At 42.9% G+C, this 144179-nt stretch overlaps 1 protein-coding gene across 1 annotated transcript; it reads left to right on the forward strand.

The window, feature by feature from the left end:
* The first annotated feature begins 16353 nt into the window (after nucleotides 1–16353).
* On the forward strand, nucleotides 16354–73853 carry FOXO1 (forkhead box O1). The gene is made up of 3 exons (XM_079304723.1): nucleotides 16354–17213; nucleotides 70413–71769; nucleotides 72158–73853. Exons 1-2 carry the CDS (start codon nucleotides 16608–16610, stop codon nucleotides 71754–71756), a joined length of 1950 nt encoding a protein of 649 aa, XP_079160849.1. The 5' UTR covers nucleotides 16354–16607; the 3' UTR covers nucleotides 71757–71769; nucleotides 72158–73853.
* Nucleotides 73854–144179: the final 70326 nt, after the last annotated feature.

Genomic DNA, 144179 nt, shown 5'->3' on the forward strand with positions numbered 1-144179 from the left:
GAATATTAATGCCAAATCCAAGATGCACCCATGCTTAAGACAGTTAATTGGACTTATTTCATACATCAGTCTGGCTGTTGTCGTTAGGGCTATATTGCTGCTGGCTGTGATAACATTTTTATCTGTTAACTTCCAAGCTGCTACGAGTAGCACCAGCTACTCACGAAATGAGTCAGCTAACTTTCCTTTTAACTGTTTCTTCTGCTCCCTGAAGGTGTTATGAATGTTGTGGTATGACAAGCTGGTCGACACTCATCCCTTTAAAGCTTATGTATCAATTTTATTGCCACGGTAGGCTTTCTAAAAAATGGGTTCAGAGTTTGCAGCAGCTGGGCAAGATATATTTGCCAGTTCAGTGCAGAGACCTGAGTGAAAACAATTGTTTTGATTTATTTAAAAAGCATGCTATGATGGAAATTGGTGTTACAATATCCAGGCTTTTACTCCCACAGGAACAATTCTTACAGGCTATCTGAATTACCCAGAAAGTGGCAAGGCAGATTCATACTCAAACTGGATTATAAGGAAATACACTGCAAATCACCGCAACGAATCCTTGCTAATCACAATCAATCGGAGTGATTAAAGCTCTGGAATCTCTCCCGAAGTTGTGTTAATGGATGTGAAATTGCATGCAAATGGCACTGCGATTCCCAGCCCATCCATGTGCCTCTCATCCTCCCTCTCACCCTGCACGCTGCAAGGTTTTCCCTTGAACCAATGTCCTGATAAATGGCTTTGCCATCCTGGGTGGTATTTTCACTGGAGGACTGAAGACCTTTATCCCAGAGAAAGAAGGAACACTGTAGATTGTTACAGCCTAGAAAGATTTTAGCCCTTATAGATTAGCCACACCTTCACCCAGGTAAAATAGAGACTAGTTAACTTTTCACAAGAAAAATATCTGTGGTATTCTTCTTCACTTCCTGTGCTTAACTGCTGGGGCTATGGTTGCTACACACGTCAAGAAGCTACACTTTCCCACCCCAAATGTCAGCAGGGAGCTCCAGCTTCATGTTTTGTACATACATTACAGAAATATTTTGCATTTTAAGAAGTCTCTTGGACTATATTTGCTCAGGGTTCCAATAACCTCCTCTGAAAATAATTACAGAGGGTAATTCTTTTTTCTAGTCTGCAATGTTTTACTTATTCCTCAACTCAATGTTTGCTTCATGCTGGTTATAAGGGCTGTAACTCCACAGCACTCAAACGCATCATTTCCAGAGGCCATTTGCTCTCTTTGTTGGGAGAAAACAAGGAATTACACCCCAGAGGATGTTTCCCAGCTAGAGGGTGGCTCTCCTGGGACTGCAGAGGAGGTGACAAGATATGCTGTGCCAGAAGCCCACTGCCACCAGCACTGTCTGGGAGCAGAGGGTGATGGATGTCCCCGAGAATGTTGCTGACAAAATGATGCTGACAGCATCTGAGGAAGGCCCCTAAAATGTAATTTTAATCTGTCTCCTTGGTAGCCCAGGAAGGCTGGTGTAGTTGGTGGGGAGAAGTTGAGCACTTCAAAGCCAGAACACATCTTCCCTTCCCACTGCACTGGTGTGAACTTGGCCTGCACAGGAGAAGCCTCTTATAACACCATAATGTTTTAACCTCATCACAACCCCCCAAAGAGAGACCATGAAGTCCCAGTGACCCGTCAGCCTGTCCATGCCCCTGGGGACAGATGGAATGTCTCCTGCCCACTCTGGGTGGGAGGCAGATGTGCCCAGACACAGGCACAGGCACTGGGGAGAGCTGAGTGTCATTGCTGAGTGCTGAATACCTGTTTGTCGTGTTCTGGAATCCTCCCCCTCCTACACCCACCTCGTGTGCCTCTTTCCTGTTTGCAGGGGAGGATATCTCACCTGTGAACACCCCAGTAGCAGGACAGCTTTGTGCAGCTCTCCCCGTGGGGCAGAGGTGATGGTGAGGATGGTGCCCATTAAGGAAAGCTGTGCACCTCAGGAGCTGCTGCCCCGGGCTGCTCTGCTGCTGAATGCCCCTTTGAAATCATCTCCTCCAGCTCCTGTGCTGCAATAGAGGGCATCCACACTGTATCTGTGGCACTGAGGGCACCACCTGCTCAGGAGGGGTTTGCAGAGGCTGAAAGAGACCCCAAAGAGGTGCCAACAGCTGCTGTAGGATGTTCCTGTATCCCAGCACAGCAGGGATGTACCTCACAGGCTCGGGGAGGTGACCCAGATCCGGTGCACCAGGTCCCCAAAGGGTGTTGCTGCAAAGCAAAGCAGCACTTCATGATGCAACTGCTCCTTCCTGACAGGAATTAGGGAGGTGTGCTTTAATGAAGAGTGGCTTCAGCCTCATCCTGAGTCCCTGTGTGGGAGGATTGCTCTGCTGTGGGTGGGTTCACCCTGCTCCTCCACACTGCCTGTGGCTCCAGGCATTCCAAGACCACCCCTCTGGCTCTCCCAAAAATTTGAAATCTCTCCCTACTGGCGGTGCTGGTGAAACAAGCAATGATGATCTGGACAGGTCCTTGTGCCTTCTGTAGAACAATAGCTGAGCAAACTTTTGAGAAGGAAGAAAGTAGTGAGGGGAGAAAAAGCCCCCTGTATTTCTGTCCTATATTTTATGGTGATTTCTCATGGTATCAGGATACTTGGGCTGACAGGCCAATACGAGCTGCAGCTGATTCAAGCCAGAAGATTTTAACAGGGCAAGAGGCTCAGCTGGCCATGGGGGCTGCTCATCTTCCTCCTATTGGTCCTTGGGATACCTTCCTAGTAGATCTGCTTGGATTTAACACTCTCTGAAAGCACCCAGGACTGCCTCCACAAGCACTTAATGTGCTGAATGTTTCTGGATCCTACAGTCCATCCCTTCAAATGTGTACAAGGATCTGCACGTGCCAGAGTTACAGCTCATGGGTATCACAAAGCAGCAAACAGCCTCTCCTGTTTCTTTTTTTTTTTTTTCATAGTTTTTGTAAGCATTCCCCCATTTTTACCGTCAGCTGGCACTTACTAAGTTGCAGAGGATACTCATCCCTGGCTTTCATCACAGGCTATCTGGATGGCTGCCTGAGAGCCTTCAGGTTTGTTCCTACCTTCACGAGCCCTTGTGCCAGCATATCCCTTCTCTGGGAGAAACCTGGTGTGTGACTCTAGCACTGCTCCTCTCTTCCTGTGACCATTCCCATGGTTTGCATGATTCTCTAAATCTCAGCTGACCATGAGATGCTGTGTTCAGCAAATGCAGGTCTTCTCTTCAAGACCTTTCATTCTGCCTTTCAGCAGCATCACTTTCTGAATCAGTGTCTCACTTCTAATGGTGAAGTCAAGGTGATGTTTATGGCACTGGAAGTAGCTGTCTCCTGAATAGTCTCTCCTGCATATTTCTCCTTCTTACTGTGCAGGTTGTACATGCTGTTTCTCAGTAAGTACTAGAAGCCCTGGTCTAAAGACTCTTGTGAAAAGGTTCTGTTTAAGTGGAACACATCTTTAGAGAGTCAAACACTGATAGTGAGTGCATCTTTCCATGCCTTTGACAGACTTCCATACTGTTTTCTGTAAGTTCATCCTTGGAGCCTCTTGCTGGTGTCTCCCTGGACTCTCAGTTTGTATCTCCTTTCTGCACACATTGCCTTAAAGTAGTTCTACCTACCTTCACAAAAAGAAAAAAAAATTCCTCTCACATTCCCAAGGTGCTTCAACACCCTGGAATCCCTGGCTCCTGCCACAAGGTTCCCTCTCTACCCCTTGCCCTGCCTCACCACTGCTCTTTGCCCTGCCTCCACTTCTGATATGAAATCAGCATTCTCTGCTGGTAGGTAAGGTGAGCCCTGCAGAAGAGTGGCTGATGAAAACGAGTCTTTGTTAAAATAACAGGTTAGCAGGTGAAGGGAGCAATCTGAGAGGGGGGAAACCTACCCCTTGTAGTGCCAGTACCAGCTGACTCCATCTGCAGCTCTTCCAAACAAGAATATTCTGATGTTCTAAAGGCCATTGGTAATTCTGACTATAATCCATGCAGGCTTCAAAGTCATTGTCAATCTTCTCTCCCTTTCTCAGTCCAATTTCAGCATACTCATTTTTCAGTTGCTATTAGGACTTCAACACTGGCATGGCATATAAAGTCAATTCAGTAGCAGAGATTGAACACTAACAGATTACTAATTTATGTAGCTTTTATCAAAGTGAAGCACAAAGATGGTCTTAAATCATAGAATCATAGAATGGTTTGTATTGGAAGGGACCTTAAAGATCCTGTAAACTCACAGCTAAATGTAAATTCGTGTGTTTGGTAGTACTGTGTAATAATAGTAACAATGGTATTAATAAAGTACTATTGTTAGTCTTTTATTGTAGGTCAAGGGAGGTGATTCTGCCCCTCTACTTCACCCTCAGGAGACCCTACCTGGAGTGCTAAATCCAGTCTGGAGTCCTCAGTACAAGGAGGATGTGGACCCTTTGCAGTGAGTCCAGGGGAGGGCCATGAAGGTGATCAGAGCAGGAACACCTCTCCCATGAAGACAGGCTGAGAGTGGGGGCTGTTCAGCCTGGAGAAGGCTCCTGGGAGACTTTAGAGCATGTTCTAGTACCTGAAGGAGGCTACAGGAGAGCTAGAAAGGGACATTGAACAAGGACATGGAGTGGTAGGTGAAGAGGTAATGGCTTTAAAATGAAAGGGAGTAGATTTGGATTGGATATTAGGAAGAAATTTTTGCTGTGAAGGTGGTGAGGCACTGAAACGTTGTCCAGAGAAGCTGTGAATGCCTCATCCCTGGAAGAGTTCAAGACCAAATTGGAGGAGGTTTAGAGCAACCTGTTCTAATGGAAGGTGTCCCTGCTAACAGCAGGGGGATTGGAACTAGATGACATCAAATATCCTGACCAACCCAGACCACTCCATGATTTTGTGATCTTAAAACAGAGCTCCCAGCTCTCATGTCTCTCAGGCCAGGCTTTGGATAAGTGAAGTTTCTCTGCCTGTTTTTCTTCCTTGGCTACAAATGGAGTTAAAGGTGATTGGCAAGGACTAAACCAGTAAGTTTTAGATGCTTGAGTCATGGTAGGTGAGTCTTACCCACTGCTAAATAAAGCCACACAGAGCTTCTTATACATCCATCTCCCCAGAAACCTTGGACAGCAGAAAAAGGACTTGAAAGCCGCTCTTCCACCCTGTGACTGGGAAGATTGCAGGTACTTTCCCCTTTGCCTGAAGGCATTGTTAGAAGGCAGCAGAGGCCCATTTTAATGCCATAAAAAGTTAATTAACTCCATTTCCCCCCCAGTTTAGCCGAGCAAAGGTTTTGTGCAAGGCACATGCGCTATAGTGAGAAACAGGGCTTTTCTCCCACGTTCTTGCTGTGCCCGCAGTGATGCGGCTGGCAAAAGCTGTGTCTTCTCAAAAGGCAAATCATACATCTGAATTGTTTCCAATGGCCTGGGCTGCTCTTTTGGTTTCTAGCTGCACACACTGCATGAGGAGGAATTCCTGTCACGAATTGCCTGTTTCCCCCGCCGAGCCCCTGTGAATCATCCACGAGGGGAGCGCACGGCGCAGCAGCTGCCAGCTCGTCTGCCGCAAGGCCATGCCCAGCGCCGGCGCTCAGCAGCTCCCGTGGGTCGGCAACACGGAATCACCATCAAAAATCTTGACCTGCTTTTCACCCCAGCTGATTCAAACAAGATATGCCACCACAGTGTTGCAGGAGAGGCTTCCAGAAACTTTCTCATGGCAGGGCTGCTGCCTATGACAAGAAGTGTAAAAAGTCTCTGCGAATCAGGGAACTTATTCCGTGGTGCAATCTGTGTAGGAAAAAGTTCACTCGCCACTTTTTGCTTGGCTCTGCCAGTGCAGATTCAACATCTCTCAGCTTTGATTCCCGCGAAGCACTCTCAAAATATTTGTCACAGTCTGCTTTTGCTTGAAACCTACGGAGCAGAGCAAGCTGTGCAGCGCAGCGTGCCAGCATGCTTGTGAAAAATCCCTTCTGGATGCCTGTCACTGCTCTTCTTAGCACTTTGCACTCTGTCTCTAGCCATTTTCTTGACCTTGCCCTTACCTCCATGGCACTTACCCACTTCCACGCTCAGCTGCAGATCTTGTTGGCTGGCTCAGGCACTTCTGCACACGCAGCAATCTGTGTCAGCTAGGCCATAACCCCGCTGAGGAAGAGATGCGCTGATTTCATCTGACATTGGCACACGAATTGGATTAAAATATCAAAGAAACGATCTAGTGGTGTAGGTGTTTTTGTAGACCCGTTTGCATGACTTCACAGATGTTGCTCAAGTAGACATTTTTTTCTGACCACTGTAAGAAAATCTTGATCATGGAGGAGGAGTACTAGCCATGGTGTAACAGTGGTGTGTGGGATGAGGAGTTGTGTAACTGATGTGCGGGTGATCCCTGGCTCATGTTTTGCAAACCACCCATCTGGCCACTGAGCTACTCTGGCTGCTGATTGCACACCTCCAGCAACCACTGAGTCTCCTTTCTCACCTGCAGCTGGATCAAGCTGAAGACAAAAGAGATAAAATGATTTGTGTCATTCCTTCTGCAGGAAGAATTCCTTCCTTCTCTCTTCTGAGCTATGTTGGGCCACAGAATACTGTCTTGCCCCTGGAGAAACAAGAATTGAAATAAAAGGTTATAATGTAAATCTGTAATGCTGCAAAACTGTGGGAGGACAAAGACACATTCCTGAGGACCTGTCAGAAAAGCAAATAAAACTAAGAGCTGTTCTGGTGAGTCAAAAATATTTGGTCATCACTGTCTTCAAACTATAACACTTGATAACCAGTCTGCTGCAGAGAAATTCAGTGTACTCAGTGGTGAGTTTTACAATCTCTCTGCTCAGATACTAGATTTTGGTAGCTTTTTAGGAACATGATGACACTCTTTTGGGCTACTTTACCATTGTCCTCTCTCTTTATTGTCTTCTCCTTTTCTTGTCCTTGCCACCCTTCACAGAGACCTCTACAAGACAGAAAACCATGTTCTTCACTCTTTCTCCAGCTCTTCAAGCTGCCAGCTGTTCAGCTCTGGTTAAAGTTTGTGCTTTGGAGGGGTCTGGATGATTACCATAATAAAAGAGGTTTAAAACACAGTTAGTGTCCTTTGGCCAGTCTCCAGGATGAAAAACCTGGAGACTGTTGGTGACAATTCAAGTCATTTTCCAGCCTTGGGTTTCTGTCTCCGCAGCTTCCTTCTCCATGGCTTTGAGGCTCTGGAGAGGGCAAGTCCTTTCCTTTCCTCTGTGTTTTTCAGCAGGCTGAAGCTTGGAGTCCTGCTGATTTGTGGAACTGACTTTGAATGGGTTACACACTGCTGGGCAGGATTTAGGGTGTTTCTCTGGAGAAGGTTGGACATTTTCTACATGTCCTGGGTACCCCTAACAGGGGCTTGGGGGAGAAGGGTCTAGACACAGTCAGACTGGTGCCCATGCTTGCACTCCTGATTTAGTTCCAATGTCAAAAAAGCCCCACTCATTAGATTCACATGATGGAGCAGCAAAGAAAGTGTCTATTTATGGAGGCTGAGGAAAATCCACAGAGATGTGGGTTGCAGTTGTCTGAATGGCGCCTCCTGACATCACGAGTGGCTGGAAAGGCTTGCACAGGGACAACAGAGAAGGCAGCTCTGCTTGGCTCTGTGAAAGCCTAAACACTTTCAGCATCTAGAATTGCATTTCTTGTTTTTCATTACAGAAGTCTGTTTTTGCAGGAAGCTTGATGTGTAGAGAGGGTAATGCTTTTTGAGGCTTGTGAGGAAAGTGTCCCTCTTGCTTGTTTGCAAAGTAACTGCACCACAGACATTTAACAGAGGGTGAGATGAGGTGTGCAAGTACAAAAATGGAAAAGATTTCATTTAAAAAAAGATTATAGGAAGATATCAGCTGAAAGCAGTACACATCTGACAGGTCTGGGAAGTAAAAAAGTGCTTTTCTGCACTCTATTTTCTGTAATGTAAAAATTCAGTTGTACAACAAAACTATGAAAGGCTCAAGGTTTTAACAAACCCATATATGTTAAGGAATTCTTTAAAACTCCGTTTCTTGGCTATTTTATTTTGACTCTTGAGTTCTTCTTCACACGTGTATCCATATTCAGTGGCCATCTCTTCTGGGTAGATGGCTTGCAAGGATTGTTGAGGGTGCCATGGGATTCATTCAGGTGGGACAAGGAGGGAGCAGCTGGCTGCCTGATTGATACAACACTTCATCAAGAGCTGTCACTCCCTGAGCCCCCTGGTTGATGAGCAGCTCTGAGCAAGGATTCCTTTGCCAAGTCCACATCCTGCCTCTTCTTGCAGTGCCTGTCTTTGCTGGAACACCACAGGGAATCACAGCCTGGGGGTGCTTGCTCCAGACTTGTGAGTGCTGCAGGGCAATGGCAGCCATGCCCCAGGATTAAATGGGAAGGGAATTCTGACTGGCTCTTGCATGGCAGAAAGTGAGGCAGGACCAGCTTCCCAGCACACACTCGGCCATGAGAACTCCACTGCAGTGTGGACTTGGGAAGAGCAAAATTACTTCTGACTGCACCAAGGGCAGAAGCTCTGGTTCCATTTGCCCACTAAATCACCATGCACACTGTGGTGGGGACACGAATGTGGCCTGGTGAGCCCTCAGGGGGACACCTATGACCTGCCCTGGTCCCCTGGGGAGGTTGTCCATTGTCCCTTGGAGCTCTGGAATGACAGCCCTTCAGTGTCTTTTAAGTATTTTTGTGGGTTTTTTGTTTTGTGAAAGTTTCAATTTGTGGTGCTCTGATACACATCCTCTTTCTTCATACAATGGATGTTTCTCTCCTAGTTCCTTGCTCATTTTCCTCCTATTTTTTTCCTTTTCTTTTTGATAGTTTTCCCACATTGTAACTTTTTTTTTTTTTTTGTGATTTTATCTTCCCCCACCATTTCCTTCTTCTCTTTTTTTCTCTGTTCTCACTCTTTCCCTTCATTATTTTTCCAGTTCTCCAGTGGCTCAGGTACCTGTTGGAGAGGAAAGCATATCCCCTGTGAATGCCTCAAGGAAGAGATCCCCACCCCAACAAAGTGATGCTAGAGTCCAGTTTCAGTCTTAGACTAATTTTTCTTTTATTTTTTTTTTGTTTGCTTATGTCTTTTATTTATTTTTTGAGGTTTTGGATGGATTTTTTGTTGCTTCATCAGCTAGCAAGGTTCTTAGCCACAATGGGGGTGGAGAGTGAAAGTGGGTGGCTCTCAGAGAGCCACTGCAGAGTTCTGTGCAGCTGGAGCAGCATTTCTGTAACGTGTGGGTGAATGGATCTGAATAACCCCACCGTTGTCTCCTTTGCACCCCATACCTTTCTCTGTCTCAATCCTCCTCCTAAATCTCATTGGAGATCCTCATCTCCCTTAAGGATGAAAAGAGAAGCCACCAAACTGCTGCCCAGCATGTGCCTTCCCATTTATTGGTCTTGTGGCAGGAACTTCTCTGGTCATGGTTAAGGTTCACTCTTTGGGGCCTGGCAGATGTACTTGTAAAATTGAAACTACTGCTTGCTCTTCTTATCTCTTTGCAGGCCATGTGTGGTGTGCCTCTGCCTCTCCCAGAACCTGCTTCTGGGACCATGCTGGTTTCAGTTTCATCAGTATATTCTCCTCTCTCACAGGCCAGGCACAAGCAAGGGCTGTGTTTGCAGCACCAGATCTCAAAGCACTCCCACAGTTAACCATCAGGGTGACATTTCTCACACCCATTTTACAGAGGGGTGGAAGAGTGAAGTTGCTGTCCATGGGCTGTGAGCATTTCCCTATGGACTGGGTTTGCTCACTACAGATCTTACCCACTGAGTGTCCTGCCCAGGTATTGTTTTCTGTGCCGTGCTCGTCACCAGCAGGGTAGGAACATAAGCATAAGTGTCAAAATACTGTCTTACTATTATTGTCTAGGCAAGTTTGCATCTATATATATCTAGCATAAAATGCATATAATGTTATCATGCATATGTATTTGTGTAGCATATACATAATCACTTCTTTGTATGCAAATACAGTTATATCCATAAGTAAATATGCTTTTCAAGCATGCATTCAACAATGGAAGAAATATTTGCTTTTAAAAGTAAGCCTTTATTATGCCTTCATACTGATTCTGCCTGTGAATTATTTTTCTTGTTGATAACAGGTAGCTATCAGTTTTCCAGGGAAACAAAGGGAAAGAAGATGAAATAGTTGTCAAGCACTGCATTGTACCATGCCATGAATTTTCCTTCCTACGGGCTGAAAAGAAACCACTGAATTATATTGTAACTGTCAAGCGTCCTGTTTTTAGTTTGTTGCTCAAACACAATAAAATTATTTAATATACAAAAGCTATCATGTGGAGCCAGTCTGTCTTCAGCAACACATAGAGAAAAACAAGGAATGAGAAGTGCACCTGGAAATGGTGAAACATTGACAGCAGAATGTTGAAGAATATTGTAATAGATCATATTTACAACAAAACAGAAACTCAACACCCTGGAAAACACACAGAGCACTTGAACTGTGTTTACTTCCAGGCACATTGGCCTTTGCATAGGGGTGGGCCGGGTGATTCAGCCGAATCTGAAACCTGATAAACTCTTGCCTTCTGTTTTTACATCACAGCCAGTGATTGCACATGACACATTAGGAGCAGATACCGCTATGCAGGCACTGCCTTTGGTATTTATTGTATCCATCCTGGTAAGGATCATTCCTTGGTCACGCTGCACTCCAATCTTTCTCTTAGGGGTGTGTATGTGGGTGCCAGAGGATGTATGTTTAAATGGGAGGTCTTGAGTCTGGATTGTGAGTTGAGAGAAGAGCTTGTGTGAAATACTTCCTTTTGTTTAGCTTCTGTTTATAAACTGTGACAGTAGACTCTGGTTCCTAGTAACTTACGCCTCATTTGAGCTCATTCAGTGAATATGCTTTTGTCCAAATATTAAGAATCATGCTTAGTAGGAATTTGAGCTACGTTAATCACACCAACCAGTAAAGTTGTCTTGTTATTTCTTTTCTTTCATTGGAAAAACATGCAAGTACTTCTGGCATAAGTGCTGGCATGAGAGAATTTAAAATCAAATTCTGATTCTTTATAAGATTGCCACTTAGAAATAGTTCCATGAAACCTTGCCCTCAAATCTTTATTATTTACATTTTTGCAGATATTGAGAACAAGTGAGGTATGAACAACATCAAAGGAAACTGCTCAAAAACACATAGTAAATATTTTTGCTATCTATTTTAAGGAAAAAAATATTTTTAATACTAATTTTTTTTTAAATATCTGTAACTAAATATTTATAGCAGCACTTCTTTTAAACTAGGACGGCCCAACATCAGCAGCCTTGAGGTCTGCCCCAAGATTTTGGTAGCCCAACACCCAGCAGCTCCATCTCCTAGCCTGGGAAGCACAACCCCTTTTGTCCCACTTGACAAGTCCTTTTCACCCTTCCTCCTGGCAGCAGTGCCTGGCAAGCCCTCTGGCCACTCTCTGCCACCAAAGCTGCTACAGAGAAACTGGGGGAGGAGGAAGGAGCTGGCTGCTGGCTGCTGGCTGCTGCTGTCTGGTTTGAGGGCTCACTGTCAATTGCTGGTGGTGAAGAAGAGGAAAAGGAGGAAGAGGAGAAGGAGCAGGAGGATGCAGCCACAGTGGTATGAACCCTGGTCAGAGCTCCATGCAGCAATGCCTGGGGAGATGAAGGGGAGGCATTTGGCTGTTTGGGAAGCTCTGCCATCACCAACCACAGTTCCCCATCTCTGAAATGAAGGGGTGGGCTGCCTGAAGGCTTTCTGGAGGCTGGAGTTGCACCACATTGTGTGAAGATCTTTCAGTTCTCAACTCTGAAATATGTCCACTGAGGACACAGTCAGCACGTGCCCCAGTTCCAGCCATATGGATGTAAATCCAGAAGGGCCTTGCTGCCTCTACAGGAGCATTCAGGCATTTGTCCTGTGTGTAGGAGATGGACCTAAACCAAGATAACTTCAAACCCCACACCAGCAAGTGCCCTGACAACTCTGTGGTGATATGAATTTTTTTATTTTAAGGACCTGGATCAAAGTTGGTCCATGCCTATGCATCCTCTGTGAGGTCCTTTGCACATCATGCGAATTCACAGCGAGCAACTTTCCTCCCTGCAAAGCAGGACAAGCCATTTTGCCTTTGTTTTGCTGTCTCTCTCCAGCACTCTGTTAGCCTGCAAGCCTTTGTGTGCACAGCCTTTTTCTTGCTGTTGGTGCAATGGCAGAGATTGTGTATTTTCCATGCTCTATAAAGTGGGACAAGTGGGATTTGCTGGTGTAAAATCAATTGGCTGAAAGTGACTGTGAACCAGCTGGAGTAAGAGCCTGGCACCTCAATGTCTGATCAGCTCCACCATCTGGGGTGGTGAATCACCCATGGGAAGAACATATTTCTCTCCACTGACCATGGAGTGACCCTAAACGTGACACCCACCTCTCCCTAGGCCAGACAGACCCTGACCTGCCTGTGGGTGCTGTTGTCTGAGGCTGGAGGCAAAGGGCAGGTGGAAAGGGAGTGGGCTCACCAAGCTGTGGTGAGGGATCAGCAGATCTTTAAATTCCATCTGCGGTTTGTGCGGTCGGTGGGGAAAGATGTGCAGCCCCAGGATGTAACTCACAGCAGCGAAGCTCCTGCTCTGAAATGCCATGCAAGTGGGACTGCCTTCCTCCAGAGGCTCTGTAAGAAGCCTCAGATGGGTTGGGAGAGCACCAGACCCTTTGAATTCCCTTGGCAGGGCAGTGTATATGCCTGGTTCAGCCAGGACATCTCCAAACCCTTCTGTGTGGGGCAGCCCTCAGCTGCCCTGGGCTGGGAGGGGATCTGACTGAGGTGCTGTGCCAGCCTTCTGGCAACTTAGGCTGCTCAGAAACATGCACTGCAAATCATAGCCCCTCCCAGGTTCTGACAGGCAGCTGGGGGTGCTGAACTTCCTCATACTTCCTCAGAAAATAGGATTTCTCCCAGCTCTGATGATACCAGACACAACTTGGTATTTAATTGTTGCTTTTTGTGCTGTTAAAGCATTTGTACTCCCTCACTATGCACATATGTGTAGAAAAAAAAGAGCTGTACATAGAGTACAAGTGCTTTCAACTTCATGTAATCTCCTGCTGAATTTGATCAAAACCTCAGAACGTGAATTATACAGACAGTAGTAAAAAGACAGCACAGATCCTTTATTTTGGCTGCTTCAAACCCAGAATATGAATAGAAGGCTCCTCTTTATTTCAGTGATGATAAAAGGCAATCTTCAGGTCTTAAATTTGAAAAAAAGTACTAGTTGATGCTAAGGTTGATAGGAGATATTGTATTGTAGAGGAGTAGAAAATGGGAGCAGGAGTAGGAGTAGAGAAATGAAAAGGTGGAGTGTAGGAGGAGAAGGGTGGGAGTAGAAAATGAATTGTGCTGCATTCATCAGCATTTCAGCATTGTGGGAGATGAGATAAACCTAATGCTGTCATTTGTAGATGCAGTAAAATTTCTTGTACTGAGCCATCACCGTGCTGAGCTGTTTTAGGAGCAGGAAGCTCCCCTGAGCAGTGAAAGGGTGGGTTTGTTCACATGGCATTGTCTAAGGGTGGTCAGCAGTGTAGGAGTGCACTGGGGGACCAGTGCAGACAGGGTTAGACACCTTTACTGTGCACTGCATGTGTTCCTTTGAGTCTAAAGTCTGTTGATTCAATCCCCAAATTCTTGATGGAGAGAAGAAATTCTAAAAAGAAAAGTGGTTGATCACATATGTGTGGACTGGGGCCCTACAGAAGAACCCACTCACCTGGATGGCTCTGCCCAAGTCAGAGCAAACTACCAGGATTACTCATCCCAGGAAAGTGCACAGCACTGTCTCATTTGCCTCCATCCTTCCTCCAGCCCCCAGCAGACCTGGTCCCAGCTGTTGGCATGCAATAGACAAAATCTCTGCAGCTCAGCTCTCCTCTGTGATTCATGGGGCCCCACTTGCTGAGCAAATGAAGCATTTGGAAGGTTCTGGTTTTGTCTTCTTCACCTCCATGACCCTCACATCTTGTTGGAAACTGCTGTATTCTGCCCTCTCTATATTCACTGCTAACTTTTGAGCTGCAAGAACATCAGTGACGTGGGGCACAAAGGTAGCAGAGCCCTGCCAGGAAGATGAGGGGAGCCACAGCAATGTCATGTAGGGCCAAGAAAGGGGAATACAATCTCTATCTTGCAGAATGACCTGGGCTGAACTACAAATGCACCAGGGCTTCCTGAAATCCCCCAAAAGTAGATTTCTTCCCAGTTTTCACAGTTGGCATCTGACAAAGGAAAGCTTTTTTTTTCTTTTCAACATCTGCATATACTAATAGAGTTCAGGGAATAGCATCTCTACTTTGGACAAAATAGAAGAGCAAGGACTGCAAGATTAAAAAAAACCAACCTCCTTAGAAGAAAGCCTGGGTAATAAATCCACTTCCTTTAGCAGGATGGGTGCCAGTCTGGCTCTTAGACCCCTTTTTTTTTTTTTTTTTTTTTTCTTTTTCAGACACCAAGGAAAAAATGTTTCTGTGTTCTCAAGCACTTCTTTTGTTTTGGCTCCCATTTAAACACATCCATTCTCTGCGCGTCCCTGGCTGCTTCTCACCATTATATAACCTCTGCTTCTCCAAGGCAGGGTGCTCTCCCTTATTGCAGGGCAACTACTGCAGCTGAGTTGTGTAACACTGCCACATAAAGCTGTTCCAAGCTGAAACGTGGCATGAAAGTTATTAGGTTGAACTGGGACTACTTTGCTTTCTTCTATTTTCTTTTTTTTTTTCCTTAAACAGAAAGAGGGAAAAAAAAAACTGAAAAAAAAGTGTTTTCTAAAACCTGTGGGCTGAACAATATAAATTTGTGGGTTGAATCCTTTAAAGGATTTACAAAACATAGAAATGACTTAAAGGCAAAGCAACTCTGAAATCTGATGAGCAGCCAACCTATAATAAGGTATAATCACCTTTGGCATTTGGTAAAATAAACATGACAAAAACAGTGCTTTAAAATGTGATCAGTTACTATGCACTTATGCATATTTTGCACAAACTATATAGTTAGGTGTCACCGCATATCTTAAAAAGTGTTTTCATAATAGACAGCGTATCTAGATGTATGATCTGACACTAAATTACATGTCGTGGCCTAAATCCAGTCTCGTATTCTCTCCCCTTCATTATTGTTACTCATTTTCAGAAAATATTTTTATAGGAACAATGAACTGCATTTAAATAACATTAACACTTTCTGCTTGATGAAGAGAGGAGGGAAGGGTAACAGGTTTTCTGGCTCAGATTTGACAGTTACCCAGCTCCGCTGGTTCTTTGACAGGGAACATCAAATGCCATGGCTGGTTGTGAATTTTGTGACTTACGAAGCCATGTCTGAAGCGTGTTTTTTTAAAAGCACTCCTCCTACTGAAAACAAAACAGATTTTCTAAAATGTAGGGTTTGCCAGTTTGAACAAGGTGTTGAATCCTGTCTCATTCTTGGGATTATTTCCCTAGCTTAAGCAAATGTCTTCTTTTTAAGTTTAAACAGAATAACACTTCTGTGTTAAGCCGAACATACACATATAAATCTTTGTATGTTGATGGGCCGGGGAAGCAGGGGCGATGTGTCCTGTGACTGCTGCCTCATTGAAAGGGAAGAATACAAACCTTAATGAATTGAGTAGCCCTGGGGTTTACCGGGAAAAATATAAAGTATGTTCAATAGTTGACTTAGAATGAAATTATCTCGTGCTCCGTGCCTGCTCGCGGAATAAAACACCAGCTCGTGGTATGAAAACACGCTCAGCCGAAGGGGAGATTTATCACTTCGGGAGGTGCAGACACTTTTTGGCGAGGAGCCGGCCAGGGAAGGAGGAGGGAGAGGGGGAGCGAGGCAGGGCAGCTGTCGCAGCCGCGGTCCGGTTCGCGGGGCGGGCAGCCGGGAGCAGCAGCGCTCCGCTCGGAGCGAACCCGCCGGGATGCGCTGGGAACGGGGAGCCCCCGCTCCCGAGCACTCCCCCAGCCGCCGAGCGATGCTCCCGGCTCCCCGCTCATCCCCGGCCCGTCCATGCGGGCGGTATTTCCCGAGGAGAAACACTCGCGGGGGCATTTTCCGCGGCCATCCCTGTCGTGCGAGCGCTTACAGCCTTGGGGCAACCCCGGCGGAGGGGGGCACCGCCGGCTGCCCCGCCGAGCCGCCGGGAAACAAAAACCACCCAGAAGCAGCACGGGGGCAGCGGCACCCTCCTGCCAAAGCGGCCCCGCGGCGGGAGGCGGGCGGCGGCGCGGCGCTGCCATTGGCGCGGTGGGGCCGTCCCTCCCCGCCGGCAGCGGGAGGAGGAGGAGGAGGAGGAGGGAGGCTGGAGGCGGGCCCGCGCGGGGCGGGCGCTCCAGTCGGTGCGCGCCGGGCGGCCGGGTCGCTGCTGTTGCAGTTGCCGCGGAGGGCAGGGATCCGGAGCCGGGCAGGGGCAGGGTTTAGGGCGGCGGGGCCGGGAGGTCAGGCCGGAGGTTTAGGGCCAGGAGAGCTGGCGGTCGCGCCGTCGGGGCCGCGCCGATCCGCGCCCGGAGCCTGCATGGGGCGGCGGCGCTGAGCCCAAGCCGCCCCGCTCCCGCCGCGCTCCCGCCCCGACCCCGCCATGGCCGAAGCACCGCAGCTGGTGGACATCGACCCCGACTTCGAGCCGCTGCCGCGGCCCCGCTCCTGTACCTGGCCTCTGCCGCGGCCGGAGTTCAACCCGCCCAGCTCGGCCACTTCCAGCCCGGCGCCGTCGTGCGGCGGGCAGCCCGATGGGGCGGCCGGGGCCGCGGCCGGGGCCGGGGCCGCCGCCTCGGGAGCGCTGAGCGCCGACTTCATCAGCAACCTCAGCCTGCTAGAGGAGAGCGAGGACTTCGCGCCGCTGCCCCCCGCCGCCGCCCCCCCGGAGGCAGCCGCCTGCCGCTGCGGGGACTTCCCGGCGCCCGAGGCCGGCTGCCGCCTCCACCCGCCGGGACCGCCGCCGGTGCCGCCGGTACCGCCGCCCGTGGCCGGGCTGTCACCGGGGCCCGTGGCGGGGCAGCCCCGCAAGAGCAGCTCCTCTCGGCGCAACGCGTGGGGCAACCTGTCCTACGCAGACCTCATCACCAAGGCCATCGAGAGCTCCCCCGAGAAGCGGCTCACCCTCTCCCAGATCTACGAGTGGATGGTCAAGAGCGTCCCCTACTTCAAGGATAAGGGCGACAGCAACAGCTCGGCCGGCTGGAAGGTAAGAGGCGGGTGGTGGGGGCGGCCCGTCAGAAGGGTCCCGGGCAGGAGCCGCGGCGCTGCGGGCGGCTGGGCACGCCGCCCTTCCCGGGGCGTGATGCCCGCTGCGCAGCCTGCAGGCTCCGGCTCCGCGCTTCCAGTCCAATCTCACATTTCTACTTTCTCTCACCTTTCCAAAGCGAGAACTCCTAGGGGCGAAAAGCGTTCCAGCCCTCCCGCCGCTGGGGCGCTGGAGGGACCGGGGCCGCCCCCCCACTCTCCGCCTCCCCCAGCCCTGCCCCGCCGAAAGCAAAAGTTCACGCGGTGTCACGGCGCCGTCCCCGGGCACAGCCGGCGGGAGCGCCGCCGCCTCCTGCTGCCCGCGGGCGGCCGGCGGGCCCGGGGTTGGCACCGTGTGGTGGCGGTGCCGCGGGGGCCCCGGCGCTGCCCGGGCCCCGAACCGGGACGGCCTGTGCCTCCGTCCGCCCCGGCGCTGCAGGGCTTTGCCGTCGGGCGGCGGAGCACGGACGGAGGCAAACAGAGATGGGGAAAGAACGGCGGCAGAACAAGGATTGCAGAAATACCGTGTGTTTAATGAGTAAGCCGCAGTATTTGACCTGATGGCTTTGCTAAACTTGAGTTGCGGGAGCGTCTTTCTTGTGTTACGTGGTGGGACGGAGCTCCCTCCTTCCCTGCCGGCTGAGCGGGCCGGCGGGAGCAACCTGTTGGCGACCGGGATTTGTGCTGGGAGCCGCAGCCGGTGCTGCCCGGAGCCCCGCGGTGGGATCTCCTGGTCGCTCCCGTTCGCCCGGTCCCGGCTGCCCCCCGGACGGCTGCGGGGCGAGCCGGGCGAAGCTGCGCTTGGGGCTCTGCGGCCCCGGTGGCAGCGCCAGGCCCGCGGTACCCTCCAGCTTAGCATCCCCGTGGGTGATAAAGGCTTAGCGCTGCTGCCAGTGAATCCTCTCTATCCGAGGCCTCCGCCGAGAAAGTGTCACCCACCCGTGTCCCCGCGCGCGGCGAGGCAGCGCCGAGATTCGTGACCCTGTTGCGATGTGAGAGCATTGTCACATCGAGCTTGTGCCGTCTGCGTACAGGCAGAGCCTCCTCCGCCCTGTGAGGCATTAAATGATGGCAGTGAACGCTGAGGTGCGCGCACCAACACGGCATCGTGCTCTGGTGCGTTCGGCGCTTAGTTCCAGCGAGGGCCAAACTCTCAGCTTCGCTTTCTAGTATTTGTATTATCTGCCTTCTTTTCTAAACAAAGTGTCAACTCAAATCCTGCGTTTATGTAATTTTAATTGCACTGCTAGGAATCTTTTTTACATTGGCTTTTTGTAAATTTCTGGTTTTTTTACAAGTAAGCAACATCCTGCTAAGGAAATGCAATTTAATCTGTAACTTTTTTAGCTGAAAGCTTTTAAGGCTTCTGAAAGTAGTTTGTTAGTTTCTATTGATGTGTTTGACTAAAAAATTTAAAGGATAATTTTCTGAAGACATCTGTCATGAAAAACATTAATAGGAGTGAAGTGATAGTTGATGACGTTTAAATAAGGTAACTTGTCACTTTAAAATGCTGCTTTTTTTCCTAGTGGCATTTTTAGTCTCCTTAAGTGCCTTTTCAGAATGAGCAGAAGAGAACGAAAAGCCAAACACACCAAAATAAAATCAAACAGCTCCCAATTTCAGGCGAGCAAGTAAGAAACAGTGATAGCTGCACTGATAAGTGTAACTTACTCCGCGCCTCCTATTTTATTGCTGTTCCTCCGGTGGTGCTTCAACAAGGAAGAAATCTCACACACCTCCTTCTAGGAGACAGAGCACATCCTATTCCCACATACCTCGGCTGTGACAGGGAGAGCCGCTACTGGTGTGTTTTTTGGCTGCAGTACCCTCTGGTAGAGTGCAGTACATCCACATGGACTCTCCTTCCATAATTAAATAGTCGCTGTGCTGTGTGTGCATGGGACACGTGTTGCCCCCATCCCTCTGGCCGCATAACTGCCAGGCTGCTCTGAAAGTTGCAGGTTTTACCATTCAAGCCAAGGAAGTGCAGAGTTTCTTAAACACCCTTTCAAGTTTAGTTACCACTGACCCGGCTGAGGCGTGCAGCCCGTTCGCCTTGTTCATCTCCAATTCTCCACGGCTCAGCTGGAGAAGAATTACTTTTATTGTTTCCCACTTTGGGAGCCGTGGGTTTGCCCGTGGTCTGGGGACCTGCTGTAGGTGCAGGCGTAGGGCTGGGAGCGGAGCCTGAGTCAGCCGAGGGCCCCGCAGAGGAGGAACGTCGCTCCAGAGATGAGCAGAGATTAGCGAGTGACTTTTCTGCTGACAGAGAGAGGGAGCGCGGGTTCGCCCCGGAGCCTGGCACTGGCTTAGGCTGGGAGCACACTGCGCTGCTGACGCAGGCTGGGGCACGGGGGGGGCTTTTCATTCCCCCTTCAGCAAAACTCTGGGATGCTTCGTCTTGCCGGGGTTTGCATGTTTACAAGTGCACCAAGGCACCTTTCAAATTCCTCACAAAATGTATGAAACATGCAAGAGCTGAAAAACAGTGTGCACTTTCTGCGTAGTGGCAAGGCAGAAGTTGAGAGCTGACTACTCTAATGCTTGTGAGTTTGTACTGCCTTGATTTAACACATGATAGGGAGCTTATTTTTCATTTTTTCAGTGAAGAAAGTGCAGAGCTGTCAGCGTTATCTGGTAGGAGCTCAAAACGGCGCCTAAGCTCTTCTGGATAAAAACATTAAAATAAAAAAGGCTTTTAAAATAAGGTATAAGCCAATGGTATCAATATAAAATTATCAGTAACATAAAATGCTTTAAGTAGGTAAATTGTTCTCATTATACATACACGGTAGTTTATTCCAGGTTTCCTCGTCACAAACTCTGCTTTATGAACAAATCCCCTGTTGAACTCCAAGAGAGCAAAGTCCCCATGACTCCCCATGGGGTGGCTGCCTTGAATGAAGCACTTGGGATGTGCTTTGCCAGACTTGCTGCATTGTTGGTTGTGAATGAGTGCTGATAGTGACCTGTGTTGCTCAGAGAAAGGCCAAGCAAGAACAAGATCTGCTGCAGAGATAACAAAGGAATTGTTGTGAAAGTTGCAAGGAAGAAGGAGACTTTTCTCGTGGTATAGTAGTCAAGTAAAAGCAACATTTTGCCTTATATGTGGTAGTGGGAGACACAAGGCTTAAAACGGGAGAGGCAAGAACTCCACTGCAGCTGTGGATAGCTATTTTTGACACAAATATGATAGCTTTTTGGCTAATCATCGTATATAAAATACAGAACATCTCTGTGATGTGCATATTTCATGACATCTTTGCTTTATGGCAAGTGTTGAGATTTATTGTAAAGGAGCTGTCACAGTTAAGCTTCCTTGAATGGTCTCATCCTTTCAGTCTGTTTTTGAAAATGGATTCAAATAAAACCCTCTAACTTTTTTGAGCAGGAAACATGGAGTTTTGGTGTCACTCATCTGGAGGTGGATGTGTTGTTGATTTTTTTTTTTTTTTTTTTTAATGACAGGTACTAAGGTTCCATGGGCACATGTACCTTCTTGACTTCTAGTCCCAAGGAAGCTTGTTCACCTAAATTCATTTGCTGCCATTGCTGAAGGAATGAGAATAGATATCTAGCTGCAGAGGGATAAATGGTTGTAAGCCTGAAAGCCTGAGGACAAAGAAGACATGGGACAGGTGCTTTGGGTGGCCTTATCACAGGAGCTCTCTATTGTCAGCACTATTTTGTAGTGAATTGATCTCTGTGCAGAATGAATTCTGAGACGTTCTGGTTCTGTTGCATTTGGTTTGAAAATCACAGGTAGTAAAAAATATTAGACTGAAAAATCAAGAATATTTTTCACTGAATTTTTTCAAAGCTTTTGAATCTAGGTCAGCAAACAGTTTAAATTGTGGAAATTTAGATGATTTATTTACATTGAAATGAGTACATAGAATCACAGAACCATGAACTAATTTAGATTGGAAGGGACCTTAAATATAACTTTTGTGAGGTTTTTATTATGATTTTTTTTTTTTAATGGGAAGAGTCACAGTTGAAGATTGCCTTTAACTCAGCCTGTGTATTCCCTCACTTCTGGTTACATACCTGTGGGCATTTACCTCTGTCTCTTAAGATGCTTCCCCAGGTGATTTGTTGCCCCCCCAGCATCATGTGATGTATTATCCATTCGTACAGCACACACAGGCATATGCAGGTAGATGTTTGGATTTCTGTTTGTGGATTCTGTCAAGGTCAGTGCTATACAATCATACCTTTTTACATGTGGCAAATAGCCTCAAGGACTGGCAGCTGTAATTGAGTATGCTCTGCCATGATATCTGGCCTCAGCCCACCCTGTTGTGAGAAAACTATTTGGTGTCTTACATACCTGCTTTTTGCCACCAAGATGCCTTTTGTAACAGCCTGTGCTGTCTGTGAGTCACCAGCTTGCATTTTGCTTAGCTTCAGGTGTGAAAGTTCAGCTTAATCTTTACAGGTGCAAGGTGCTCTCCTCGAGTCTGAATAACTTATGGCTGAGGTGCATCAGTGGTTTTGAGCTTCCCATCAGGAACTTGAATAATGTTTTAGTTTTCTATTAATTTTCTTTGCCCATTTTCTATTTGCTGTGGTATCTGCTCAATTACTTGTATGATTATAGGTGAGACTAAACACCAAAATGAAATGTGTGAGTGGCTTTGTATACTGACATAATGAACTAAATTTTCCTGAAGTGCCTGACTTTAAAGAACTTCAATACAAATATGAGGTAACTGCTCTCTGCCACTGTATTTTTTATGACACACTCAGCTGCTTCCTTATTATCATTATTTTCGTATCACATGGTTTTACAAATAGTTGGTGAAGTTGGTTGTTTGGGGAACTGGAGCTTTTTGCTGCCTGTGATGAAAAGGGGAAGCAGTGTGGTGCAAGGAGATAAAGATGTTTAGGTGAGGTATGTGAAGTTGTTTTCTTTTTTGCTTTTTCCTTCTTTTAATACAATAAAATAGGCGAGACTTTTGGTGGTTTGGGTTTTTCAGTAAGGCACCAGAAATTGTGTGGTCTTGAGATGTCTGCTTGTATCTTTTCGGTTTCCAAAGCTGATGCTGCCTAAATATGTGTGTCTCAGTTTACTCAACTGGTGAATCATTTTGTAAAATAAGTGCTTGGCTTCTGAAATAAAAATGCAGATATATTTTGCAGCCACAGATTTATGAAATATGCAGGGCTGTGGCTACAGAAATTCAACCCTCAGCTGCTTCTGTTTTGGGAAGAAGTTCGTATATGAGACAAGGATTTCTGATGGAAATTATTTTAAAATCTTGAGTAATGAGTAATAAACTAAGACAAAGTGAAGATAACCTGAAATATAGTTTATTGTTTTCCTCTTTCAGAAATATGTAAAAGATGGATATATTTACTTCATTGTCAACTTTTGTGAGAAAGGAATTTCAAATTCACTGATGCTGGCTGCAGATAGTTATAGTTAACCATATGGTAGTGCATACTATTATTTTAATGAATTTTGTAACATTTTGTTTGTCAGTCTGGTTGCTGAAATGGGTTTTAAATATTGGGGAAACACTGCTCTTGGTGATGATAGGTTGTGCTTTGGAAATTAAGTGCATCGGAAAGAGTCACACTTTGAAGAGCAGTGTCTCTGCTACTCCACAGAGATCTTCAGCATGAATTGATCTGTGAAGATAAGTGTTATTCACATTTAAGTATTATTTCTAAATCTACTTAGTAAACATTAACCATATGTGTTCATCAAACAAAGGTGCATTGTTCCTGCACTGTTGTTTGTGATATGCAGATGTCTTAAGTGAGCAGTGCAGCACCATGAGGTTTCTTGGTAGCTCTCCATTCCTAATGAAGAAGGACTAAAAGAACTGAGGTGCTTTTACTGGATTGGTTATTATATTCTAAGATCTTCATTAAGCCTCATGCTTAGATTGCTTAAAATGATACCTAAAGAGGCACATGGGTTAAATTTTGAAGCACTTTTGTAATGAATGGTAAAGGCTTAGCAATGCTTTGGTTTGCAGTAGATGGGACCATTTTTGAGCTTTAAAAATGTAGTCACTCCAAGCCTCCCAGAACTCTGACAGCTGCTGCATCAGAGATCAGGAATTGTTGGAGGAGTGGAGGGCAGCACTCAGTTTGCTCAGACATCTTACTGAGCTGTTAAAGGCGTCTTGCATCACTGCACAGTATCAATGATGTTATAGTTCTGTTTGACAATACGTCTTACTCTAGAGTTAATTAAACTTAAAGGTGCACCTCTTCTCTTGTTCTAGTCTTAGAAACCTAGTTTTTGGGAATGCTAGGAATCCATGCAGCTGGAATTGCATTCAGTCCTGTTACTGCTTCAAGACAGCATGCCAGGGATGGCTGTGATTGCATTTCTAAGTAGCCCATGTTTCTCCAAGTGTTTTACTGGTGTGTGCAGTGTAGGCTCATGGTGGTGTGAGTGTGTGGGACTCCTTTTTAGCTTTGTCAGGGCTATTGCTATTTTACAGGGTGTAGGTCCTGGGGTCTGGCACATGTGTACTTGAGAGAATGTGCTGGTGACATGATCTCTGAAATAGTACATTCTCAGATTTAAAGTTGGAGTGATAACCAGAAAAGTCCTTGCAAGCAGAGGTGCCCTTAACCATAATATTTCCTGACTAAATTATGTCTTCTGGCTCTACTCTGCAATGCGTTAAGAATTCTTATTTTATAAGAATCTTATTTTTTTGGTATCACTTCTCAGAAACCACTTAGGCATCCATGCTGGTTCTGCACCAGGATGGGAAATGATAAAGTGAGCTGCGTTCTGCTTCTTCTGTGTTGGCGTCTGTCTTAGGAAATATTAGAAATGCCCCTCCTTTCATTTAGTTGCTGCCAGAATGAAATTTTCATCACATGCAGAAATCAGGAAATAAAAACAATTTTTAAATGAAATTATAAGTTTGTATACATGTAGGAGTGATAAGTGTGAGCAGCCTTTGTGCTGTCCATGGAAAGTGTGGTACTGGGGAAAGTTGAAAGTGCATGAGGCAGGAGATGTAGAGGCAGCAGTTCCCTGGTGAGGCTGACCTGCAGCTCCATAGCCAAGCCATATTGGCACTGTTCTCATTCCACTGTTGGTGCTGCAGAGGAGGAGGGTGATAGGTGAGCAGAAGTGCTGTATCTGGGAGAGCTCTACACCACTCTTGGTCACTTGGAGCTGGTCATAAATTTCTGCTGGCAGAACCTGCCCTGCTGATGATCTCTGCTTTAGTGCTGCAGTGCTTAGTTATGTGACCTGTTCAGATTTATACAGCAGAGGAGGGTTGGGTTTTTTTTGTTTGGCTTATTTTTTTGTTTGTTTGTGGGGGTTTTTTTGGGAGCATTGGAGTATGGCCATTAATTTTCATAGGAAAAACTCAGAAGTGTGAAGTGCATGTTTTTTTTCCTTTCCTGAATAAGGGTTGTACATATAATTGAGAATGTGGACTCTAACTGTCAATTTACTGTTGACAGTCTCACTTGCAATGACAAGGTAGCAACTTCAGTTTTCTTGTGCTTAGCTCCAGAACTGTGACGTGGGTGGGGTTTCACTTACCCATCACTGACTTTTCAAACTGTGCAGTTAGATAAGACTGAAGCAACTTGCTATAAATGTGGTGACTTGTTAAACCGCATTTATTGTGCAAATGAGCTTACATCGTGCAAGATCAGCAGAAATGCTTGGTGTTTGCCTGGATGGAAATTAATTAAAATTTGGAGACTGAAATTAAAGGAATGGATTTGTTGCCCATTGTGTTATATGAATCTGCCTTTCCATTCCCACAGTGGGAATTAGCACAGTTGCAAATGGTTTTTTGGCATATGTGAGTTTTAAGTTGGTGCTGAGTTCTGGCATCTGTAGCCTTCTTAGATTTTTACTGCCCTTTAATATGTGCTAAGTATATGTGAAGTCGCTAATGGAAGTAAGGATACTAACAATCCAAAAATACACTGTTGTGGTGGTGGTGGTGTAGACTCATTTGCTTGTAGCTTGCATTTGCCTAAAATTGATATGAGTTAATCTGCTAATTTGATTGTAATTGTTAGAATTAAAAAAAAAAAAGGTACCGGTGCCATACATATCTTGGATATATATTCAAATTTGAATTTTGATTGCCAAAAGCATACTTACAGACTGAGATCTTTAGTGTTTGCCAACTAAATTATATCTTATAGCAATGCTTTGCAATATATAGAAACTCCTAATTAGATATTCAAAAAATGAAGATGCTGTTATTCAGACGTGCTTCATAGCAGGCCTCCGCAGTTCTACCCTGTCAGGATGTGAAAGGATTATGTGCTCTGTGCTCCTGCTCAGTCTTAAACGTGTTGATTTCTCCTTCCAAATATAGGCTCTTCAAGTCTGAACCTTCAGATTAGATGTAATTATTTGCCAGCCCCCAACCCCTTCTCCCAGAAAACCTGGCTCTCCGGGGGGATGCTGGTGGTGCTCGGAGGCGAGGGAGATGACAGGTGCTGTTGTTGTCTGCACCTGGGAGCGTGCAGTGAGCAGCTGTAATTCCTGGCTGTTTGGCTGGACCCTCTCTTCTTTCCTGGGCCTTGGCACGGTTCCTCTGCAGGGCTGGGAAGGAGGAGCCTCCCCTGCGAGGCTCCAGCATCCGAGCGCTGTGGGCTGGGGGCTGCTCCCAGTGCCCCTGGCTGCTGCTGTCCTGTGGCACCAGCCATGGAAGGTGTGAGCACAGGGCTGCGTGGGGCAGCCTGGAGCCTGGCTGCTGCCCCAGTGCTGGCACTGGGCAGGTTTTGGGGAGTCGGAGCCGTGACCTGGCAGCTGCCTGGCGCAGGAGCAGAGCCCCAGCGGAGCCCTGCCGAAATGCTGCCGCCTTCCCGGCCCTTGGGGCTGCTCTGCTGCTTACAGTCAGGCGTGGAGAGGAGGGAAAGGAATTGGAGTTCTCTCTGCAGTTACCAGAGAAGTTGGTAGTGATTCACCAAATAGATTTCTCATTATTTAGATCAGTGAAAGTGCACTGCCTTGCTCCTCGCTACGATCTTTCTGGAGGTTCAGGTGAGGAAGGCAGTGCTTGTGTTAATTTGGAAGATTTAAACTGAAAAAGAGTACATTTAGATCAGATATTGGAAGAAATTTTTTACTGTGAGGGTAGTCAGGCAGTGACACAGTTTGCCAAGAGAAGTTGTCGTGCCCCGTCCCTGGAAGTGTTCAAGGCCAAGGACTTTGACAGTCCTGGTCTAGTCCAGCCTGATATAGTGGAGCCTGTGGTGGTGGAGTTGGAACATGATTATTCTTATGGTTCCTTCCAACCCAAACCATTGTATGATTCTACGAAATGTTGTTTCAAGGTAAAAAATGTTTATTGATTAAATTCATTATTATTACTGCTAATTTTTTTGATTGATTATTGCTACTACTAATTTTTTTAAATGATGTGGTGTTAAGGAGTTAAGTTGCCAGAGCCAGGTCAGGTGTAGATATTTGCAGTTGCTGCTACACTTGTCCTGCTTCACCCTTGCTTCTTTGAGATGAGCAGCTCAAACCAGAAGCTCTTCGAAATTCAGGATGAGGATGCAGCCTCATATGTAATCCAATCAAATTGTATTACATAAATTAAACATAAATAAAAATGTTCTACACACTTCTGTCTAGCTAGATATATTTAGATTTTGATTAATATCTAGAAATCTATAGTGAAGGAAGATATAAAAAACCACCTTCTTTTTTTTTTTTTTTTGTGTGTGGAAACTCATACTGTGACTGCGTGTTTAACTTAGAGCAGCTTTAATTTTCCATAATTGTTATGGTATCTTGGCCGTGCCGTCTTTGGAGTGGTATTAAATCAGAGCAGTGGAAATGGAAGGCAGTTTGGTGTTTTAAATGCTTCAAAACCTCACAGATGGATGGAGAGGGATGAACCAGGAGCTTTCTCTTCTGGCTTAAACTGGGGGATAATTTTATTGCTTTTTTACTCCTTTTTCCTTGATGAATATGTGCCTCTGAGTAAACTATGGTGTCATGTTTTTATGGTTGAGGGTTTACCTTCATGGCAAGAGCTGAGCATTTTTCCTGACATTGTGTGAGTGTGTATTTGGGCTGGTGGGGTTCTAATGCTGATCTAAAGTCTGGTCCCTGGTAGTGTTTGTGTATTGTGTCCTCCTTATGCACAAGTCTAGCAAATCCACTAAAGGCCACTTTGAAATACAAACGAGGATGGAAGTTTAAAGCAGTATTTTAGAGTGCAGCCTGTTGCAATTGATTTTGGGAAAAATCAAGATGCTATCTTAATGCAGACTTCTCCATGCTTGTTAGGAACTTGAGTCACTCTTGAATAATCCAGTTTGTACAGTCTATGAAAACCTGATACTGCACTCTTGCCTATTTCTTCTTTACAGTTCTGTGGCAATGACATAGTCAGAAGCATTAAAAGGAGAAACCATAATCTTCTCTGCTTGCAGCCCAAGCCAACGCTAGTCATCCCCTGATGCTATGAAGTCATTCTTTGCTTTGAGGTTTCTAACTAAAACTGTTCCAAATGCTGGGTGAGCAGTAGAGGCATTAGGGATGAAGTCCTGGTGCCCTCCCTACTGCCTTCAGCCCCTCTTCAGGCCATCCTCCTGTGGCCAAGGCGACCACTCCTGCAAAATCCACATTTTCCCTTGACAGCAATCCCTCCTTGCCACTTTTGGAGCTTTGGAACAGAAGATGTAAATGAATTTGCAATGATTGCACAACCTGGTTATGCAACAAGGCTGACGTGGTAGCGTATACATATGCAGAAAACGCCTTTTAGAAGAGATGGCATTAAGCACAGTTTCACCACCTTCTCCCCAAAGATGAGGGCAACTGCATTGCTGGCTTCACCTGGTTAACCTACATATTAAAGCACACCAAATGCTCAGCTTCTGTTGACTGAGTATTATTGTTGATGGAGCAGAAAAATAAATCAGTTCTTGTGGACTGTTTATTTGTGAAGGAGATTTTTTTAGCTTGGGGCCCAGAGCCCAGGCAATTAGACTACTCAGTCCTGGGGCAGTGGGCTGCACTGTAGTGAGTTTTTTACTGTCAGCATAATCTGGACCACCTAAGAGTGTGTTTTATTTCTTATTTTCAAAGGAGTGATGGCATTTCAGTTGGGAGGCATCCTGTGCTAGTCCAATAGGTCCCTGGGTGAGTGCTCAGCATTCCTTGCATCTGGCAGGCCAATTCCTTGCTTCCTATACTTTTTAATTTTTCTGGAAGAAGACTCACAGCACTGCTGACTCCTGTCTTTTGCATAAAGCAGGGGAAATTGTGGCACGGTGCTTTTACTGCATTTTTGAGTCAGGCTGCTTGGTAAGGCTGCCCTGACACTGAATGTGATGCGGGCGTTCATTTTGTCACTTCCCTGGCAAGTTACTCTGTGTGCCATGTGGGCTGATGAGCGTAATTACTGATACCTTGGGGCAAGGACAGACTTCCTGAGGTCCCTTCTTCTGTGTTCTCCACTGAGCAGATTTGCATTCAGCTGCTGGACATGTGGAAAGTTGTTCTCCTAGCTAAGATGTGCAGTCTCTAGAAACTGAATCTCTCCCATCTCACCTGGGCTGAGGCCATTGTCAATATGTTGTCCTGTTGCTCTTGGCCTGACTATGGCTGGTACATTTTTACTTAGGTGTGGGAAAAGAAAGCTTTTAGTTTCCCAGTTGCTTCCCTTCTGCAATGATTCCTGGTAGGTAGAACAAGAAAGTGATGTTATCATGTCGTGCTTGTTGCTGATTGAAAGGAAAATTCTGCAAACTAAGCAAGTAGACTGACCTGATGACTCCTCATGACAACTGCCTACTTTTAGTTAACATTCAGAATATTTTTATCCTAGTTTACTCCTTAGAGGCTAATAGAGTGCTGCTAGAGTAATTTTCAGATGAATCATGCCATCTGCCATGCATGCTTTGCTGTTTCAGCAGTAGGGGAGGAGAGGGAATATATACATACAGTGGTTTGAAACACTATGTTTGTAAGTTTCAGAGGTTTTTCTTGCTTAGTTTCTCTTTTTATTACTATTTGCTTGGATTTTTTTTGTTTGTGTTTTGGTTGTGGTTTTTTTTTTTTTTCCTGCCAGACATTTTGTGTTTCTTGTTTTAGCTATGAGTTTAACATGGGGCTCTAGCACTGATACTGAAATGTTGGGTGGTCACTGCCAAACTTCGCAGAAGCACTCTGGACATCATCTGAATTGCTAGTGAGTTAATGTGGACCATTGCAAAGTTCTTTTTTGAAAACACAGTTCAAATGTTGAGTATTTGGGTTGCCAAACTGGACCAGTTAGAATTTTCACCCCCATGAAAATAAAAGATGATAACAAAAACATTGAAGAGCAGTAGAAGTGGGGGGGTTTAGCCTGGGAGTTTGGAAGGAAAGGTCGCTTGTGGAATGAGTTCTGTGTGTCCCATGTTCAAGATTTGTTCCTCCAGGAGCTGTCCTGAGCCAGGGGAGGACTGTCTCCAGTGTGCAGCTGTCCTACCAGTGAGAATGTGCAAACTGCTGCTTGAAACTAAGAGTTCATAACCACATTGGATGTGTCACATTCTGTGTTGTGTTTTGTCCAGAAGCAATTATTTGGGAGACTAGCCAATCTGTTAGTCAGGTTCATGGGTTTGGGTTTGGAGAGGGCTGGGATCATAATCTTGAGGAGTTTGTTCGTCAACCCTATTCCATCTTTCAGAACCAGGCTGTGATATTAGATATTGCTTTAACTATTGCCAGGCAGAGTAAATTATTCTGTTCTAATAAATTTAAAATCTTCCCTTGCTGGCTGTCCCAAAGATCTTATTTTCTCATAAAATGATTTGGCTGATGAACCATTTGCACTGAAAAGTGCGAATGGATTGTGTGCTCTGTTCATGTCTTTAAGCTTTTTCCAACAGTTTCAACTCATGTGCTTGGTATTAGTGCCCTGACAACTGTATTTAAAGAAACTGAGAGTAGAATATTGAAATGTGGAGCAATTAAACTGTTTTTTTCCCTTTTCAAGCCTTTCACCCCCGCTCCTCAAGGGAATGATATGTCTGGTAAACTCCACTTAATTATGTGAGGTCAGTCGAAGGCTTGAGCAATAGCATGCTCTCTTTTTCAGGCAAGAAAGACAATTTTTAAATGCCAGGAATCAAAAGCAAGGACTGCTTGCCAATGGAGAGTTGTTGCACCAGATATCGAGTTGACATGCAAGCAGATCTCTGCTACCCTTAGATGAGGATTAGTTTATGCCCTGAAGCAAACAGATTATTAACTCTTGTAATTTTATTTTAGCATGTTTAACAACAGATACAGTTGCTTATAAAACCCATTTAATCCTTTTTTAATCACTGCAAGTCATTTTTCCAGCAGTTATCCTGCAGGCATGGGTTCCAATGGTTAGTTATTTACTGAGCAAAACAGTGAATATCCCGTGTATATTCAAGGCATTCTTTAATGCTTAGGATTCAAACTGAAAATAAAAAAGGAAAAAAAAAAAAAAAAGAAGAAAAGGTGGGCCTCTTCTTCTATTGCCTTCCCCACCTTTAATTCCCAAGTCTTCAAATACCTGCAACATCCCCTTTGTTTTGCTCTTTACTCTTTGTATGCTCTCTGCCACGTCCTTAATTCTCCTTCAGTTTTCCCTGGCCACTGCTGTCACTGATGTGAAACACCAGTAGATAATCCCAGCAGATTTTTATTAGCTTGGGTTTTGCTCTGCACCTCAAGGCATTTATTGATAAATAGCAGCCTTGTATTATGGGATGTATAAACAGGAGCATGTGACAGCCCTCTGCGTTGGATTTGAGAACATAGAGAGCAGCAGTGGTGGTGCAGCATGATGATGTTCTTAAAGGCAGCAGTGCCTTTTCTTAGAGCCAAGGGTGCCATGGGAAAAAGGCTGGCAAGCTTTCAGGTGTGCAGGAGGTTCTTCCTGTGTGAATTAAAAGCTGTCAGCATAAAAAACTGTATGGTTGAGAAGAAATATTTCCATTTCAAAGATGATGAGGGCGAGAACGTCATTGACAGGTATATAGAGAAGGGGCACCAGGGGAGGTAGAAGCCTGAATGGCTCTCCTAAGTGAGAGGGATGAAAGCTGTTGGAGTTTAGAGAGGTTGGTAGAAGCAGAGGAAAAGAAAAAACCTGCATAGTTACTGGTATCATTTCTTATCTTTTACCCATGTTTCCTGTCTACTCCTGGAGCAAGAGCTGGTATTTCCTGTGCTTTCCTTTGCCAGCTAGCTGCTGTGCATGTGCCCAGCAAATAAACTGGTGCTGCAGCCTGTCCTACAGTAACCAGGCTGGAGTGAAAGGCACCAAACCTCTTAATTATCAAGTTATCATCCAGGGTGAGACAGAGGGTAGAAATAACTGGCACCAAAAATGGCTTACCAAGTTAGGTGTCTTTAGCTAGGCATGATGTGCAAAAGTACCAGCACATGATTGATGTATGGCATACAACTGCCCCAAAAAGAGGGGTGGAGAGCCTCAAGTCTTTAGGTTTGTTGCTCAGTCCTGGGATCTTTCAGCATCTTGCAAAAACCTGTCCTCTCCATGGCAGCCACTGGGATGTGATGTAGCAGTGCTGCCTTGTGTGTGTGGGTAATTTCGTGTTCTGTCTAGTGCGTGTCTGAAATGAGGGTGCGTGTCACAGAAATACAGAATTGTTCAGGCTGGAAAAGACCTTTATGTATATGTACAGAAGCCACTTCCCAGCACAGTGTGAAAGGTTAGGAGTGAGAATGAGACAGTGGTAACATTTATGTGTTTCTGACTGTAGGAGCTTTGTCTCTTGGCTCTGATTTAGCCAGTGTTTAGCCTGTGAAATGTTTTTTTCCTCTAACATTGGGAGATCTGCTGTTACAAGTGATTTTGCCATCGGGGCTGGATGGCATAAAGTGAATACCTGACTGACTTGAAATAATTTGATTAGTCTGTCTTTTGCTGGGGGAATCCCTTGCTCAGGCCTATCCCAGGGATAAATGAATCATGCAGAGCAGAAGCTGAAATTGCTAGTAAAGGCTTTAAGTTACTTTGGTAAGTGTCTGTTAAATGAGCTTTGCTGTAGGATATGTGCCTTTTCTTAGAAATGTCTTTAACATGGATTATACTGAAATACTAAACCTCATTCCAAATTTAAGGAGAAAACCCAGAGGCTGGAATGCTTTTATAGTAAGAAACTTCTGACCGGGTTTATTGCTAATGCTGCTGATTTGCTAGAGTACCACTTACACTAAATTTTATTACATGAGGAATAGAAATAGAGTAGCAAAGAATATCTCTACTGAATATTCCCTCTCCTCATTAGCACCTGTTTTCCTCTGCCATGTTAATCATGTGTTAATGTTCACCAATAGGCAACACCAATAAGAAAAATAGATCTTGCTTACTGTTTAAGGTTTGGCTTCATCTGCTGCTGGTCACCTAAAGGTCATGTGTGTAACTGCTGATGCAAACCAGTTGTGGGAGAGTCCAGTAAGATTCTGAGGTTCCTCTGCAGCAGCAAAATTTCCCTGGACAATTAGCTGGTGTGGACAGCTCAGTCCTCTTCTGAACAGTGTGTGAGGTTTCCTGGAGGTTCCTTCCTACCTCAGAGGAACCTTTATTGAAGCCTAGTGGTTCCTATCCATTTGTTGACTTTTGTGATTCAAAGTACCTGTTGGTGTTGCAGGGAAAAGCCCTTGGGTAGCTGTGAAGGAAAAGAAGATAGATGTGAAGAAGGCTATGTAGTCTGCTTTTAGCTTAAGAAGGCTGGTCTGTGTGGGATTGGTAGTTGGTGGAGGGGAATAGGTTCCTGTTCTAAATGTTCACAAGGAGGAACTTCATCAGGCACAGTAATTCCTGAGAAAGGAGGCAGCCCTTGTGATCTTCCATAGAGGTCTTTTTAGACTCAAATTATTAGACACCATTAGTTTAGGGAAGAGGCCAAGGGACAGCTTCAGGTGTTGACAAAAAAACCTCATCAAATTCAGGCCTGTAGCTCTAAGTGCATGGAACTAAGATGGTAATCTTCAACCATGTTGTTTCCACTTCATGTGGAAACATTTGCATTTGGACTCCACAGGGGACTGGCCCAATTTCCCGTGTTGTCCAGATATTGAGAGTTTAAGAACCTCTGGGGTTTTTCTGCACATACTATAATTTGGCAAACTGGTTTGGAAACCAAGATCTGAGTTTCTTCTTGCCCATACCACAGTGGCCAATAAAGGACTAGAAACAAGGTTCTGTAAGGAGTAAAAAAAGCAAGTAGCTTCTAGTCTGTAGAGAAATCACAGGTTTTCACTTGTGGCAATAACAGTCTCCTCCTCCAAGGAGATAGAAAGGTGACAGTCATACATGGGGTTTAACCCACACCTAATTCCCTGCTTGCCAGCACTGGGAGGTCTTAATTCCTAAATACTGAGCCATAACCACACCGTTTACGCGCAGCACAGGTGGCCTTTTTCCAGATAAATAGCATAACTTCCATGCATATTCAGTCCACGAGGGTTGTCACCCTTTTCCCTTTTGGAAGCAAGACCAGGGATACACAGCAGTGTGATGTGTCCCAGTTGCATATGAAAGGTTCTTTGAGCCAGAGATGGCTGTGACATCCATCAGTCTTGGGCTTGCCCCTCCCAGGACAGATGTAGGGCATATCTGAGTTTAGAGTTATTCTGTGCTTTCTAGAAAATCTGCAAAGGCTGGATGGTCTTCATGCAGGAACAAAAGCTGTAACATGCTGGTAACCTCAGGGTTATTTTCTTGTCTTCGGGAGTAGTAGAATTTTGAAAATCAAAGCAAACAAATGTGTTTTGGTTGTGGTGTTTGTAAGAAAAGGCAAGAGAGGAAATGAGAAAGACTTTGAAATGTGAGTTAAATTGCAAGTGCCATGAGTTGTTGTGTTTTTTTTGGTTTTTTTCCTCTGTAAAATCCTGCTTTCTGTCATTGAGGCTTAGTTAGGAAAGTTTTACTTTCTAAAGAGAAGACAATATGTGTCACAAAGAAAAGAAATATCTTAAAGGTATGTAATCTGCGACGTAATGGAGGGGTTTGTTATGGAGAAGAACTGCGACTGTAAGACCTTATAGGATTTCCTATCAGTCAAAACAACAATCTTTACCTGGAAGCACGAACTCGTCATTCACGTTGTAAATGCAGATAGGAATAAAAGAAGAAGATACAGAATTAAATGAGTGTCAAAAAGCAGCTGCAATTAATAAGGAAGATAATGTGCTATGAGTTGTATTTAAGGAAATAAATATACCCATTCAGAAAATTAATAAAAAGAGTTGAATGGAAAGCTAGTGTAATTCTGTGCTTCTGTGCTTTGTCCAACTTTGTCGTTCAGTACAAGGTATGACAACTGTCTGCAAATCTTGTCTTTAGACAAATATATTCTTTTCTGTGATCTTTGGGTCAGAAGGAGGAAATTTTTTTCTCATGCTGGTGTTGGATAGAAAAGAGCAGACTTTTGCTTTCAGATGCAGTGGTCTGTAATGTCACTGAACAGATCTGTTCACATCACAGGCCAAAATGGAAATGAAATTTAAAAAAAAAAAATCCAGAAGCTTAAAATGAACCATTCTTCCTGCATTTTTAAGGGTTGAAGTCCAAAGTGTGAAAGGGATTAAAAATTGTAAATGTATCTGGGGGATATTTATAAGTCCCAGTTTCTTGCCATTCCAAATGCTGAGTGTTTTGTTCTTCTTTGTAGTGTTGTCATCGAAGTTGTTTTGATTTGTAACACTTCCTTGAAGTGTAGCTCTGATGTGAGATGTGGCCCAAAAAATATGGAAACTTTGCCCAGTTTAGAAAAAACCCTTAATGAGTCACAAGGCAATAATGAATCCAGCTTCTGTGCTCATCACTGGAATATTCATTATTCTGGATGTCATAAAACATCACTAAAAAAAAGGTTCAGTTCAAGAGTTAAGTAAGCACGCTTGGGATTGCCTGTTTTCTCCCTGATGGTTGCAGCTTGCTGGCCAGTCCAGGCTCTTTCATGGACCTGGTGGATGCTCCAAGGAGCGTTGTTTAGGAGGAGCTGAAGGATGCTGTGGAGTTTGGATGCCTTGCACTTGGGGCTTGCGGTATTTGGGGGCTGCTAAAGATAAAGGAGTGAAAGTGGTGAAGTTGGAGAGGGGGTGCAGACTGTGGGGTTAAGGTTATGCCCATGGGAAGCTGTGGGATATGTGGTGTGGGGGGTGATGGTGTGGCTTAATCTGCAGGAAAGCATGAGGCGGTTTGTTGTGCCTCAGTGAATCCACCTTTCACATGCCAGTATTTTCACTATTTTGGCATGCATTTATTTTGAGGGCAGTGCAGAGGAGAGGGTGCAGTGGGGACAGCCTCGAATGTGTCAACAGCTGTCACAAAAGCGTGTGAAGCCTGGAGACAGGTCTGGGGAGAGAGGGGTTCTCGCTGATGGTGGTGATGGGGCAGCTGAGCAGGAGCGCAGCCTGGAGCGGTGTGGGGGCTGGTGGTGGAACCTGGAGCTGGGACCATGACTCAAAGTCCCATGACTCCATTGCAAGATCATTAGCCCTTTCAAGTAGCTGCCAAGAACTCGGGCTGATGGATAGCACCAGAAACAGAACTCGGATTATTCGGGTTTTCGGCTGGAAGGCAGCGCTGCAGTGTCTCCCAGGCAAGCTCCGGCCAGATGTGCTCAGGATGGAAATGCCTGTCCTGCTGCAGTTGTAGCTCTGAGTCCTGGCCACTGCTACCCACAGTATGTTAGTGTTTTAAAGGTCAGAACAAAACTGAGTTGCCAAAGTGTGCACAAGAAGCTGCAGGAAGGATATGCAAGAAATGGAAATGGTTCATTTGTACATTTCAACTGTATGTTTAAAAAACTTTTAGTCAAGAAGCACCACTCTAACATTAATTTTATACTTTAATCTGCATTTGTCATATTTGTTATAAATAACTTAGTTATTGATTACCAATTTTTTAGCAGTAGTACTCTGGGAACTAGCATTTATTTTTCCTACTCCAGTCAGCATTATTAATTTATAATTTGTTATTCTACATGTAATGCATGTGAGGTTTATTTTTCTCCCTACAATAAAATATTGGAGAAATTTTTATTTTCTTAGTACATGTTATTTTAATTCAAAGAATTTAATATTCTTTGTGAGTCTAATGTCAATTATTGTGTCTTTCAAATAGGCATAGTCATAGAACTTGCAATCCTTTTGGACAGATATTTCTCTGAAGAGAGTTAAGGCTGTCTTTGTGGTATTCACTCCCATTTTTTTCCCTTAATAATTTCTGAAAATACTCTCTTTGTATTTTCTACTGTTTTAGGTACCTTAATTGCTTTTTTGAGAATGGGTGTTATTTAAAAATATAATAATTTGTTAATAGATTTTTCTATATTGTTCTAGTTTTTATATATTTTTCTGTTGTTTTAAGTATTCTACATATGTAAGCCACTCTGTGTGTGTACAAAAATACACGTGCTCCAAATTTGAGCTTGAAATAGTCATCTTCATGTATCTGTACTTTTTGTCTGAGTTCATAAAATAATAATGTTTATTTTCTTCCCCTTTTTGCTATTCTTTCAGTTTGCAAAAAGTGTAAAGGATTGATTGCACCTTGCTTACAATACTCCTGCTGTTACATATTTCTGTGCTAAGTAAAAGATGAGTTTTTTTTAAGTTTCATGAGTCTCTTAAGAGCTTTCAAGGGGGACATTTTGTGTGGTTTATGAGTAGTGTTGGGACAGACCTGACAAAAGTAGGGCACTGTTTGCTTGCCAGAAATGTGCAAAGCAAGAGATGGCACCTTCCTTCTGGAGTGCACAGCTAGAGGTCCTGAGTGTGCAGACACACCACTTGAGTTGTCATCATTTTGTGAACACGGGGACCTGACTAAAGAAAGCTTTTTGGGAGCAGAAGTGCCTCAAGGGTATAATCTAGACCTTTACCTCAGCTCAGGCAACCTGTTGTTTACAGGAGCCGAGTGTTGGAATCTCTTTGGCAAAGAGACTATTTGTCACAAATTTTGTGTTCTTCAGCTGTTTGTGCAGTATTTTTCTTGGGTATTTTTTCCAAAGCTATTGTTTTTGCAGGCCACGTTGAAAACACGCTGTTTTTTTCTTTTCTAATTTGATTGTAATAAGGGCCTTGTTAATCAAAAATAAGTGCAATAAGGCAGAATGAGTTGGTTATTTTTACATTTTCCTGTTTGAAAAAAAAAAAAAGCCTCAGTAAGTGAGCCACAATGAGCCGTGATGTATTTCCTCCATCAGGATGGAGAATAAGCCATTTATTATTTCAGCTCTGACTCAGAGTGAACCTGCTGACACCGAGACATTTTATAATCATAAGGAACAGGTTAGGGCAGTAACTTGGACGCCAGGCTGGGGATTACCTACTTATTATACTGTTTTACAACCTGGATACTTTAGGTTTTCTGGCAGAATGTCTTAAACCTCACACTAAACATCACGTTGTTATTGTACAATTACTGCTTGCAGGTCTTGCTGTAGGTGGTGCCAGCTAGACAGATGCCTTCATTATAATTATCCTTTTTGCTATATATAAAGATTTCATCCTTCTAATCCATGTAAAATTTACTACTCTTGAAAGTGACACTAATAGTTATACTTCTCACCCTTCCTCCTTGTCCTACGTTGTTCCCAAAGTGACTAGGGTTGGGCTTGCTCAATCCAGAAATGGGAGCTTTCCAAGGAGAACCTGGGTTCTGTGGGAAGCAGCCTTGATGACAATAGACGGTGCTGGTGGTCACTGCATAGTCCCTGCACACAGTCTTTGAGAGCAGCAGTGCTAACTCCAGTGCCCTGGCCAAACTCCAGCTGAATAATTGCTTTCTGGCTGCCTTGAATTCCTCTACAGCTTCAGCTGGAGAAGCTGAGCTTCACTTCCCTTCTTGTAAACAATCCTGTGGTGTTGAAGCGAAGTTGCTGCTTCATCGCACTTAGAGGTAACTGTATTTGCCACCATGACTTTAACCTTGCACTTGGGCATAGCCTGAGAAATGCTTGGGTTTGTTTTTGGATGGTTCTGGCTTTCATTCTTGCATTTGTAAAAGAATCTCTGCCATCATCTTTGATGCTTGTGTATGTCCTGGGAATAAAAATAACCAGAAATTGGGTGTTTTATTGGCCAAGCCAACTCTTAAAATGCTCCTTTTACTGTGACGTGTGACATCATCTTGTACTCTACTTTTTCAATAAGAGCCTATTGCATTTACTGATAAGTGGGGGCATCTGTGAAATTCAGAGCCATGTGATGTAGCTAGGTGTTGAAAAATGATGGGGAAGGGAATATTGAGATCCTCTTCAGTGGATGAGCTAAGACTCCTCCCATGTAGCTGTTTAAGCACAATGATCTCCTGCTCTTTGATAAGCAACACAGGAGACAACCCATGGCTGGATGTCTCTAGTCTGCTCAAACCCACAGGCCTACAGAGTAAATCAGAGAAGCAGGAAGCCAGATCAGAAAATCATGTTTGCTTCGATAGTCTTCTAAAATAAGACCATAGGCAGTGCCCTGCTCTCAGGGCCTTGGTGTTCAGATGGCCTCATCTCCCTACACTGGGAGAAAGGCTGGCTTAGTGAGAGGGATCAGTCCTGCTTGCAGGTGAGTACTGCAGCTCCTTCCACACACAGGAGCTCTGCCAACATTTCATTGCTCTTTCCTCCAGCAGGTCTTGTGCTCCTGAGAGCAGAGCTCACTGGTGAGTCTGCAGGTTGGTTTATGCTGGTGATTTTGTTGAATCTGAATTCTGGCTAAATGTTCCCTGAGCTGCATCGCTGACAGCCTCTCGTGTTGACTTGATTTTTGTCAGAAGGTGACAAATGGAGCGTGATTCAGATGTGCCCTTCCACATTCAACGCATGTGAAAGTTACTTGCAAGAGACAAACTACAGACAGAGTGGCTGAAGATCTTGGCCTCTTGATTTTCTGTGGGGTACATAAGAGTTGAATTGCTTTTTCATGAGGAAGATGAGGAAATTAACCTCAGAGTTGGGCTTATACGTAGGTTTGCTGTTGAGTTAATCTTTAGTATAATATGTATAATCCTTTTGTTGCCAGATACTGAGTACATGTTTTAAGTATGAATACTAAATCAAGATTCCATGACTCTTCCTATACATATAAGAGCTAGCTTTTTGCCATTTACTCTCTCAAAGAAGTTAGGCTTTGCATGATCTACTCTTAAACTGCCCTTTAGATTCATATACCCACCTCTTCTTGCTAAGGGGACTACCCATCATTGTCTTCTTCTTGAAGCCTGCTCCTCTATTCAACACGTATTTTATTGTTTTGTCTCTTCCCTCCCTGGTTGTTCAGGAATTACACCAGTGTTGTGACATTTCTGTCTTGCAGTATCGCATCTATTCAAAATCTAATACTTGATGAGAGTCAGAATATTTGATTTCTTTACCAGTGCAAGTTACCTGCTTAGCTGTGCTGGGATTTGAGCAAGGTATCACCTAAAAATGCTTCTGAAAACTGTTTGCATAGCAAATTTTGCTTGGTGTTTTGTTTTTAGATCACCTTTAGGGAGTGTGTGTTACTTAATGTGTTGTCATAATTGGGATGTAAGAAAGCACATGGTTTAAAACTTAGTAGAGAGAGTCTCATGGCTTCAGGCTCCTTGGAAATGGCAAAATTGGACTTACAAGCAGCTCAGTGTAGGAGCCCAGGAATTTCTGGGAATAGCTGTGCTGAAGCTCCAGGGTGTGTGAAGAATGTATGATGGCTGGAGGCACAGACCTTCTGGGAAAAAAGTCTGATGGTGAACATGCAGTTTTCTTAATAAGTAAATGTTAATGCCAGGCTTCATAACTTGCTGTCTATATGTTAAGCTGCATCTTCATAAATCTTTGCATATTTGCATTTAGAAAAAAACCAAAGTATTCAAACAATGTAGTTCTCTTTAAATCATCCAAGACTTCATAATTGTACTTGGTTTTCTGTAGGCCTATCAGCTCTCATGGGTCTGCACAGGTATTCCAAGATGCAGAGGAAATACAAGATTCTAGGCTAAAATACAGAAATACCTAATATGAAACTAACAGTAGGAAAAGATGTTGTCAAAAACTCAGTAAATTTTTAACACAATGTAAGTTCAAGGGTAAATTTATATTCTGAACCTTTTATTTATTGTATAGACTGTGTTCCTTTAATGACTGTTTTTTGTTTTGTTTTATTTTTGTTTTTCTTTTCAATCTGGCCTCAACTTGTGCTCAAAGGAAAACTGGAAGGCACAGGTTTTGAACAGACTTTGACTGTGTTGTTTGCAGAACGAGAGAGCTTCTCCCAGAACAGGCTTGACATGTGAATGGCCCCAGGGCTCCTGTGGAGAGATGGGTAGCAGGTTTGGAGATAGGATTGTAGTCGATCGGTGCTTTAATTGGGGCCATGTGACTGTGCAAGTAGGAAGAGCTGCCTGATAATTTAAAGCAGAAATTACCTTTGTATGTCTGTGAACAGAGAAGGTGTAAGTAGCTGTTCCTTGGGAATTACAAGGCATTTTAAGTGGGATTTTTGTGTTGTCAAGGCACTATGTATTTTCTCTGCTGTTGTAACGTGGTCTGGTGGTAGCACTGCATTAGGTGTTAGTTAACGCAAGCCTTTTTCTAGGCAAGCCAGGTCTCCAGCTGAGAGAGCTTTCTGGTTCATACTTCCCTTTAAACTTAAAAAGACTCAGGCAAATTATTATTTATGAAATAGAAAAGATGTAGCTGCACAGGGGAGAAACAGGTGATGAAATAAAAATGTGAGTTGCAGAACTAGGTATTTACATCCAGGCTAGTAAGAAGCATGTAGTGGTTACATGTCCCCTTAGATGCACAATGCTGGATAATGAGCATCTTTGTAATCATAAACCAGGAATGTACAGGTGATTATGTCTACACATGCCAAGCATCTTTCTACTACAGTTATTTAGTATTATTATCAAAGACTGGTTAAAGGCTAAGCATGAATCAAATCCTACTAACCCCATATTTTCATAAATTTATCAGGCTGGATTTGTGTTAAACTTGAGTATGTGTGCCTCCCTTGTCATTTGCTTTACGATAATTTTTTTTGAGAAACTCCAGCTGGGTATATGTGTATATTTTATTCTAAATTTCTGAGAAAAAACTTGAGAACATGCACTAGTAAAAATTTGAATTTTTCATTGAAGAGCAAGTAAGTCAAATTGGGCGACTTGTAAATTTACTCTACATATATAGACACTAAAAAGCTTCTGTGAGAAGTATTCTGCTAGATCCTATTTGTGGCAGTTATCCCAAATATTTAATAGCAAGGGTCTTTCTAGGAAGCATGCTGTTGCATTTAAAAGATGATAGTAAGCTTAGTGCAGAGAACCCATTCCACAACATGTCAGAAACCATGGTGTGATCCTTACTGCCTTTGGGTCTCCACTCATCTCTCAGTTCTTTGAGCCCTTGCTTCCTTTATGAACCAACCACTAAGTATCTGGGCAAGAAGCCCCTGTGTCCCAAGGTAATAACCATGGGAAATCAGAGAAGGCAGCAAAGAAGTTTTAAGCTGTTGCACTGTCAGAAATATTTAGGTGTGGATTTGAGTCTTCTTTTCTAAGAGATGGATCCCTTTTAAGTGCATTACCTGTACACAGTTTTTCTTGCTCTCCATTGCTTTGTACAGCGGGGTACCACCCTTTTTGTTTTTTAAATTTTAAAATGGTTTTTCATTTTTACAGTATTCCTTTTACCTTCCCTCTCTTACAAAATAACTGCTCCCAGAAAGAAGTTCTGCATGGCATCTAGTGGCTTTTTCCTTGTACCTAGAGGGAATGGACCTTCTGATGATGGTTTCTGCAGAGCTGGGATGAAGACACCTCCCTGCATCCTTGAACTCCAGCCCTTGTGAGCATCATGTGAGGGTGTCAGGGAATGGTAGGGTGTGTGTGAAGCTGGTGTGTGAAGGGTGATGCCTGTCTGTGCTGCTTGGACCAGAGGCTGCAAGGACTGATGTGGTGCTCAGGTGGCTTATTTTACTTCCCCTTCACACACCTCTCTGCTGCACTGGGAGGAGCAGTCCACATTTTTGTGGGAGGGAAGCCCTCTTCAGCAGCATCAGTCATCACTCTAGCCTTGTAGGACTGTGGTGAAAGAGGAAACCCCGACCTTTGTTCTGTGTCCTTTTGCCTCGTTCCAAGCAAAGAAACCCCCTGCCTGGTTTCTTCCCTTTTGCAGCAGCCTGAAATTTGCCTGGCCATGATTAAAGATTGCAGCACAATAAGGTGGAGGATTAATAGCTTTTGTAGAAGGAATGAGGCTTGGATGGATCTGGTTAGTTGAGTCTGGGTTTGAGAGGATAGAGGATGGGTGTGCTGCAGTGGGAGTGCATATGAGGTAGATGGATGGAGGAGGTCATACTGCAGGGAGTGGGAAACACCTTTTTGGAGCTGTTCTCAGCTTCCCACTTATGAAACTGGTAATGCCACCAGATTCAGTTTGCCTACGCTGTTGAGAAACCTTGAGCCTGGTCCTAGGCAAGTATCAGTCACACGTATTTTGTCTGGGTGAGGATTTGGTGCCAGAATTGCTAATCGGATCAGGACGTCTGGGTATGCTTTTTTCCACAGCAGTGTGTGGGCAGAATGCTGTGCCTCATGCTCCCGTGGGTGATTGAACTTGCCGGGTTTTATAGCTTTGAGACTTTGGCCTCTATCACATGCATCAGCATGAAACTGGTGCCAGGCTGGAGCTTCTAAAAGAGGCATTTATGTGGGGAGGCTGAGTTCAAAAAACAGCCTTGGTGTCACTGGCTGCAGTAACACACTAGTGGGGCTGTGAAATATAAGGGAAGCTGTATGAGAATATGCACAGCCAAAGCCCAGTGTTTCTGCTGTGAATGGCCAAATGGGAATTTTGACTGAAATGGGATAGAGAAACACAAGTGGAAGTTGTATTTTTTATTCAGTATATATATCTGGGTAAACAAATTAGAAAATCTGCTATTGCCAGAACAGGCAGCTTTTAGGGGATCTTAAACTTATGTTTATATTTGAATTTCAAAACATATAAATAGATGGCATGGAGTTACAAACATGGAAAACAGGATAGACACATGACCAAGTGTTTATGATCATCTATCCTGTCCCAGACCTGCAGTGCAGCATGTGATGTTGTTGTTTCTCATCCAGCAGAAGGTGAGGGGGGAGTCACTAGAAAGAAGGGAGTATAACTTGGTTTAGTGTAATCTGAAATCCTTTCACAGGGAGTTTTTTAACTTAGAGCACACAGTCCTCTGAGTCGTCTAAAATAAACATATTTATTTTTCAAAGACACTTTTTACTTCCTTAGTGCGTGATTTCTGTTGTAGTCAGTGCTTAATGTTGTTGGAAGCTGCAGCAGCTCTCAGATGCACCCGAGTCCCTTGGAAGCCGCAAGTCTGTGTTTTGGTTTGGCAGATTGTTGCCACTGTTGGAGGGAATCTTGGGATCCAGAGAAGTCCTTCTTCTCTGTGAGAAGGTGCTGAAATTCTTCCCAACTCGAGCGAGAGAGTTGCTTGAATTCCTCGCGTGGTGCTCAGATGCTGGGGAGCGTGCGGCAAGCTGTGCTGCAGCACAGAGCCACACACGGTGGGCTTCCCTCAGTGCAAATCCTTGAGCTCTTTCGTAAGTGCAGACATCCTGCAGCCTGTACTGCACAGTTGCTCTTTAAAATGGTAGGGAGCAAAATACATTTCCTCCTCCTGAGCCCTGTAGCCCTGAGAGGCCCGTTGCCAGCCGGGGCAGGGTCCTGGTTTCGGCATCGTTTCCTGCGTGAACCTTTGCCCTCCCGTCTCGGGGCACCATAACTCTGCGGCCCGGCTGTCACAAACTCTCTTCCTGCGATTGTTATCCCGACATCTCCCTTCCAGTTTGTTTTACAGCACAATGATAGCGAAGGCAGGGAGGAAGGAGTGGGGAGGAGTGCCGGTTGTAAAAGGATTTCTCCCCCCTTAGTATTGCTGTCTGTCCAGGGAAAGCTGTGCCTTCTTACCCTCTGGAGGAGGAGGATGTGCTGGGAGGAGGAGGCAATATCCCATGGCAGGGGATCCATGAAATGTAGCTGGCAAGGACAGGGGATATTTGACCTGTCAGACTTATGTCAGGATTAAAACCAATTAATGTGAATGCACTTAGCACTGCCTGCAGGCTCTTTTTATTACCCGACCGTAGTCAAATGATGTTTTAAAAGTGAATTTCAGAATATAAAAGTGGCCTGCTGGGAATAAGGCCTAAGATTCTTGTGCTCCAGTCTTTTCTCAGCCTGGGATCTGTTCTAATTTAAGTTCAAGATGAAGGCATGCATGCATCTAGCTCAAGCAAGGGTTTTGAATTTATTTTGTTGAAAGCATGTACCTGTGACTTAAAGTAGGTGGATAATTGGAACACTGAATTTTCAGGTTGTACATATATCTTCATAAATACTACATTTTCATATTTCTGTCGTGTTAAATTAATAAGAAATAATGCTGCTGCTGTCGCATCAGGCACCTAAAATATGATGTAGTATTACTGTTATTTGTGTGCATAAAATACTCGTTAAATTTTGCAAGCTGAGAATTGTCATCAAGAAAGTATTTGCTGCTGTTGAAGTTTTCGGTCATATTTCTTGCTAAGAGGCAAAAAATTTATTAAATAAAAATGTGAATCCCATTGACTACCCTAAAATAATGCAGTAAGCCTCTCTGATCTTTTAGAACAGCTTTCACTAAAATCATTGCAAGCCTTCTTGGAAATGAAGTCCTAGAAGTCCTAGTACCCCAAGTCCTAGAAATAAGAAGACAGAGTGAGGCTACCTTGGCATGTGCAGACATGTCTGCAAATAGCAGTAAGGACAGAGTTCACTGTCAGCTGTGAATGGGGCTTGTAAAGGCACATTAAAATACTAGAGGTTATTTAAGTTAAACCTCTGGTTAAATATGAAGTCGGGGCAAATGTGATACACAAAAAGCAACTGGAAACACATGCCAGGCAAAAATATTCAAGAATTTGTGTGTCGGTATGAGCCTGGGATGAAAGTAAGTTATGTGAGCTTGCCTCTGTTTATTCCTTTGGGAGTGGAGCTATGGAAAAGGAGGTGTTACCAGCTGTTGTGCAATGTAAGACAGCCTCATCTTACATTACATTAGCGTGAGGGTTGCCTCATCTTAACATGTAAGGATTATAAATATACAGACATATATGGGGGAATACATACATATATATATATATATATTATACCTGCCTATAAAATTAAATAGTTAAAAAGTTTCTGTTGCTAATTTGTCTATGGTGTGTCTATGTTTAAAAACCCAGAGCCATGTAAAATGGCCAAAACACAAAAAATGATGTTGCTGCAAAGACAGATGCACTTATGTGCTCACATCCTATTTCTGCAGCAGTTATTTTCATGAGGTGGCTTTAAAGCTGAAGCAAATGTGTTGTGCCACTGTCCAAAGATTAAGGTGAATCAGATGTGAGACATTTCTGCTTGCAATGAGATCTTCCATTGTTTTAGTCTTACTGCTTAGTTTCTATATATACAGTTTCTTTTTAAATAGAAACTTCTGTTTCTCTCATTTTCTCTGTACCAGGGTCATAGTTATTTTGATTCTCCCAGCATATGGTTTAATAAAGCCCATTTATTATAGGAAATAACTGAGTAGGAAATACTGGTTGAAGGATAAGATTCAGACAGCTGTGGCATACAGGGGACTTTTTTCTGTTTTTACGGGGTTGCCACTAGGTTTAATTTGCTGGATCGTGGGTAACAGTAAACTATGAATTTTGGAATGGAATGATCTACAATGGGAGAGCAATGTTTACATGCAGCTCTTCAAAGGAAGCTGTGTGGGGACCAGAACTTCGATGTGTGGTTCTGTTAATGAAGCCTTTAGCTGTTAATGTCCAGAAAACTCATGTACACTTGAATTTTTCCTCAGAATCCTGATTTTCAGAGGTAAACAAGTCTTCTCCCCCATGAATGTCACTATGGTTTCTCAGCATGGTGGGAAGTTGCTGCAGAGTAGATCCTCCCAATTTGAGGAGGATCAATTATAACTTGTAGGAGAATCCTTAATAGGTGGGTGCTGCATTGGGAGAAAGACATGTTTCCAGTGTAGTACATGTGGTTTATGCCCTGCTCAGTCTTTTTCTGTAGCCTGGTTGTCCTGGATTGTCAGCTCTGTGGGTCACTGACTCGATTGCCCTCTGCTCCTGGCACAATGAGGCCCTTTCTGCTCAAGGTCTCCGGGTGCTACTGCAGTACAAATATTTAATGATAAAACATGCTTATCTCCCGCCAAAAATCTGGCAGCATCCTTATCAAGATATTATTAAATTGTCAGTTCAACCATATGCCGAGCGTTTTAGGGGAACAAATGTTCACGCTGGCTCTCGCGCGGTACGTGAAGGCTCTGGAGAGAGACAGGTGGCCGTGTTTACACCATCAAGCACTGCCTGGTGCCTTACAAACACACACTTGCATTAAGTACCTCTTGCTTTATAGCAGATTCAGAATTTATGGACTTGATACGCTCGAGACCATGTTAATTTGATTACACTTAAAAATGTTTGGTGTAGGTCGGTGGAACCTATGTAGTTTGCATATTAAAGATGTCTCTGCATTGACCATGGGGGAAAAACAATATGGGAGAAGTAAATTTATCAGACCCTTCTCACAAGAAAAGAAAAACTTGGCAATGGTTTAAAGTTTATCAGTACTTTTTCTCTCTGAGCAATTAACAGAATAAATGCCTTTATCAATAAATTTGAGTACTTCTATATTTGTTACTGATAAACACTCAGAAGAATCCTGATGCTTTTTAGGCACTTTTTTTCATCTTTTCATCCCCTTTCTTCAGATGACATCACGTATCATCACACCTTGGTTCTTAGAATACTTGAGCTTTAAGATCCACCAAGTAGTTGTCAACCTTTTCATTTTATCTTCAGATTGTCTCTTTTTTAGGAGTGAGAAGTAAGGATGTTGTTCTGTCACTGTACTAGCATTTTTTTCCCACACTTTTATTCTTGGAAGGTAGCCTGTTTGGCAAAAAATCAAAATAGTCTGATTTTTGTGTACATGCTTGGAATTTTCTTTCAGAAATCTGTAGCAATACTGCACAATCTTAGCTGTGGTTCATCAAAATGATATATAGATTAATTTCACTGCTGAATTTTTTTCCTCTCCTATGCTCTTGTCTTAAAAATAAATTAATGTATTAGTCCATTGTGAAAGCTGTCTACTAGGACAGCTATTTGCATTCTTTTCATTAAGAATTAAGAATTGTATTATATTCTGGGGGACTGCTACAGCTTGTGGCATTTGATTACCCTTCCTTTTTTCTTCCTCCTATTTTTTTTTTTTTTCCGTGAAAGGACAGACTTTTTACCAAACTTCCATAATGATAAATGAGAGAAGAGGGAGATGATATTTCTTCTCTTGTGTCTTTATTTGTCTATGGCATTTGAATGCATCAGGAGGTAATGAGCTGAAAATGAATTAGAATTTATACTGAGCATTTTCTTCAGAAAAAGAAATGCTTTTGGAATGCTTAATGCAAATTAATTTCATGGAAACTGCTTAGCTGTCTTTATTGATGGATATTATTTTGTAATAACTGTGTTTGTTCTGCCTGTGTAATTTCTTCAGGAGAGAGAATTTCACAGGCCAATAGAAGTTTAAATTATAGATAGCAAGGACATTAGTACTTGGAATCATTGATACAGTTTTAGGTGACCTTCTCTTACTCAAAGCACTAGTTGCTTTTCCAATGACTTCTTTTTGACCTGTGTATTTCTTACTCTGCAGTTTTTCTTTTTTTCCAGAATGAGAGCCCTCTGACCATAAAAGCTGTCCTGCAGCTGCTGAGTACCATGGGCATTGTCACCCAGCCTCTAGATGCCTCCCAACAGGGAGGTTGCAGGTTGAAGCTGGAAGAATTGGACACTGCAGATCCTTTCAGAGTAGCCTTATGGCTGGTGGATGTCCCTGGGGGCACAGAGGAGTGAGGAGAGGCTTGCTGCTGTTTTGAGCAGAGCTCCTCAGGTGCATGCTGTGGGACTGTTAAAGGTGATACACATACAGTGACTGAAATACAGCTTGCAGCAACTGCATCTGCACTTTGTTTTCCAAAGCAGAGAAACAGTAGTATTTCCTTAACCCATCTGTTATTCAATCTATCCTGTGCTCTAGAGAGAAGTCATTATTTCTATACTATATTCTACAGGGAAGTTCCACTGCCTCAGCAAAACCTGCTCCAGAGCAGTGTAAACCAAAGTTGTGCTGTGGCAGCTCTGTTTCAAGGGGTGGATAAGATAGTACATTGGAGCAGCAGTGACATGGTTTTGGAAAGTTTCAACAGTGATGAATCAGTGTCCAAGGTGGTTTGGGATCATAAGGCCACTGGTAATCTTCCATTTAATATTTGAAAATATTTTATGTTTTTCATAAAATACAGAGAGTGCAATTCCTTTGGCATTGCTGTGCGCCAAGTTGTCAAAAGAGCAGAAAGGCAGTGTGGATCAAAGTGATGATTAAGAAGGATAAATGACCATCCCTCCTGTGGCAGTGTAGGGTCTCTGAGCTGTGTAAGATGATCAGCAGTGGAGAGAAGCTGAGAGAAACACCACAGTATTGAAGGCTAATAGAGGCAGGAAAGTACTTCTGGGATATTATCTATTTCAGGCTCTTGCCCACAGCTGGATCTGCTAAGGCTGTGCTCAGGACCAGATCTAGCTGGGCTCTGAATATCTCCAATGATGGTGCTCTATGAGCAACTTTTGCCACTGCTGGACCACCATCACAGTAAAGGTGTTTCTTTTCTTAAAACATAGAAATGGTGATTCCCTAGGGAAAACTGGAGATAGTGCCAGCGACCTGGTGAGGTGCTGTTGTGGAAGCAGATGACTTCTTTCTGTTTTGCTAAAGGATATGAAGCACATTTCAAACATAGTGAAGATCACTGTTGAGAAGTAAGAAGCTGCTTTATGTTTGAGTTCTGCCTCTAACCATGAGAAAAGCACCGTGGTTGCATCCATTCACAGTGTGGTTGCAGAGTTAACACCCCATATCCCAAACTGGGCCATGCTGCATCCTTCCTAACCACCTCCTCCACCCTCCCCTGTCTGTCACATCTCATCTGAATGGCTCATACTCACTTTCAGGGTTTCATTAAACCTTTTCTTGTTTTCCCTTCCATTTTTACTTGCTCCTATGATGTTCACACCAGCTTCTAGTGTGCCTGCAGTATCTGTTTCCATTGCCTACTTAATGCACCTGTACAAAACCTATTTCAGTAGTCTCCTGTTGGAGAGAAAGCTTCTAGGAAACTGCTTCATTTTCTTCATTCAAAAGCCTATTTCAGCTCTTTGTACTATTTTAAACACCTTGTGACAGTCTGGGCTGCTTGTGTGCTCCAGCTACTCCCTTGCAGATGGATGCTCCCTCATGGATTCAATGTTGTAGTGCTCCCATATCACTGGTTGTCTGTTCCTGTATTCTGCTATGTCATCTTGACTGAGAGCCTGCATGTTTCCCTCCTCTGCAGAAGGCCTTCTAGAATGGGATGCAGTCCCTGGATTGACAGGATAATCCATATCACAAGAAAATCATGGTGGATCTGTCATGTTGAGATCTGATTTGTTATGTAGGTGAACTTAGATGAACAGCTCCCCTGTACAGGTGGTCCAAAGGTGCAGTCAGATTTAAGTACTAAAGAAAAAGACAACAGAAAAATCTTAAATAGTCTTGTAAGCTGACCTTTGTTAGATGAAGAGGTCTGAATTCTTAAATAGTCTGGACTTGATTTGTGTGAGGGGGTGGTAACAGTTGTGGAGTGATTGGTTTGTTTGCAAAGCTGCTCTGCATTAGTTTAGGCTGGGTTATCGAGAAAGATCAGCCAGATGAAGCCCACAGAAAATAAACTGGAAGAAGTTTGGTCACTGGGAATTTTGGCATAACACCCTGTGTCTCTACTCCACTGTACTCCATCCCTGGTTTTTGGGCAATGCACTGCCCAAATCATTCTTGTGCTTGTGGTGGCAAAAAGCTGCTGGTGGTTGGGTTGGAGGCAGGGAGAAGTGATGTAGTTGCTGATGGGCTGGTGTGGTCCTGTTGGCTTTGGCGACATGACCAGCCTAATCTGGGCACTGCTGGTATTACCCTGTCCTGTCTGGTTTTGTTTGCAATACAAATTAGCCATCAGTTGGCAAGGTTGGTGGCTGTGAGTCCAATGACTGCTTTATAAAGTTTCTAGAACATACTCTTCCCCTCTTTTGAGAGGTGTTATATAGATAACATCACTATATAGAAAAAAAGTGAGATGTCTTGATGCATTAATACTGAAAATTTTTTTCATTCTTATAATGTGACATCTGTCTGTGGCCTAAAGCAGAACCATGTTCTTGCCATGATTGAGATAGTACCAAAGTAAATGACACTGAAGTTAAATGAATCCATTTCAAAATAATATTATCTTTATAATTGGATGCAGAAAGTTCTCTCATCACAGCTGTGCTTGAGTCTTCCTAGAAGTAAATCAAACTTGCAGTCCTAGGGACACTGTGACAGTTAAATGCTGGCTTTGAATATCTGAGCCCTTCTTTAAAGGGTGCTCTCCATTATGGAATAACTGAATTGAGGATTAGTAGTGTTTCATCACTGAGATTACTGTTACACTGATGGCTCTGAAATTCTGGTTTTAATATACTTTGTGTTTTTCAAAAAGCTGGAATTTCTAAGAACTGTATTTGTTCTTGTTCTTCTTAATTTTTATTGCAATGCCCAGATGCCCCGTGGTTTGACCTTTTCAAAACTCACTCATATTGGATGAGCATTAATTCAAGCCTTCTTTTGTGTTTCTGTTTAAAAGATACATTTGCACCATGGCTAAAAAAGTCTTCAATGTGTTGAAGCAACAAGAATAGCACATGGCTATCCAACACAAGGAAAAATATTGGGTTGAAGTAAGATGAATATGATGGAGAGCCAGTTAAATGCTGGAAGGCAGCTGAATTTCTAAAGTCATCACCTTGGTGACTTACTTTCTGAACCCCAAAAAGCAAACAAGTTTTGGTTCAGTTGCCATTTGAACTAAGCATATGTTGAAAATTGTGTATGCTATACATGGCTGCTCCGGTAACACCAACAGCTTTGATTTTTCTGGAAAACTTGAGACTGTAAGTTGAAAGTTTATGCTATGTCAAAGAATGAACAAACTTCAGTGTGTAGCTTTGTAATTATTATAACCAAAAAACATATATATGTTACTGTATCTGCTGATGTTATGAGAGTCTGAGTTTGTTTTCCATTCCTCTGATCCTTTGGACTATTGCGTATGACTGAGCTTTAAGTTTAAGTCCCAATTTTTATGCTTTAAAAAATGTTTTGCAATTTCATATATAGAGAGAAATGTGGAGGGGAAGAAAGGAAAGGAAGGACATTGTTTTCTTATGTGCACCAGACTGTAATGCTCTCTGTTATCATGAAATGTCATTATCCAATTCTTGTTTCACTTCTCCTTCCTCCATGTCCATATTACATTGCTTAAGTCTTTTATGCAAATCACTTCAAACCAGTTGTTTAGTCATCTTAACGGAAAAGTTTGGTCTCTGGTGGGTACTGAATTTCAAAAAAATTATATTAGCTTTTTCGTCTCAGGCTAGAACTGTTAACGTGTGCCTGTCTCCTGCCAAACACCTCCGGTTTTGCGTAGCCTTTTTGAACAGTATTTATCTGAATGAAGCTGGCCATTGCTAAGGAACACAAGATGTGGTGGAAAGTTTGTTAAAAGCCCTAGATTGAAATATATTGACTGAATATGTCTTTTAAATTAAGGATTTGTTTTCTTCCTCTTAGTGCAGATTATCCTGGGATTCCCTCTCAGGTCAGTATGCATTGACCATAAAACCAACAAAAAAATACAGTAAACATGGATACCTGGCTGAGTAAGGTTATTAAAACAAAAAAAAACCAGTGTGCCCTGAGGCCCAGGATTCACTTTATGAAGGTCACGACCATCCAGTGCAGGTTTTGAGCCCCTCCGTGGCTGTGGCTGAGCAGCCCCAGCCGCGTGTTTGTGCTGCGGTGCGGTCGCGCCCCGCTGAAGCGCGACGGTCTCTGCGCCTCCGCACGCATGGGCTGCCCGCTGATCCCGGGAAGGCAGGGCTGTTGGAGACCCTCTGAGCTGTGCCCTGGCAGCCTGGGAGACCTGACCAGCATGCCCACCTTCCAGCTGCGGGCAGGGATGTTCCTGACCCTGCAGGATAGCATGAGCGCTCTCCCGCCGCAGCTCAGACCCCTGCGGATGGTGGATTTTGGGGCTGCCCCCTGCTCAGGTCACAGTCCATGGGCAGTGGGGTGGCTGACCACCACCCCACAGGCTGTAATTTCTGGGTTATGCATCCAGGACGTTGGCCTTGGTTGCATTTCCCCAGCCTCGTGTGTTTAGCTGAAGCTCAGACTTCAGAGGCTTGTGGTTAGCAAGTGTCTCGTGTGTGGCAAGGGTGGGACCCTGGAGAGGGCCTGCAGTACCCTGCAAAGTGAACATCCAGTTTTTGTTTGAATTTAACTCTTATTTTTGGAACCATGGGTGACTTATTCTTGGAACCCCATTTTTCAGAAACCCATCTGCATGCAATGTTGCCAGGATTTCTGGTACAAATATTTTGTCATTTGCTCTTGAGACAATCTGTTGTTTCAGTCCTGGATGAAGTTTTGTAATATGTTGCTTGAGATAGCATGGAAAAAATATCAAAGTGGTGGTGTAATCTTCTAGGTGAAAACACAAGGTTAAGAATTTTTTTCTTAAGGAAAAAAAAGATTACTCAGGTTTATCAATTAATAAAAGTCTGTAAATTAAACATCAAAACGAAACACAACCCAAGAGATTAATGCATCTATTTTTTCTGTCCATGAAGCGATTGAGTTAGAAGTGAGCCACCTTTACTTTTCTGAGAAATATTCGGAGTTCTCACATTTGTTGCTCATTTTGCTCCAGCCTTCTCACCTATTTCACATGCTCAGAGCATTCATTGTGCTTGGATGCCTGTTTGTTTTCATTTATTTTTTTTTCCTCTAGCAACAGAACTCATTGCTCATTCCCTGCACTAATAACTCCCTTAGTGTGTGTACAAAATCCTGCTTTTGCTAGACAGTGAGGTAGCAGAGTTGCTGAGAACTTTTAGAAGTTGGAGATTGAAAATCAAAGTTTGATCTTTACTTTTGAATGGCAATTCTTATTCTTTATCAGATTTGGAATGACTTTTTTTCTTACTTTTCCATCTTTGGTGAATCTTATGAACCCTGCAGACAGACAGATCCAAAAATTCAGGAAGCAGCTCCAAGATACTGTGAAAGAAAAATTGAGTTAGGTCGGCTTTCTGCATCTGGGAAAGCTGTTGCAGATGAAGTTTCTAACTGTAAAGAAAAAAAGATCTCCTCCCACTCCAAAACTGGAGCATGAGTCGTGTGGTTGCCTGGCTTATTTTGGCAAAATAAGCATTGTAGGTGGTGGCTGATGCTAAAGGTGTGCTAAGAAAAGCTTTCTTCTGTGATGAGCAACTTTGAGTTTGAGAAGGTTTTGCATACCCAAAAAAATTCATGCATAGACCTTATGAATACTGTTCCTTTTGGCACTTGCCGCTCTTCCCATTCCTATAGCTGTGCCTAGGAGCAGACAAGTGGTGCTCCTTGCTCAATCGCTGGCAAGAAATCTGTTCTCCTAGTGCTTTGCTTCCTCTTGTTTTGCTCTCTGGATACCTTGCTCCTGGCAGGCTTTCAAGCCCTTGTAGCTCCTTTGTGCAGGAGAGGTGGGCAGGTCCGACCGCACGTAGCTGTGCTGGTGTACTTAACTTTCACTTGTCTTCTCCCTGCAAAATAAATAAATAATTGACGAGTGAACGGGAAAAGCGTGGGAGGAAAAATGTCAGGAAATTCAAAGGTGAAGCTATTTCCTCCCTCAGTAATATTTTTCTTCTACGTGTTGTTTCTTCTCTTCAAACAATGGGGTGAGTTAAGAATGGATTCAAACTATCAGCCTTGCCATTGTTTATTTAAATCCTTTCATGTGTGTGACGGACTTCAGGAAAAGCCCACGCTTCCACTGCAAGCCCTATGGGCAGCCTCTCTGTAGTGCAGTGCCAGTACAACAGGGCTCCAGTGTTCTTTGGGTCCCCAAGTGCCAATGAGTTAAAATAAATGGTGAAACATACAAGGTGTGTGAATTAAAGGTGTTGTCTGTGAAATCTGATAGCTCTGGCGAAGCCTAATTTTTTTTTAAAGAAGCAATTATATAGCCCACACACTCGGAGCAAGAATTTGAGATGTTGGTTACTTAAGCCATAAGGTGTTTGTGAACTTTTCGTGTGTGTTCGTGTGTGTGTGCACACTTCCACTGGGGGAAGGGGTGTTTTGCTGAAACAGGTGAAAGTCAGTTCTGTAGTATAAAACAGGAAGCAGATGGGTACTAATTAAAGCCCTGTTGATAAAAGCGTGACTGAGCTTTTGAAGCAGCTGCTTTCCTTATTTTATATATAGCTGGTGTGCCTCGCAGGAGAGGCAGGCTGCGCGCCCCATTGTTTCACGAGGCGCAGGAAATGCGTGTGCCTGTGCGTGTGTGCTGCCGTGCCGGAGCCATGCGCTTGCTCTCTGCTTCCTTCTCTGCCCGAGAGAAAACAGGGATTTCCAAACCTCCAGCACAGGTGCCACGCACCTCTTTGTCTCCCTCCTCTCCTTCCAGCTTTCCACCCTCCAGCAGGCACCAGGCTGGTGGGAATGCCTGTTTCTAGTGGTGCTGTAGATAAGGGAGGGCAGCTTACTTTGTCTCACAGGTTTTTGTGTCTCACCTCGTTGTGGAGAGCTGCATCTGGGAGAGAAACCAAAACACAGAGAGGGTGTCAGCCTCCTCTGTGTGTGTGACTTCCTGTTGTCATGATGGTCTTTAATCTTCACAGGTACTCTTTATATTGCCTTTACTGCCTTTTCTCTTACCTTGGGGCTTGTGAAATGGATAATAAACTAATCTTCAGGAGAAAATAAAAGGAAACTACAAGATTTAAACATAGTTTAGGCAAAGGAAAAATTGCACCAAAGCAGAGCAGATTTTTATGTGGAAGAGCTATCATAGAATCATAGAAGGGCTGGCAGGGACCTTAATGATCCTGTAGTTCCAACCATCCCTACCATCAGCAGGGATGCTGCTCACTAGATCAGGTTGCCCAGGGCACCATCCAATCTGGCCTTGAACACTTCAGGGACAGGCATCCACAGCTTTCCTGAGCAAGCTGTTCTTAGAGCCTTACCACCCTCTGGGTAAAGAATTTCTTCCAAACATCTAATCTAAATATCTCCTCTTAGTTTAAAACTGTTCCCCCTTGTTTTACCACTACCTGCTAGTGTAAAATGTCACTCTCCACCTTTTTTAAAAGTTTCCTGTAAGTGCTGAAAGGCTACAATGAGGCCTCCCTGGAGCCTTTTTTAACTAGCAGTGTTAATTTTAGTATTTTAATGCCATCAATAGAAGAATGTGTGTTAAACATAGAGAGATGCTGACTTTCTGTTGACTTGAGTCGGGTAAGTTTTGTCTGTATTTTGAGTCATTGAAACCTGTTTACTGGTAGGTTTTTGGTGTGGGGAAATTTGTTCTTTCACTGAGGAGAGTGCCAGTGTTCAGTCTTCGTGTTGGGGATGTTGTCATTCCAGCAGAAACAAACTAAGTTTGGTGTGGGCAGGAGGAGAAAGAGGAGGAAAATTTAGGTCAGTGATGGGCTGGAGTTCCAGTAGTGTGCAGATTCAGGGGATGGCTCCTGAGATGTGGAGCAGTGTCTTCTGTATGGGGAAACTGTCCTTGCGCTGGCTGGATTTCTTAGTGGGTGGTGCTTGGGAATCAGGATTATGTTTGACTGAAGCTCTCATGGGGCACTCTCTGGTTATCTGTTGGAAGCTGCAGCTTTCCTATTTTCAAGCTGCTGCTGGAGGCTGTAAGTTCTTCATCTCATCTGAAGCAGGAACAGCTTGAGTGGCAGACCCCTACCAAAGGCAGGTGCTCCTACCACCCTGTGTGCCTGTGACTGCCTCAGAGGAGCTGGCTGACCCAGGATGCTCAGAGAGGCATTTCCTGCTTTGGCAGTCAACACTCCTTCCCACCAAGAGGACTGGGATCTGCTGTGCCTTGTCGAGCAGCTCTGATGAAACTGCTGTACAATACAAGCCATGGTCTTTAAAGCCACGGATTATTTTCATTGTGTCTTTTCACTCTCTTGAGAAGCTACAACCACAAGCTGGTAGAGCTTCTTGACCTGTGCCCTGTTCTTGTTTGGTCCCTAAGTGTGAGGAGCTGATAGGTTTTTCATAGAAGTAATTCCAAAAGTCTTTTGTCCCTCATAGCAAGAGGAAGAGGAGGCAGCTGAAGCATCTGTCTCCTTCCCCTGTACCTTGCTAATGTTACTGATGGGTGAACTGTGCACATCTCTCTCTGACTGCTGTCACATGAAAGGAAAACTGGCTGGTCCCACAGTGCATGGAAGAATGGCAATGCCACCTTTTCCATTGGACAGTGTCTCTTGGAGGACTTCTTACTCTGAAGTCATCTGGGTTGTCTGCATTTCTGGTTGTGGGCTCAGTGAGTTGTGCTGCATCATAACAACCAGAACCATTTGCTGGAGTTTACCAGGTGCCAGAACCTGTGTTGGAAGAGCTTGCCTTCAGGCACAGACTGCAGGGTTATGAATCCTCCTCTTAAATGTTCTGGTTTTTACAGCCCCTCAGTGTTTGTCAAGAAGCTGTTGCTGTTTGAGTGTACTTTGACATCGTACTTGAGTTAATCTTCTTTGGCTTTATCCTTTAAGTGAGCCTTTTGACATAGTCTGGGGGCCAGGTTTAATCTTAGATGGCTCTTGCTCTTTTTCTAGAGTCAGCAACTTAAAATTGTCTGTTTTCTTCCTGTGGTGCACGTGTGTTTAAGCCAGGATTACAGGAAAGCCCAGTGCAAACAGTCAGAGGACATTTGATTGCCACTACCTCCCCTGGCTGCCTTCTGAGGGATTTTAGAAGTATTTTGGAGCCTCGAGGAGTATGTGGGCTGCAAGCTGAGAACAGCTACAATAAAAAGGATGTGAGTTTGCCAATAGACTTGATTAAAAAAATTAGAAATCCACATGGTTAGGGCTATCTGTGTGTGCACAGCTTCTGTGGCAGTGCAGAGGAGTCAAGCAAGCTGATGCAAAAGTTGTGGTATACCAGCTGTGCCAGGAGGCAAGTGTCTTGTCACACTGCTGCTCTCTGGCAAGTTCTTTCTTTAGGTAAAAAGTCCTCTAAATCTGCTTTAAATGGGTTTCTGTGGAGTTTTGTTAACCAACTACACTGCACAGATACCACTGCAGCCAGGGCATTTGTACAAATCACAGGCTTCTCTTCAAGTCTCCTTAGATGTAAATATGTATCTTAATATTTTGGTTGATTATGCTTAGTCTTGAATGTTTTCACGTTTAAAAACCTAACACAAAAGTAGACAGAAATTGGTGAGAACTAGAAAAAAACCCCAATCTTTTAAGTTAAAAATATTACTTCATTTTTTAGAAGAGTTGTGGAACACAGAGATTTGTATATTTCCTAGTCAAAATTACTCAGCCACTACTCTCCTTGGAAAATCACTCAAATGTATTGAATATATACATGTGTGTGTGTGGTGGCTGCTGTTGTTACAAAAACTTTGAGCAAGATAACACTGCACTTCCTTATCAGATGCCCCAGAAATGCTTGGCATTGAAGGAAGTAGACAGCAGTGGATGAGTGAATGTGGGATCCTTAAATAATTGACAGAGGAGGAAAAAGGAGGATTAAGCCCATGGCTACTTTGCCAGTTTCCATTATTTGAGGAATGTGTTTTAAAGTGATAGGTCCTAAACTTCTCTGATGCCTTGAGAATTTTATTAAAAAGAGTGTCTAAGAGCTACTAAACTTTTTAAAAATTGCAATTGGTATGTAAATATCTTCAAGGTACTAGGTCCAGATCCTTCATTCATTGATCCAAAACTGAGTTTTGCAAGTATTTTTTACAAAGCCAGTCTTGGAAGAAACATTCTTCATGTCCCTCTCGTTCTTAAGTAAATGAGAGATTCTTAAGACTTTGCTAACAGAGGAGAGATGGAACTCCTTCTCCATGATAACTGAATGCTTGAAATACCTACAGGAAATAACTTAAACCTATAGGAAAAAAATCCTTGAGAAACTTCTGAAATGTAGTTCTGTAATTCCTACTTTGTCACAGAGCCTGTTGTGTGTGAATTGCGTGGTGTTTGGAATGATGCCTCTCTTTTTTCTAATCCACAGGGCATTTTCTGGGGGTCACAATGGGTTTAGTAATCACATCCATGGCAGACCGTGATCCCGCTGAGCAGCAGTGATGGCACGTAGTTCAAAGTCTCTTTCCCAACCCTCTGCCGTGGTGTCAGGGTGAATGTAGGCAAACAGTGCCTTGCTGGGGCTCTGCCTTGTCCAAATGTGTCAACCTGCAATGCCTGGGTGCATGTGAGCTGACTTCAGAAGAGCTTTGTTGGCTTTCCTATGATTTCAAAACCAACCTTCAGCAAATATGTTTACTTTATATTCTGCCCCTCTTTTTTTTTTTTTTTTTTTAATGTCCTATTTCTTGTTTCTTTTTGTGTTTTGTTCTGAACATGCTTGTGAGCCTTTGTTTTACAGTTTGCAAAAATTGTGAATTATCTTGCTGTTGTAAGCCAGAAGCGGACAGGAAGAAAGTGGAAAATACTGAATAGGCAGCATATTGCTGCGTAGGCATTTAATGTTGTTACAGTGTGATATAAGTTAAAATATTGCTTATTTCCTCTTTGCTGTTCAAAACAACCTGAAGCATGTTATGACCAGGATCTAAACAATAACTGAAAAAGTAAAAACAAATGTTTTAGCAGAGAAAGGCATGGCCTGCCAAATACTCTGCGTAATTTATGATTACATGAACAATCAACAAACAAAATACTTGAAAACACCTGACTTTTCCGGGGGAAGACTTTAATTTCTTTTTAAAACTAAATGAAAATGTGCAAAAATCCCCTGCAGTGTCTTCAAAACTGAAAAGAATCCAAAAATTAGGCACGAGCAGCAAGGGCTTCAGTGTTTCCTGCAGTGGCCAGCAGTTTAACAGATTTGTGGACATAAACCCAAATATGTATCAATGACAAATTATTATAAAATTTCATGAACAAAATTGGCTAGATAATATTGGAAAACAGGCTTTAGTAAACATGCTTTCTTTTTTTTTGTGTTTCATCCTTGTTTTTTAAAGCGGGCTTTATGTGACCCACAGAATAAATAACTTCCTGTGTCTTGATAGCTATTGCAAATGACAGCTCCTACTGCTGACATTCCTGCTATTTTTAATCTGACATAAACTAATGTCCTGTAAATTTTATTTTTTTACTTATTTTTTTGAAATGAGTGCCCATGAGTTTGCCCATCTTTGGAGCTGCACAGGAGGCTTTGTTGCTTCTCTCTCTGACAGCAAGAGGAAGAACTAAACTTCAGTACTTGAAAGAAGCAAAAGCTGTCAGGAGACAAATACTGAGCAAATAGAATAACTTAAGACTTCCTTGTTGCACCCCTTTGAATTGATTTAAGGTGTTTTAGCTCCCAATGTCAGCTGTGCTTTTGCCTTAATATGATTTAATATATATCTGGGGAAAGCTGGAGGGAAGCTCTCACTGCCTTCTTCATCTTGATGGGAGGCACCTGGCAGGTTTTGTGATTGGGAATCTCACTGTTGTAATCCTTAGATCTGAATATCAAGGCTGGCAGGCTTGGGCTGCCCAGTTACACATGGGATTCCCATTGAGGGGGATTGGGGCAATGATGGTGAAGCTTGCACATCTTCAAAACTGTGACCTCTAGGAGGAGGAAGCCTAATCTGGAAGTTGATAAGAGTTTTTTGGGTTTGAGGGATTAGCATAGAGGAGGGGAGGCTTTTCTGAACTGAGAAGTGATACAATGTCCTCCTGTTCCACCTGGTAAAAGGCGCCTTGTGCCCAGAGCTTCCCCGTGTCAGGCTCTGTCCAGGGGAATGGGAAACTGAATGAGGTCTGATCTCTGAGCAGCCAGGGTAAGGCCAGTTTCTTTGTGTATGTCAAATGGAAAGCAATACTGATGAGAGATACTTAAATAGACCGAGTTGGCAGGAGAAATCTAGCACCCAAAATGTCTAACAAAGCTCATATTTGCACAAACATCCCACTCTAAAAGCTGTCTTATTTTGTGTCCAGTGGGGTCCTGCATCTCTAGCAGCAGGTGTGTATGAGAAAGATCTCACACCACAATGGTGCTGCTAATCTTCCTATTCATTGTCCTCATGGTAATATTTTACTGCTTAAAGAAAAAAGGACATTTTTGTATTGTGATGATTGCTGATGCATCAGAGCTCTTGGGCTCTACTCTGTTAATTCCATTCTTGTCATCAAAAACATGTTTTTTTCATGTCCTTTTTACTTTTCTTGTTTGTGAAGGAGGAAAGCAAATAAATACAGAGCTGATGATTTAAGTCACTGTTGCCAGATGACATTCTATGGGAATGTGGAATTGCCAGTATGTAGATTGTAAATAGTTCTTTGATTTAATAAGGGTCTTTTAAGTACAGAGCACAGCCTACAGTGGTGAGGGACTAGGAATGCTTCCAAAATGGGTGTGAGGGAAAAAAAATGGCCTTTAGATTTCCCTTGTCTGGATGCCCATCTTGCTCTGAGAAATACGGTTCTGTCTTCCCATAGCCCGCTGAAAACTGTGAGCCTGTCTGGGGGTAACTGTTCAGACTTGGTGCTACATGTTTTGCAAGACTGGACGACTCTGGCTTTATAATATTGAGCAGATGTCATAAAACCCAGTGATGAGTGCCAGCAATTCTTGAACTGCAGCCTGAAGAACATCACAGAAAGCAGCATCTGAGAGGAAGATGCTGGCATGAGCAGTGCAGCCACCCATCAGGAATCTTCTGAGTCCCAATAAAATCAACTAAAATGCCTCTTAAAGTATTAACCTCACCTTTTGAAAGAGGGTGGCTGCAAGTGGCCACACAGTGGAGAGGGGCAGTGCATGCTGGAATATCGGCAAAGGCTGTATTGAAATGTGGATAAGGGTTTTTTGCTGTCTTTGGAGTAGTAAATTGTGTTGCATAGAGTATGCTAGGCTGTGGCAGCAAACTTGAATTGGAAAGTGCTCTCCTGAAGAGAGTGTGCTGCTGCTCTGACCTGTTTCTGTGGTGGGGGAAAATAAGTATTAAGGCAAACTGTGTTCTAAAAGATTGGAGAGAAACATAATGTCTAGGTTACGTGGAGCCTCTTTGGGATGTACAAAGAGGAGGAAAATATATAATTGCTTCTCGTGAGAGAGAAGTGAACAAACACTGACTGTATAAATCAATATCCTTTACATATTTGCAGATATGCAGGAGTTTAAAGAGAACTTAAATGTGATCCTATTTAAGCTATTTTAATAAAAATATAATAAATCAATTATTTTCTGATACTGCTTTGTTAACAGGAAAATTTTATTTTATTTTATTTTCATGTATGAGACAGATAAAGGGTAAATTGACTAGAGGAAACATAAATAATAAAACTGTAACTATGTAGTGGACTGTATTCAGATATAAGGGAAACTAGGAAAGAGAAATGTCCCTTTCTTCTTTCCTCAGTTTCTCTTGTTTGCTATATTAACATCAGATATTTACAACACTAGATGAAATTGATGGGGTGGTTGTTATTTTTAAGCTGGCACTGTCCCCTTACAAATATGAAACTTCAGCATCTTAACCATTAGATGCACTAAATAGTTTCTAGAGATGACCTAAACCAAACAAAAAATTCCACTTAACTTTGTTTTAGTTTTCGTAGTTTTGGGGATTATGCTAAATCTTTGCTAGTATATCCTTGCACTTGCTGTAGTCAAAATAAAGATCAAATGCATAGTGAGATGTAGCCTAAGATACTTTTCAGCCTGTAAATAAAAGGCTTTGCCCTTCTTTTCACAAGCCTTGCAGCTTCCTCAAGCCAAGGATTTCCTGTGGGGCACAGCTAACCCTGCTGCAGAGGAAGCTTGCTGCTTTCATTGACTCTTTGTTTCTGAAAAACTAGTATTCAGTGACATCCATCACCACAGTGTGTAAGTCCTGTAGTCCTTTACTTGCTAAATGAAAAGACTGCCTCTGCTATGCTAATACAAGTGTAATAAGGGGACACATTTACTTTTTTAAATATTGTACGTAAAGGCTCAGTCAACAGAATTTTTTATACTGTTGGATCTGTACATCCCTTTTGTACATCCCCTATGTTGTTTCTCAGTGTAAGAAATGCCAATAGCTCCAGGCGTGGCAAACCCATGGGCAGCACAGTGGATGGGGCAAGTGTCATGAACTTAGCCCCTGTCTCCAGTACATCCTGCTTTGCTTTACCTGCCTCAGTTTTAATTCATTTCCAAATGTTGGGAGCAGCACGTTGCTTGTAAATCCGTCAGTCATTCCAACCCTTTAGGTTATCAGTGGTTTTGTGGAACCAAATAGTCTTAATTCATTATGCAGGGATTTTAGTCTGCAAAGTTCATGTGGCTTCTCAAGTAGGAATCTTTACAGTTGTTTCACTTAACCAGTTAAAACTTTTTGGGTAGTCATATTTGGGGTTTTTGATTTTGGTTTTTTCCTTGGAAGTTCTCTGTGTGCACTCAAGGCCAATGCAAAAAATTAACTCTATTTTCTACTACAGTGTGTTTTCATCTCTGTAATTTGCACTTAAGATCTTGGCCTACTTCTGACCTTATTGCTTCTAATTGGTAAGAACTTATTTCCAGTGTTCCTTTTAAGATGATCTGCTAGTCTAATTAGCATTGATATATTTAGCATGTATACATGTTTGTACCTCTTCATTAGAGCTAACAAATGTCAATAAAAGGCTGCTGAGTTTTAGAAAGAAAAAGAGCTGGGGGGAAAGTTTTCTGTAAACAGTGCTGTAGTCTTTGTGATGAATTGGGTGTAGCAGTGGAGAGTGGCAGAGGTGAACCGGGCTGTCTGTTAAACAGGAAACGAGTGATTAACATTTTTTGTCCTACTGATCATAATTATTCCCACTGGCTGAAAAAACTCATAAAAACCGCTTAGTCTCTTTGCTATAGCTGCAGAATAAAATTTTGGGCTATTAGTCATTCTGGCATTGTATGGATGGACTGCTACTTTATTACTTCAATTTTTTTTTTCCAGTTTAATGAATTTTGCCTATAATTGTGATTCATGCTTTCCTAGCAATAACCTGCTTTTGCTCTGCATTTGAGGAAGCTTTTCCTCAGACCATTATGGCTGTGTGGTGCCCGCGTCCCTGCGGAATCACATTCCTGGTCACTGCATTAGAGCCCACAGTGAATAATTGTAAAAGGGCTGTCTGCCTGCCACAAGTCTCAGCTGCCTTCCTCAGGGCTTGATGGACTGCAGGTGATGCCAGTGCTTTTAACCCCTTTGATGGGCACACCTCAGCAATGGTGCATGATGCTCACCTCGGCTGCATTGTTCATTCAGTCTGGTCTTGGCACAATGCAGGTGTTCCCTCATCTTTCCTGGGCAAAATGTGCAGGCTTTTGTATGTGCAGTGGCAATATTTTGGGGGACTGCTTTGAAAGACTGGTTATTTCCCTGACCTCTCATGCTTTATTAATGGAATCCTTTAACAGCTTTTCTGTGATAGCACCTGGTCACTCAGGTTATTCACAAGTCCTCCTGCTTTGCTGGTTTTGTGTTACTGACATAATTGCACAGGCTGCTTGTGAAGGCCAGCGATCTTAAGGAGAGAGAGAGCCCTAGTTTGAAGGGCATCCTGACTTAGAAACATTGCTCTTCAGTGAGGTCTCCTTGTTGGCCTCCTGTGTCACTGAACTTGCTTCATCGTGAGCTGTGTATGTGCATTTGCATATATGTTTCATATCTGTGGAAAACAGAAATGTTTATTTACTAATATGGAACCCTTATATTTGTCAAACACTTGTTTTCCATCTGTTGGTATGGAAAGCTTGCAGCACCAATTTTGTAAAGGCAGTATTAGAATTTGTCTGGATCACCAAAAATAGTTATCCCTGCTATCTTTGAATTTTTTATCTGATATTTATTTATTCCATTTTTTTCCTACACTTCACAACTTTTAATGCTGTGATAAAGAAAGTTGATAAATAAAGCCATCATTTATCCTGATGGCTGTTTGCTTTTTATATTTTTTTTAATGACGCTGTGGTACATTCGTATTGTTGCCTGTCTTTCACCTTTGAAAATGGATAGATTTTAGATAAACCTGTTGGCTGTCTTGGTTCCCCAGATGATTTTGCCAGAGGGCTGAAGGTTCATTCAACAAACTTAATTTTAAAATCTCATGTTTTTCATGTGCATTTTTGTCCCTTGTTTTTCCTAGCAAGTGTCACATAGTTTCTTTAGCTTTGAAATCCTAGGAGATATCTATATATTTGGTGTGCACTATGTTGTTGATACATCATGCCTGTATTGTGCTCACAGAAATAAATTTAGTTATAAAACACTGTATTGAAGTAGGACTGAAGTAGGTGATGGTTAACCTGTCTGTGGCCCTGTTTTTCTCTTGGAGGTACAGAAAACGTAAGAGGGATTAAAAGTTTTGGTTGGGGTCATCATATGTAGAACAGTATCCAGGTGTGTGCTTGCCCTTTGTGCAACTTGACATAACTGTGAACCTTTTTTTAATGGTTTTTACTTTCATTCTTCCTAGATGCTGATGTAGGGAGAGAAGGCAGTGTTATCACCTCATTAGAAATGTCCAAACTGCCATTATTGAAATGTGCTTTCAAGGAGTCTGCCTAGGATGAGAAAGAGGATATAGAATATAGCAGCTGGGAAATACATGTCAAAATACTTAAATACATGTCAGAAGAGTTGCCCTCTTTGACATGTAGGCATGCACAACCAAGTCTTAAACATCAAAGTCTGAAGCTGAGTGTGCATTTTCTCTTCCTATATGTTACCATGATCCAGAGAAGAAAACTCCAGTGGCTGAGAAATCCCCTCCAGTCCCTGGTGGCAGCAGGATGCAACGTGGAGGATGGCCAGGCACCTTCAGTAGTCAAAGTTTTCTGGTCTTTGACAGCTATGAGAAGGAATCACAGGGTAGCATAAATCTGTGAACTTGAATGCAGAATGTGCAGGACTTAGATTAATGCCATGGACATACGGCCACAGGGACCCCTTCTGTGTTTAGGATTCATGTATAGCAACCATACAGCAATAACACACACTCCATCCTGTTCTTGTACATCTATGCATGGAAAAAGGGATGCATTGCTGAAATCTTACCACATGGAACAGTTTCTGGAAGTGTCTCCATGTTTGGAGGTGGTGTTTCATGGGTGGTGGGCTGGGAAAGACTCTCACTAAGCCACCACATGTCTTGGAAAAGCTCAGAGAAACAGTGCAAGGTCCCCCTAGGAAGAGGGAAGTATTTCTTCACTTTTTCCAGCTGATACTTTTTAACTGTTTAACAGTACAGGAGAAAAAATGAAGTCAAACAAAAGCACCTCCACAAGAACAAAGGACCCAAAAAAGCATGACCTGTTTGGGAGGAAATCCTGCCCTTCCACCTTCATGCAGCTGCAGGTGGCAAGTTTCCAGCATCTTCTAAATATTACCCTTTGACCTGAGGCTAAGTGACATGCTTTCTGTCCATACTCTTACTGGACAACAGAAAAGGTTTGAACTGTAATAAAAAAATACCACAACTGGGTGGCAAAATTAGCTGTTTCATTAGCATTTGAGGCCTCTGACACTGCAGTGTGGTTGTGAACATTGTAGTGTCAGGAAACCTTTTGAGAGAGAAATGTGTGCTTGTCAGTAGACCAAGTGCTTATGACTGTCCAGCACTAGCTCTGAGAGAAATCCAAGCTACATGTGCAGCATTGGCATCTGAACTTCTTGTATTTTATAGTTACTAGGTAAGACAAACAGGATTGCCTTACACCAGACTGTTGTACCAAAGGAAATTCTGGTAGGTCTGGAGTTACCAATGTTTTCTTTCCTCCTCGGCCTCTTCATCCAAGGCCTGTAAACTTGGCAGCATGGTTGGAAACCACAGCAAAATGGGTGCAGGCGGTGTAGCAAATGCAGGCAAGCCTGCCTGTTTTGCCAGGCATGATCTAACCTGGCCTTGGATAGATGCCACATGGTGCCACTTGCATGGATGGCCCCTGCTGCTGCTGTCCGGCTGTTAATGCTGAATGAACTGTGAGCAAGTGTGCTGGAGAACTTCCTGGCCTCTGCACACTTTCCTAGAAGTGTTAATGACTTCTTTTTAGAGTGGCATTTGCCACTGAGGCTCCAGCAGGAGGAGGATGTGAAGATCTGGACCTGCTGTAGAGTCCCTATACAAAGACCTAGCGGGAAAGATTGAATGTCTTCTGTAGGACATATGGAAATCCTGGGAGGATGGAGCTGCAAAACTTTGCTTTGGTGTTGTCACTACAAGGAGATTGTGCTGGCTCAGAAACCTGCTGTAAGCTGTCAGTAACAGGATGTGCTACCACAGCTGATGGTAGAACAAGCTGGCAACTTGTGCAGGCCAACCCCTTGGCAGAGGTGCAGAAAGCAGTGGACTCCTGGGATGTGGTCTGAATGAAAACTTAGCAGGCAGTCATTAGACTGTTAATTTTAATGGAAGGCCTAGACCTGTGGGTTATGAAAACAGTGTTGTTCCTATGGTCCTCCCAGTTTATGACTGCATCTGCTTCCAGAAGACAACTCCTTTCTACTTTTGTTACTAGTTACTTTTGAATCTCCCTGAGATGCCATGGCATGCTTTATTGCAATGCTGTCAGCTTATGCACCTTGATAGCAAATACATTTGTTTTTGTGTATTGATTGATATATCCATTCCTTGTCTCCCATTGGTGGCAATCTTGGCACTCTTGTGGGATGAGTGCTACCTATGCCCATGGATGAAAGTATGAGGGCAGGAAAGACTATGAGCACTTGTAGGTGCTTTTACAAATTTGGGGTCTTGCAGCTCTGTGGATAATCACAAATCCATAGTTAAGTCCTGCTTGGGGAGGTTTGCAGTTGGGTTAAAGAGGAGCTCTTCTTCCCTCTGCTTTTGGTACTCCAAGGTCTGGGGTGGAACAAAGATGGCCAAGTGTCATTATGGTCCCACTTCAGTAAGGACAAGTTGTCAAGTTGAACAGAGCAACTGAGTTTCCAGGTGTTTAGTAAAACACTAACTCGGTTTACTAAAAAAGTAATTAAGTACCTCAGCTTCGATTGGGATAGGGATATAATTTTTTCTCAGCAATTAGTCAAAGTTTAACTCAAGTTGCGTGTTTTGCTATTTATATCTTGGGTTTAAATGCAGTATTGGATATCAGTAGAGCTGTTGGAAATGCCAGAAGTACAGCTGAATTATATAAATATGTAGATTCAAAGGAATAATTTCTTGGCTTTGCGAGTTTTATTAGCTGGGATGTACTCTTCACATTGCACGTAGCTGATACGGATTTGGCATATTTTGAGTCTTAAATCAGAAAGTAGCAATAAGCATATCCACAGTTCCTGGTCTGAATGCTGAAGTTTACTTTATCTCAGAGGCAAAAACTCAATCCCAGGAAGCACTCCACAGGTGGCAGCAGCCCTGCTGCCATCCTGACCCAGATTTTGATAAAATTCCAGTGCAGTTACGCTCAGCGCGATCTGGCATGAGCTGCTGCTGTGCCAAGAGCCGTTTCAGAATGCAGGCTCTTGCTTTTGGACTCATTCAGGCCAGGTTTTGGGAGGCTTTGCTTGGGAGTCCAGGTGAAAGCCATGGCTGAAGGCATCTGTGCAGGGTGCTGGGGCTGGCGGTGCCGCTGCACGCCCCAGCCACTAACTAATAGCTGCGCCATTCCCCCGGCTGCCAAGATCCACTGCTGAAACTATACTTTTTTATCAGCTCATGCTTGCATCTGGCAAGGATTTGTAGACACAACATCATTAACAGCAGTGCATATTTTCACAAGATTTACCTCTTCAACACTTTTTCCAAGTTAGTAAATCATAGCTTCTTTAATGTCCTGCTGGCTGCGTGAAAAACAGGAATTTATGTAACAAGCTCTGGGCCGCAAACCTTTTCCTGTTAGGAAAATTTTTATTTTTTTTTTTTTTGGATTGCTGGCAGAGTTAGGAGACAGCTCTGTTACTCAAAGAGCGACCTCAAATGTCCTCGGTACAATAATACCAGATTATAACATTTTTGATGACTAAGGAATAGCAGCGATTTCTTAAATGTTTAACGCTTGTGTAGCAGAGAAGAGGGAGCTGAGCCTCATCACGGTGTTTTCCCTGACTGATGCTGTGTGTGTTTGATATGGCTATTTTGATAGTAAACAGTGATTCTGAGCCAACCGGCTATGTTTACAAAATACAGTAAAAAAATGAACTGGCGCAGGAGGTTTTTTAATCAACAGCCTCATGGAGCAACTTTCTTGCGACATTTGTAGAGCTGGACTTGTGTCAGCCACAGATTTGTCTGTGGCCCTTGAGTGAAAACAACAGGCCTCACAAAGCTTCTCAGCCTGCCCCTGAGCAAGTCCAAAGATGGATTTCCAGGCTTACCCTCCCTATGTGGTAGCTGCACCTGGTGTAAATAAAATTTCAAGGCCTTCTCTAGCACCCTGTTGCTAGATCAAAGATGGTATTTTGATTGTAAGGTTGCCTAAAGTGAAGATACAGTTCTGCTTTACAGTTTCTAGGAGAATGGCTTCCTTTTGAAATTGAGTAAGGAAACACTCAAATCACAGAGCCATCATTGAGTCATAGGATGCTTTGGGTTGAAAAAGACCTTAAAGATCATCTGTTTGAATCCCTCCTGGTCCAAATCCATGGTCCAAAACATATCCTGGCTCTTGCAGGGAATTTGAGCCTGTTGTCGCTGGTTTAAGCCATGAGATGACTGTGCCTGGCATGCCTACTTAAGATCTTTAGTTGCTAAAAATTGCTGTGAATGGAAGGCAGGTAGTGAATTACTGACTTCTCTGCCATTGAGGTCTAATTTCTGGTTTTACACATTTATTTAATGTGTTGCTTTGTGGTTCCCTCCTTCTTGTTCTGCATGAATTGCAGTCCTAGCATAGACCATGGTACTGTCTCACCCTTCTATTAACATCTATGGCTGCCTATTTCAGTGCTTTTTGAACTTGGGGCCTTTTGTTAGCAATTGTGTTAAGATACAGGAAAGCTTTTCTGTTCATACAATGTTTTTTACATGTGCTCAGCAGAAAATTATATAAGCAGAAATATGTTTATTTACAGCTTGATAATGCAAAGATTAGTCTCTTGTTAGCAGGTCAGCCTGTGGCCTTCCAGTTTGGATTTTTAAAAAAATTCTTTGTCTGTATTTAAAAACAAAACATGAAACATTAGTCATGTCTAAGGAGGTTAAAAAAAGCTCCAGTATCTCTGGTCATTCTTGGCACAAGGTACCTGGTTCCTTCAGGTATTTAAAGAGTCAGTTTCACATGTTAAAATGTTGATTTTGAAAGAGAGAGATTGTTTGAAGACTGAGGGTTTCATTACAAGCTTGTCTATGCTCTTTGCATTCCTTTGTCTTCTATGATTTCTTAGGCCATTTGTGATGTTTACTTACAAAAATCAGAACTTAATCCTCAACTGTTTTCCTGTATGTGTTTCATCATATAACACGAGTGATATAAACCTCACTAATGCTTAGTGGCAATAATGACAATTTGTATGTCACGTGTCTGCAGGGTTTTGGGATGTGCAGGATGAGAATCCATTATAAGGACAATACAACAGGATCTTAGCGCTCCTGAACTTTGTGTAAAATAATAATTTTTAAAAATCCATAAATACGATCAGGTTCACTCATTAGACAACTCACTTTAGTCTTCTTCTTGATCTTCTGACTTACTTTGTCTCCTTTATGTGGAATTCCTATTTTAGAACAGTTCCTTCAGTTTTATTTAACTTTTTGTAATGTCAGATGTGATGGAGGCAGATGACAGACAAACTGACATGGCGACTCTTTGCAAGCTTGTTTCAGCCAGTTCGGAGCGGTGAGCAGATGAAAGATGTTTCCAGGCTGGCATGTTTTCTTATTTAATGATTATCCCAGTGTTTTCTAGCAAGATGAGAGTATGCTTACAAAAGCAGATGTTAATATGCCATAAAAGATGCATGTCTTCTCCATTTCTTACATGCTTTTCTGTTTTTCAGAATTCAATCCGTCACAACCTGTCTCTGCACAGCAAGTTCATCAGAGTGCAGAATGAAGGAACAGGGAAGAGTTCCTGGTGGATGCTCAATCCTGAAGGAGGGAAGAGTGGCAAATCTCCTAGGAGGCGAGCAGCATCCATGGATAACAACAGCAAGTTTGCCAAAAGCAGAGGCAGAGCTGCCAAGAAAAAAGCAGCCCTTCAGTCTGGTCAAGAGGGAAATGGTGACAGCCCTGGATCGCAGTTCTCCAAGTGGCCTGCAAGTCCCAGCTCTCTCAGCAACGATGACTTCGATAACTGGAGTACATTTCGACCTAGAACGAGCTCTAATGCTAGCACAATTAGTGGAAGACTTTCTCCTATTTTGCCAGAGCAAGATGACCTTGGAGATGGGGATGTGCACTCCATGGTATACCCGTCATCGACCACCAAAATGACTTCTACTCTACCGAGCCTTTCAGAGATGAGTAATTCTGAGAACATGGAAAATCTTTTGGATAATCTCAACCTCTTGTCACCTAATACATCAATGACTGTGTCAACCCAGTCTTCATCTGCCACCCTGATGCAGCAAACACCAGGTTACTCATTCGCATCCTCGACCACAAGTATAGGTTCACCGAATCCCGACTACAGGAAATTCACTTACGCCCAAGCTAGCATGAACTCATTGTCCCAGATCCCTATGCAGACTCTCCAAGACAGCAAATCAAGCTACGGATCGATGAACCAATACAACTGTCCTGCGGGACTCCTGAAGGAGTTGCTGACGTCCGATTCCCCGCCGCACAGCGACATCCTGGCATCGGTGGAGGCCGGTGTTTCCCAGGCCGGCGGCAGGGCGCTGGGCCAGGGCGTGCTGATGGTGGCCAACTCGGTGGTGCCCAGCTACGGCAGCCAGCCCCCCCACGGCAAAATGATGAACCCCAGCGCCCGCCCTCACCAGGGACACTCCCAGCCAGCGCCCGCAGTCAATGGCCGTGCCTTGTCACACACCGTGAGCGCCATGTCGCACACGGCGGGGCTGGGCCGCCTGTCCACCGTGAAGACTTCCTTACAAGTGCCTATGAGTCACCCCATGCAGATGAATGCCATGAATCCCTACGCCCCTGTCAACAGCTGCAACGGCTACGGGAGGGTGGGAATTGTTTCCCTCCACCAAGAGAAGCTTCCCAGTGACTTAGATGACATGTTAATTGAACGGTTGGACTGTGACATGGAGTCGATTATCCGTAATGACCTTATGGATGGAGAAACATTAGATTTTAACTTTGACAGTGTATTGCCTAACCAAAGTTTTCAGCACAGCGTAAAGACAACCACACACAGTTGGGTGTCAGGCTAGGATGTAGTAGGAGGTAAGCTGTGCTTTTTATAATAAATCTGCAAAACAGCTAAAGGGAAAAGAAAGAAATGTCAAGATGCTTAAAATCTGGGAGTTCTTCTGTGTTGGCATGTGAACTCCCTCGGTAACAGTCAGTCACTTTCCAGTCCTTTATTAGTTTGAGAATCAGATTTGCACTGATGCATTAGGACTGTCAAGTACCGACTTCTCTTACTTCATGTCGAGTGCTAATGTTTTGTCATTGATGTTTTAAACAAAAAACTTGCTGGTTACTAGCCAGTAATGAATATTTTTTTTCCCCCATTTAAAGCATCTTAAAGCTAGCTTAAGCATATTTTAATAGATTTATTCATCTGTTGTGAATGTTAATTTGTTCTTTTTGTTGTTTTTTTTCTTCCTAGGCTATGGTTAAATTCTCCAGACTTGTCTGACAGCAGGAACTGAGAAAAGCAGTACAAAGATGTCCTTCACCTTTCTTTTTAATGTTCTTGACAAAGCTGTGCGCATGCACTAACTTTTTTGGGGGTCTTTTTTTTTTTTTTTCCCCTTTTTTCTTCCTTTCGTCAGAGTTGGCAGCAGAGAGAGTATTTTCCTGTACAGGATGTTTGCCCAAGGTTTGCAGGTTATGTGCTGCTGTAGATAAGAACTGTGCCATTGGAAATTTCATTACTCTGAAGTGCCAAATTCACTACACCATATAATCACAGCAAAGACTCTTACTTACATCATGTTGTGCTTTCGGTTTTGTACAGTATGATCTGTAGAAGAAGAATTGTTTTTTAAGACTATCTGTTTTGGTCCAAGAAAAGTTTATAAACTTTTGTAAGAATACTGTGATGATCTCATGCCCTAAGTAAGTTTAACCTTCGTTGATGTTACCTGTGTTTTGATGAATTGAGATAACTATGGACTTGCCTTGCAGCAGTACGAACTGCATTATTTTACTCAAAATTGCCACACATTTCATATGGGAATAGAATAGCCTGTTAAATATGATCCTACTAAACTCACTGACTATTCAAAGCAAACAGTAGGTTAAATGCCATTTGATAAGTTACCTGTATTTGTGTAAATTTATGCAAGAATATATCTGGATTTCATTGTCAGATTAATCATTTTATTGTTGGGCTTAAGATAATTTTTGGAATACTTTCCAAGCTATTTTTCTTATAATTAAAATCTACTTTTGTTACATAGGCAACTTTAAAAAAAATAAATCTGAGATCTGGCAGCATTCATAACCTCTTCATTTTGTACAGTATTTTAACTGGATTAAGTACATGTTTTTATAAATTTCCCTAGCACTTGGGAGTGCTAATAAAGGAAAAGCTTAATAAGGATCTTGAATACAAAACATTTCTGTCCCTTTTTTTGTTGTGTGATGTAAAAATATAGACAACTTTATGTTTAGAAATATTTAATCAGTTTTATATATGCATTTTTAGAAATGTCATCTGCTTCTATTATCATTTTAACTACCACAAAGTGTTAAGTATTCATTGTTAAGATGCTTGTACAATGCTTCACATTTATATTTATTTCATGGAGGTCTCATAATGTTTGTGCACTCAAGAGCAGGACCTTTTGCAGAAAATTTGTAATTGTAGTAAAGTTAATGACAAAATTTTCATTTGTCTTAATTAGCATTAGTTCTAGGTTCATCAGTGTTTCTTTTGTAAAGCAGTAGATTTGAAGAGGCAAAAAATGCTGCTTTTGAGTGGGAGACTAAAACTTTAACCTTATTGGAGGACAAAATATTACTTGTTTTCAAAGGACAGGTAAAGTAAGTGGTGAAGTTATACAAATGCATGAGGTTTAGGGTAAGGGAGAGCATTAATCACAGAGATCTGGTTTCTGTGGAAAAACTTGGTCTTGCTGGAGGGTAAGCACACTGAGTATTTTCAGGAGTGGATCTTGGTATAAATGATTCCTGATTTTTTGTAATTGCATGATGCAGTTTTCATGGATGTATGAATAACAGGCCTCACCTGTCTTTTCACAATGGTTGCTACACAACATTTGTGTTACAGAAATCCTTGGAGCTTTTTTAACACACTGACAGAATTAACAGGTTTTTTTTGCTAGGGCTGGCTGTTACGAACGAGGGGAGAAACAAATACTTTTGCATTGATTTTTCTTTTGACTAAAAAGCTCACAACCAGAAGATGTCCTAATTGAAATTCATCTTCCCTTTAGTGATGGTGTACAGTGGAGAAGGAAGCAGGACATGCCAAGTAAATGAAGTTTGGTAACAAGCCATATATTTAATGATCCTGTTATGACTTTCCTAAGGCTCATTTATTGATGTGCTAGCATTTAGTTCCCTATTTGGGTTAAATCACTACTAATTACAGCTGGTCCTACTATTTTAGATATGCAGTTAGGGTTGTCAGGCAGTTCTAGAGGCTGATGTGGTACAGGATCTTCCCCAACGTGAAATTGGTCTTTGGTCTTTGAACTTGTTTTGAGTAAAATCATATGTTCTTAGTGCCAAAGCCTCAATGAAGCCACCTGCTTTTACAGGCAGATATCTCCAGTAGCATCTTCACCATCAATTGCCTAATCTCTGAAACATGATAGTAAACCCTGGCAGTGGAGCAAGTGGAAGGCTCATACAGAGGTTTCTGAAGATCATTCTATCTGCTGCATGTGCAAAAATGTTTGCTCCCAAACAGGCACTGACACACATTGGCCAAAGTAGTCATAAAATCCACCAGTAATCAATGCTATACTCTGTGGGGATGCAGCTGAACATGCTGCATTTAACAATATACCTCCTGTTTATTATTTACTGCTACTGTATAACTTCCTTTTGTTCATTTCCTTTTATACCTATGAATAACATAAATGTAGCCTTTCCTTAATTGCAGCAGTCTGTAGAAAGCCCTTTTAATTATTGTGAGAAAATGGTTGTAGGTAATCAGAGATTTGGGCAGTGTGGTCAATTTGGCATTTTTTTTGGGATTTGGGATTTTTTTAATTTTGACTTTTTTTTGTTAATTTGTTTGGGGTTTTTTGTTTTGTTCTGGGTTTTTTTTTTTTGTGGTGCCATTCTAATGTTTTGCAATTGTAATTCTGGAATACTGTGAAGTTGGTGAAGGAGTATGTTGTCTGCCTTGAAAGTAAACATTATGTGACCTCTAGTTATAAATCCTTTTTCAGTAAAAGTACCAAGTTTCTGGAGTAACTTAGTTTGTCAGAATTGTTGTAAATGATTGGTTTGTGAATTGTGCAGATGATCTTACCTATGCAGCCTTGTTTTTGACTTTTCTCTGGTTTGTACTGTTATTAAAAGTTTATTGTATTATAGAGCTGTTCAGATATTTTAAATATAAAGATGTATTGTTTCCATAATATAGCTATATGATATATGTTTAGGTAGTAGATGCATTAATTGGAAAGCTCTGCTTTGATAAACTGACAGTTTGCCTACACTTATAAGCAAAAATCATATTGCTTATTATTGGCCTAAGTCAACAGAGCATCCCTGAGAAGTTAAAATTGGACCAATTATAAAACAGTATAAAATTTGCACTTGTTAAACCACTGGATGTATGTTAGTACTTTTTTATTTTTTTACTGATTTGAAATTCCTATTTTCATTATGAAATTGCTAGGATTCTTAATTTATGACTGATTTTAAATAAGGTATTCTCATTATTATTATTATTATTAATGTTATTATTATTTTGGTAATCGTAATGTAAGATGCAGCATGGTTTATGCAAGCAAAAAGCAAATTATTCTACATGAAAACTGGCCTCTTTTTTGAAGGTGTTCCACAAACCAGCAATATCTGAGAGATTGGCATGTACATACTGCTAGTTCTATTTGCGAGTGCTGTGACAGCTCTTCAACGCTTCACTGCTCTTAGTCACATTGCAAAATTAAAATTCATACGTGGATATTTTCAGAAAAAGTGCCTGATGTACTTCTACAGACACATGAGAACAATCCCTGACAGTTTGTTGTATAAAGCCATAAATGTATATAAATTATGTTAAAAAGATTTTGTGTCCTTTCTTGTATACAGAGAATGAGATTTGTACCAGGATTCTACTTGTGATTAGTAATCCTTCTACTGAGATGTTGTCGTAATCACTTTCCTCACCGTGTAATCTTTTTAATGATGATGATCCCATTTGGACAATCCTGATGGCATTAGCAATTTTATACAGAAAAATACCTCATGGTACCAAGTCTTGCCTGGCGAGATGATAACATATTAATGAGCAAACACTAACTGCAGAATAGTTAACAAATTTTCCATTACTTGGTATAAAGGAATTTTTCTCTTTTGGCATTGCTTCTGGATTTGGAACTGTAGCAGGTACAGGAACCTAATAGGGCTGTGTTACCAGTGTTTAATCACAACCTAGTGTGCTAAAAGTAACTTGTTTACAAGTCTTTGAGACTAAACGCAAGAAGAATCCGTGCCTGACTCCCAGGGCTCACGAGACATCTTTGTGTAGAGATGTGTTGTTGCTGGAAGATGAATGAAGCGGCATCAGACCCTGTTGCCAGTGCTTCAACAAGTGTAGTTCAGAGAAAATGGCAAAAAGTCCTGAAATCGTTTGAGAATGGGTATTTGTAAGTATAAACTCTTAATAAAATTGCTATGACATGAGATGGTAATTAGTGTATCAGAATGTTATGTAATACATTATTAAAGAATAATAAAAAAAGGGGATGTTAACATCCGTCAAACCACAGGAAAGATTTAGTCTTTTAGTCCAAATTACATGGTAGAACCTAATGCTATTAAATGGAGAGAGCAGGCCCAAGCCTTCTTGGTCCTCTTTCCCCTGGTTTTTTGACTCTGCCCTTCATGAAGTCTGTACCTTTTCTCAGAGTAAGTTTTTTCCTTGCTGAACATTTGCCAGCCTTCCTGGTGCTGCTCCTTTTGCAGCCATGCTTTAGGCTGTGGTGATGGGAGCGCTGCTGGTGTGAGTGAGTAGGGAGAGCAGGAATGTCTAATTCTTTTTTTTTTTTTTTTAATTTTTTTTTTTTTAATTTAGATTGTGTTTCAAAACAGAACTGGAAGAAAGGATGAGAGGCTGCCAAAACAGACAGCCAATAACACCCACGCCACAGTTGTCTTGTGAGGCCCCAGATCCCTGCTTGCCTGCAGGTGGGGAGGGAAGGGGTGGCAGAGAGCAGTCTCTAAATGAATTGCTGGCAAAAAAAGCACCAGTTTGATCTTAAAGTGAGCAGAGGTAGACGTAAAGAACATGAAAGAGCTAATTGCATGTAAAAATAGAAATATTTAAAGATAGCTGAAAAATAATTGCTGCTTGTACCTTGTAGTTCCATCTTTATTTTAGCTTTACCCTTTTTTCTTCAGTGTACATTTTGGAAGGGTTTTTGCATGTTAGGGGAAGCTGAGGATATCTTTCCTGACATTTTCAAAAGCCTGACTTCTGGAATGAGAGGGTTGTAACATCCAAAGATACTCTATTTGGGTGTTCATGACGCTGTTTTTGGAAAGGATGCACATCTAATTGGTACATGACTAGTTACTGTTGTCAGGAGAGATAGTCAAAGCTTGTCTCTTGGGAAGGGACTGGCTAGCAATTTATGCCAATCTGGCAGCAAGGGATTTGAATCTGCTGATCAAGCAGGAAAACCTCAAAGCATCTTTGTGCTCTGAGTCAGTTCTACATCAATGTAATAAACATGTTTTTGTGAAGAAATGTCAACTACTATGTCACTTCAGTTGATAATCCAGTTAAAACTACAAATGACATTAGGTCTTACAGCTGTTTATGGTGCAGCTGGTGTGCAAAGATGGGATTTTTGAAGCTCCTTGGAAGGCATAACTTGCAGTGATCAGTGCCTGTGGTCATGCCCACTGCTGGAATTGCATGCAAATCCCTGTTCATTACCTGATTATGTTTTGCTTGGGGTAATGTTCTGGCATGTGCCAAAACGATAGCTAAAATGAGGAGGCAGGGACAGCGCCCCATCTTATTTTCTGTTCTTCTACTTGCTGTTGGACCCTGGGGCATGCAGGAATTTTGCATGTATTTTTTGCAAGTAAACTTCTTGTGGGGGTGTTTATAACTGAGATGATGGGAAAAGGGATGAGGGCTTTGTGCAGTACAACTGGAAGAGCATTGCAGGAAGATTCTGATGGGTATAACAGGGCTGTGGAGGGAAGAATCAGACAAAGAACTCGTTCATAACTTGGAACCTCAACATTTTCCATCCTTCCTGTCTGCTCATCTACAGTTGCTCACGCCATCCTTAAATGAAGGGGCTTGTCCAAGAAAGATGAGTTGAGTGTTGGTCTCTTCTCGTAAGTAACAAGAAAAAAGAGGAAATGGCCTCAAGTTGCCCAAGGGGAGATGTAGTTTGGATATTAGGAAAAATTTCTTCACCATAAGGTTGTCAAGCATTGGAACAGGCTGTCCAGGGAAGTGGTTGAGTCACCATCCCTGGAGGTATTTAAAAAGCCGTGTAGATGAGTCACTTGGGGACATGGTTTAGTGGTGGACTTGGCAGTGCTGAGCTAATGGTTGGGCTTGATGATCTTAAAGCTCTTTTCCAACCTAAATGATTGTGTGATTCTATGGTTATGTTTCTTTCTCAGTACCCTAGAGTGACTCTACCTGAGCGGGCAACAGCCCAGGCCTTCCACAAGAGCCTTGCTGGGTTTCCAGGGAACTGTTTGGCAGGAATGTCCAAATTATTTCTGAAATAATCAACTTCAGTCAAGTCAGCAAAGTTCATGGAAAAGTCCATTATAAAAATGTATCTGCACTGGAAAGAGGGGGGAGAGATGAGAGATTCTGGGATGAGGAAGCATGTTAAGTGGTTGCTTTAAGGGCCAAGGAAGACTGGATTTTCTCTGGGGAAAGGGATAATGTTGCAAATAAAAGAACCTTCTTTTTACTGGATTTTGAAGTTGTGTCCGGGAGTAACCACAGCACAAAATTCTGGCCTGAACTGTTGATTCAATTTTTTTGACCAGGTGCAAACAAGTGGTGAGCTGTGAAACCCTGTGAGTACTGAAGTTTCATTTCAGGAGTTCAAATAAGTTACCACTTCCTGCTCCTCCCTTTCTTTCCTCCTTCCCCCCACTGATTTACAGCGGTTGAGAGGAGTGTTCTGTTTGGTTGGGGTTTTTTTATTCACCCCACTCAGAGAAGCTGGACTAGACAAGACTCTGTCCTTTCATTCCCCACAGTAATGGCTGAGCTGTACTAAGAAGTTATTTTCCCCCTTCTTTCTCAGCCCATAAAGCAGATCTCCTTTTAACACCCAAATGTCCCCAAAGCCGAAGTTCATTCCCAGGAGCCTTCATCCATTCCTGGATGACTTCAGGATCTCTTTGGGGTGGAAAGTTTTGTCTTCTTGTCCTTCTCCTGCTGGGGGGTTTCTAAATTGAAAATAGCCTGGAGATGACAGGGGTGTCCCTTGGAAGGGGGCTGGTCTTGGAACCATTCATCTGTTCCACTGCTGGCCCTGTCTCCCCCAGCCTCAGCATCCTGGAACCCTGTCACTGACCCCTGTTGGTCTGCAAGGCAGAGCTTTCACAAGAGGGCTTTCTGAGCAGGGTTTCCACATCTTGTTCTGCCATGGGAAAACCCTTTGGGTATAAGCACATCTGTCTGGAAGTTTATTTTCAGCATAAAATAAGAAATACAGCATTCTTTCCTACAGACTCCTCGAGCAGCTGACTCTCCGTGTCCATGGTCCTGGTGTGGTGCAGAAAGGCAAGAGCCTGCTGGGACTGAGAAGACTGCCAGGCAGATGGGGTAGCAGTGACTAATTACATTGAATATGCTGGATTCCTGCTGCTGGGGCCCTGTTGCTTAAATAGGTCCAGGTATAGTAAGTTAAAAAACAATGCTGGTCAGAGGTTTCAGAATATTTTGTGGCTAGCTGATAAACCAGAAGATATGATTGTTGATAAATGTGGAATAATGCACAGGGAGAAGGGGAAAATTAGTCTAGCACATACAGCTGTGGATGAGGTGTTAACCACCATGGGAAGCATCTTAAAGGAGTTGAAAGGATGCCTTGCAAGCCTCAGCTCACAATTAGCTGTGAACAAAAAAGCCCACAGGAGAAATAATAATAGGACTGTCAGAGTCCATAGTAGAGACTGAATAGCAGAAAGGATGAACGAGGGTGGGTATGGATGAATGAGGTGATAGGGGTTTGTAAAACTGGGTGCTCTAGAGGTGAATAGGAAGTGATTAATCAGTATTTCTTGTGACACAATTGGAGGCACCCAATGAAACGATCAGGCAGCAGGTTCAAAACAAAAGGAAGTACTTCTTCACACACTGTATTATTAAAATTTGGAGCTCAATGCCATGGGATGTGGTGAAGGCCAAAAGTACAAATGGATTAAAAAAAAAAGATTATTCAAATTAATAGAAGATATGCCCACCAGTGGCTACTAAATACAATGGTCCGGATGCAGCCTTTGGCTCAGGAAGTCTCTAAATGGCCAGTGCTGGAAGCTTGGAGCATGTTTCAGGGAAGGGATTACTCAGTCTGTGCCCATCCCTTATGCTGTTTTCTCCTCTGTATCTGCTGCTGGCCACTATCACTGACTGGACATTGTTGTAAGTGAACCTCTACAGGGGTTGTCTTCAGAGTTTTTAATTCTGCTGGGAATAAGTGCAGCCAGAAACAGATGCCTGACACCCTTGAGTGAGGAGGTTTCAGACCTCCTTTCCAATTCTCTCTCAATGGTCATGGACATTGTGTTGGCTGTCTTGCTTGATACCTGTCTCTGAGAGGCATCAACTGAGATGATGCTCTTGACATAATAACCTGTGATGTAACAAATGCAAAATACCTGGTTAGATTTGTAAATTTTAGTGGGGGAAAATAATAATAAGAATGAAAGCACAGATACGTGTAAAGAGAAAGAGCAGGGAGAAACAAAATCTCTGTTCATTCCAAGCAGCCCTATAGAGGCTGTGCTAAGGGCAGGAGTAAGTGTTACAAATCCATCCTCCCTCCCACACCCATGGCTAAAGTTTTAGTCCCACCCCTCTAGTTTGTTTGTTTTTTGGTTTTGGTTTTTTTTTTTTTTCACTTTGTTGGCCAGTAAGGAGTTAAAGTCATTCATGTGGGCATTTGAAAGCCTTTCAAAGATACTCAGCAGTGATGCTGGACAGTGAGCTAGCAGTACTGGTCTAGAAGTAGTAGTGTGTCAGTAGCAGGAGCTTCTCCAGCACTGACAGCTGAGGTCAGCCAGAAGAGAAATGTGTGTGAAATGTGCAGTTTTACTGCTTTTGAAAGGTCTTAATGATGTAGAATGGAGTTCCAGTGGAGGAGAATAGTGTTTTCTTGCCAGATCCATCGTTTGAGCTCTTTCCTTTGGGTGTTAACAGACTGACACCAGGCTTGTTAACTCATGGGAAGATTAAAAAATGCTGACCTAAAGATGAAGGAAAGGTAAGTCTTACCCTGCCCGAAGCTAAACCAGCCTATTAGAGGACTTCATGTGAAGAGACGCTGAGTAGACATTGCAACTGAGTCTTGAATGCCAGCAGCTATAAATACTGTGTGAGAGTGAATTTATGCTGTAGCTCACCAGTCAACATGCAGGAATCACAGACTTCACTCAAGTGTTGAAAATATAATGCTAATGGACTACCATATGCATTGCAAACGTAGCTTGCTTTCCTTAGATCTGTGTCCAAAGCTGCTTCCTCTGTGAAGCTTTGAAATGTGAAGTCTGATCAATGCTGACTGTTCTCAAAACATTCAAAAAGAATTTTTAAGAAAGCTGTCACCTCTGTATGTTCCTCTTGAAGACTGAGTGGTTATTTTCTCTAAATTTCCACTTTTAAAAGAAAAGGGAGATATCTAAACCTCCATTAATGCAAACTGTAAGGTGTTTAAATTAACTTAATGTTTGGTACCTCAACTGACTGAAATCTGAACTTTTTAATGTATCTCAAATTGAATAATTTGAATAACAGAGAACCATGCATTTTAGACTTCATTATCAAGGAGATCCATTCTCTCTTCCCTGTCGTTTCTCCTCCACCTTCTCCTTGGTGATAGGTGTAGCAATGGTTTAGGGCCACCCAAATCATGGGTGCAATGTCAGCATCTGGGCATCCAGAGTTCCTTCCTGTTTGTTTTGGCATCAGCTGTTATTTAGCAGCTCTTCTTTTGTGTGCTTTGATTAGCAATGCTTGCAAAGCGTGGAGCACTTTCTAAACAGGATGAAAATATTCCTATCTCTGAAGAAGCTTACAACTGACAATTTGTAGTAATAGTACTGTATGACTGGTTCTGAAAGCTTCTATGCCTCTACTAAAATTTTCCTAGTTTGCTCTGAACCTTGTTTTGATTGCATTAGCCATTAGCAACGTTAAGATGTGTTGAGGTCATTATGAGAACTTCAGGAAGTTCTCTGCCACCCACTCCAGAAGCTGCACAGATACTCTAATGCTATTGCAAATGCGAAGTGAAACATGTGAGCCTGCTCCCTCTGAATAAAGCTAATTTGGAGGTGATGGTGATTTGGAGGTATTGACTATTTTTAAAAAATTTATTTGCTTTTTCCCCCCTTGTGCAGTGATCTGCTGGTACTTGGTTACTGCAGCTTGTGGAGAGGATATGACCGCTTGCTCCTTTGGTAGGGTAAAGGGAACCCAGAACACAGCTGACTGTGACACTCCCTTGTTCACTCTAACTGTGCATCCTCATCATTTGACTGAGGAAGGCCTCATAATTCCATAATTTAAGAGGCAATTGCACACTGACATCACAGTTGCCTTTTGCTCGTTCGTTAACTGGGTGATGATACAAAGCTGCTTCAGGCAGCCAAGGGGATGAAATCCAGCTGGCAGATCTGCTGGCTCAGGGTCTCAGCCAGCCAGCCCTGCACGCTCTGCGTTCCTGGGGCTGCTCTGCTAATTGCTGCAATGTGACTCCTACCCACAGCACAGGGGAGAGCAGGAGCCCTGGCCAGCCAAGGCTTGCCTATCGCTTTGCCAAGCCCACGGCTGCCCCCAGCTCCAAAAGCTGTGTGCTTTAGGTGAGGGACTGCTGCTTCACCTGTGAGCTGCCCACGGAGAGCCCTGAGCCTTCCCTGCTGATGGCTGCATGGGGGGCTCACAGTGGCACTGGTTTTATGGGGTTTTTTAAGGGTTTGCCTTACCCAGTTGGAAAATATTCATGAAAAGAAGGATGTAAGGAGGATGATCTGATTCTGCGTGTTCAGGTTCTTAGAGGCTTTCGTGGTGCAGACATAATAAATGGTACTCAGCAGCTGCAAGAGAAACATCTAGCTTCAGTGGCACTGAAAACCATAGTTAAACAGCATCTGTGTTTACTAGGGGTGTTCTCTATCTGTTGAAAAGATGATGCAGTTCTCTAGGGGACTGTCGTGTTTTTTACATCAGTAGCATTTTAAAAATTTGTAAGCGTGATTTCTTTTAAGGTCAAGATATATTTAACCATATTTGAAAATTATTTGCTTATTTCTCACTTGAGAAAGGATTCTGATACACCAATACAAACATATTTAATAACTTATTTTGACTATTTTTTCCAAGGCAAGACAAAAGTACACCTCTGATCAGTGAATTTAAATGAAAAAAAATCTCTATTCCTTCATGCTCTTTTAGCTTATAGAAAACTCTGAAACACATTATATCTGTGCATTTGAGCTAGGCACATCTTAGATTTGTGTGTAGAAATAATTGACTTGCTTTTAATATGACACTGTCCTAAAGAAATCCAGTGCTGTGGAGCATAATCTTTGAAAGATGATGGAAATCAAGGAAGGCTGGGCTTCTGGGCACCTGTTTTTATTACATTCCTATGGTCCTCCACTCTTAGAAGAGTTTTATACTCCTGCTTATCAGCACTGTATGTGGCAGAATGGGGAGAGTGTTGGAAAATCCTCCAGGAGGTCATTTCTGCTTTACAGTCTCTATGGTCTTTGTTGTGAAAAGGGAATCAGACTGGGAAAAGGGGAAACAAATCAATGGATGGAATGGCATGCTGGCCATCAGTGTTATGATCCAAGTCTTTCATATTTCATTTTGATGGGTTTAGGAAGAAAGAAGCTAAGGGGATGAAAACCCAAGGACATGAGTTGCAGAAAGGAAAGAAGGTAGATGGAAGGAGAGTGGGAAGGAGAGGTGAAAGCCAGTGGAGAAAGAAATGGCAAAGGGCAGACTCAGTTGTGCTCAGTGCAGAGCAGAGAGACAGGGAGAGTTACCAGTCATTTGAACCAATGGCTGGGAAGATGCACCTGATCTGAGAGTTGCTATAGTACACAGAGCCAGCCAAAATTGCTGGGAGAGCATCTTCTCAGTCACACATCCAGGCAAAGGAGCTTCTCAGCCCTTTGTGCAATGTGACAGTGTGTGGTCTTTCTGCCAAAGCTGATAAAGTAAGCCAAAGCAATGAGCTTGGTGGAAGTGTTCATACCTAAATGAATAACTATGGCATATTATGGAGTGTATTTAAAGTCTTGTATAAAATGAATTGTCTGGACTACATATGGAGAGTATTTGGCCACCAGGCTGCTGGGAAATAGCTCCTTGAGAAGTCATTAATGGAATTTTTGTAGCTGATCACATGTGAACCATAAATGTGAGCACATTTTTAGTCCCTGGGAGAGTCTGAAATCAGGTAGAGATGTTGTCAATGCACACTTGGAACCAGGGAATTGAAACGAGGCAGATAGTGATGGAAATTGAGGTTTTTCAGAACCAAAAGCAGTCTTCAAAAGACAAAATGTTTCCTGAATCCCTAGGGCTACAAGCAGGGGTATACCCTGGGCTTTGTTTCCAAAACATCAAATCCATTCTTAGTTTTTGCTAAATACATCTTTGCTTGCTACATCAGCTTTTATGTCTATCACCTGTTTGCTCACAGGGTTGAGGTGAAGCAGATGAATTTGTGGTGTGCAGGTACACAGTCTCAAGAAAATGGTGGGTGCATGAGCAGCTCAAAGACCTGTTTTCAAGGCTGGGTTTCTTTGGGGAAACTGGAAATGGGGTTCATGTAGCCAAGTGCTGAGTTTTGGGATGGGGCTGTTAGTTGTCTGCTAAGCAGCAGTCACCTACAAAAACAAACAGCTGGGACACACCTTTCAGCTCCAGACAAACCCAACATTGCCTGTGGCTCCCCAGGTGGTGACTAGAGAGCCCCAGAGACTCTGGCTACTTGTCCTGACCTTTTTGCTGACCATGCAGGGGAGCAGCTCAGGAACTCGCCCAGGGAGCTGATTCAGCCAGAACACAACATGCCAGAAAAGAGGTCCTGGAAATGACGGAGTTAGCAGCTGTGGCTAAGAGATGGAGCTGTGCTAGGTCAGCACTGACTCCAAAGAAAGGCTCAGGGAAACCCAGGCATTGCTATCAGGCCTAAAGGCAGGTGTAGAGACCTACAGCACTGCCTGTGCCTGTGAACCCAAGTGACAGTGAGCACTGGCCAAGCAAGAAAGCTTTTACTTTGTGAAAGCCCTGAAGGATCATGCTTAAATATTATTTCTTCCATGTCAGTTCAATTATTTTTTTCTCTGCAAAGCCAGGTCCATTTGATTTACTGAACTACAAACACTGCTTCCAGTCTAGAAATTTGGAATAATTTCATCTTTTTATCCTGTTGCCAAACTATTTCAGTTAAGAGTGACCTGGCTGCAGCTAAGCAAATGATGAAGACAAAATCTTGAAATAGGAACATGGCTGTGGATTTAGCACCTTAAATTTTTCAACAAATGCAGTAATGCATGTCTGACTTGGGGTCTAAATTTATTCATGGTGGGTGTGGAAAGTCCCCAGTGCTTCTTTTTTCTATTCTGGTCGGAGAGGTCTAGCCCAATTTATGATGCTAGCCACCACATTCCTGTTTTGATATTTAAGAGAGTTCATGACAATTGACATATCCTCTCTACCCACTTTCCCACCCTCTGCTAGCTCTGCTCCACATTTTGACCCCTACAGAAACTAGCAGAAACCAATATATACCTTTTTTGCATTACAGAAAGATTTCTAGGAGATCCTTTACTTTTAGACATGGATGGATCAGTGCAAAGTAAGACTCTCTGTACCACAGTGTGATGCTCAAATTTCCTCTTAGCTCCTCATAATAATTTTAAAGAAGAAAGTCTGTTTGGAGGAGAAGGTTGAGACTTTCTCCTTTCTCCCATTACTTTCCTTTGATTTTGGTCTGTGCAGTGTTAGATTTTTTTTTTTTTTGAGCCTGTGGTTGGTGCAACTCTGTATTTCACTGTCACAGAGTTGGACTTCTCCTTGTAGTGGACACGTGCTCCACAACCAGGTGTAGCAAGCTGCTGTTTCCAGTCCAACATCCTGTCCAAACTTTGGCTTTCATGGCTTTAAGATAAGGCATCAGCATGCCCATAACACATGATACTTGAAATAGGTCACAGTTGAGATATTTTGCTGTGCTTTTATTAAACTGGCTGATGTCCCCAGTTTGAACTGTCTGGTTCTAGCAATAAAACTCAGCAGCTGTGAAGACTATCAGGTGCTGAGGGACCTTTAAGCATAGGTTAAGCCTGATGTCTTTAAGTCTGAGATGTTCAGCTTTGGAGACTTCATGCTATAAAACTGCATTTATTGGAAAATTTAAGCTGCTTAATCGAGAAATGTTCCAGTTTTAAGGTCTCAGCTTCAGCATTTGTTTAGCTTCCAGCCATCTTACTTTTAACTGAAATAGGCTGGTAAAATAAAAAAAAAAAAAAAAAAAAAACAGAAAAAAAAAAGAAAAATTACTCCAGAGCTTCTATACCATGTCCCCAAACCTATGAGGCTACCTACACAGATCACAGGAAATGTTGGGAGTTTAGTTAATGACAGTTTGTAAATATTCTGAGTTCTTCAGATGAAAATACACAGGAATGCATAAATATTCCTACAGAGGCTGTTCACTTAGGCTAGAGCTTCCCTCTCACGTTTGTGCACACCATAAAACGGAGGTTTGGATGTAAAAAAGCTGTGCAGAGGAAAACTGGAGAAGCCTTTTGTCCATCCCCTGATATTTTTGAGGAACTGGGCTGGTAAACACAACAGGTGCTTAAGCTAACTTAGAGTTTTGGACTCGGAGCAAACACAGGATTTAAAATGTGCCTAAAAAACTCCTCATCTTGCAATCTTTTTTGCTTTGTTTTGTTTTGTCACCTGGCACTACAGAAAGTGACCAGACGTCCTCTGCTCTGAGCAACTTTTCTTAGTAACACTATCCTCTCTCCATGTGTCAGCTCGACCATTTGTCAGTGGATTGGATTTTTGTAGGCAGCTGTTCTTGTTTGGTTTAATAGTGACCCAACAAATCTGAGTTTTCTGCTGGGCTGAAGAACAGATTTCACTTGATAGTCTGAAAATAGCCATGTCACTTTCTATTTCTTTACCCATTGCTCTAACCTTTGTTCCTAGGGCTGCCACGACAGTGAGAGCACCAAAACCAAACTAGCATGGTCAGGTTAAGCTGCTTGTCTGCTTCTTGGTCACATATGGGACTGTAATAGCCCTTGGATGGATTTCAGAAACCAGAGGTGTGCAATTCAGTGCCAGCTCCACCCCAGACAGAGATGAGGGAATTATTCTCCCTAATTTACAATAGCAAGAGCAAGTTTTCCCTCCCACAAAGTTGCAACACAAGATGTGAACTGGCCCAGGTAACTCCTGCCTTTCATTCAGCCTCTGCTGCTCACCAAGGCGGAACCTGAAGAGCACAAAAACAAGCAGCAGGTGTGAATGTTTTTATTAGAGATGCTAGGCTAGCATTTGTAGGTATCTTCTTTAAAAATCTCCATTTTTGCCCAGAGCATGACAAATCAAGAAGAACTGCTGGCACAACTTTATGTCTAGTTACTGAGCAAAACAATTTAAATGGTCTTTTTTGGATACGTTTCTGGAGTTGCTCCTGTCCCTCTGGGTTGAGAAAGATTGTCACTGCTTCACAGGGGATCAATAAGCAGTATCAACTAACTTTACCAATTTTTTACATACTACATCAACAAACTGGTGACTCTTCACCACTCTAAGTGTCTAGATGCAAAGTGCTGCTGTGCTAAAGCAAGGGTTGGCTTGGTGAATCATGGAACCACCAAATTGTGGAATAGTTTGGGTTGGAAAGGATCCTAAAGATTATCAGGTTCAACCCCTCTGACATGGGCAGGGACACCCTCCACTAGACCAGGTTTCTCAGAGCCCCATCCAGTCTGGCTTTGAAGACTTCCAGGGATGGGGCATCAACAACATCCCTGGGCAACCTCTGCCAGTGTCTCACAACCTTCACAAGAATTTCTTTCTAACATCTAATCTAAACCTATCCTCTTTCAGTTTAAAGCCATTCTCCTTTGTTCTGTCACTGCATGCCTTTATCAAAAATCCCACTCCAACCTTCTTCTAGCCCCTCTATAGGATCTCCCTGGAGTTTTTTCCAGGCTGAACAGCCCAAGGTGTTTCTTACCTGGTACATGGCACCAACTCACACACCAAGGCAAGCTATTTCTACTTTTTATTCCAGTTTGTGCAAAGTAGGGAGCTGAGTGGTAACCCACAAAGGGCTGACTCCCCAATCATCAAAAATTTATGCTATTTATGCATTTTAACAAATGCATCAGCATTCCTTGGTTACAGATGACATAACTTTTAAAAATAATTGCTACTCACTTTCCCTATTTGTAGTTATATTCCTCACTTCTACAGCTAATTAGTGCACGTTTGTAGTTCTTACCTCCATCCTTCTGATTGATCATCTTCATGGTCCTCCTTTGGACTCACTCCAGCAGGTCCATAGTCTCTTGTTGATGCCTTCAGAGCTGGATGTAGGATCCAGGTGGGATCCTCCTAGAGCAGAGAAGAGGGGTAGAATCACCACCCTTGATCTGCTGGTCACCAAAGAAAGCATCAGAAAGTCACCAACAGCCTAGATTCAAGTACACTGTAGTGAACAGCAAACTGCTTGCTTGTTTCTGGATCGAGATCCAGCCATCAATGTAAAAACTCTGTATACATACATGTGTTATATATTTATAAATGTATACACAAGCACACATACAATGTTTATTTAAGCCTGCATAGTATAGGCATTGTTACATGACAGTAGCCAGTGAGACAAGGCTGATGGTTTAAATAAATGGGACTGCTCATGTGAAGAATTCAAGCCACCTTGCAAGAAATTTAGGCAAGCATAGATTGATGGAAATCCAGAAGGATCCAGCAGCACTGCCTGGCTGCCTGTATGATGCAGGCCATGGGACTTGTCACAACAGCAATGCACCTTCTACCCCTGATTTAGATGCTTTTGCCGAGGGAAATCTGCTCTGACTCTTGATATGTTGTCCTAGTGCCTGACCTCCAGTTAGGCTGAGTGGGTTATCTCCCTCCCAGCTTCAGATCTCTGCTTAAGGGGTATTCAAGCTTGTTCCCCTCCTTCCCAGATTCCCTCTCTGGTAAGCAAAGAGCCATGGGCAATTCTGGGCTATGACTGATCTCATCCAAAGTTAGATATCTAAAATGGGTGTAGATGGATGGGTGTGATGATGTTTTGCATCCTGCAAGAACCTATTTTTGTCTGTGGGCCAGCAAGGGAGTCCAAAGTAACCAACCCTACTGAAGGTGCTGCATCAGTTGCCTCTGCCTTCAGCTTGTGAATCTTGTCTTTGTATTTGCTGATAGATGGATGAACTCCTGCTCCTTGGTAAAGTTTCCTTTCTTTATCTTTTTGAGGAAAAATATGTAGTGATGGGTTGCAATAAGGCACATTTTAAAAACCCCTTGGCCATTCTTTAGGATCCTATCTGATTTCCCAGTGTTCCCCTTGACATCAGAAGTAGGTGCACAGAAGCAGCATTAATCCTATGATTCCCACAGAAATCTGTTCAAAGATCCAAAGTTTGCATTTGTATTATGGCCAAAGTGCAGCAAGTTTGCTATGAAATCATGACCCATGATTGGTCAGAGCCATGGATGCCTGAGGGGATTCTCTGCCTATGGAGCATCCCTTAAGACTGTTGCTTGATGGCCATTGCCATTGACATTTTTACCATAGGGTTTTGATTAAACTGACCACACACTTTATTGATTTCTTCATCTTCTGTCCTTCTGGTGCAAATGTTGGTGCCCATCAAAATCCTTTATATGTATTTAAGCTGTTCTACCACCCCTATTATTGCTATAAAAAACTATCATGATAGGACATAAATTTATTTGATAGGAGTTATTTTCTATAAATATATGCTGATTATCATTATCTATATATAGTTCTACATAGTTATCAATCCTTTTGTCAATCATGTTGATATTTTACTAGGGTTGGTGTCAGACTGATAGAATGGGGTTGACTATTTATTTATCCATTAACCTGGGGTACTAATTTGACCTTACAAATTGTCCATGCTTTTTGTCTTTTCCAATTTTCTTTCAACCTTGAATGCTGAGGGTTTTTGAAGTCCTGACGTGTGTCTATCTCTAACTTGCCTAGCACAGCACTAATACTGTGAATGGTGTCACACAGAAGTTATGGTACAAATGAATCAGGAATATAAACATTTGCACTGTCTTTATTATGCCATTCGACAAACATTTTTATTGCTTAAGAGTTTGTAGTGTTAGAGGTTTTTTTCCTTTGGTAACCTGAAAATGCTGGGTGGGAAGCTTGGAAGCCTGGCTTTAGAATGTGAGCAGTGATTGTGAGAAAAATTGTTTATCTGCAGATCATAAAAACAAAAAGCTTAGACAAAAATTTTTAAGCCATATGTGGACTGTCTGTATTATTAAAGCTAAGCTGGTGAGTCTTAAATTGCAGTTTGTGGATCTTAATGATCTCTGAGTCCATGGTAAGTACCCTTTGTATCTCACTGGCACATCAAGTTTGCCACTTGCAGTGTGAGCTCTTCACTTCTGTGAACTGGGAGCAGTTCACTTTCCTTAATCTCTGACCAAATCTCCCTGTGTGAACAGGATCACAGCATACTAATTTATTCTCTGAAATACTTCTCAGACCACCAGATATGATGGACTCTGCTGCTACATTCCTCATGACTGAAATAGTCCATGGAAAAGAGACATCCAGGGACCCTAGGTTTGCTTGGTGGTTGCCTTAGGACCTACGGATGAACTGGAACGAGTTGAGTGTCCTCAGCTGTTTGCAGCCCACAGACTCCTGCAAAACAGGCTTAATTATAGCAGAACAGTCACTCAGAGGCATTGAAAGGCACTGCTGTTTGCTGTAAAAAAAGGGTGTGGACCAAGATGTGCTGCTAGATTTTTGTCGAGGTAATTAAGGGGCCATCTACAATGTAAACAGTCCAACTAAATTTGGCAGAGTCTCTGCCAGAAGCTAGATAGTGAAAACCAACCTAGCTTATGTTAGCCCACTGACTACATTAGCTTATTGTCTTGAATTTAAATCCTTTGCAAAGGATTTAATGATGTCGAGGATATTGGCTTTTTAGTTGTGCCTTTGGGTTATAAGGATGCATCCAGCTAAAAAAAAAAAAAAAAAAAATAGAGAAGGGAATGAACCTATAGACCTGTCTGACTGGTTGATCTTGGAGACAGCATGAGTATCTAAATGAAAAATATCATTCTAAGGATATTTTTTGATGGAAATGGAGTTGTTTAGTGGGAGGAAATGGATATTATCCGGTGGAAGCTATTGCCAAGGTCCTTCTATTATTCACCCAATCAACATATTCCTAGCTCTAGGGAAAGGTGCTCCACCAAACGGCTATAGTCCAGGAGTTACTTCTCTGGGAACAATAGGAAATTCAAAAATGTCGAGAAACCTGTAGAGGGAATGGAACATTTGCTCTCCAGGATAGTTGTTTGTGAACAGCTTGGGTGCTCTCTGTGGGAGGATCCAGGCGTGTCTCTGCTGGCAGGAGCCAAAGCTCCTGTCACCCTGAACACCTACGCAGCAGGATGTTCTTGCCAGCCAGGGACTCCAAGTCTGGAGTGAAGCCACTGAAGTTGGACTTGTGTACGTGAATCAGGTAGACTCTTCCCATGGTTTGGCAGAAAGATTGAGGGATCAGGGAGAGCCTTTGTGTTTAGAGTGAGTACTTGCACCACCTGGGTCTCTTCCAGCTCACAAAGTAGAATGTTGATTGCCACATCAACACACTAAAGCAGATCTTAGCTCTGGTGAAGAGGTGATGGAAAAAGCAAACCAGGCAGTGGAAAGGTCACAGAGGGCCTCCAAGAATCTTCTCTGAAGTGTGTGTTGATGTCTGGCAGATAATACTTTGAAAGTTTACCTTTGCCCAAAGAGGAGCTTAAGACCACCTTGATTTTCAAACAGAGTATCAGCCAATAGTGCAATGCAGGGAGAGGCAAAATGAAAAAAATACAACCCTAAAACAAGAACACTTTAGAAACTGAGAGCTTGCTGTGCACATATTGCTCTGCTGTGAATTTTATGTCTGCTTGTAGATCAGAACAGGAAGCAAGGGTTTGAGAGCTTCTGTCAGAAAACCTCAAAGCTTTTGATGGTATTATAAATGTCAAGTATGTTATAAAAAGGAGGAAAGTACCAGACTCTGTTCTGTTCAAGACAATAGGGACTTTATACCATTACAGGAAGCTGCGTGTAAGAATTTCAGAGAAGTTAAAGTCTGTGGTATTAATGCACTGTAATAATGGAAAAATAATTGAAAAAATAACAGAACCAGTGATATTAGAAGGACAGAGAGTGGGAAGGCAGGTTATATCTCGACCCTGCTTGAGTAGTGAGCTAGCAATTAATCGAAGATGCTTGAACTAAGCAGGAAAATAAAAACTTCTACCTCAGTCCTGGATATGTGCTGAACATAAAAAGGTAAGATTTCTTTATGCTTGGACACACTCTAGGAAGGTTAGAATAAGAAGTGACCCTGAAAATAGTTCAGCAGTGTTCTACTCCTCTGCTGCTGGCCTTGTACCAACCATCTATGATTCTGTCTTGGCTGAACTGAAGCAGAACCTATTATAATCCACCCAAGACTAAATTGTCTGTAGATAATTAGACAGTGGAGAAACTGAATTATAAAGTACAAATATATCCATGGGAGAATACATTAAGGATTCCTGAACAACTGTTCTGTCTTATTCAGTAGCCTTTTTTGTGTTTTTGTTCTTCATTTCTTACCATAGATTGTTGCTGGGGATTTCTGAGTTGATCATATACATGGACCAAAAGCACTATATTTAACATTTCAGGGTTTTTGTTCCCTATTTTATACCAGTAAGCTAGTGCTGACTGTTTATAAAAATGGATATGTGAAATTTAAAAAACAATTAAGTTGTCTTTAAGTCTTTAAACTGAGAGAGAAATAATATAAGTGATATAGACTACCAGAGTCCACTGGGGCAATTTCTAGACTTTTTTTTGTTGCTGTGAAATGTTTATCCAGTCTAATGAGTAGTAGGGGGAGAAGTTATCCTGTAAACTTAAGTAAAAAACTTGCCTTTCTAAAAACATTTATTTATGAACCCAAGAAGAAAACCCCCTTTTTCACCTTTTCAAGCATTATTGCTTCCCACTAGCTTTGCTAGAACATGCCAGCTCTCCCACACCAGTAAATATGAGAACAGTGGATGTGGTGAGTATAAAATTTCCTGAATTACTGGTGAGCACTAGGCTAAGCTGTTGCTTACAGCTGTCTTGTGTTCTCACCACAGGAATAAGTATCAATTCGGATCCCCACTGCTCCTTTTCCTTATATAAAGATTCTTCCTGACTTTTCAGTTTTTCTGACCACATCCCTCTTTGTCATGGGAGATATCTCCTTGGTGGACTCAGTCACCAGCTTTGCACAGCTTCTTGGTCACTTTTCAGTCCTCCTTAGTGACCAAAATGATGTGCAGAAGGGGAGTCTCTGACAGCTCACCCAAAGTTTGTGTGCTTCTGCCTGCACTCATAGTAATTAATAGTATCACAGAATATTCTGAGTTGGAAGGGACCCACAAGGGTCATCAAATCCAACTCCCAGCCCAGCACAGCACCATCCCAAAGAAGCACACCAGGTGCCTGAGAGCATTGCCCAAATGCTTCTTGAATTCTGCCAGGCTGGTGCTGTGACCACTGCTCTGGGGAGCTGTTCAGTGCCCAGCCACGTTCTGGGAGAACTTTTTCCTGATACCCAACCTAAACCTGCTTTGACACAGCTTCAGGCCATTCCCTGGGGTCCTGTCACTGGTTGTGAGAATGAAGAGATCAGTGCCTGCCCCTTCTCTTCCCCTCATGAGGAAGTTGCAGACTGGGATGAGGGCTCCCCTCAGTCTCCTCCAGGCTGAACAGACCAAGTGCACTCAGCCACTCCTCATGTGGCTTCCCCTCAAGGACTTTCACCATCCTTGTTGCCCTCCTTTGAACATTCTCCAATAGTTTAATGTCTTGTTTCTATTGTGGCGCCCAAACTGCCCCAGCACTGGAGGTGAGGCAGCCCCAGCTCAGAGCAGAGCAGGACAATCCCCTCCCTTGCCCAGCTGTGATGGTTTTTCCAGGTCTAAACCCAGTCAAAAGGGTAGTTTAGGGTGGTGTAAATTCACATGCAGTTCCCAGCTGACATTAGTGGGACCTGACGGTGTCTTGTTGCACATGTGTGTGTAAGTGTTTCTCTGAACTGTATGTGTTGTAGGGAAGGTAAAGCAGAGAGCAGAAAAAAGAGTATAATTTCCAAAAACTATTTTGAAGCCTCTTAAAGCTGGCATCCTTTTAAATCTAAAAAATTGAACTTCATAGAAATATGATGATATATCATGTCAGCAACTTGCACTTGCTAAGTATTGCTTTCCTAACTGTGCTAAATCTCTGTATCTTTTGGTTTTATTGGTTAGATCAAAATCCTGGTGCATAGAGTAAGATTTGTGTAGCCAAAGAGTAAGGAAGATTGAAGTCTGGATAATCACTATTATTTCAGCTCTGCTTTTATGCTTTTAGAGGTCATAAAAATCATCCCTTGCCACAGATATTATTTTTCACACACTAAAAGGAAGGATTAAACTAGGGTTGGTTGTTTTTTGTTTTTTGTTTTGTTTTCGTTTGGTTTTTTTCGTCCTGGACTAAGCCAAAGATTTTCAGGAAGTATATTTCCCTTTCTTAAAACGAAAACATGGAGTGATTGAAATGCAAGGTATCATTTTCATATTTTTAATTTCCTACTGCAGCTCACACTACAACAAGCATTCTTTGGAGCTCCTCAGATCATAGAGATTTTGATAACGTTAGAGATATGCTCAAGATCTAGTCACCCTTGAGTTAAAAGGATGCAAACTGTGTCTAGCAAACATGGCATTTCCATAGAAGATTTGAATTAGTTTGCTTTCATAGTGCTGTTGCAAAACAGGCACACAGAACCATCTCACAAGCAAAACAGGGGCATCAAAAAGACAATATACCTTCCTTCCTCAGGCAGATATTTCAGGAGTTGGGGAAACACAGCTTCCTGTGTTCTCACATGGATTTAGATAATGAAACTCTTGACTGATTCAGAAAGAATAGGGCATTACACAGCTGCTTGAAAATGTTACTGTACAATGTGCCGCAGCATTAAATGGCCAGATGTAGTGAAATCTGTGTACATGTCCTAGTAAACAATCACAGCCCTCAGGCTGTGACTGGTCTTTTCACATTGTACTCAGGCTGGGATGGGAGGAGCTGGAGGTGAGTGGCAGGTGGGAAAAAAAATGAAGGTGTAGTAATAATGAACATAAAGAGGTTAGAATTGGCTGGATCATTTCTGTTCTTTTAAAGAAGTGATTATAGGTGGAGCTGGTAGCTTTGGTTATCATTAAAGCCATGTGACACCTGGCAGCTCAATACAATATTTTTAATTATTACTCAAGTTCTCAAGGCTCAATTGGGCAGGCTGAAATTTTCAATACAGTGTGCTGCCATAAGTGTGTAACAGGAAAATGAGGTCAGAAAGGCTTTTTTTTTTTTTTTTTCCAAATAAGAGTTCAATGTAGAACTAAAATTAATTTGTTATCACTAGTGATTTTTTTTAATGCTCTCATTTCCATTCTTCCCTTTGCTTTGTAGGAGAGGTTCAAAATACTGTAGGAAATTGTTGCTTTTCTCTAAAAAATGGCTCTTTTCCATCCCTCTGAAAATCTCTCCAAGATAATTCAAGGTACAAGTCATTTGATGAATTTTGCACAAATTTGCATGGTAGAAACTTTCTAAAAAGAAACTTCTTTTTAGAATTCCAGTCTCCTTAAGGTACCTTCCTGACTGGCCAACTTCTAGCCCTGGCAAGGTCCTCATGTGCAGACTCCATCCCTGCAGAGCCTCTGCATTAATGATGGGCTGGAAAGCATCTCCTATGATGATGTCTTGAAGTGCTCTGGACAGCTGCTGGAAGTGAGAACAGAATGGAGGTCAGCTCTCCTGTGCATGGTCTTCTCCTGATGCCACAGAATAGTGTGGAGGAGAAAGCTCTTATCAAGTGTGGGGAGGTTTATATGGAGCTCAGCAGGTCCAGGTGGTGAGAAGGGAGAAAACAGTGGCATGCAGGCTGAGAAATTCAGTTTAAGTGGATGAAAGATTTAGCAAAGAGGGAGGTGCATGGGAAGAGAGCTAGAGTCAGCTCTGTGGCTGAGGAGAAGGAGAGGCTGGGACTGGCTGAGCAGGGAAAACTGCAATTAGTGCAGTCCAGTGTCCAAGGCTGGGTATGAGAAGGGTGAGAGGCTTTTCTCCTCGGACAGGATCCTGACCTGGGAAATGTTTGCTGCTTCTCAGGGTCCTGATCAAAGATGCCCTAAGCAAGCACCCTGTGTTGCTTCTGCTCCAGTGTAACCAACTTCATTTGCCCAAGCATGTGGGAACGTGGAGAGCCATAACCACTCATGTCAATGTGGACTTGGCAGTACGATCTCTGAACACCTGGGGGTTTCTCAGTGCAAGATGGCAGCATTGCAGCACTTGGGGAAAAGAGCAGAAAAGGCAGTCTTTGACTGGAAATGAACTTCCAGACCTCTTAAAATATTTTTATTCCTGCTGATGCATCTGTGCAAGAGAACTGGGAATTTTTGTCTTTCACTCGATTCACGTCAGAGTCTTGCTGGAAAGCAAAGCACAACACAGCTGTTATCAAGAGTCTTGAGATGATATTCAGCTGGAACCCTTGGTGTGCACAGGGGTGAGCAGTGCTGAGACAGCACTGATCCATGGCACTGCTTGTCAGGCTCACACGCTGCCTCTCAGCAGCTTTTGGACAAACAATTTGTCCTGTCTTTGAGGGCATTGCATGTCATGTTTCTACCTGAACAGAAAAACAGCTACTGAACTTGGATTAGTGGCAAAATCACGGGACTTTAAAGCAACTCCAATCAAAAAATTGTCTCCAAACAAGTCAGCCAAGGTGAAGTAAGGCTGCAGCAGTGATTTTTCTGGTGGGAAAGTGAGTTTATTGAGAAAACGGTACCTCTAATTTTAATGGGTGGTCCCTGTTTAAATTTTCTTCTCCCATTTCCTTTTCCCCATTTCAACAGAATTAGAACTGATGTGTAAAGTGCTTATATTACTAGGAACAACAGTAGGAAACCCTTTGTTAACCTTAATTTCCCATCTAATATTTCTCTGCAGCGTCAGCCAGTCTCCAAGGCAATAGGGCTGTTGACAATAACTCCAAATTGCTGTGTAACTGTTAGACTCTGCAGCTTCTAAAGAGCAACTTATTTATTTTGCCCCTGCTCATTTGTTGGTAGTTAGTGGGTTTTTTTCTTCTTTTCCCCAGAGTTTGTGGAATATACAGAACTTCTCACATTTCTCAAATATTAACTAAATTACAGACCTGAGTTTCCTACTTAAAAAACAGTACATTTTTATCAAGGGGTAAATCCAGCAGGTTGCTGAGAATCTGCTGTAAAGCACTGAGAATACTGCCCTTTTCAGGAAGCCAAGAGAATGGGAGAGCACTCAGCACCACAGGGGTTACACAGTTATTTGCAGAATCTAGTCTTTGTCAATTAAGATGAAAGAATAAGATTAGTAGAAACCCCACTTAGCAGCACAAACCCCTGAAGATGTCCAGCATGATACCTGGATGCATTTCTGGACATTTCTGGTGGGGTTGAGAGCCCACGTGGCTCTACAGAATGTACCCAGAAGCAGCACAAGTATCTGTGTCTGTAAAACTCCCTTGGTAACTACAAGACTCCAAAATGTTTGTTCAGTTTTGCTATTTTACACAGACATTTTGATGAAAGAACTCATGAACAACAGTTCATGATGGAAATGTTCAACTCAGGGAAATGTCAACTTTTCTAAATGTATCTGGTTCATCAGTTGTAGTCTTCCAACAGAGCCTGTGTCATTTTCCTCACCACCTACCTATGGCACCTGCTCTCCAGGGCTGTTAGTGTGATTTTTATCCTCCTGGCAGCAGGAGGTGTCAAGACTTTGAAACTATCATATTTATTTTTTCCTTCAGGATTGGTAGGAAGGTAATCAGCTTAAGATGTTTCACCCATTGTTAAGGTATGAAAACAGAGCAGAACAGGTCTTATCTCTGTGTCAGAAGAGCTCTTCCACCCCCTGGAAAAGTAGCAGGAGAAAGAGGAGTAAAGCATCTAAATTAAAGGTCTAAATTGTCATTCAAGCTCCTTCCAGCTCCATGAAGAGTGTAGCTCCCCAGGAGGCACATTTTTGGTGAAAGTAAACACAGCATTTTGGTATTTTACCTTTTCTTTTCCATTAAATAGATTTATGAAGGCTGGAAAATTCAAGTGTAGGTTTTGGAACATCAACAAACTCGTCAAGGAGAAAAAAACAATAACCTTATAAGAAAAAGATGACAAGGTTGAAATGTCCCTTTGCTTCACTCCTGAAGGAAAAAAAAAAAAGCGAGGCAATGTAGAAACAGTGACTCAGAGCAGTAACAATTAGTGAAAGAAGTAATTAACTTATGATTAGTCTTTTTTTCCTGTGTGTTCTCATGTTTAGGTAAAGTATATTGTTCTTACAAATGTTAGACGGACATTTATCACATCCTCTGTCATAATTACTAGTGACAAGTCAAGCCTGAATGAAAACAAATGGAAGAAGTAAGTGTTTATCTCCCTGTGAATTCTTTCTGATAATGTCTCATGAAATTCTTTCCATCTTGTACTGGCGGAAACTGGAGGAGCATTTTGACCCTGGGACATACTGACTCTGCTACCACAGTTAATTGGAAAGAGCACCCCCTTAAATTCCCTCAACAGTAGAAGAAAGAGGTCAGTTTCATTCCCAGGAACTTTGCACTTCTATTGTTTTCACACATTTTTTTAAACCTGAATTGCACTTAGTTGAATTGCACAAAGCACACAGTCAGTCCCTCTGATCTGCTCATACAGCACCCAAAATGTCATCGAGTTTTATACTGGGGGGACTAAGTCTGGATTAATTTCCTTCCAGTATGAGCTGTTTTTTTTTCAGAAGAGGAAAAGTATAAGAGGAGGTCAGATTCCCTCTAATGGACACTCAAACTGAGAGGTGTGGAACCATGTTTGGAGGATTATTCCAGTGCCTGAAAAGGTGAGAAGAGCTGAAACCTCTGGAACTCCTGCTCATTCACAGCCTTTCCTTCTAGTGGTGAATTGATGCTGTGAGTTGTACTGCATATCAGCAGAGGAAGGAAACAAACCTGTTTGGCAGAAAAGGCTATTAATGATATTTCCATGTGTTAGCTTCTAGAGAATAGACTGGATTAAGAATAGGAGGCTTTAAAGGGGAGACCTTCAGAAAATTCACTCCTTTTGACCCTTCAGAAAAAATGCCTGTGAATTTCAGTTACAGCTTTTATCCTAAAGCTCCTGAATTGATCCTTCATTTCTGAAGCCAGTTGGCCCTGTGGGGCAACCTGAATCTCAAAGCAAAAGACCCCAAAACTGCCTGAAATGGTTTTCTTAATGATTAGATGACATGCTTGAGGATTTATTTTTTTTTGAATACTCCAAGAAGTGTTACATTAAGTACAGGCCGAATCATCATTTCCCACATGTTTATGAAGTTTAAAAACAGTGTGTTTAAAAACAAGGCTGTTGTGTGAGAGCACTGGGACTCTGGGGGTGTTTCACTGTGGGGAGATTGGGCGCATTCATGTGGATCCTGTGATCCTCCAGGGCTTTCATTAACTCCTCATTGCAGGGCTACTGTCCAGAAGGTGCCTGTTGGACTGGGGGAATGCACAGACCAGGCTGAAGAAGCAACATCAGAAGAACAGCTGATGGTTTGGGCAAGGAGCCCCAGTGACTGGATGTCAAAGGCTTTGAAATGGGAAGGGCAAATTCACAGGCAGGCCCAAGAAAAGCTCTTTTTCACCTTCAAAATGTGCCAAAAGGGTGTGTTACTTCCATCTGCTTTGGAATCTACCAACCAACATGAAAAAATTTGCCAAATTAATAGATGTCTGGCAATTGATCCAAAGCCAAGCACCTTAAACCCTCAGCAGTTTTAAAAGTCCCAGGAGCTTGGTTTGGGCTCCTAGATGTTGAGTACATCAGCAGCAGAAAAATGTTTCTTTTCTCCTCAGCATGTTAAGAAGCATGCTTGGTGTCCTTTTAGCATCTAGAAATGCTGACTTTTGATGCTTTGTTATTAGATGGGGTGGTTGAGATGGGGATGAGAAAGTTGGTGGCCTGGTGTAGTCTGAAACTTTAAGGAACTCAAGCCAACAAGGAAAGTATGATTCAGATGCCACTTTGAGCAGATTAGGTGGAGATTATATTCCCATAGTATGAACATAAAATTGGAGCCATACCCAGCACAGTGGGCTATTGTGTAGCAGCAGGATCAGGTGGGTCAGGTAGCCTGTGGTGATTATGGTTGGATCCCATAAAGTGACTATGGTCAAAGGAACCATCTCAGGCACTCAGTTCTTGTCTTGCTGTTTGGGCTCTCTGTATAACACTACCCTGTTTTGGTGGGATCATTGGTTTGCAGAAATTTTGTGCCATCAGTATGCAAAGGCAGTGTGAACATTATTGGATCCGATTCTGATATTTTTTCTTGCATGCCTTTTCCCCTGCCTCTTCTCTCTTTGGGCTTGTTTGAGAGCAGCTCAGAGATTCCTCCCCTGGCATTCCTTTGCTCTTGTGTTCAGCATCCTGAAGGTGTTTATGTGGTTGGTCATGAACATTTGCCAAGTCAAAGCCTGCACCTGCTTCTGGCCCATACATAAACTTGGGGGGAAATCTATGGAGGAATCCCTGGATTATGTGGAAAGGAGCCCTCAAAGCTGGTAGCCAGCAGTTACAGAGAGGTTCCAACCAAACTCTGACACAGTCACATGCACCTGGGGACAGGCAAGGGCTGAGCATGAACCTTTCATATTTAAAAGCCAACTGCTGTTTAGTCTGCTTGCTTTTTTGGAGAGGTTTCCTCAGCAGATGAGTTTCATTGGGAAAAGAAAACAGTCTTCTGGTTTAGGCCACAGCCACTCTGGAAAAAGGAGAAGAGAGAACTACTTGATGGTGAACTATGTGAGGCTGAACTCAGAGTAATTTGGGGAGCAATGAGTTTGGCAGTACCAGTGACCTTAGGTTGAGTCTGTGGAATCACACCAGTTTGAAACAGACAGATCCATATTTCAGATAATTTATTACATAACAGCCCTTAGTCAGACAACTTTCCTGAGGTGAATGAACAGAGATTACTTTCAGGCCACACTGCTTTCTCTTTATTTTTCCAGTCCTTGCTGAGCTGAAAATACAGTAAAAAGGAGGTTTTTTTCATGCAGTATTTCAGTCTTTCCCTCCCAGTCTGAACAGAGGAAGCAAAGAAGAATGGGAAAATAAATAAAATCAAGTAAGTTATTCTTGAGGATCAAAAGAGTTTAATTTGAGTTTGGGGTAGAAGTTTGAATTGCTTTTTATTTTCTATGGGTTTATTTTCCTTTCACCCTGGCTCTGAACACAGTGTACTTTCAAGATAACATTGTTCAAAACCTCATGAAATTTATACATGAAGTCTCTTAAATGAAAGGGAATATTTAAGTTTGGAGATAGTTGTAGAGTGTCATGATCTAATTACAATAGCATTTTTGAAGGATAACAAACGTCAAAAGAAATAAACTGGATGTTATGGAAAATAAAAGCAGGGCCAAGAATCTAAGGCTAGCCAGAGAAATTAAACATTGAGGCTTTTCCTCTGGAAGGTTTTAAATCAATTTAGTGTTGGTGAAAAGTGCCAGGTTCATAGCAGAGGAAAATGATGCCTTTTATTTATTTACAGGCAAGGCTGGCATGGGCCTGTGACAGCATCTCTGCTTGAGACCATTGCTGTACTTTGACACTCAGCTGAACTGACCACCAGGAAAAGCAGCTGAAAAGTCCTTCTGTCTCTCTTTGCTTCTGTCCTCTAAGCTTGCCAGCAGCCTGACACTTTGCTTTTGAAAGTGGTTTTTCATGTGGATCTATCCATCAGGAGCTGCCCTGGGACAAATGACTCCTCGCAAGTCCAGGAACAGCTGGTCAGACAAGTTAAAAAATTCCAAACTTTTTTTACTTTTTTTTTGTGTACAAGTTTGAATGCTTGTGGATGAATAGATGGATTTAGGACAGTTTCACTTTTTGGAGCACAGAGTTCGTGCTGAAGCTTATTCATGATGTATTTCTACCAGGCTAAGTAACAGGCAAGGAGAACCTCCAAAAAAATTAGCTGCTCTCCAGTGGGAGGCTAGCAAAAGAAAGTGTTGGTTGTCAAACTGGTTATGAGGAGTGTAGATTTCTGATGGCAGTAACTTTAGAGCTGCTCTTTAGAGCAGCTTTCTTTCATGGCTGAGCTTTCCAAAGTGGCTTATATAGTAGGATATGTAAACTTTGTACTCTGGGACTCCCTTGTGGGAGTCCTCAGGTGGTATGTTAAGAAGTAAAATTGGAATATCAGGAACTATTCTACAAAATAGAACTTTTAATGAGATTTTACCTCCTACTGAATGTAGAACTGAGGCTGAATTAAGGAATTAATTTTTTTTTTTGATGTTTGGTGAGTAGCTGAAAAGAGAGTTCTTTCATATGACCCTGGTTTTGGTGGTGGGGCTTGATCACACAGTGAGGAATGCCTAGGTACCTGGAGGGCTTTCTAAAACACACAGTTCAAAGCATTCTACAGCTCATGCAGGAGGTGTTGAGGTATCAAGCACATCTCTTTTTGAAGGAGATGCTGCATCCTTGTAGTCTCAGGCTCCACATTGCTGGCTGCTAGGAAATCAGGTCAGAGATGCTAAATACCTTCATGCCATTTGGAGAGCTGCACACAGTGGAAAGGAAAAAGGCAGTGCCTGTCTGCAGCTGCAGATTACACAGCTTTGAATCACTGGGGCTAATGGGATCCACTGACTAACTGGGTGTTTCCAAGAGGCAGTTATTTGCCAAGGAAGTGATGGAAGGGAAGGGAAGGGAAGGTGTCTATCAGAATGTCTCTCTGTCTCTCTGGCATTTGGTGCCACAGATGCTGTGAAATATGGCCTGAGATAAGACAGAAGTTGCATAGAGCCAGTCTCATGTCTGGTTGTCTAGGGCCTGGGTGTTAAAACAAAGGCTGAAAAGGAAATAGTGATCTGGTTTGAAAATGAAATACAATAAAGGCATGGCAAGGAAAGTCCAAAGGGAAAAGCAATGCTCAGAGGGCTATTCTCAAGCACCTCAAATCAAATTCACAGGAAAGAGACAAAAATAAATGGCAGGGGGAGGAATATTCAGGATCTGCTGTGGATGAGGGAAGAGAGGCTGGAGTCAGGTTTTGTGCTGCCCACTGTAATCAGTGGATGGGGGATCCCCATGTGAGCAGCCCCCTCTGGTCACATCCCCTTTCCAGAGAGTTTCTGTGCTGCAGCAGCCGTGGCAAGTTCCCTGTGACTTGCAGCTTTGGGGAATTGCTTTGTTCTCTGGAGCAGAGAGAAAGGTTTGCTGCAGGCAGCTCCCAGCTCCCGTTCTCTACGTGGGATGGTGTTCCAGGTTGGATGACTAGTCAGGGCTGCTGCTGGGAGCAGAGAGGGCTGACCACTGGCAGCTTCCCATGGGGAAGAGTTTACATGCAGAAATGTCACAGCTGGGTCTTTCAGGAGAGACAGATGGCTCCCTGCAGAATTCGAGAGGAAAACATGAAAATATTCCTCCTGTAGACGATAATAAACTTGAAATGGCCAAAGGAAAAAGTACTTAGCACTCACAAAAACGTTTGGCTTACTGAAAAGCCCCAGAGACAGCAGCACTTCACTGGTTTGTATAGAGGCTGTGCACTGGCAAAAGACCTTGCCAGCTTTTATGCACTGCCCCACCAATCTAAATTAATTTGAGATCTTTGGGACTGACTCCAAAGGTGATAAAGTCGGTCAGCTTTCATTTCCTCTTATTCTTTGATCTCTCTCCTGAGGCTGCCTTCAATGGAACATAATGAATTGATTTTATTGTCATTCTTGATGATGAGATGACACAACACCAGTGGGAATAGAACAGAAATTGTGAGGAGGTTTTTGTTGTTGTTTGGATTTTTTCAAACAAGATTTCAAGAATTTTAATTTACTGGGGCTGTGTTTTAGAGAGGTTGCATTGTTCTCTGCTGATCTCCATGCGTGTACATTTGGGAAGTGTTTGTAGATGGGTGGTGTGAATCTTTACCTCTGCATCTCTGCAGCTGCCTTTGTGGTACACCCCTACTCTAGCTTTGAAAGAAAAATAACAGAGTGATTATTAGACTCACATTTTTCTGTGTGCCTCTGTGATGAGAAAAATGTATTTTTGTCAAGAAAAGAATGATTTGTGTATTACCAACATACATGAAAGTAAAAATAATTTTAAACACCATTTACATGTGTTTTTCGATGCACCTTATAGAAAATTGACATTATTTTTTCATACTTCACATTTTCATGTTGTAAGATTACTTAAGAAGATCTATCTGTTGTCAGCTTCTAATCTTTGTCCTTGATAGTAAGTTTTGCCTGGGTAACTTTGGCACTAAAACACAGAATTGCAAGCAATATCAAAGAGCCTGGCAGCTGTTTGGCAGCTGAGGTAAAGAGAGTTTTGCTGCACTAGTCTTACTCTTTTGATTTCGGGTTGCCACCTCTACTGGCAATTTAGTAAAGAGGATTTTTTTTCCCCTACCTGTGAGACAGGACCTCTTTGAAAATGATCTTCCCAGTTTTCTGGCTTCCTAAGAGAAATGCCTTAAAGTTGCTTTACACTTCACTGAAATGTGTCTGTGTTATGCCAGAGTGTACAATAATACCTTTGGCTAGTTAGCTTTCCAGCATGTATCCTCTGGTGTTTTAGTCATAAATCCAGTGATAAGTAAGACAGTGATCCTGAAGACTTCTGGCAGCTCTGTCTTCTTTTTTTTCTTTTTTTTCTCTCTCTTTAGTGTGGTGGCAGTCTGAGGTTTTATAAGTGCTGAGACTGGTGAGACAAAAAGCCAAAAGTCTACCAAAAAGCCCCTTATTTCAAACCAAACCAGATTGGTTTGGTTTTTTTGTCTATCAAGTACATAGTTACACACTTCTGTTATCTGACCTATTATAAGCTCCAGTATTTGCATTAATGGTTACTCCAAGATTGTCTACACAAGGAACAATGAATGAGGGGATTAGTCAATCCATAAATAATTGCTTAAACGCTTTAACTATTTAATAAGTATAGAATTATTTAAATGATTAGGGATTATGTAGCCTGATCCTCCCACCACATTGCTCTGCAGTAGGATTCCTGTGGGTCTCTTACTCCCATATATGTGCTCAAGTTAATTCTTCATCTCAAATTGGCTTGTAACTCTAACCAGCAGCAAGCTTTACAGTCTTTCTTGCTTTCTCTGCCTTTACTTCTCTGTGCATGCTTTTGGTAGATCTCTGGCTGCCTCTGTGCAAAGAACTGTAATCTGTCCTAAAGGGAAAGCAAGCAGCATCACTCTTGGGAAGGCCTAAATACAGCACAGAGGGAGCTGGAGTGAAGCACCTCATTTGTTATTAAATGCATACCTAGGTGGGGCCTTCCTGTGTTGTGAATCTCCCAGTACTGCAGGTAACCAACATTTCACAAACTGACTCTGGCACATCCTGAAACTGATTTCATTTTTACCCTCTTCTCAGCTCAGAGACTCTTTCAGAGTCTCCAGGCTGCCTTCTAATCAACAGTCTGATTAATATCCAAGCCTCATTTACATCCAAACCAAATTTACATCTTTGTCCCAATGCTGCCTTTCATTCTCAATAATTTTTCCTGGTGCTTTCAGTGCTTTGTACAGAGAAGAATCATAACTTTTCTTTTAAATTCAACTCATACAATGGACTCTCCATGTCACTCATTGTCTTAGTTTGATTTTGTACTTCAGTTCCTCTTCAAGATGAAGCTAATATTTCTTGGGCGTGGATGACTGGATTAGACATACAAACACTAGATTTATACCCATCAGAAAGCAAAATAAAAATCCCCATCCACATCAAATACAGGAACTATTAGGAGCAGAAAGAGGACATGTCTTCATGACACAATGTGTGACTTAACCAACCTTGAAAGTTGTCCTGCTCTCCTTAGTTTAGAAAGGGTCTATTTAATCTGAAAGCAGGGCAGCAGGAACCACCAGGGGTACAAACTGGCTGAAGGCATGGGACTTGTTTGGTCTGAAAAGAGGTCTCTTGGGAACTTATGACAGAAGATTACAAAATTTGGGAAAAGGTTGATGCAGATTGGCTACTCTGTGTTACATCCTGCAGAAGAATTAGGGGAAGCATTATGAAATTATTTGAAAGTAGGCTGAAAACATTTTAAAAAGGGATTGATTGTTAATGTGATAAGCAGTAAAGGTAAGGAAGTCCTTGCAGAAGGACAAAGTGGATTCAAGAAATTTACATGGGCTCATGAGTAGATTGAAAGTAATTTAGAAGAAAAGTCCATTGTGGGTTGCTTAACAGTCAAATGACAATTAATGAAGGAAATCCCCTTAGCTGAAAATGTTTCAAGGCTGTGAGAGTATCAGAAGGAAGTCTTAGATGTGCTTGTCCTATTCTTATTCTTCCTGTTCTTGCTCTGGCCACAGATGAAGAAAGGGCAATGGGCTAGGAGAAGCTTTGGCCTGAACTAGTTCAGCCATTTTTGTTATTACCATTCCTTACCACTGCTTTATGTCATGACAACCACTACCTGTCTTCTCTGGAAATATCTTGGGGGACATATCCTAGGATCACATTTGCTTTTTCTCACAGTTGCATCACCTGGTAGCTTAAGTAATCCTTTAATTAACTGATGCTCTCTGCTTCTTCTCCTCAGTCATCTCCAGTTAATGAGCTCTCAGCTTGTGGTGGCAGTTCTCACTGTTACTCCCCAAATATATGATCTTGTGTTGAGTAGCTTTGAATTTCATCCTGTTTTAGTGTCTCTTGTCACCTTCTCCTCCAGCTCTTGGCTTTTCAAGCCTCTCCTAGAAAAATGGGCCCTGTCTCCTTCATGCTATGAGCAAATAGCTGCAGCACACTTACTTTGCATATCAAGGTCACTTGCAAAAACATTAAAGAAGTCAGACCCTGGGCTGTTCCCTGAGTATTTCTATTAGTAGCTTCTCCACAGATTGATAGTTCCCCTTTCATCAAAACCTACTGCAGTCTCTTTCACCTCCTTCCTTCCTGCTTGAAGTTCTGCTCTTAGGGCCCTGATTTTGCCAAGCCTTTGCACATGGAGGACCCTTGGGGCAGGATCTGGGTTTTAAAGGCAGGCAGCACAGGTTTAACCTTGCTCTACTGAAATCAGCTGCTGTCTCCCTGTGCCTTTGACTTCAGTGATGGTGGTGATGGGGCAGCATAATATCACAAAAAATGCCACTCATGTATTTTTTTGAAAGAGCAGATCTGCTTTTATAGACAAATATTTGTTTTCTTTCATGGAAAACATGGATAATTGCATTAGGTTAGGATTTTGGTGTTTGCTTCTCTCCTTTTTAGAAAAGTGACACTCACCACCTTTGATTGAAACTTCATTTGCCTCTGAACTATGTTTGCCTATGTAACATTAACTAATGGGCTGTGGTTAAAACCAAAAGGTTTTGCTACCCTTCCATATAATGTGAAGTAAGTTACAGAGATGCTGCTATAGCCCTGCAAGTTAAGAGATATTTATAAGTAGAACATCTGACCCTCAAAAAAGGCTGACCAGATTCTGATTATCTTGCAGACAAAGATGAGGAACACACTTGTGAAGATGTGTCCTTCCCCAGCAGTTGAAGTTTGTTTAGAATTGCAGAGGTATCTGGCACCTGAAGGTGCACTTGAATACTGGGAATGATGGTTCCAAGGACCTGATTTCACTGAGCAGGGAGCCCCTCCTGTGCTTTGCTACCCATTTCCTTCCTTCCGACATTTTGGATATTTCTTTGTGTGGTGACAGACATTTGAAGTTGCCTGAGAGCTCTGTGTGTAGGTCTTGGGCATTTATTTTTGTGTATATGGAGTAGTGCTACTTGGACACTGCTACTTTATGGGTTTGTGTCAGAGGAACTGAATGTAGATACTTCCAGATGCTAAGCCAGGTTTTTCTGGAAGCTCATATCCATGTTCCTCACCTTCAGGGTTGCTCCTAGCTAAATTGCAATGCATCTTTAAGACTTGGTTTCTTAATCACCAGGACTGGACTAAGAAGTACTTTTAATATGAAGAAATCTGTCAGCAACTCTGTCCCAGAAGAGTGTTCCCTGTTCCTTGAAAATCAGTGTCCTAAAAGAAGAAAGTTGGCAGACCTGGAATCAGCCATCCAGGTGCTCATTCCCCAAATCTTTATTTATAGTAAATGAATGCCTTTCTATGAAGTTATCAAGAAAAATAATTTGGGGCAGGACAAGTGCTGGAGTCAGAGAGGAAATAGAATTCTTTAAAATTTCATCATGTGTCAGCTGCTTTTTTGGCAGGAGCTGTAACATAATTGTAGCTTTAGAAAGTGAGCTCAGTGGACGCGTGATTGAGGAGGTGAATGTTCCAGAAACTCTGTTTGCATGCACGAGCAGAGCTGCTGGATGGCTTCCCTCCCAGCCAGACCCTCAGTCTTGCTGGCACTGCTCTCTCTATGGACTCAACAGTATGGCTCCAGGGGAAACTAAATTACTTGGAACTTATCAAGAGGTTGCTCGGTTACTTAATCATTATAATGGCTCGCTCGTAATTTCCTCCAGCCCATGGTACGTGTGTGTGTGTTTGTGTTTTACAGAGACTCAAACAATGACAAGCACATTGATTATAATTGGATAGACTTTCCATTGGCAAAAATGGACAGAACACCACAGGTCTTAGGATGTGCACCTTCAAGTAGCAGTACAGGGTCTATGGTTGAAGCCACCTGCTTGCAGAGAAAGGGAATGTTTCTAATGTATACATGCAGTAATCAATTGCCTGTGGCTCTTCACTGAATGAATATAAACCCATCCCTCTGACAGCACTTGCATTTAATTTTGCATTTAATTTGCAGAATAGAAGCTGTTTAGTTACATTATCTGTCACTGCTGGTGTGCATGACAGGGACTGCAATTTTACTGACCCCAATATATACATATATACATATATATATATATATATATATACATATATATATATATATATATATATATATATATATATATATATATATAGTTTTCTACAACTTAGGAAACAGCATTTTTTCCTCTCATGCCATCTGGTCAAGGCTGATTTACAATTATGCTTTCAGTGAGTGAGCAAGAAGGAATTATATTTTCTTCCTCTACTCTAAGCAATGTCTTTTCCTCATTGCTAAGGAAATTCCATCATGGTGGCAATTTCTCTTTGAAGTGTTACAATCCCTCAGCTAATACTTAGCACTTATCTCATGCTTTTGTGTTTGTAGATTTCCAAAGAGGCTAAATATTTTCACCTCTGTAAATGAGGCTGACAGAGACCCAGCCAAGTGAAGTGATTTGTGCTGGAAAGAAAACACACTCTTCCTGATGTTTATGCAGTTACCATCACCTCCAGCTCATTGTGAATTGCAGCTCAACTCCTAAGTGGATTAAAGTGGATGAAGCTCAGCACCTCAGAGGGAAGCAACATCTAATGGAAATAAGCTTTGCAAGCAGGTACAAAACGAAATCTTACATGCAAGGTAATACATAAGGTATCATCAAGACAATTGAAAATAAATTGAGAACTTGACGTCCAGATGTAGTCTCTCAGCATGCTTGAGCTATAATCACAGAAACAATGGCCACACATGAACTGCCCTGGTTAAGGTGTTCTTAAGGGCTCTCCTCTCCTCTCCTCTCCTCTCCTCTCCTCTCCTCCTCTCCTCTCCTCTCCTCTCCTCTCCTCTCCTCTCCTCTCCTCTCCTCTCCTCTCCTCTCCTCTCCTCTCCTCTCCTCTCCTCTCCTCCTCTCCTCTCCTCTCCTCTCCTCTCCTCTCCTCTCCTCTCCTCTCCTCTCCTCTCCTCTCCTCTCCGCTCCTCTCCTCTCTCTCCTCTCTCTCTCTCCTCTCTCCTCTCTCTCTCTCTCCTCTCTCCTCTCTCTCTCTCCTCTCTCCTCTCTCCTCTCTCCTCTCTCCTCTCCTCCTCTCATCCTCTCTCCTCTCTCCTCTCTCCTCTCTCCTCTCTCCTCCTCTCTCCTCTCTGTCCTCTCTCCTCTCTCCTCTCTCCTCTCTCCTCTCTCCTCTCTCCTCTCTCCTCTCTCCTCTCTCCTCTCTCCTCTCCTCCTCTCATCCTCTCTCCTCTCTCCTCTCTCCTCTCTCCCTCCTCTCTCCTCTCTCCCTCTCTCCTCTCTCCTCTCGTCTCTCTCCTCTCTCCTCTCATCCTCTCTCCTCTCTCCTCTCTCTCTCCTCCTCTCTCCTCTCTCCTCTCTTCCTCTCTCCTCTCTCCTCCTCCTCTCTCCTCTCTCCTCTCTCCTCTCTCCTCTCTCCTCTCTCCTCTCTCCTCTCTCCTCTCTCCTCTCTCCTCTCTCCTCTCCTCTCCTCTCCTATTATTGTTCCAGATGAGGTCTCTGGCAGGTAGTTGTCAGCACTAGGATTGTTATCCTGTTGTATCTATGCAGCAAGAGGCCTGTGTATGCAGAAGAGAGCATACCCTTCACCTTTCCTAGTTATGCAGAGGCAGTATTTTGTGGAGAAGTTAATCTATTCAAGATTGTATTTGATGGAGTATTTCAGATGACTTATCAGAGCTCATTTGGCAGAAAATCTGCAGTTGCAGGTTACTAGAAGAGGATAACTCCTGGCTGATGCTATTAATATTGATTCTTCTGGTGTGCTCCCCTGAAGAAAAAGCCTTGAATCACAGGAACAGATGGTTCAAGCTCTTCAGTTTGGGTGGGCTCTAGGCCTGACTCCAGGTCAGGTGAACCAGCCCTCTTCTGTTTCTTTGTTTCTTAAATGTAAAATGGGACAGATGAATTTCTGTGCAGGAAAGAGTCAGCACTGTTGCTCATAAGGAAATGCCTGTTTTTGTGTCAGTTAAAGCCACACAGGCCATTCTTGAGTGATTCTCACAGAGCTTCTATGGCAGGCAGATGGCTGAGGTAGAAAATCTCTCTCAACTCCGGGGTCTCTGCTTTCTGGTCAGTCATGCAAAGGCACTGCAGACACATCTTCAGGTGTTGGAAACAGGCCTGTCCATTCTTCTATCACTGCAAAGCGTGGGGTTTTGTGTGCATGCAGATGCAATTGCACTCTGCCTGCCCAAAATAATATGGTAGTTTTTCTACTATCAGGTATTCTCTAGACATTTGTATTTCCATATAAATACAGGTCAGTTTATCTCACTAACACAGACCTTGAAAGCCAGAGCAGTAACTAAGAATAAGTCACTGGGAGCTGCACTTTATTTTTCACCTCAGATGACACCTGCAGACCCTGCCCTTCCTGGGTGAGAGGCAGGAAGTCTTCAGAACCCAGCACACCAGCTACACACTCATCTCTTCTGCACACTATTACTACGATTTCCCAAAAGCATTTTTATGGTGGTTTGGTGCAGAGATGTGGGGAGGGTCTGGCTGTAGGCTGCAAGCAGCAGCCATGAGATAAGTTCTGCAGCACTGAGGTTTGTGATGGGGCTCTGAGCATTCTTGCAACCTCACCTCTAGCTTACGAAAGGTTTTGCACAGTAACTTGCCATAGGAGCTGGCATCAGATGTGCAGATATTCACACAGATAGTGCACCACATGTAAAAGCAGGTCCTTCACCAGACGTGCTTCTTTTGTAACCAGCTCATCTCTACTGCTTTTCCCAAGCATGGGTTTGGCCTCTCAAAGCAGTTTGGTTTCAGTACCATGCTGTTCTCTGACTAGACCTTGTAATTTAGCAGCATCAAACAGCTGATGCCTCAATGAGGCCATTTTCTAATTTTCTCTTTTTGCTGCATCTTCTTTTGTTCCTGACCGCAGCAAAGGTGCTTCCCTCATGCATTTCCCCCAACAGAAGTGGCTTATTTGTAGCCTCAAGAGATCCAGACCCTCAACAACTCATGGCAACACATCTTTTCAGTGTCCCATATGATGCTTCTCACAATGCTCTGTGCAGGAATTGCTGTTTCTGCTCTGACCAGGATAGCAAAATTTGCTGCAGCAGGCCACTACCGTTGCCTAAAATGGTGAGGAGGCTGCTGACAATTTGGTGGGCAGGAACACAGAACTGCAGACCAGGGTCTGCACTAGGCTTCCTCTCTTGTTATTTTGCAGGGATGCAAAGCAGGAATAAAATCCCAGGGGAGCGAGCCCAGTGCTATCAAAGCTGCAAGAGCACTGACCACTCTGGAAGAAACTTTTTGGACAGCACAACCCCTCTGAGGAGGCTCTCGTGTCAGGTGCAGGTGCCAGAGCAGTCTGCAGTGCAGAGGTTGCTCCCACAGTCCCTCCCAGCCCCACAGTTTGTGGTTTTTCAGGTTTGCTGGCAGCAAGGGAGGAAATGCTCTTGCTGCTCTGCCTGCTGCTTACCCGGAGCTTGCAGACCTGGTCCTCAGACATAAGAGAGAGACTGTGTGTGCTCCAGACAGCACATTGGGGTCTGGGTACTCCAAAACTGGCCAAAGGATCACCCCAGGGCTCCCAACAGTTCTCCCTTAGCAGCAGAGGTGTTTGTCAGAGACATGCCAATGGGAGTTCATGGTCACAGGAGGAGAGCTGTCTTTCCAGTAGCTTCCCTCTATGAGATGAAACTGGTCTTGTCAAGCAGGGAAGGGTGGAAAGTGTCCTTTTGGGAGCCAGCAGCATTTGCTCCTGAGCTCCTAGAGTGCAGTGTTAGGAAGGGAAGGAGGAGGAATGGACAGAACTGAAGTTCTACTATGTTGACTGCCCCAGTCATACTGAGGAAATCTGACCCATTTTTGACAAGTGGTGACTTTAATATGTCCTGGCAGAAGAATTTGGTCATTAATTTTTATCTAATAGTGTGTAAGCACTGTGGGCCTGGGACAAAATGAGTCTTCAAGCTGCCCTGCCCCATGGCAGCAGGAAGAGACAGTGTCACAAATCAGAGGCCGTAAAGGATGCTTTCCACAAAACTGCTGATGTGAGGGATGGGCTGAGAACTTCTCTCTGAGCTGGAAATGAGCACCTGCAGCTGATGGGATGGAAGAAAGGGAGGAGGTAGGTCATTTGACTAACATGGTGTCTAGTACTGAGCAGGTTGCTTCCACAGGGGTACTATTTGCCAGGATCACTAGGCTTTACCATAATCCTGCTGTAGGAATGAATGAGTATGTTTATGCTAAGATGCTTAGCATATTCTAGCAGCTCTTTATAAAGATCATTATCTATAATTAGGTAAGTGTGTTTAACTGTTATTGCTCTTGTGCTAAAAATTGCTGCAAATGGAGCTGAGGAGGGAGAGGATTCTAATTTAGACATCAGATAATTGGACCTAATTTGCTTATGAGAACTACTAGTTGTGGCTGCTTGAAACAGTAAGTCCTAAGCTCAGAAAAAAAATGCTTTTCTAAAAGTATTCAGTGCCACTGTTCATATTTGTGTCAATATTTCCACAAGAGATGCAGTTTTGTTACTGAAACTTAGCATAAGAAAATATCAGTCAGTGCACTGCTGAATACAAAGGTCTTGATTTTGCCTTTTCTCACAGACATCTGCAATGAGTAACAGGCTCTCATTTCCTAAACTTCAGTCTGTTCTGCTGAGCTGTGCTGCAGTTCACTGGTCCTGTTCACACGGATCAGATTCCCAGGCAGGGTTCAGAGGTACCTGTGCTGTTCCTGTGGTCACAAGTGTGGTAGTGATGGATTCAGATGTAACTGCTAAAGGTGTCTGTGAACCTAACACTGTTCGCTAAAGGCTGAGCTTCACCTCTTTGCACAAGCCTGGCTCTAGGTCTAGATTTCACTATTGGTTTTGTGAAAGACTGTGCTGTATTTACATGCTTTTGGAAAGGAATTGCTGAGTGAATGAACCATCCTCACTCTCACCTGCTGCACTGCACTGGTACCCAGCTGCCCTTACATTTCTGGGACCAGCCCTGTTCCTGGGTGGGGTGGCTGCCCTAAGTGCAGAGTGTTTGTGTTACCATGTGTATGATGGAGAGTACTCAGGTTTGTGTGGAGTGTGAGCTTCAATGCAGCCCAAATTTACTGTAGACATCTCCATAGAGTCAACATTACCCTTACTCTCTTTCTATCCCAGCTCTGTAGCCTGTTGATTGCCTTCTGGAGGATCCTGATATAATTTTCACTTCCAGAAACAATGGACTCAGCTCCCATGATTTTGGAGCAATTATTTTTAAATACCTGTACTGCATTCTCATTTTGTCACTGAAAATTTAATGTTTTTTAGTGCTTTCTGTTTTACTCTGGCAAGTCTGGAGATGGAAATTGACTGCTTGTCTTAGTTGATATGTGAAATAAATAAAAAAATTAGCTATGCTGCATATACAGAACTGTCAGTGTACAGTATTTGTATTCAATATTGTCATTGAGTACAAATGACATTGAGGTCAATGAGCTCAATGTTATCTTCTGGGTATAAGGATTAAAAAATTGTAGTTTCTTGGGTACATTTTTGGAGCCTAAGTGCTGGAGCAGTAGAGGCTAATGGCTTCATGGACAGGCCAGCAGTAGATGCCAGTGACCCCCTGAGATAGGGAACCTGCTGCAGGCTGAATCCTCTGCAGAAAGAATGGAACCCTGACAGTCAAAAGCTTCCTCCATCAGGTTCAATTCCTCTCCTTGGTAGCAAGGTGAGCTGTTACCTGTGTATAATGATGGTGTGAGGCTTCCTTAATGTTGGATTTTGAATGCTGTACAAATGAGTTGTGAGGAGGATCTGATCGTCAGTCTCTGGTACCTCGGATGAAAACCCTGTTGAACAGATTATGAAGCCAATTACCAGTTGACATGGATAAGAAAAGAAGTGGAATAGCTCTAGCCAGAAGCACACCCCAGAATATCTGAAAATTCCAGATTCTTACTTAGTCACCAGGTAAGTAACCACGGAGATTTATGTGCAAATATAGTTTCTAAAATACTGTCTTCTGAGAAAATTATACAAAAGTCTGATGAGAATATATTCTGCATGTTTTTGCTGTCTTTTTCCCCACCCAAGCCCCCAATAAATTTTAAATCCTTTATCTAATTTCAATCAAATTAAGAAAATGGAACGCAATCTCAAAGATGCCAGATTTTTCCAATGGTCCTTTACACTGTATGGCCTGGAGACAATGTGTGGCTCCTAGAGCCATTTGTTTGCTCCACAAGGACAGACTGACAGGTTTAGTGGAAGTCACAAGAGAGCAAGTGGGCAGCTAGAGTGTGGGAGTGCTAAGTGGCCAGAAGACACATGGTGCTGATCCATCCAGCCTTTTAGACTATGTCTGTCCTGCTATTATTGTGTTGATGTTTTATCTTGTTGAATTCTACAAAAGAGATCCCAGATGTGGAGAAATATAAATGCAGTGTGGGTGCAAGAGGAGCAAGATGCAGTGTAAGCATGGAAGCAGAGCTATTGGATAATGAAAGCAACCCTTATATACTGTAAGCACCATCTCTTTCCTTTGTGTCTTTGCTAGCTTAAGTGAATCCCAGCCTGGCTGATTTCCAGGGTCTCTTTTGTTAGATAGTCTATGTTTCCTGGGAATTGCATGCACTTGGGGATGAGGATTCCACCATGGAGTGGGGTGCTGTGGGGTCAGACATTACAAAAATAAGAATTGAGTATCTTCGAGGACTTTGTCTGAAGTGAATGGTGGAATGAAGGATGTAAACACAAACATTTAATCTGGAAAAGATGCTGCATACTCTTTCTTTTTTTGCAGCAATGTTGTTGTGAGCCTTAACACTCTGATTAAGTGTGGCTGTGGCAGGAATTGCTTCGTCAGCCCGCCTGAGTTATTGCAACCTAAGAGAGAAATGACTGAAGAATAGGATGACAGTCTGCTCTAGGACCACTGTGTGTTACCATCATCTGTGCAGAAGAGAGATACAACTGAGTATCCTTCTGCAATAGTCATTGTTGGCTTATTGACTTGATTATTCTCCTTGGATATGTATTCACTCAACAGATCACAGCAACCCCAAAGAGATTAATTACATGTATTTTTAAATTCCCTAAGTGCACATTTGCATAACTAGCATTTTAAAATATTCATAAATACATATTTGCTTGATAGATTGTAGCGGCATCATTTGCGGCTTCAAAAGGGACCTTCACTTAATCAAACCAGAAATGTTAATCATTTCTTCAGGCTCAGACATATGATCAGCATATTGTAACACAATAAATATATTGAGTATCAGCTGGGGCACAGTGACTGAGTGCATGCTCCTACCCTTTGGCACATGGGAGGAAATCTGAGCAGCTTAGCCCCCTGTTAGTGTGGTTTAGACAGGCCCTCTTTGCATTTGCTACAGACAGAAGACAGACTCATACATGGCTGCCATGGATCAGCTCAACTGGTTTAGTGGATCCTGCATCCTTGCTGGCTCCTGTTTCCCAGTGACAAAAGCCTTGCAGGCAGGTCACTGTGGACATTCCAGGAAGGCTGTGTGTCCACATGGCACTCCATACCCAGCCCCAAAGGGTATGTCCATAGTGCTAAAGAGAAAAGGCCAGGAAAGAGCTGTGGGCATTGGAGCCATGATTGACTCTTCAGCTCACTTCGTTCCCTGGCTCTCTTTTGAAATCTGTGGGTGAGCTGAGAAATGTATGAAAATTAATATTCACTGGAGCAGGCTCCCCAGGGAAGTCATCATGGCACCAAGCCTGTCAAGAGTTCAAGGACCATCCAGAAAATGCTTTTAGTCTTATGGTTTAGTTTTAGGTAGTCCTGTGATGATCAAGGTGTTGAATCCTTATGGGTCCTTTCCAAGTTGAAATACTCTGTGATTCTGAGTCTGATACCATTGTAGAGACCACAGTGGAAGAGGTCCAGGGCCATATGCTGTATAACAGAACCACTCTGCCATCGAGGGATAATCCCAAAGTGTTGTGACTGTGGGCTGGTCAGTTCATCCCCCACCTGCAGTGTACAGGCAGAGCTGCTGAAGCCAATAGCAGCTTATATGTCAAACTGCAGCTCCTCATTCCCCACTCAGTCTGGCTAGATGCTTATTTAGTTCTGGTTGCAGAGAAATAGTCCTGATCACCTTCAACTGAAGAGAAAGAGGAGCACAATTTTTATTCATGCAAGCAGATCATGACCAGGTGTTGCAACAAGAGGGGTTTCCCCCCTCTGCCTTTTCTTTTTCATTCTTTGCATCATCAAAGCAGAAAACCTCAAAGCAGGGTGACAAGGAAGCTAATTTCTGGATCTGCCAGTGAGGGGGTGAGTCAGATGTGAAGGGCAGTCCCTCAGCAAGTAACTGAAAAGGAAAAACAGAGGACAGCTGTTCTCACCAGCTGAATTTTGAGCTCAGGTTGAAGAAGAGAGGAGCATGAATTCATAACAAGCCAGAAATGTCAAAGTTGGCATTCACACATTACAGCTCATAGCTGAGAGGTGCAGAAAGTGGGGCTGTGAGAAAGGATTAGGAAATGCCTCTCGTGATGTGGGTCTGGTGGGAGCAGGGTACGGGGGAAAGGCAGAGAGACAGTGGGTTTGGGGGAGGGAAGAAGAAACCCAGAAAGAGGGAAGGAGGATGATATAATTCCCATACAGCAGCATCTCTGTGCTCACAAAGAGGTCTCTGGTGTCTGGGCTGTTGGTGCCATATCCACAGGTACGCTTTGGGGTCAGTATTGAGTGGGTGCTCCCAAATCTGCTGCCCTGCCCAGTCTGTGGGCTGCTGAACATCCTGAGGGGCTGCCAGCTTGTGGACTGTTTGTGTGCCTAGGAGGAGAAAGGCCATGGAAGGGGAACCAGTGACCTGAGCTTTTGAGTGATCCCTCCTCATCAGACCACGTGCCCATAGTCCTGTTCTGCTGAGTCAGTGTGGGACCCGTGCATTTTGCTTTTCTGCTGGGTGATATTGCATAAACTGTGACATCTACACCAAATTAGACCCTCCCTGGCTTGGTGAGTGGGAAGACACTCTGCTTTGAAAGCAGAACCTGCTTGGCAGATTGCCCCAAAGCTGACCTTATGTCCCAGTGCTCGTATTTTGAAACATTTTCATAACATTGCATCTTAGCAGAAGCGATTTCCTGACCTTAGTCCTTCAGGGCAAACTCAGTCTGAGCTGTTTGGGGCTCAGTAGTTGGTGGCTGACTGTCTTACTGAGAATTATTGTGGTTTGGTCCATTGTGAATAAGAGCCAAAGAGCAATTACAAGTATATAATTTTATTTAAAAATGGATACCTCTTTGTGACTGGATACCAGCCTCCACCCATTAGACTATCCCATGCAGTCAGTCATTTATTTTGGAAACACACAAATTCTAGCCAATCACAACAACAGTGTGATCACTGAGGAATAAAAAATTTTGTATTACCTGAAAGCCAATCTTAGCTTGAATATCAAGTTTTGTCAGGAACCTACTGTCCTTTTAAACTTCTCAGCAGGGAATGGTGGAAGAACCTGACACATCAAAGGTTTAGATTTTTTTGTATTTCATTGCTGATAGACCTTTTCAGAAGGATAAAGCCACTTCTATTTGTAATTGTAGTGGTAAAGATAAACTACCCCTGCAGTTTTGGTTGAGTCAAGATTGCAATAACAATGAATGCTTACTACAAATCCCTGATTCAGGGCACAAAAATAAGCCCTTACATCAAACAGCAAAGCAGTCTCACATGGAACAAACTTATCTGACCTGTCTTCATTGAGAAACAAAGGAAGAATGGAATACTGAAGTGGATGTATGTTTTGTATAAATTTGGTATCTGCAGGAGAGGAATCTGGAGACTGAGAGTTACCAGACCCATTAATTAATCTTTAAGTTCCCACTTGTCTGGCTTCCCTTCAGATGTACCTTTTATAATTTGCATATATCTTAACCCATAAGAGACCATCAAGCTATAACCTACCTCACAGTGTTAGACCTGCAGCTGGGCTGGTTTTCACCAAGAATTTAGGAAAATAACTTACTGTTAATTGTTCCACATACCCTTTTGGGAAATTATTGACCTTTTTGTCCACTTTGAACCCTCCAAAGTTCCTGCCTGATCAGATTTATTTTTATCATTAGCAAGTAATCATGGCACAATGTGAAAGTGTGCATACTTATTCTTTTTAAATTGAGTTATTAACTAGCCCATATTAGGATAATGCATGGCTCTGCATGACCTCATTGTGGGAAGGGAAAAGAGAGACAGACAACTTAAGGAATTCCTTTTTCTTCTTTTGCCAGACAGTACCAGGGCAATTTTTGGTGTTACATGGAAAACAGACCAATTGATAGCTGTATATTTGCTATATTATATTTAGCTAGATTTTTAATCAATAAAGTATGTCTGTCAAAGCATAATTTCTAGTTCTGTTCATTACTGAGAAACTGAATCTCATGACACCATACCCATTGGAAATACAACACTTAGCTTAATTACTAGTCATGCCCAAACTAAGATTAAAGAATTCTTTTTTTTTTTTTTTTTTCTCTTCTTACAGACTTAATAGTTTGGGCAAATATATCTGTGGAGAGGGCAAGGACACTCTGCTTTCCCTTGTTTCTACTCCTTTTTGTGCTTTGGAGAGGTGGCAATTGTGGGATAAAGGCTGGAGATGACAGGTAAGGTGCTCCCAGACCTAGGAAAAGGGAAAAAGCAGGGAAAGCTTTCCCTGAGCAGGGAAAACCCTTTGGCTCAGTCAGGTGCTTGCTCCCCAGACAGGCAGGGGCAGCTCCTTTAGGGCTGCAGGAGTGAGTGGATCTCCTTCTTCCTCCCAGTCCACAGTGCCCCAGGGCAGGGGGAGCAGCACTGCTGGCAGCCCCTCCATGAGCTAAACACCACAGATGCTGCAGCTGAAAAACCTCAGGCTGAGCCATAATCGACCCTGCTTATTGTTGGTAGTCTGAGGTTAAAGGATTAGGGGGTGCTGCCACAGCCTTTCCAGGACACAGCCTCAGTGCTGCAAAATGAGGGCTCTAACAGGGAGTCTGGGCTGCAGACAACCCTAAGCCTTTTTAAATGATCATGTCTGCAATGTGTGAACACTAACAATATACTGACTAAATTCTTACTGTCAGAAAATGAGAGGTTTGATTTAAAACCTGGGATGCATTATTTTGAGACAGTCTTGATTTCACCCATTTAGGCTCTTGGTGAGGAATCCAAGGGAAAGTCACATGCAGATATGCCCATGTGCACAAACACAAGGTGAGCCAGAAAGCAGACCTTCAGCTTGGTATATTCAGTTTTGCTTCAGGACCTACCCTGTTGACATATTCTAATGACAGCTACAAAAATGAACTGATCCCTTGGCCTGCTAGGATGGGAGCTATATGACCAGAATCAGACTGAGTTCCTCTGGATGCTCCATGTCTTTGTGATTACAGCTGTCCTGTAGCTGGAGTGGTCAGACTGGAGGAGGGCTTGCAGTGGGGCTCCACACTCCACAGGGAGTGTTTTGGTTTCTTGCACTGCCTTTGTCAGCTGAGTCTAGAGGAGACAGGATTCCCGTGTTGTCCATGTCATGGAGAATCTAAAAGGGATGAAATCCCTTTCTGCTCTCTAGGGTTAAGCTCTAAACTTTCTCAGAGGTTATTTCTTAGAAAAACTTACAGGCCTCCCTGCTCTTTCATAGGTTCCCATGTCCCTGAGGTGCCTACACACAGTACACAAGGCATGAAGCTGCCTGGGTAAGATGCCCTTTTGGCATTTCACCAAACTGTAAACTCTGCTTAGATTCTTACCTAATTTTTGCCTCTTAAAGGAAATATCCAATACAGGAATCTGGATGCTCCAAATTTCTTCCATCAGCAATGGTAGCAGAATGAGATCTCTGAGAGCAGCACAGAACCTGAGTGGACTGGAAATATTTCACTCATTCCACTGACTAATGAGGTGACCAAGGGTGAAGAGGCTCTTCAATTAAGTGCCTGAGTCAGAAGGGGTAAATTCATGCTCAAGCCCCTGGAAGTCCAGAATGGGACCACTGAAAACCACTCCAGTGTTCATCTGCTCTCACATCTGTAGTGCTCCTTGTGCCATCTGGTTCATTCTAGGGGTTGTAGGATTTTCTTTTACATCATAGCCTCTGCACGTGTTTGAGCCTCCACACAAGCACAGAGCTTGCAGATATTCTTGCCAAATAATGGAAGAGAAAAAGGAGGTGTCTCAGCCATCATTTGGATAGAGACCAAGTGAATGATAGGAACTGAATAGAATAAAATTTTAATGGAAGGTTTGTGATTGCAACTTGGAGTTTCTGCTTGGCTTTTTTTGTATTTCTTTTTCTTTTTTGACTCTCATTATCTGGTTACCATGGAAAGCTTTTTCGATAGAGCAGGAGAACAGCTTCAGTATTTTTCTTAAGAAATTTAATGAAGAAATAAGATTCATCTCTGTTTCTTTCTTTTTACAGTCAAGAATCTCAGGCATGGAAAATTGAACTAGCCAAAATGGATTGGTTTCTCCTGGCCTCCATTTTCCTTCTTGAAATGTGGACAGCAAATAAGAGCTGTTAGCCAGAACACAATTGAAAATGCCCTTTTTTTTTGTGTCATTAAACAACTGCTCTCTTTCTTTTGCTTTAGAACAGCCATGCATGAAATAAGCACACATTCACGAGGCTGCCTGTCACTAAAGTGGTTTGATAATATTGCAGGGAGTGCCAGTTTAAATTGCAAACTCACTAGGACTTCTTGGAAACTTCTTCTTTTTGCTCATTGGCAAAACAACTTGGAATATATATTTGGCCTAATCCAGCCTAATCTGATCTTTCACAATGCCATCTGGATCTCATCACAGGCTGGATGCTTTTAGTATTTGATCCAGGCAAATTTTTTCTCTCTTTAATGCCTATTCTTTCAGAATTACATATTTTGGGGAAGTGTAGTTCCCAGCTCATTCTTATCCATTGTGTGGAAGATATCCAGGAGCAGCCACTGAGATATTTATTGCCACTAAGGAGCCAATGGCTAATTGAATCTGAATCAGTTGCTATCAGTTATTTTCTTGGGAGTGGCTCAAAAGCATTTCTGTGTCTTTCAAGGATGGCATATTCCTTACCAAATGTTAAGCCTGAGTAAGCACCTGGTGGATTTGGATGACAGCACAGTGTTATCTCAAAGCATTTCTCAGTGACTGATATGTCTTCCAGTAGATGATCCTACTTTCTGGGAAGAAAAACTTTCTAATGATAAGGGTAGTTATGCTCTGGCACAGGTTGCCTAGGGAAATGATGAAATCTCCATCACTGGAGGTTTTTAAGAACCGGTTAGACAAGCAGCTGCCAAGAACAGTTGATGTATAGTCAATTCTGCCTTTGGGCAGTACCAGATGACCTCCTGAAAGCCTTCTAAATATTTTGATCACTGAGCTTATAACTGAACAATGAATCAATCAACAAGAAATTACAATGAGGGAATTGGAACCAATATTTTGTTTGTGTTAGTATTAAAAGAACAAATGTAATAAAAAAGCACACTTTTAATGAAGTGTATAAGACTTCATTAAAAAAAGATCTGAATCATTAGAGAGACATCTACAAAGATACAGACCTAGGAAGTTAGGTGTGAATGTGGAAGATCCTCATTCCAGAAAAAGCAATCAGAAAAACCAACTAGAGAAAGCCCAGTTACTGTCTAGAGATTTAATTTTTAGGGCTTAAGTGAGAAATATGTAATTGGAGAATGTGTTTTGAGATAGTCTGTTGAAGTATATTTAAATTACACAGAGATACCTGCCCTTCACCTCTTACCCAGACCTTACAGATATAAAGAGCTTTGTGCTGCAGAGCCTTACACCCGTAATTTAAGACAGAGCATGATGGAGACAGAAATTTATGTCACAGCTTCCTATACGGGAACCCCTTATTCAAAATATGTGAAAGAAAGAAAACATTTTATCACATTCCAGCAGGCTCTGACAACTTAAGGGCACCAAAGTGTGATCTTGAAATAATACAGCAGAGAGTGTTTATGTGGCAGTTGAAGTAATCTGGCATCAGGGTGGGGATATATGGGTGTAAATAAGGTAAAGACAAGACAAAGTGAAGGACAGTCATTTAGTAAACACCAGTTTTTGCTGTGTGTGTAGTACATGTATCTTCACAGTTCAGGAGGAGATTTTGTTCAGTTTTTTATTTTAGGTAGCTGCTGCTGTTGCTTGTTTCGTGTGAAGGCCACAGCAGTAGAATGCTGAACAGGTGTATGGGTGACAGGGTGGCTGCAGCCAAGGAAACCAGAATAGGGATGAAATTCAGTGTCTGTGGCTGGAGGAATAAGATGGCAAAACTTAATGAGGAGAGAAAGGCAAAATCTGACTTCTTTCAAATATGTTTACATCCTCACTGTGGGATCTGCATGGTTAGTGCAAGGTAGTCCATGACATCTGTATGTTTCTGTTTAGTTACTAAATATGTTTTGAAAAGTTTGAAAGGTTTCTTTCTCATTTTGACTGTGTGATGGATTTATGTTGGGTACAGTGTCTGCTCACTTGTAGCCACAGCCTGAGCTAAGACATTCCTTAGGAGTCTGGTGGAAGCCCAGATGAGCCACTGCTTGTTTAAGAAATCAGATTTTGGCCTATAAGACTTCTCTACATCTTTTATCCTTATTGCTGTTTACTGTTTTTCTTTTTTTGACAAGCAGAAAAGATTTGAACAAAGTACCTGATCCTAGTTCAGATAGGAGCACGGTCTCATAATCATGGACAAAAAATTGTCTTTTATAATTTCTGAGATTACAGTGTCTCACTGCCTAGATTCTTTATTATTTTTTTTTTTTCATATCATTGTGGTTTTTTTTTTTTTTTTTTTTGTATAAATATCAGATTTTTTAAAATCTAAAGGCATAATTTGAAGGGGTCAGATTAATGACCAAAGTTAAGGTATAAATCTTTGTTTATAATTTAAAAGGGAAATAAGAAGTAGAAGAAAAAATGAAGTTATTATTTCTGTTATTGGTTGGATCTGTGCCCAGAGCCCTGGCTGGCCTGTGTGAACAGGACATCTGTTTCACTTAGCAGGTGAATTTTTAATCTTGCATGAGGTGGTGGTCCTATTACTTTTGCTTTAGCTCAGCAGATATAATGGCACATCTATAAAGCAGGACAGCAATTCTCAGTCAGGTTTTCCTTTTTCCTCTCCATAGCTTTCAGTTGTTAAAAAGAAACAAATTCATATTTATTTAAATTCACTAATAGTTTAATTGGATAATTATTTCCATTTCCATTTCAATTCCTTTCTTTTACCCACCTCCAGACCTCATCTTCCCAGAGACATAACCTCTACTCTGCCTCACTAACTTTTGCTCCAAACTACCTTTCTCTGAGTGTCCATAAATAGTCAGGACTGTCTCTTACTGCAGTGATTCTCAAAAATCCCTATGTGGGCTTGGCCCCAGATCCCACAGAAAGGTGGGAGCTTGCCCTTGTACATGGTCTGGATGCTGCATCCATGTTCTGGCTCCCCAAGGCTCAGCTAATCCTAATGGCAATGAACTGGGAGGAGCTGTTGACTCCCTCAAAGGCAGAAAAGCCCTGCAGAGACACCCTGACACTTTAGAGAAATATTTTATCAAGTTCTTTCCTTGGCTCTTGCCCAGTCTTTATTCAGACCTCCCACTGACTCACTGAAATCAATATGAGGTAACACTGTTTTTTTCTTCTTTATCCTTTCATGTACTTTTATACCTCTGAGGTCTGATTGTACAATGAAACCACTCTGATTAGGCCAGGCCTAACTGATTACACAAATCTCAGAACTGTGTAGCAGCAGGTCTGATGGGAATTTAGCTAATTAGTGACTAAAAGGATGTCAGGGTTTAGCATGAAGTGGATAATCCATCTTAATAAATGGAAGTGAAATGTAATGCAGAAGAAGCACTGTTGCAACACTGAAAAAATATTTTAGATTCTTCCTTCATATTTGAGTAGTGTCAAGAGGCAGGACAATGGGTAATATCACACACACTCAGGGGTTTATGAGCACAGTGTTCTGGTCCTGGCTTCACAGTACACCAGCTTCCTCTGCCGATAGACTGCAGTTTGCCTCATGAATCTTTATAATCCATTCATTTGTGTTCCAGCATTTTTACATCATTCATCTGGTACAAATACAATTTTTAACACTGTGAGATTTAGACCAGAAAAATCTTGGGTTTTAAAAGAGAAAATGTATTCTTATGTGACAGAAATTTGAAGTTCATCATCGTAAACATGTGGATGTATTTCCACTCAGTTTTATGTCCTGTACAACTTGTTGCAATCAATGTGATAAGAAGGGTAAGAGGTAATAGATTTTTTTAGTCTGTTACTTTTGTAAACAAATGATCTAGTAATGCAATTTGCAAAGGCCATTAAAATGAAATCAAATGCTTTTACAGGTAATGCATAATTATTACTTTTAATTTACAAGCAGACCTGGGCCATATTTAAGACTTAGATCAATTGGATTGCTTTTTCCATCTCATCTGCCATATTAAATCTCAGGCTCTAAGAACCAGTTGTATCTTAAACCCATCCCTATAGTTTGAAATTAATCTGCCATTGTCTATTAAGTTCTTGCTGCCTATCATACTCTTTAAATGTAAAGCTTTCCTGGGGTGTGCAAAGCTTTGACACAATCCACTGAACCCTGCTAAAGGGGATGTTTTGGGGTGCCAATAAAGACCTATGGAAGTGAGGATGGTAGCAAAAGATCAAGAAGTAAATAAGAACATTAAGGAGCAGAGGGGTAATGAAACTGAAGATTTCAACAGGAGGCAAGAAAAGAAAGCTGGTTGCAAGGACAGTAAAAAAGAAATGAACTGTGCGATTGTTGTGTGTGAATGAATTGATAGAGACAGCAAAGGTGGTTTTGTAGCTTGAGTCTGTGTACAGATATGGTCAGATAACTAATATTTCTGTCCCTCACTTTTTTATCTGTAAAACAGGGGTGATAAAACCATTGCAGATTCACCAATTTGGGGGGTTTTTTTGTGATTCATTTGTGTCGTTTAGAAACAGAGTGTGGAAAAAGGGGCACCAGGAGGAAGAGAAGAAACAACCAAGATTAAACAGAGAGGAAAAAAAAAAAAAAGAAAGAATGAAGCACTGGGAAGTTTGAATTAAGACAGGCCAGAGTAATCTGGCTGGTTTAACACCCTCATTTTTAATTTTTTTCTCCAAAGATGTTCCACATATTCAGTGTGGCTGCCTGCAGTGACATCTGCTTTGGAGGGAGAGGAAGGGTGAGAAAGTCAGGGCACTCAACACTTCAGCTTTTTTCTTTACAATACACCAAAGTCTTGTTGAAAGCAGGGATTTTTAGGAGAGCCTCCAGGATGTGGCTGTCCCTCAAATATCTGATGGGTTTAACTATTTGCAGCACTAACCCCTTGTTTCTTTTCACCGACAGCAACCGATGCCAGATATGTTTGTTGTTCCCTTCTATCAACCCCCCTGGCTTCCCTTTCAGCTGACACTGAAGATTAGATTCAAGCTCTAAGCTTGTAAAGTCTTTGAGGAAAAGCCTTAATGAGGATCTGATCCTTTTAAACTCTGATCTAATTACTGTTAGTGCGATGTTTCTATTTTGGATGCTGCAAACAGATCAAATTTGCATGTTTGAAGAGAGCACTGTTTGGTGGACAAGAAGCAAACCCCACCCTGTAGGTTAAATACATTTTCATACATAAATAAAAACATGAATAGCACCTATGTAAAGCAGCTGGCATAATTTCAGAAGATGTTTGGGAACTGAGACTGAGGAACTCTAGGAATACAGAAATATTTTTTTCCCCTTGCTGTATTTTTACTGGTCTAATGGTAGCAGAGGAGATTTGAGGCCACAGTGGTGTAATCTGTTAAGTGTATCAGTGGGGAATAAGGGCAAACAGGACTGAAAGCTACAGACCCAGCCACAAGGATTGCTCTGGAGTGCAGAGAAGTGTTACCCAGAGCACAACACAAACCTCGTAGGCTCCAGCTTAGTGACAGCAAAGGAAGGTGAGGTTTGCTTGTACAAGACAATACTTGATCCAATTCCACAGCTCCAGTGTTTTGTGTGCTTTTATCATGTTTTTATCCCTGTTGGGATATGATTCTATGTGCTGAGCCTCAGACTGTGTATCCAGATGTTGTTCCTGCCATATGCACTGGGTAGTTTTGCCCACTGTGGAGCACATGTGTACATATTTCTATACAATGAATGCTGACAGAGAAGACATAGCTGAGCTGCAGATATGGATGTCATTGATTCACAGTCTGTGCCTGAAACCCCCTATGTTTTTTTGAGACATGGAACAATGCTGCCTGCTTTCCTGGCTGTAAAACTGCCAGTCACCACGTGGATGCCTGTGCTGCTGTTTGGCTTGGCTGGCAGCCTCCAGAGTGTGAAATGCTACCACTGACAAGCCAGGTGTGAAGTAAATTTGCCATGTACTGCTTAATGGGGTGTTACTGTAACTTCAAACCCTCATGGTGACCACTTCTAGGTTAACACCCTTCAGTAACTAACCGAAAGACAAACAGTGAGCAGGAGAAATGTTAAAATGCTATTATGAGACATGGTTTTGTCCAATTAGCAGACTCTGCTTTAGGCTTGACTCAAGTGGCTTGTCTATATAAGGATGTATTAGTCATTTTCTTTTTTTATTTTTCTTGACCATAAAAACAACAGATGTGATGCTCTGTGGTCAGCATAGACAAGAATGATTCATGGCTAGGCATATTTAAACCTCCCCTAGAAAACTCTCCATCTGAGACCCTTTCCACCTCTTCCCCCTCATTTCAGATAACCAGAGCCAAAAGCACCTGTCACATAATACATCTCAAAATTCATCAGCAATTCTCTCCATATGTTAGTTGTGAGGTGGCTGGGAGATATCAGCTGCTCCTGCCTAGTTTCTCAGGACTGCATGGACTTAAGGAGCACTGAGGCAGTGATAGAGAAGAAATTCTTGTGCAGCAATGATGTGGGTGAGCAAAGGAGCTGTTATGACTGAGCAAGGATCAACTCACAGGTGGTCATGTGTAACATGGCAAGTTTGGCTCTGATATCTGTTCTATGGCCATCCCTGGAGCACTTCAGTGAGGAATTTAGAGAATGTTGGAGTCAATGTTTTCAGATGAAGACGTGGAGAAAGATGGGCTCAGGAAGTAAGGGAAAGGGGCTGTGAAAGAGGTGAGCAGTGAGTGCTTCATCTGTGAAGTATTTGTAGGAAGAACAAAGCAGAAGTTTAGGCACTAAGGCTGTGTGTGAAGCAGTATGGGGTTTGGGAAATAAGTGAATCAGAAATCTTATTACATTTGGGGGCTGGGGGTGTTGGCCTGGGGAGCTAGGTTTTGAAGGAGGGTAAGAAGAGGACTTCCACCAGAACAGGCAAGAGAGAGGAAAAGACTGCTTTGTCATGAGCTTTTTGGTGTTAACAATGAGTCTTCTTGGCTACTCTTAATCTGTGTGGAATTTCTTGGAGCCCTATGGAAAGTGCTCTGATCAGGCTGGGATGTGTCTGCACACCGCTGGGTGCTATACAAGAAGTTTGGTCTTGCTTGTGAAGCAGGATTGAAAGCTGGGGCTGCTTGTGCTGTTGCCCTTCTCCTAGTACTGCTGCCAGGTCTGTTCTCCTGCCTCTTCAGTAGCAGCTGGCTCTCTGGTGGCCTCCCAGAGCTGCACCCCAAGGAGTGGCTGCTAAGGACTCTACTGAATGGTGACTCATGAATGACGGTGACGTGTCCCGAGGAAGTTAAAGTGATTATCCAAGTTTCTTTACTACTGAGTAAAGAAAAACAGTAAGTATGAGATATATCAGTTTTTAAAATATGTGGAAAACACTGCACGATGAAATTCAATGTAGGTAAAAATAAGCCAGTCCTGAAGAGGTGATGCAAGGTCTCCTCCCACAGAAATGAGAAACTGGTGAATTAGTAAGCTTGAAAAACTGGGATGGGGGGCAGGTAATGGAGATGAGACAGCTCTGATGAACCTTGTCTGACAACTGATCAGATGTGAGATTAGGTACTGTAATGTGGAGCACAAACAAGACAGGCCAATGAACTTTTCCAGCTGAAGACTGTAAATCACAAGGAAGGAAAGCCCTGGTTTCCCACTCTTGGCTTTTGGCATGGAATAGACTGAACCCCTCTTATGCTCTAAACTATAAACATACACATGCACCAAGCATGTTACAAGAACTCCAAGGCTGCAAAATTCAGCTCTTCCAAATTAGGTCAAGTGTCAAGGCTCCTTCTGGATTTTTAATTTAATAATAAATTTCTACGTCTATTTCCTGGCACATTCTTTAACTTCCTGATGAAGGGCTCAGAAGTACTGCTTACTTCAGTGTACAAGATCAACACATCCTTCTGCCTCATCCTGTGCCAAATCTGGCTGCTTGTTCCAATCTTTTTCTCCATAACCAGCCAGTTTCCTTCCCTCATTGTGAGCTCTCCTGTGTCAAATCCCCGCTTCCTCATGCAGCAGGTGCTCCAATGATCTCCCAATGCAAATTCCCCAGTTGGTTTTGACTGGAACTAACCTGGTCTAGTGGAAGGTATCCCTGTTCATGGCAGAGGGGTTGGAACTAGATTGCTTTTAAAGTCCCTTCCAACCCAAACCATTCTATGATTCTATGATTCCCACTTGGCATTGCATCACTTTCATTTGGTCATCTGTTTCTCTTTGCTGAGGAGTTCTTTCCTTTTGCCATTCCCCATCTTCTCTTGTGCTCCTAGTCATCTCTCCAGATTAGCTCCATGGGCCAAACTCCTTCTAGGGCAGCTTGTCTAATGCCAAAGTTTTGCACAGTATGAATCTGCCCAGTTCTCACATAGCTGTTTGTCATGTTGCCTTTCCCTCAGCCATCTCTCAGAGTCAATCATGGGATGTGAGGAACTTTCCCCATCTCTTTCTCCAGATTCAGGCTTTTTTGCAATTCTCTCATTCCCAATTGTCTTTCCTATTTTGCTACACACTTTCAATTACTGTCTCTTGATCTTGTCCAATTATCAAGATATAGGAACTTTTATATAAAACCTTGGAGAGGAAATGGCAGGACTGTCTACAGTGGAAAAAACAAGCGGTGAATTAAAAAAAAATTCCATCCTCTCTTTTGCTTGAGAGGGCAAGGTTTCCCACCACACGTGGGTTCCACTGCTACTCAGACTGCCTGACTTCCTTGGTATCTGAACCCATGTGGGTAAGCTGTAAGCAGGGGTCCAGAGTCCTGGGGTAACATGGGATTTGTGCAGAGCAGCTGCCTGACATGAGTTCTGCCAAAGGGATGCAACATCTGCATGTTTTCTACTTGCAGAAATCACCCATGCCAGAGGCAGGGGCTGTGTGGTCAGTGAAGCATCACATAACATAAAATTTGCTACTTATGAAATGAAAAAGCTCAGCCTGTTACAGTGCTTTTCCTCCTGCACTGCTGCCCAAAGCCTCCCCTCTGCAGGGAGCAGTGGGGAGCATCTATCTCCTCTTCACTCTACAGCCACTCTATTCCTGTCTACTCTGCAGCCCTGCTGCTTGTGAACTGATGCTACTGCTTGTCCACTCATCACCCAAAAGTGTCAGTGTTCTCCTGTCTCTTCCTTTTTGTGTTTAGGTTGGGGTTATGTTATACCTTGTGGCAATTTTGAGGGGAGAACTGGGAAAAATAATGATGCCAGGACAAAGCATGTGGTATTGCATCAGTTTTGGGAATCTGAAATCCGATTGCAAGTGAGACTCAGCACTGAAAATCTTTTCTATTTTTGCCTGTATTCCTTCCATTTTTTGTTAAAGTAGTAAGTGTGTAAACTAATATTTTTATAAGGTTGATATTTCAACTGCTGTTCTTGTTTCTAACAGTTGCAAAAGGAAATTCATGAAATCTTGGTGGAAGAGTGAAGAACCACAGTTTTGTAGTTGTTGATTGTGAAAGCTGGGATCAGAGTCAGGTTTCATGTACTTTTGGATGTAAAGAACGTGGTTTAATTAATCAGAAATTGTCATGATCACATAAGAATAGTCTGACTTCTGAATCTATGCCAATAATGTAACAAGATGTCACTCGGTACCTTGAGTAAATTCTCTAAATTGCTCTGAAAAGGTTTTATAAGTGCCTGACAGCTTTAATGATTTTAGATACAAACTTAGCTAAAATTCTGCTCTCCCTAAATGGGACCCTTCAAGCAGCACCCTGTCTGCCTTTTAGAGAGCCTCACATGGCTTGTGCTTGCATGCAAATCCTAAATTCAAGGGAATGGAGAGCTGAAAAAGGCACTGGTTCTGCAGGGCTACAGAGGTGTCTTTTTGTCCAGCCAACAGAGATATAGGGGCTGTGTTTTCTAACCAGTATTCCACAGTGCCTGATGCAGACACTGTGACTATTTGTCTCCAAAGGTTCTGCAGGGAGGCAAGCCAAACTGCTCCTGTCTCCCCAAGCTTAGGCTCCAAAGCTGGAGTGTTAAGGCTATTTTTGGCAGTCTGAATATAACCCTAAGCATGTGTTTATTATATTAGCAGGTAGCAAATGGCTGGAATTAACAATGGTACTAAGTGTAAGCTGCAGGTTTTACAAGTTTTCAGAAGTCCACTATTAGACTAGTACTCTTGGAATTAAAAAACCCAACACATAAAAATATATAAATATAGCCATGCTATCAATCAGACCTTTTGAGGAGGTGGGCAAAGAATGAAGACAAGGATGAAGTGCTTGAGTTAGTGTAGCCTGAGAGATAAACAACAGGGCAGATGTGTCAGATATTACCTGCTTGACAACCAGAATGCTTGCTGGGTATCAAGAATGATGAATATACAACCATCAGTTAAACTAATCATTTTATTTATCAGCAAGAAAGCTTACTGTGCTGTTCCATGTCAATAGGCAACTGATGTAACAAAGTGAGCTCTGTTTTTGTACATGAGTGTTGACTTCTGCACTCCTCCAAAGGAGCAGCAACAACAAAAATAGGAAACTGATGGAGGCTGAAGTGAGAATTGAGGCTGCAAGTGATGAGAAGGCCTGAGCAAGTCTTCACGTCATGGAGCTCATTTCTGCTGTGACAGACAGGGACACAGGGGACACACACAGGTGCCTGCAGTGTAAGGTCACCCTGAGAGCAGCACTGTCCTGTTCTGGGGGCCTCCACAACACAGACAGCTCTTGAGCCAGGCCTGAGGGCTGGTGGCTGAGAGCCAGAAGCAAGCCAGAAACCATCCTTGTGGTGATGGGGAGGGTTGCCTGATACATAGGTGCAACCTGCACGTCAGCACTGGCAGGACTGTGGAAGTCCTCAGGACACAGGAAACTCAAGAGCCCTCCCTCTTATGTGAAGCATCTATATGAACCAGACTTAGAACCATGCTAAAACTGGAGTTATTTAGGTCTGAGGTTTTGCTTTGGGCCCCTCTCAGTGTTGACTTTAACTTACATTTGGACTGTCTAGGTCAATACTACATTTTTTAAACCCTAGAAAGCACCTACTTTTAGCTACTGAAGGAGACAGTTTTTGATCTGTTTTTCAGAAAAACAGGTACTTTAAGCATAGACTTAAAGCTGTTTATCCAGATACTATCCCTTGGAACTATTACAAATACAATGATGTCCTGACTTTTGTCAGCCTTTCTGATAACTTATTAGCAAATGACCTGTTTCTTCACAGGCTAACATCCATTTGTTCAGGAAACTCTTAAAATGCAAGAGATTTCAGGAATCTCTATTTAAAAAATTCAGGTTTAATTCAGTTGGGCTTATTATCACCTTAATTTCATAATTAATGGTACTAATAATTGGTCAGAGTATTGATAGAATTGCAATATAATTAGTAACACTGGTAGCTTTATTGAAACATATTGCTGTTTTATTTTCAGAGTATCTGAAAGACCCAGATATATTGGGACCCTGCAACATAAGGTGGTCGGTAGTCAAACAGCAAATTCTGATTTATGCTGCATAAATCTTGTGATCTTGCTAAGGCTTTGTTTGGCAACATCTATAAGCTTGTAATAAATTCTGACTATGGTTTTTGTTTTTAAACTGAGGAAACAAATTTACCTTTAAAACCATCTTACTGCATTTGAGGTAGGATAAATGCCAAGTGGAGGACAAAACTCCAATCCACACCTTCGCAAAATTACTTCTGGCAAGGATAGGAAGTGTTTCATGGAACCATTAAGAGTGGCAGCCTTGATGGAGCCCTGGCAGATGTGTCCAGTATCACCAACCTTTGCAGCTGGAGCTGCAGCAGAGCAGAGGGGCCACATACTCTTTTTGCCACGTGAAGCAGCAGCTGTAGGACATTGCTACGATGCCTCTACTTTGCTGAGCTCCCCAGGAGCAGGAGTCTGATTCTTCTCCTTAAAGTCATCTTCAGCTCCATCTGTTTCCAGGAGCTGCAGGTTGGGGTTGCACATTTCCTCTCTCTTCGCCTTCTTGTTTGTATTATTTTTTTGTGAAAAATAATTTTATAATTGAGAAATGCTACTTTGAGCTGACTCCAATATTCTTTAAATTGAACTTAAATTAGTGGAACAGATGTGTTGGAAAACTTTCCCTTGAAAGATACACAAAATTATAGGGAAGCAATATGTGACTTTTCATCTACTAGATTTGGATACATCTTCCTTTGCTTTCTTATGGGACCTGAATATTCCTTCAGTCTCCAGGTCATGGAATATTTTGAGATGGTTTCTTCCCTATTTCTCATTATTAGGCTGTTGCACTTCGCAGAGAGTGATTCACTGGAATGGTGAAATGCTGTCTGGATCCCTCTACCCCAGCTTAAACAATCTGTTATATGGTCAGTCCCTGGGCCCTGTTTCCTTCCAGGGAGCACTGAGCTGTTTCACAGTTCAGAGGGTGACTGGGAGACAGCTCCTCACAACTCTCCAAGGACCCTTGGGCTGTGAAACATGTCTTAGCCTCAAACCCCAGACACCACCTGACTGCAGGTCACTCCATCTGTGCAGCATTTTCATTATTTCATTAACTACCTGCCTCTCTGCCACTGGATTCTATCTATCCAAAAACCATCCACGAGTCTTAGAAAACTGACAAACAGCAGGTAAGTTCCCAGCCTAGTTTGCTGTCTGGTCTTTCCTCCATTTGGTTTGCTGTGTGCCAGGTAGTAGCTACATGAAAGAAAAAGTTGAGCTAATAAAAGCATTCTTTATCTCTGCCTAAGGGGAGATTAAATAGAGGTGTATGTATCCCTTACTGAAATGGAGTTCATCACATGTTTTTTGGAATGATAACAGATTCACCCTTGAACAAAGACTTTGAGGTGCATCTGGGTGTTTTTGTTGACAGCTTGGCAGTCACGGTGTTGTCCGTCCTGCAGTCCTGTTGCACTGACCTCTATGGTACTCTTACCAGTGTCCTCTCTTAACTGCCTGCATTGCTGTTTGGCACATTTATCAATAAACTGACTTGAATTCTAAGTGTTTTATGGACTAGATTCATGCTGCTATTCCTAAAAGTATGTTTTCCTCAGATTTGTGGAAAATGATAGCTGCAAAATGTCAAATTTAGAAGGAAGTGGGTGGAAACCTGAATTTTGTCACTGACTGCTTCAGCTGGCACTAAAGGAGAGTTTTCAGCTCCCCGCTCCCTCCCTCACCTCCTTCATGGCAGCAGAGTGTGATTGTGCCTGACTGTGATGCTGTGACAGGGTCACAGTGAACTCCTCTTCCCATGGTCCAGGTGGAACACGGCGTACGGAAATGCTGTTGCACAAACATAAGCGCTTTGCACTTGCAAATGTTACATCCAGCTATGGTTACAGGAGAAGGGTTTCCGTGATGCATTCCTGGTCTTCTGACACAGTTGCAACCATCTATATGCATGCTGAGGTTGAGGCGGGGGAGTTTGGGGGAGCAGCAGGTGTTTTGGGGAAAGCTGCTGCCTCTCACCCACCTCTCCAAGCCCTGCACACAGGGGGTGATGTGGCGTGGGGCTGCCCTTCTCTGAGCACTGGGAATCCGCTCCTGTAATAATCCCAGTGCCTGTTATGGTTCCTTCTCGCTCGAGAAGGGTGTTTTGCTTTAAGGCAAAGGTTTTGTGTGTGGTTCACAGAGAATGTGAATGCCAATTTGGGAGTATTATATAAGCAGAAGTAGAGATATTCCAGGCTCTGTGGTTTGAGAGGATGATGCGAGAAAAGGCTCAAAGCCTGCTGAAAATTGGTGAGTGTAGCCATGCCAAGTATATGGACACCCTGAAAAAAATACTTGGCAAGGTGCCCTTCTAGGGTTTGTGGTACTGATGTAGGAGCCTGACTGGTGCCATTGGGTGGGGATTACCAGCTCCCAGGAGAGGTGTGGTGGGTATCGTGTCTGCTGGGCATTCCACATGCCATGAACCAAAAACTAACATCCTTCAACTATTTAATCACAAGTCACACCTTTGGGCCTCTTTGTCAACTCTTTCTCACATTGTTCCATGGTGCACTCTGCCTATTCTTATTCATTCCCTCCTGAATGGCATGTCTTATTTCTTTTTCCACCTGGGCAAGCTAATTTAAGTGCCGTAGTCAATATTCCAACTCTATTTCTGCCATACAGCTTTGAGAGAACTGTAAGGACCATGGTAACAGCACAGACTTCATTACACGGCCACTTCTATGAACAATGCTCCATGACCCAAGTGTGGCTTTTCAGTACCTGAAAGGAGCCTACAAGAAAGAAGGCTGGAGAGATGATTTATAAGGGCACATAGTGACACAACAAGGGGGAATGGGTTCAAGAAAGAGGGTAAGTTTAGATTAGATATTAGGAGGAAATTCTTTACTGTGATGGTGGTGAGACACTGGAACAAATTGTCCAGAAGAGTTGTGGGTGCTTCACCCCAGAGAGTGCTCAAGGCCAGGGAAGATGGAGCTCTGAGCAACCTGGTGGAATGTGTCCCTGCCCATGGCAGGGGGTTTAGAACTAGATGATCTTTAAGATCCCTTCCATCCCAAGCCAATCTATGATTCTATGGGCATGGAGAAGTTTTGCCTGACACGCTCCCTCAGTTGTTCCTCCTGCCCACTGTTAGTGGATCTTCAGTTGTGACACAACTGGTTGTGGAGACAGGGCTTCATGACAAAAGTAAACCTGTGGAAGGTAATTCAGAAGAGATCCACGGCAGTGGTTGGTGATTTGAAAGTCCTGTGCTGTGAAGAAAATCTGAATGAAAGGCCTGATTTAATGGAAAGAAAAGAATGCTGGGAATTAGAGAGTGTGGTAACCAGCCTTCAGATACCTGTAAGATTGTTGTATAATGGAAGGAAACCATCTGCTTTCCATGTCCATAGTGGGGAAATAGGCTTGGTTGAAAGAGCAGCAAGGAAAGTCAGAGTTAGATCAGTGCTGGGGAGAATGAAATGCTGTAGGAAATTGTGCACAGAAGGTGAATCCCCAGCTTCTAGTGTAGGTTGGACCCTCAGAAGTATGCAGATAGGGGTGACCTTGCTTTGGAGAAACTTAATGACCGGCTTAATGATTCTGTGTGAGACAAATATCTGATGTGACACTGGGTGTAGGGTTTTATAGGTGTAGGAAGTGAACAGAATCTGGACAAGAGTGGAGGACCAGAACCTAGGGAGCCCATTCACATGCTCACATACAAGAAGAACTCCTTGGAAGTATATGAGGATATCCCTCTAGCTATTCAAAGCCTTTTTCTACATGTCATCCTTGTACTCAGAACAAGTTTTAGGAACATTGCTGTGGTTTCTTTGAGAAAGGCATGTTACAAAACACTGTGTGTGGGTACTGAGCTGAACTTCCTTAAGGTATGGATTCTACAGACTCAGTGTTTCAGCATAGTCACATCTTCTGAATCAGGGCCAGAAATAAACCAGATGAAGATCCAGCGTGGGTAAATTTTTTACCTTGTTTATGTAAGATTTGGCATGGTTGTCAGTAAAGTCCATGTCTTTGTGAGAGCAAAATTTGTCTATTGGAAAGCAGGCATGGAAAGTTTTAGAAGCAGTCATATGAGCTTCAGAGCTGAATGAAGTATGTGAGTAAATGATGCTATGCTGTGTTTTATTAGTTGGGAACAGCCAGTGGGAACAGCCCCACTGTTACAGGAGTTGCTGGAGACAGTCTTCATAACCATGTCAGAATTTCCTCACCTGTCTTAAGTGTTTTACACTGATGTGGAGAAATGTGAGAAAGGAAAAAAAAACCCCAGCCAGACTCATCAATTTCCAAAAGGAACAGTGGGGAAATAAATACCAGTATTAAAAAGCTCTGTTGGCTTTTTCCCTGGTAATTTTTGCGACCCCCACACAGTGACGTGGATTCAAAATTTGGCAGGATGGTGGTCTTGCATCAGGGATGTACCTTGGTATCTGTGGAAATCTGCCAATGGTTGCAAAACTCTTATCCATTTATAAATGACTGGCTTTGTGACTTACATCCATGAAAGCTTTGCTCCTTCCTGCAAGGCAGAGGCAACTGAGTTAACAGGGATTTTCCCCCAGCCTGATGGTTGCCTCCCCTGTCACATCTGTGTCTGAACATGGATGTTGGGACTGGACTCCTCTTGCAGTCTCAATGCTCTTGCAAAGGGGGAACAACAACAAGCTTTGAATTTGCTGAGTGAGAGGTCTGGTTGGGGAAACTTGGGCTGGATAGGCTGGATAGCTGGTGGGAAGGACTGAAGAGGAAAGGGATCATTTAAGAGGAATCACGGCATGACTAAAAGGATAATGAGGCTGTGGGGGGGATGGGGGTGGGAGCTGGGGTTGGAAAAAACATCATAGAAAGAGGTTTGGGAGCTAGAAGGGAAAGTAAATGTGAGTTTTGGTTCTCATCACTTGAGGAGAATGTGCTTACTCCCATTCTCTTGCTCTTATGCAAAAAATAAATTAAATATAAACAAATGCATTCCCTGAATTTGTGCATAGGAAATAAACTAGAGATGGAATTAGTCTCACACAACTATATGCCTTCACCTGAACTAGACACCTTTTGTCCCTTAATAGGCAGTGGAGGGCAATTGGCACTTGTTGAGACTGACTCACCTGATTTACTTTAGACACCTTGTTGAAGGTGAGGTGAATCTCATCTCAGAAAGGCTTGTTTCTCTGCACTGTATGCCAAGAGCATTCCTTGGGTGACAATGTCATCTGGAAATGTCCCCTCTGTAGTGATTCACAGCTGGGTGAAATGAATTCCATCCCTCACTCAGGACTGGTGCCAAAGACATGGCAAAATGTTGCCTGGGCACTGTGCTGGGTGAGGTAAAACACAGCAGACATGACAGCCTGGCTTTGCAGAAGCCTGTCCCCCCTGTCCAGCCTGTCCCCATGCCTGGCTGGAGGATGCCATTCAGGGAGGAGCATGCTCCACTTAGGCTGAATGGAGAGCTCCCTGAGAGCTCCTGAGCTCCAGCAATCCAGGTCCTTCTCTACAACAGTTCAGAGCAGGATTCAAATTCAATCAACTTCATATCTAATTCAGTAGAATGACTCTACCAAGTCAAGAGCATTCAGAAGAACAAAATTTAGCTACCTTAGTTCAATTGACTTACAAATAATTTTCCTAATTACAAACTCCAGAATTACTATAGCTGGGAATGATGTTTGCTTTTTTTGTCTCTGTATGCATAATGGGGAAAAGGGAAATGGAGGCCAGTGTGCAGTCTTACACTCTTGTTATTCTTATATTTGCTTGATATTTTCCATTAATTCCTGTGTTTAATGTTTCAGTGCCTTTGTTTTCCTTTCCTCTCGTTTGGAGAGGCTAATGGTGCCGACTATGTTATTATTTGGTTTGGCATAAGTTCATCAATTTTTTTCTTCTTTGCCTCTGTGTGGTTGGGATTTGGTTTTTCCTGCCTCTGCATTGTAAAGCTGTATTTGTTTTTACAGTCAGTACCTTGCTGTGCAGTTGCTTGAAGGAGAAGGAGAGCAGGCACGTTCCTTGGCCCTGGTTTTGTCAGGCTCTTTTGGTTCCCTTCTGTTCTAGTAACCTGGCCTGCCTCTGTCTTCTCACCTTTTCTTCCTCCTCCTCCACCTCCTCCTCCTCCTTCTCTTCCATTGCTGTTGCACAGACATGAACTAGTCTCTCTAGGACTGTTTTGGTGCTAGGATTTCAGGTTAGATTGGGTTGACTGAGAATAACGAGGGAAATGTTTGTATGGGAAATGCCAACAACTGACACCACCTCCCAAACCACTTTGTAAGTACAGAAAACAGGTTTGGTACTGGGGAGATAAAAAACTGGGAAATTTTGTCATTATTCAATTCAGTTGAGGTGATGAGCCACTGCAGCCAGTTAGAAGCTGCATTCCAAGGGTTAAACAAATGGATGTGCCCAGTTCAGCTCCCGGTGTTGCAGTTTTGGTTTTGTGCAACTTGAGGGAAGGGCTCTCCCTGCATCCCCCACAGCTGCCAGGAAGCATGACCACCTCAGCTCCACCCAAACCCAACTTTTTCAGCTCCACATTCATTTCACACTAGAGAACAACATGTTCCCTCCACCAGCCCAGCCCCATGGTCTTTGTTCATGGTGGTAAGAGTCTCTTTGCATAGAGAGTGGGTGATGGAACCTTCTACTTGCAAACCTCTGGATCTGTGGATCGGTGCCAGCCTCCTCCATAAATCATGTCTCTCCTCCTCCCCACCCCCAGAAAAGCAGCCTCCCTCCAGACTGCCTGAGTGCTGCTGGGGGCTGAGCCTGCCCTGAGCATCCAAACAAGTTGCATCAGTGCTGTACAACCCCTCTTGTCATCAGGAGAAGGGGGACTGCCGAGGTCGTCTCCCTCTAGGCACTCTGAGGGCTGTGCTGTCTAAGAGGCAAGATGGAGGGGGAAGAAATTGTTGTCACCAGAGCAAAACTTCCTGGATTTGCAAATCCATCTACCTACTTGGATGACCCTAATCACCATAACATCTGTATAATTAAATCCTATTTCTAACTTATCTTTTCCTCAACCCACCTCAAACTCCTTGCCGTTCTTGATTTCTCTTCTTTGCCTATCAGCTATCATTTGGCTGTATAAAGTATCTGGCAATCCAGTTTTTAGAAGGTGAGGTGTTTATTGTCCCCTGAAGGGAGGGAGCTCTGGGAGGCAGGATGGCAGCCAGCTCTTTCCTGGCAGTCATAGGAATGCCGATGTGGAGCTGCCAGTCGGTGGGTGGGCGTAGCGCAGCTGCCTTCTACGGCTGGGTCCAGCCTGTTTGCAAATCTGGGTGAGGGGAGGAAGCTCAGGGTGACCAATTTTCCTTCTGTGCTGCAGTCAAGTCCCATCTCTCCCTCTGACTCCTTTCTGATAATAAGCTGGCATCTGTGCTTTGGTGTATCAGACAGTTACAAAGCCAAAGCGAACAACAATTTTCAGGAAAAGTTCTTTCTATGGTGCACGTGAGTGGCACAGATTTTTCTCCCATTTGTCCCAAGCTGTACATGTCAGATGTGATTTCCATATGGCATCTATATCTCTGGTACGCCCACACTGGATGTATGCATTGCTATACCAGTGTCTGTGCTGAGCCATGGATAAATGCATCGCATTCCTTACTCAACTGGAAACTGTGTGTATGGTGTGTGTGTGTGGAGATGAAGCCTGAGGAGTATAAAAACAGGCATATGGCATTTTTTTAACTTATTGCACAGATAAAAAAGAGAAATAAATATAAGGCAGCATTCTAAAATGGCATCAACCATTGAAGTAAACTTACTACTGAGAGGTACCAAAGCAGAGGCTGCTGCATAAGCCTACAGCTCCAAGATCAGCACCTTGCCCCTATAGATTTTGGTGCCCCATGCATGACAAGATTTCAGACTGTGTCCCCTCAAATGAAGGCTCTGGGGCATGCAGCTCTTTCTGCCACGCTAACATGGCTTGGACACCCCAAAATGCTCCTTCCCAAGCATGTGGACACCTCTGGTTTGGTTTACTGAGCTGAGGTTGTATTTGGTTGAGCACAAGACTGGCACTTTTGCCCAAGGCAAGAAGTGTGCTGTGTACATGCTGTGGACCTGATTCAGCTGCCTAAACCCAAACATGCAGTGCCATTGAGGCATCCTTGGGTGCTTGCTGTGGCCTCTGGCTGTTGCTTCAGTAGGGTATGGTTGTCACTGTGCCAGTGCCTCAGATGCTGTTGGCAACTGGCAATGGCTTCTTCACCTCTACTTAGGCAAATGAATCAAGTTCTCAAGCTTGACACAGCAATTTGTGCTAGTGGAGAGGCTGATGCTCAAATGGTCCAGTGAAGTGAGGGTCCTCAAGTGTTTTATACTGAAGGCCGTCAGTGCAAAGAAGGTTTTTAGCAAACTGTTCAGCTGGAAAGTGTCCCTGCCCACGGCAGGGTGTTGGAATTAAATTTTCTTTAAGGTCTTTCATAACCTCAAACCATTCGATGATTCTATGAAAGAAGAAGACAGAAGAGACCATGAAAAAGGCAGGATTGGCTCCTTACATGGCAGTGTGAGTTTTTCTATATTACACATGAAATTCTGGTGCTGGTAGTCACAGCATAACAGAGCTACTATCTCTGCCTGGAGATACCTCCTTTCTTGGAAATACTTTCATTGCATGTCCTAATAAGATGCCCATAGGTATGGTCTTGGATCAAGCGGATTGAAATGTGGGGAAACCTCTTTCTCCTCCAGATAGGAAAGACCCAGAGAGACTACTTACAGATAATGAAGTGGAAGTAGCCTGAGAAAGGGCAGGGGAATTCCAGGGCAAGAACATCTGTATGTGGTTCATGGGAGTCCTGGTTTGCCAAGGCAGTGGCTGCACATGAGGCTGCACTGCTTGCACAGCGCTGGGCACCTGCAGAAGAGTGCCACCAGCAGCAGGCAGCAGCAGGTCCAGGAGGCCTTGTTGAGTGGTCACACAATGAATGACACGGGCAGGGAGATGCTCTTCTGAGCAGTGCAACAGCAACACTCACAAAAACAGCCCAGAAAGAGGCGCAGCTGCCGCTGTGCAGAGCCAGCCTGAACAGCTGTATATTTTTGGGAAGTAAACCTCGATCCTTGGAATACTCCCATGTTTTTGAAAGAAGCATCTTCAGCCTGGGTCTTCCCCTTGAATGGGAGACAATGGCCTTTTCTGAGCTCTTTCTTCTAGTTGCCCAAAGAACTTATGCTGTCTTATGTTGCTATAGAGGGTACTTGGGCTAGGCTAGGCTTTACTGGCTCAGGGCTACCACAAGGAGAACTGCTTGAACAAAGGCCTTCTATCCTAGGAAATATTAAATTCATTTGGTCCCTTTGGGACAAGTGAAGCTGTTGGTATTTGTTCAATGCATTTGAAATAGCAAAGGGAAACCTCTTCTGCTTTTGCCCTGGAGTTGTTTTTCTAGGTAGAGAGTTTGAGGTTCAGATATGGGATGCCTATGTGAGGAAATAGGCAACTCATGTAATAAAGCATTGGTCTGTGCTATGATAAATGCAAAAAGATTAGGAAGAAAGAGCAAATAGACTCTGGCACCTGTCTTTATTTATTTTGAAATGCCTTGGGGGGAAAAAGAAAGACAATAAGAGACAAGTGGTCTGGCTGTCTTGGGAAAAATGGGGCAAGGTGCCAAAACTTGCATGCTTTCCACCATCTGAGTAGGGAAGAAAGCTCCCAGAAACTTGCTGCCCAGGGCACATTTGTCCTCATTTGTGTTGGAAGTTGGAGACAAAAAAAAGTGTGTGAGAGAGGAAAGGTTCACAGGTCAAAGAGCCTGAGATCTGATGTCAGTGAGACCCATGGGCCAAGGTGCACTGTCCCTGTCTGGCTGTGAGGGTAGATTTGAGCAGGGCTAGCTCACCACACAGTAGCTGCCAATGCTGCCAGTGTACATGTTTGCCTCCCTAGATGGTCCCTATGCTGTTCAGACTGCCAGCATCCCTGCTTCAGCTGGCTCAGTGCTGTGGCCCGAGAGGAGAAAACTTTAATGGCAGTGTGGCCACGCAGAGCAGATCAGTGCTTGTGGGTGTGACCACACATCACTGCAAAGCAGGCCAAAGAGGGAAGCACACCCGAAATAAAGGCTGTGTGGGAAGGCTGCAGTGAGGCACAAGACCTGGAGACTTGGGGTTCCTGTCCCTTGCTGGGAGCAGTGCAGTGTCTGAGGCTGGGCACAGCCTTGCTGCAATTGGGGAGGCAGCACAGTGGTGCTGGGCTGCAGCCACAGGGTGTGTTGGGTGTTATTTGGAGCAGCTCTGGTACAACAGGGTGCTGCTTTCTGGTCAGGGACTAGGGAGGGCTCCCAGTGGGTCTGCAACCACAATATGCAATTGTTAACCACAAGAGTTTTCCTTGGTTAATGCAATCAACAGTAATGCACTGAAACTTCAAATGCAAAGTGCTGAAATGTTAACTAATTGTTGTTACTCTGTAAAACAGCACGGCTTCAAATGCACTGATGAGTACATGGGCCCATATGGGCCTCTTTATTGGTTAAATGTCTAATTGGTTTTCTCTTTTTGTGGTATGTGAATTGTTTCATTGCAAGCAGCTGAAAGATTTGAAAATCACAAAGAAATCTCGAGGCTCAGATGCAAACCCACTCAACAGTGCCATAGCAAGTTACTGCAAGCCATTAAAGGTCCATGAGTGCACTCTCAGCCTTTGACAAATACGATGCATTTTTATTATCTAACCTTAGCTCTCAATGAAATAGATTTCAGACAGATGACTTGGCATGTGCCATTGGCCAGTGGTGTCAATTTAGCTGACAACACACTGGAGGTGACTTGAACTTGGGCCTGAGCTCACAGCTTTCACTCTCTAATGTAATGTGGAAAATTCACTACTTCTTTTATTTTTATTTTATTTTCCCTTGGGCAAACCTGCCCAAGGGAAAATCTTGCTTCTGGTTTTGAGTTAGTAAGGATGGACCAAGAATTGTTCCTTCATGGAAGTTGCAGAATTAGTTGTAAAGTTCAATCCTTACTGAAATGTTTTCCTAAAGGGTCTAATATTTGCAAAAATGCACTGCCAACAACTTGGTATTGAACTCAAATACATTCACTGCAAAAAACCAGAAGGGACCAACACTCGATGTAGTCATTTCTCAAAGAGCAAGGCTCCCAGTGAGAATTTTTCTCACATGCTGACAATTCTGTATTTTGCTGGAG

The sequence above is a fragment of the Erithacus rubecula genome, assembly GCF_903797595.1.
Source record: "Erithacus rubecula genome assembly, chromosome: 1".
Taxonomy (NCBI): domain Eukaryota; kingdom Metazoa; phylum Chordata; class Aves; order Passeriformes; family Muscicapidae; genus Erithacus; species Erithacus rubecula.

Coding starts and splice junctions, on each gene's coding strand:
- FOXO1 (XM_079304723.1), top strand. CDS start 16,608: ATGGCCGAAGCACCGCAGCTGGTGGACATCGACCCCGACTTCGAGCCG. Junction 17,214..70,412: donor ACAGCTCGGCCGGCTGGAAG/GTAAGAGGCGGG, acceptor TCTGTTTTTCAG/AATTCAATCCGTCACAACCT.